Raw genomic sequence first — 140,092 nt, forward strand, 5'->3', positions numbered from 1 at the left:
AGTGATTTCCTCTTTGCACAGGCAACCTGGACTGGCTTGTGGGAGAACTGAGGAATTCATCCTGTCCCCTTCTCTTTGGTGTTTTGCCCATAAGACACTTTTTCAGCTCCTGCTTTTTTGTCTGCAGAAGCACCAGTGCCAGCCCTGCCCATGTGCCAGGGCCGAGTGTCCTGTGGGCAGCCGTGCCAGCCCGGTGGTGTGCAGTGACCTTCTGGGCTGGCAGATCACCCAGAGGAGAACAGACCGGGCAGGCTGACGCCCTCCTCCAGTACCACCTGGCTCCTCACTTCCCCAGTCCATGGCTGGTCCCATGCACCAGCTCCAAAGGTCCTGCCCTGATGGATTTAGACAGCGGAGAAATGTTAGTAGCTGGCGCTGTGGAAAGCAGCTGGTGAGCTTTGCAGAGGCAAGGACTGTGCCTTGCCATGCTGCAAGGGATGGAGCAGGCTGGAAAACTCTCCTTATTGCTGGAAAACTCTCCTTACTGCTGGAAAATGTATCCACAAGCAGTGAGCACACCCTGGGACAGGTATGGTGACACCTCAGCAGGTCACACTGCACACAGCCACACTGCACAAGGATCCGTTGATCAAGCCTAGGCTGGGATGCACATGCACACTGAGACCTGATATCAGAGAAGGGACATTTTCTGGCAAAAGCCCCTTACAGGCATCCTTAAAAACACCACCTGAAATGTCAGATCTTGACCACAAGCTCGCACTGACATTGGAGCAGAGCCATGTCCTGTCACCTGCCCCTGCAAGGACAAAAGACAGTTGGATCAAAGGAACTGGCAAGACACTTGCCCATCAGACAGATGTGGGACAGCCTATCCTGTGACACTTCAGAGCACCTTCCAGTGCCAGAAGAAAGCTGGAGAGGGACTTTGGACAAGGGCCTTTCAAGGGAGTGCAAGGACAAAGGGGAATGGCTTATCACTGACAGAGGACAGGATTAGATGGGATATTAGGAAGAAATTTTTCCCTGTGAGGGTGGTGAGGCCCTGGCACAACTTGCCAGAGAAGCTGTGGCTGCCCCATCCCTGGAATGTATAAGAGCAGGTTGGATGGTGCTTGGAGCAACCCGGTCTAGTGGAAGGTGTCCCTGCCCATGGCAGGGGTGTGGAATGAGGTGGTCTTTAAGGTCCTTTCCAGCCCAAACTTGTCTATGATTCTGAGATTCGGTGGGAGAAAATGGACCAATTTCTAACAGTGAGGTGCTGATTTATCTTCCAAAGGGAGAACTTCCTTCACAAAACCCTGTTGGTGTTAGTTCCCATGATCCATGTAAACCTGTCCTCTCTCACCTGCAGAAGGTGGATGTTCCCTATGTGAGCTCTTTGTAGCTGTAATTGTTGGATAAAAATGAACTGATCATTTCTATTAAGAAAAAACTTTAGGACCAAAATTAACACTATCATCTCTTATCAGACGGTGATAACACCCTTTCCCAGGTCAGCTTTTTCCCATGACAAGGCTCTGAGCAGCAAAGGAGCAGCTAATCAGCTGGAAAATGACTCTCAACCAGCCTTGCTAAATTGCCATGAAAATTTAACAACCCAAGTGCAAAACTTCTTTGCTTTTTTCCATCATTGCAGAGATAAGGGGAATCAAGTGCTATTTTAACACCCCAGTCAAGCCCAAAGGGACATGGTGCTGTGCCATGGTGCTGCAACCAAAGGGCAATGCCAGCCCCTCTGCTCATATGGTCTGAGAGTCACCACATGTTGATGACTTGTCAATAGAATCATAGAATCATGGGGAATGGTTTGGATTGGAAGGGTCCTTATAAACCACCTAGTTCCAACCCTCTCCCATGGGTTGGGACACCTGCCACCAATGGCCACCAGTGAAACACACAAAAGACCTCAAAATGTTCTCCCATTTTGCACTGTTACCAGCAGAATCTGACCCTCTTTCAAATATCTCAACTGCTGGGCAACAGCTCTTCAGCAAGTAGAAACCCGTGCCCCCATTTTTTCTCCACAGTGAGGGAGACAATGGCCCCCCCAGAGCCCAGTGTCACAGCACCAGCTGCCTGCATGCTGAGAGTGTCTTGTGAATTCATGGAGGAGACAGGCAGAATCCTGATTTCCAGCCCAATGGAGTCCATAGTTCCTTTCCTGATGGCAAACATTGAGGTCACTGCAGAGAACCCCCCATCCTCAGCTGCATCTGACATCCATCAGGCCAAGCTTCTACGTGTTGGCTGCTAAAGCCTGAGAGGTTTAATTTTAAAGTCTAGGGTTTTGGAAATATACTCGCACAGATCCTAAAAGAAAGACTTTCAAGGGAATCAGCGCATGGATATACTGTTTGATTGGACATTACTGAAAAATTATCCTTGGGTTTTAGGAACAGTGCTAGGGATGGCCAACGTCGGCTAGTGGAAGGTGTCTCTGCCCATAGCAGGGGGGTGGAATTAGATGATCTTTAAGGTCCTTTCCAACCCAAACCATTCTGTAATTCCATGATTCTATCCTCTAAGTGAATCTGGCCCCTCCAGCCCCTTCTCCTGCTCCATGACACTGGCAATGGCTGGAGCCAGGCAGTGCTGCCCTTCTGCTGGACATCTGCAAAGTGGACACCAGTTCCACCTGGAATGGGGAGAAGTTCCCCAGATATCAATCAACTCTCTTGGATTTTCTTTAACCAAGAGGTTAAAGAAAATGTTGAAGGGCTCCCTGTTTGCCAGAAGGAAAACTCACAGAGGTTAACCATTAACTGGCACCTCATAGAAGGGGAAAGGAACACTCTGGGAGGCTGGAAGCTCTTGGCCTCTGTGTCTGCTGGATGCTGGAGAAATAATAAATCTTATTTAGCCTGGTCAGACTGTAACACTGTAGTGGTAAATCTCTGCAAGGCTTAGCACCCAAATGAGCCTCCAGAGAAGAAAGAAGGAGGTGGGAGGTTGGGCAGATGTGTGCCCACACATCCCAACCCCAACCCTGACTTCCAGTCCAAGGGACCTCAGGGAACACGAACCATGTTCTGGTCTTGAGGACAGGGCCTCCCATATCCACAGAGAGGTCACTGTCAGAATGAGATTTCCTGGCTCTCCATCCTCAGGGTGATGGATCTGGGGAACCTCAGCTGCAGCCACAGCAGAGCCAGGGAAGGAGAAAAGCTGTCACAGCGGGTCCCAGGCATGTTGATATGTGCTGGTGTGGAAGAAGTGAATTCATAGATGTGTGAGAGGGCATGTGGGGTACACAGACACACACAGATAGAGAGCCCAAGAGCCTGGCTCTGGGAAGGCTGGGGGACAGAGATAAGGCAAGACTGGCTTCTGCTTTGGCAGAGTTCTGGTGAGACTGAGAACCCTGTTGAAGAAGAGCAACACCAACTCACGTGGCTGTCCTATGCTATGAAATTGGGTAAAGATGGCAGAATCTGGCCAAAAGATTGTCCGCTGCGAAGTTCAAATGTTCAGGTTGAAACATCTTGGGTCAAACTTTTGAAAAGGTCATGGCCAAGGGCTCAGTTTCTAGCAGAGATGGCTTCACCAAAGCCTTGGTGCCCAATTGCTGCCTCTGGTAGAAAACCAGTAGCTGCAATGGGTGTCTGAAGGGCAGAGCGTGACTCTGGGAGCCCCTTGGGGCATACACACCCCATCTGCTTCAGCCTGGACAAGGCAGCAGCTGTGAAAAACAGGAGAAATTCCAACAGTTTGCACAGATCACAGCATTGAGCTCACAGGGCCTTGAGAAAATAAAGTTTGCCCTGAAACGTGGCCCTCGGCACCCAGGTGAGAAGAAACATGTGGAGATGCTCTTTGGGAAGGAACAGATTTTGCTAGACCCCACTGGCTAATCCATCCGAGGGTCTGTGTAGAGCTGGGGAGGCCCCTGCACTGTGAGTACCTCAGAGGGGCTGGCTGAGCCCAGCCCCCGCAGCCAGCCCCCAGCAAATCCCTGAGGTTGCAATGCTCTGGCGAGAGCTGACCTTCACCCCCAGCAAACATAGTGCCTGACAGAAAACCCTTCAGATGGTCCCCCAGCCAGTAGCCTTTACATACACCCACCTTTACCCGACCTTCCTCCTCACCAGACTTATCCTGTACCTTTGCCACTGCAGTCCCTGGTTTGGCAGGGGGACGCCCGGGCTGGCCCATGAGGACGGATGGGCAGAGGTGGCACAGAATTGTGTGCCTTGTACCCTGCAGACCCAGCAGATCCCTGGAATGGGTGATTAGCCCTCTGTGTATGTCCATGGGGAGCACTCAGCCACTCTCCAGGCAATGCTCCTTGTCACTGTCTCTCCGAGAGGGATGCCCAGTGTCGCTGTCCCAGCAGTGTAGAGGGCACAGAGACATCCACACAGAATGGGAATGAGCTGGTGACAGCCAGCACCATCCTTGTGGTGCCACCAAACACGAGGCTTGAGCAGAATGCAACACCCCTCTCTGCTCCTATCCTGGATGGAGTCAGGAAAGCAATTCAAATGGAAATGTGCTGCTGAATTAAAAAGCTGGTGTGAGACAGAATAGGAATGAAGAGGGAGAGAATAGAAAGGAGGAGGAGCACAGCTGGAGGGATGGGGAAGATGGAGAGCAGTAGTGCAGCATGAAAGAGACGTCAGAGGAGATGCAAAACAGAAGCACGGAGAGATAGGAGAGGGAAGGCTGAAGTGGCAGAGGGATGGATCACAAAGGGGAGATCCGGAGCTACGGTCATGAAGCTGATTTTCCTATTCGGTGGCACAGCTCACCAAAAAAGCTTCCACTCTCTGCCACAGAGCCAAGACCTCCTTGTTCCTCGGCAGGGAGGCAGGCAGCTTCTCAGAAGCAGGACAGGAGCTCCTGCTGCCTCCCCTCTCCCCTGCTCTCTCAGCCCATGGACTTGCCTGGCACTGGTATACCAGAGATGTCTCCCCAGGGAGTCTGGCGCAGTGGTGTCTCTCCAGGGTTCCCAGCAGTCCCAAAGGACAGATGGGACTGCACAGAGCTTCTCCTCTGCAGGCTGCTTTGAAGCACCTAGATCCCAGTCAACCTTTGATACATCATCATTTGGCACAAGAAAAATCTCCTTGCAATCCTAAAATCTACCCTAAATCTCTCTAGATGAAAATTAAGCCAATTGCTGCACAAAATATCCTTGGTAGACTTAAGAATAAGTGATCACTAATCTCTTTTTAGTGATTTTTAGCATTTTAGAAGGCTGTTCTCATATCCCTGCCCAAGCTTCACCCTGCCAGACACAGTCAGATCCAATTTGTTCTTCCTTTTCTTGCAGCTCATGTTTATCAAACTTCTAACCAATCTTGTCAGCATCTCCTCTGGAGTTTCTCCTGTTTGCTCCCTCCTCCTCATGATGACTATCATAAATCTCTGGCTGAAATTCCCCACAGGCCAAACAGAGCAGCACAGTGGCTGTCCTATGTTGTAGACTCCCTATCCCTGGGAGTGTCCAGTGCCAGGTCGGATGGGGCTTGGAGCAGCGTGATCTAGTAGAAGGTGTCCCTGCCCATGGCCCCTGTGCTGACCTTGCCCCTGGCAGCAGCAGCTGCCCGGTCAGAGAAGCCATTACCCACTCAGACTGCCCAGCAGTAATGCTGGTCTTCAGTCAGAGTTTCTGCATGGTGGTGCATTGCAGGCTGCCTGCTTTGCATTTCTCTTTACTGAACTGCATCTTATCAATTTTGAATAATTTCTAAGAGATTGAGTTTTATTTTAAATTCTGATTATGTCCTTCAAAAGAGTTGCAGCCCTTTATGATCTGTTTTTAATTCAGCATTTTATAACCATAATCACTATTCCATCAACCTGATGGCTAATGAAAATATTGACCAGGACCTGACCCAGGACAGACCATGCAGGACCTCACTGTACACAAATTCCCAGGCTGATATCATCTGAGCAGCTCTCACCCTCCATCACCTGTGTTTCCTGAGGAACATGTCCATGGGCAGTGCCAAAACTGCTTGGAAGTCAAAACATACCTACTGCTCCCTGTTTCCAGCTGGGCTGCATCCCCCTCAGTGATGGACATTAGATGAATATTAGATTGGTTCGACAGTTACAATTGACAGATCCTCGTTGCCTGCTCCTTATCACGTGTAATCCTTGAGAGGCTTAACATATGCTGTTTAATAATTTCATTCTGTATCTTTTCAGACATAAAAGTCAGTCTGACCAATGTATTTCCCTTCTCCCTTCTAAATGCCACACGGTGTGTCTCATCCTGCTCCAGTCCACAAGGACTTCACCTGTGCCCATATGTTTTCTGAGGTCAGAGATGACTGTGACTAGTTCCTTACGTATGCCAAGGTAAATTTTATCACACCTCAACAATTTGAGTATTTTCTTAATCTAGACTTTCCTGGACAGACAGACTTATTTCTTTTTCTAGGCTTACGCATCTAGGCAGAACTCATTTTGTGCCTTAATCTGCTTGATTTTTCTCTACATATTTGTGTTTTGCTCTACGTTCATCTTTACACATCCATCTTTGATGTATAGCAACGCTGCATTATTCCCTTTTCCCAGGCTCTTCCTTCTATACTGACATTACTGTCCTGTGCTGTCTCACCACTCTGCACCTTCTCACTCTTCCCCGAGGTTTTTATCCAGCCTTCTTGTTTCTTCCCCTTGGTTTTTTGTTGCTAGTCCTTTAAAACAGGAAATAAATCTCTCTTTACTGGACAGGTGCATCAGGGTCCTTGAAGATTCGTCCTTCATCAAATGAGGTCCCACTCTGGACAACCATGCTGTGAAGCGAATCGAGCTTGAGCCTTCCCTTCTGCAGCTCTTGCACACACAGATGTATTTATAGAATCCCAGAATGGTTTGGGTTGGAAGGGACCTTAAACAGCATCCAGTTCCAACTCCTGCCATGGGCAGAGACACCTTCCACTAGACCAGGTTGCTCCAAGCCCTGTCCAGCCTGGCCTTGGACACTTCCAGGGATGGGGCAGCCACAGCTTCTTTGGGTAACCTGTTCCAGGGCCTCTCCACCCTCACAGGGAAGAATTTCTTTCCAATATCCCATCTAACCCTGCCCTCTGGCAGTGGGAAGCCGTTCCCCCTTGTCCTGTCACTCCAGACCGTTGTCCAAAGTCCCCCAGTTCTCCTGGAGCCCATGTAGGCACTGGAAGAGGCTCTAAGCTCTCCCCAGAACCTTCTCTTTTCCATGCTCAACTACTGCACCTCTCTCAGCCTTTCATTTACCCTAGCAGGGATGTGCCTGGAGCTCAGAGAATGGCCAGACATGGGTGTTCCAAAAAACCTTTTGGAGCACAGAATCCACACCATTGCATCCGGCAGGGAAGGCCAGGGAGCTCAAGGTGTCCAGGAGCCAGCAAAGGCTTGAATTGAGCAGTGGGCACCTTCTCCTTCCTGCGCAAAACTTCCTGTATGCGATTCATCCAGATTCCAAAGAGGGAAACACCAGATCTTTTCATTAAGTGGAACACTGCAAGGAACAAAACAGAGGTGTCACTTCTGGAAAAGGAAAGCAGATGGAGGTTTTTGATGTGCAGTCAGCAAGTGTTGCCAAGGTGAGAAGAGCTGTTGTAGTTTGATAAACAGATCCAAAACATTTAATATGGGTCAGTTCAACATGACACTTCTATGTCTCTGGTGCTGTACTGCCTCACTAGTGCTGGGGTTCTGAAGCCAAAAATGCTCAGCTCACTCCTGAAGTCACCTTCTAAGTCCGTGGATGATGCAGAGCGGAAGTGTCAGGGATGCCAGGAAGAGCTGAGCTGTGGTCATCAGGAATGTGGCAGCTCTGCTGGGGCAGAGCAGAGATGAGCACCCAGGTGATGATGATGATGAGCGGGAGCTCACCAGCCCTTGGCAGTAACAGCAAGGTCAGGGATGCTGGAAAGCACCAGTGAAAATCCTCTCTGGGGAGATAAGCAGTTTGGCAGGAATTGATTCTGCAGGCCATGGCAGCTGTCATCAGGGCTTTGCTCATCCTCAGGGATTGTTATCCCTTTGGATTTGTGCATGAGCACATATTGCTCCTGTGGCTGTCAGGTCAGGAGTCAAGTGAAGTACAGATTTGAAATCTCCATGGCGTGGGGGAAGTGAAGTGTCCCAGTGTACTCACCGGGTATCCCAGGACACCCCAGCTGCTGGGGTTGTTGGCAGACCCTCCATGGAGAGGGTATAGGTGGCTGGGCAGTGCTTCAGACACTGGTGGGTAGTGCTTTGCCAGCCAGACGAGAAAGGAGCACTGGTTATTGTTTAGGGATGGGATCCCGGAGCCTGCCTATGTCAACACGCTGCCTGCAGCCTGCTTGGATCACCAGGATGGACTAGGGAAAGTAGAAGTGTCGAGAAGCAAGTTTGCATTCCTCTGGACCACCCGGAGCTCAGGCAAGACCTCCCCTTGGCATGGATATGGGACTGTTCAGTGTTGTCCTTTATTTTCCAGAGTCACCAGCAGGAGCTTACACGGATCAACAGGCAGGGAAGGCAGGAAGCAGGTAACACCAAGCAGCGACTGATGTTCTTCAGAGACAGTTGGCACTGTCTCTGGGCTGCAGGACTTGTCTCCCACTGGTTTGAAGCTACAAGGAGGGCTCACGGGACAGGACTCGAGTCTGGGTCAGTGCCCAACCCCATCATGGCTCAGCTGATGGAGCAGGAAACACATCTTCTCCCTGGCTATGGGCTCATGCTGGGGCCAAGGGGGCTGACAGGAGCTGTAGGCTGGGGTGGTCCTGAGGAACTGGAGCAGTGCTGGCAGGGGGGTGAGTGGAGAAACCCTCTGTGTCAGCTGTGGGGGGTCCAACCGGCCCCAGGGGTTGAGGCTGGGTCACGGGGCGAGCACAAGGAGAGGCGGCAGGAGCTCCATGCCTGTCTCTCAGAGGACTGGTGGTGTGGGTGGGACCTCCGAGGCTGTCAGAGCTGGCTCCCGCTCTTTTGCAGGTGGCGATGCCTTTTTGTGTTTCTGACATAATTGCACTGGCGTAACAACGCTGATGAGGCTTTTCTTGACAGTGCTTCCTACTTGTGCTGAAGGCTCTCCGCCCCCTCACTGCAGATGGGTTTAGGCTGCACGAATCTGAGCATGATGCTTGGGAGGAATCCCTGGAAGTGCTGCACTCTGCCTGCCAGACCAACCCTGCCCTCGCTGGGCCACATGGGCTCCCAGCACAAGGGCACAGGCGAGGTTTTGACAAGTCCTTGTGTCCCTGATACCCAGAGGAACGACAATATTCTTGCTCCAACACTTTCAGGTCCTGGTCCTTTTCTCTCCTTGCAGCCCCTGGCAGCGCTGCACAGCCCTGGTCCAGGTGGTGGCTGGCACTGCCACGTCCACAGGCTGAGCTGGGCCCGGGTCCTGGGCCATGGGCCTGGCTGTGCTGGAATAACCTAGCACAGAGATTTCCCCAGTGATGCTGAACTTCCTCTCAGGATACCTGTTGCATGTTCTGTCAAGGCGCCCCAATGCATCTCAGTGCACGAGGGCCAGCAACTGAGGGAAAAGGGGCTGCGAGCAAAGGCTGCTCTGCTCATGGCACCAGCCCAGCAACACAGCACTGAGGACTGGTCTCCCATGGCCAAACTTTCTGGCACCTAGGCATGGCAGGGGAAGTTGCCCAAATGGAGTGGAATATGTTTCCTGTTCCCCAGTAAATGAATGGGAGGGAAATGAGGTAGTAGCAAACCCATTCCCACTGCATCACTCCTCAGCTGGGCTCCTGTGGGTTGCAAAATACAGGTCCCATCCCTCACTTCTCCCTGGAGGGCTCAGCTTTGAATGGCTGACAGCTGCTGACAGAGGGGGATAGGGAAGATCTCCCCCAGGAAGCAGGGAAGGGTGCTGCTCCATTAGGCCTTTGGGAAGGCTGCACCAGGCCAGTGATGCCAGAAAGCTGCTCACTGATCCAGCCTGGGCTGCACATCTCAGGTCTTGCCTCTTGAGTTTTGGGGCCACTCAAGGCTGGGTGTGCATATGAGCTGTGCAGCCCCAGATGCTTCCCAGTGAGTGAGTCAGGAGAGGAAGCCATCACCTCTGTGGTGGGATGTCTGATGAGTCAGAACTTCTGTAGGCTTCTCTTCAGACCCACTCTGGGCAGCTGTGACATCCAGGGCCCAGGAAGCAGGACAAGCATCAGGGGAGCTGAGACATCTGGAGGGAGGTGGCAAAAGGATGATAGGAGGCATGTCAGCTCATCCTTTTGTTGCCATTCATCATCCTTCACTTCCCCACTCTGCCACCAGCTCCTGGGATGCAGAGGTTGGGCCCCCACACTGACACTGCAGCCCTCTCGGCACCCAGAAAGCTCCCATGGGGATGTGACAACCTGGTTAGACCAGCGACATGCCATCTGCTGCAGATCACATGTAGCTCAGTGGGACCTGGAACAGGAGATGTGCCCCAGCAGAGCCTTGCCAAGGAGGCACATTTTACTGGACTGGAAGTGCTATGAAAATTGGTAAAGATGACAGAATCTGGCCAAAGGCTTGTCTGCTGCGAAGTTCAAATGCTCAGCTTAGAATTACAGAATTGTAGAATCTTCTGAGTGGGAAAGGACTCATAAGGACCACTGAGTCCTGGCCCTGCACAGGGCATCTCAACAATCCCAACGTGTGCCTGAGAGCGTTGTTCCTCATTTCGTGAGGAAATGGAGAGTTTGGGTGGAGTGAAGCACTCGATATTGAAGGATCCACTTAGCACCAAGCAAATGACAAAACACTGACATTTTGACCCTAGAAGAAACAGAAAACTAATCCCAGATTGAAATGAAATCACTAAAGGGGATGCTGAGTCAGAATTCAGGTTATGGCCCCTCCATGTTACTCCGGTGTTGTAGGACCAGAGTCAGGAACCTGAACCTGCTTTTCTCATGAGTCCTGCACTCATGTGGTCCTCTCCTTCCTGCTTTCCTCACAGCTTTACCAAGTTCCCCTTGATTCCTGGTGGTTCCTCTCCCACTGGTACCTCCAATCCTCACTGGAGCTCCCGGGGTAAATATAGAAATAACAAACGCACCATTTGCTTGTGATTTCTGTGGGTTTACTGTTTAAGCATTTATTCTATGTAATGTCTCTTAGTTTGGGTTGCACTTGGAAGCCTTGGTGATAAGATAAAAAAATCTTTTTGTGGGAATTTTCTAAGTTTAGAGAAACCCAAACACTGACAGGCTGAGAGAAGCATGGGGTGGCTTGGCTGGAGGCCTCCATGCTTGGTTCCTATTCTGCTTTCTTTCTTTACCATCATCCAGCATCTCTCTCCTCACTGCCTCTTCTCTTGTTCCTGTCTCAGGTTCCCATTCATCCCTTTCCTTTCTGGTTTTCCGGTTTTCCAATTACCAGTTTTGGCCTGAGCTGACAGCTTAGGGAAGAAAAGAAAAGGTGAATGTTAGCCTTGTTCTTGAATCAAAACACGGTTTTCTAAAGTTCTGAAGGCAAACAAAGGCAATTTCCTTAGAAATCTAGATCCTTCCTCCTCACTGCAATACCCCTTGGAAGTGCTGGCTCCCAGTATCCTCCATAGCCACCGAGTTCCCCCTGCCCATCACTGGCTCCTGCTCCCTCTGCTTCCCCCAGCAAATCCCTGGCCCTGGGAGCCTCAGCTCCAGAAGCTGAGCTCAGCACCTGCTGCACTGCAAGACCCAGGACCTGCAGCCATCAGCCCTTTCTGGACCACAATGGTTGAGAACTGCAGGTATCCAGAAATCCCAGCATCCTGAGGGCCTTCATCTTCTCACTTTGTGTGTCCCATTCCCTTCCCCAGGCCCCTCCCCAGACCCAAGCACTGGATTTCCTCTCCATGGTTCCTCCCATGGAAGGAGGAACCACCTCTTCCTCCTCACCGTCACCTTCTCTTCTTACCTTTGTTCCTGAAGCATCGAGTTGGAAGCCCAGTGGTACATCAGTAGTGGAGACTGTTTTAAGGTATCAAGTCACACAGGCCATGGCACGTGAGGGTAGAAGCATGCAGGAGTCTTGTGAAGTCTGGCAAAAGCTGGGATAAATACCTCCTGCATCTGAAGAGCCAGGCAAGTTCTGTGAGGTGTGGTTGCTCTGACATGCTCAAGAACTTGTTTGGTATAGCCTGACCTGTAAGAAAGAGCAAGAAAGGTTGCTCTGCTGTGCCTTGGATGGACTTTCCACCCTCAGCACCAAGCTGAGACTGGAGAAAGTCACTAACTTGGGCAGTGGGACATCTCCGTGGGGCTAAGGAAAGCCATGGAGAAACTCCAGAACTCTATAACCCATCAGTGCTGAAGGCAAGAGGGGGAAGGACTGAAGAGGGGACATCCAAGGAAGCTCCAGGCAGTGTCCCATTGCCCCTGCACTGTGCAATGGGAGCTGCAGGCTGTGCCAGTTTCAGCAGAGATTTGGTGGTGCCCAGCCTGGATCACCAGCCCCACAGGCAGAGCAGATGCCACGAAGACATTATAAGGCACTTCACTAACACTCATTAAGGTATATCCAACTCCTGTGAGGTATTGCTAATGGCCAGCAACAGAGGTGGGGGTGCACCAGTGGACACCACGCCAGAGTCCAGCCCTGAACGCCTCCAGCTCTCCCAGCCTGTCTCCATAGCAGAGGTGCTTCAGCCCTCAGGGCATCTCTGTGGTCCTTCCTCCTCTTTTTGCAGTCCCAGGAGCCCGCCCAGAGCCTGTCCAGCCATCCCTCATCCGCCAACGTGTGCCACTATTACAGCAAGGGAGAGCAGTGCAGATGGCATGAGGAAAACAGCAACATACACAATCTGGCCAGGGAAAGCTGATAGGAAGCAGAGTCCTTGGGAGAGCTGAGCAGAGCAGCAGGTGGAGGTCCCTGCACCAGCCGTGTTGGGGGATGAGAGAGAATGGTCTCCAGCTTGGAAATGCCCCAGGGCACACTTATGACATTTGTTCTTTGATCCCCAGCCCCTCCAAAGTCTGGCTGTGTGAAGCTTGTTGTGTTACAGCCAAGAGACTTCCTGCTGTAGCATCTACAGTCCGTAAAAATGAGGCTGTAATGGGGGATTGGGAGCCCTCGACTTGGTGGGTGGCATAGCCAAATCACTTCCCCCATCTGTGCATTGCTGTGTCCACCAGTAAAACAACAGGAGACACAACTCTGCCTCCCTTTCAGATGGATGGAAAACACCATCTCTGAGCTGTGCAAACACTGCATGTTCAAGACATATCCTATAGGGAGAAACACAGGAGCCTTTCTCTTCTCAGGACTGTTTCCCAAAGCAGGTGCTGAGTGTGTCTGGGGAAGCAGCCTGGTCAGCGGTCACATTCCCAGCTGGAATACTGGGAACAGACCAGTGCAGCACTCTCATCATAAAACTGTAGTCTACTCAGAGAAGGCTAAAAAACCTGGCAGGAAATTACAGGCATTACATGAGCAGACATGCAATTTGGAATACAGCCATGTTTGAGCAGCTATCAAAGCTGTCAAAAAACAGGGAAGAGTTAAATGTAAGATTGAATGAGAGTCCAGACAGAGAGAAAAAACAGAGGGAAATGGGAGAGACTCTGAGTGCCAGATGTCGGCTGTCAGAGTGGGTTCCCATGTGATGGGAAATAAAATGACATGTCCAAATGGAGACTGTAAGCAAGGTAGGAAGGTCCAGTTTGCAGCCAAGAGGTGCCAGGCTGAGGGCTGGCTGTGCCCACTTGTTCCCCTGGCACTTGGCCACATTTTTAGTGATACTTGTTAATTTTTTTCCTGTTAATCCTTGTCTCATTCCATGGATGGGGAGAACTCCCCCGGTGAGAAACCAAGGAGAGGGAGCTGCCCTTTGTCTGAAGGAGCAGCAGGAATGCATGGAGCTCTGCCCTGGGATGGATAATGAGTCAGTCAAGAGTATCCTGGTTGGAAGGCAAATTGATGTGCTCCTGGTGCTCAGGTGATGTACTCCTGAATGTCTGCTATAGACTTCCATATCAGGAAGCAGAAGATGAAGTTTTCTTCAGACATCCGGAAGAAGGCTCCTGTTTGCAGGGCATGGTCCTCATGGAGGACCTTAACGCCTGTGTTACTGTCTGGAGGGACAGCACAGCAGGGCACAGGCAATCTGGGAGGTTTCTGGAACACTCTGGCAAGAATTTCCTAATGTGGGTGACAAAGATCCAAAGAGGGAAGGCACTGATAGACCTGTAAACATTTTGAGGAATGTGAAGGATGAGGGCAACCTTGGCTGAAGAGAACATGGCACGGTGGAGGTTAGAGTCCTGAGGGAAGGGAGCAGAGAAAAAGGCAAGATCACAAACCTGGACTCAGGAGAGCAGACTTTGGCCTCTTGAGGGATCTGCTCGGAAGAGTCCACAGGATGCAGTCCTAGCTCTCTAGGTGTCCAGGAACCATGATTCAGGATCAGCTACTCCACTCCCCTCTGACAAACAGGTGTAATGCTGGGGCCTTTAGAACTGGCTCTGAGCCAAAGCTGACTTATAAGATGAACTCTTCAACCTAATATTATATCTAGCCTAGTATTGTATTTAGCCATATATCTGCTTATTAACCAAGATGTTATATAATCCTTAGTAATGCCTTAAGAATATACATTTATGCTTGTTAGCACAGCATGTTATCATTAATTAGTAAGGCCTGTATGTGTTACAAATATGCCTTTTCTTTGCAGCCAAGGTCGCGAAAAATGGTAGGGCCTCACGTAGTCGTAGCTAGTTCATATTTGAGATATCAATGTAGCCGTAAGTTCTGTATTTAGTGACTAATCAAGGCCACAGGGCATTTGACAGTAGATGGCCCAAATCGACTCCTTCAGTCTCCCTCTGCGCCTTGGCCAGGCCTAAGGGGAATACCAATAGAGGAAGAAAGCCAGGTTGTTTTTCCGCGCCAATTGAATGACGTCAGCTGGTTTGTTTAATGTTATATAAGCTGGACCGTCTCACAGCAAAGGTGGAGGCTTCACCTGCGGGTGGACACACTGCATAGGATTTCCCAGTTACTGGGAAGAGGTTCTCCAGACCTTCGCTGTGACCGGGGCCTTTCCAGTTGAAGTGTGATCTGGATGACGACAATTACTTAGCGTAACTGGTGAGGTATCTCTCTCTTAATCACTGTAAGTCTTTGTTGTAATGATTAGATGCATTGCTAAGTGTATCCTTTCATAAGTCACTGCTTCTTTTGTAATTCTTTACTGTCTTGCACTATAGTAAACTTTTACACTTATTCTTTAAAGTTGGTTGTCTGTGTTCCTTCAATCCATCCTCGTTACTGGGGGAGGGAGGGGGCAAAACAGATTGGCAAAACAGCAAGTAACCAAGTAGAAGTAGCAGGGGCTTGAACAAGGCACTCCTGACAAAACCCAGGCATAAAGAAGAGGTGTAGAAGAGGTGGAAGCAGGGAGGACAATGCACGGGAAATCCAACGACGCTGTCCGGGTGTGTTGAATGGGGTCAGGAAAGCCAAAGTCCACCTAGAGCTGAGTCTGGCAGGGAACAAGAAAGGCAACAAGAAAGGCTTCTACAGGTACACCAGCAGCTACAAAGGAGATGGAGGGACTGAAGCATCTTTCATATGAGGAAAGGCTGAGAGAGCTGCGACTGCTCAGCCTGGAGCAGAGCAGACTTGTGAGGGATCTTATTAATGGATATAAATAACTGAAGCTGGGTGCAAAGGGGATAGATCCAGGCTCTTTCCAGTGGTGCCCAGCACCAGGAGAAAAGGCAACAAGACACAAACTGAAATACAGAAAATCCTTCCTAAACAGTAGAAAGAGCTGTTTTACTGTGAGGTTGTTGAACACAGGAGTGGGTTGTTCAGAGGGGCTGCAGAATCTTCATCACTGGAGCTACTCAAAGCCCATCTGAAGATGGCCCTTATCAACCTGCTCCCCTTGGCCATGCTTTGGGAGGGGTTTGAATTATGGAATCACAGAATCATTTAGGTTGGAAAAACCCTTTAAAATCATCAAATCCAACCATTAACCCAACACCTTGTTCATCACTAAACCATATCCCCGCATACCACATGCAGATGCTTTTTGAACACTTCAGAGGCGGTGATTCCCTGGGCAGCTCTTCCTATGCCTGACCACTGTTTCTGTGGTGAATTTTTTCCTGCTGAAGACAGCTCCAGCACTGCTTTCTAACCTCAGCAACTCTGTGGATCTTTGTTTGGTCAAGTAATTTATCTAACATCACCAGATACGTAAAAAAAGGGCTGTGGATCCTCTGTGATACAGGAAGAGGCCCCACTCCTCTAGTGGTCTTCCAACCTCTTCAGCTCTGCCGATACATGGCTGTGGTGTGCAGGATCCCAAATCCAGCCTCCCCTGGAGAGATGGATGCATGTCCTGCCACCAGCACAGACTCTGGTCCTGCCATGCTGTGAACACAGGCAGCAGGTTGTGTCATTCCAGCTGGGACACTCCTCCTGCCACACTGGAGCCTCCCGGCAACGTGGCTCTGACTCCCTCCCCACACACATGCAGTGGCAGGCTCATTGCAAGGTTTTAGGCTGCTGTCCATTGAGCAACTCAGGAATTGTTTTCTTTTTCTCTTCCTGCTCCAAGGCCCATTGGAGCCTGGAAATACCCTCAAAACACCACAGTAAGGTTCTAGAAGTATGGAGGGAGCCCAGTTCAGATATATCATGTCAGTAACTTGTATTAAATTAAACCAGAGAAAGGATCGATCTGAATCATGAGCACAGCCAGAGGTGTGGAAGGGAGAGGAGTGTTCTCAGAAAGGCAGGTCAGCTGAGAAACAAGGGCAAGTGCAAGCAAGGAGGAAAAGGGGCTCTGATGCCACTGAAGTGCAGGGACTGCCTGGCTGGAGCAGAGGTCAGTCCTGGACAGCTGCTCTGGGCTTCAGGGGGAGGGTCAGGAGTGACTCTGACCCTCATCAGAGAAGTGGGCTAATGCTGTATTGACACAGCAAAGACAGCATGGATGGAAGAGAACAAAAACCACAGAGTCAAGCCTGGCCAGATGTGCCAGACCTCTAGGCTGCGAGAAGAGGAAACGTAGAGGTAATTAAGTCCTATAAAAGAACATCCAAAAAATCCAGATCCATCTTAAGTGAGGGCAAAGGGGGTTAACTGCAGCCATTAAGGGGAATACTCATGAGAAAACCAGGGAACTTTGGCCTGTTTTGATCTCGTTTCTGCTCATACCAGAGTTTAAATCATCAAGTGTGAATGGGATCTGCTTCCCCACCATCCCTGGGCACAACAGCCTTGTACCAAGGTCAGCAGTAGAGAGAGCTGGGCTACATAAGGGGAAACTGAGGTATGGCAAGGGGGTAGTACAAACATGGGTCATTCTCCACCTCCTGTGAACAAGCCTGTCCATGAGGTCATGGTGTTCAGGGGTTGGTAAAAGCAGCTCCCTTACACTTGCTCTCCTTCTCTCTCAAAATAAAGAGGATGACAGGGGGACTGGACCAGCCCAGTGCTGTCTCCTCCCACATCTTTGGGATGATTTATGATGATCCTTCCCTGCAGAGCCTTGCACCCTGCCAAGGTCCCTTCTGCATAGTCAAGGGCCACTGTGCTGTAGCTTCTCCCAGCTTATGGCAGGGGAGATCTCACACTGCTATTGTCTTGTGCATGATGGTTGGGAGACATGAGTAAAAACAGTATTCAGCTGTGACACCAGAGAGCAAGGAACCAGAACATTCAACCACGGTAATCACAACCTTATAGAGTTTGCTGGGCTGCTGCTTTTCCAGTTGGCTCGCTCCAAAGGCACGGCCTTGAGGCTGCACCCCTAAGCAGTGTGCAAGCAGGCCCATAACCCCTCCTGATGCCAGGAGGATCATGCCCTCCTCTCACCCAAGTGCACTCATTTGGTCTGGCTTTCAGGGCCCCCCTGTTGTGACATGACGGGGAAATATTCACAGCAGCACTCAGGGCCAGCAGCCTCTCACGTGTTACCCCAGACACAGCCCAGCAAACTCAGACTGTGGTATGGGTGTTGTGCCCCAGGTGACCTCCCCGTCCCAGGTGGCTTTCAGTGACATCCTGAGAAGAGGCAGCCAGCTGGGCTAGTTCAGTCAAGGACACCCCAGCAACTGCCACCCATCAAGACTGTCAGGGCAGAAGGTGAGGGTGATCTCCTGGCACCCTGAGGAGAGCACTTTCATGCTCACCTGAGCTCACCTGGCTAAACCATCCACTTTTCCAGCCAGACGACATGGCCTGTGGTGCTATGAAGGGTTCCCAAGTCAAAGTCCAGGCTCTCAAAAACAGGAGTTATTTTGAACTGAGTAGTCTTCAGACTTTTTAAATTCCTCTTCTCATTTCTAAGAATGCAATTTTCAATCACCTCAGAAGTTCAAGAGCACAAGCACTGGAGTGGCTTCTCCTAAGGAAAAGCCCTCAAGATGAAGTTGTGTTCTCCATTCCTGGGGAAAAACAACAGACATCATCTGCTGGAGATGTGGCTTTTGCTCCTCCTCGTCTGGAGTTTAATCAGCATTCACAACTAAGGTCACCTCACCCAACACTGGGTTTGAAAGGTGACATGGTGACAAACCCCCTCTCCTGTGCAAGGCCAACAGCGGCTGAGCTGGTGCCACCAAGGCCCCTGCTCAGCTGCATTCCAAGAGCTGACCAAAGCAGTCCAGCAGATCAAGTTGGAAGACTAACTCCTTCAGTCCATATCCCGTAAATCTAAATAAGGGATCACAGTTTGTTTGCCAATTCCTTACACTGTGGATGATTGTGAATCACTCACCAGTTCAACTGTAGGTTTTGATGTGCAAGAGGAGCATGTGCTGTTGACAGAAACAGCTCCACTGTGAAAATCAACAACCAACAGCCTAGAATTGATGGGGTTTGCATCCTTGGGGCTCTCAAGCTCAGCAGGAAACATTGAAGGGAACAGCCCCCTATATAAGGGCTGCACAATTCGAGGTGCACTAAGAACAATAATCCACATGGAAGGAAACTATTATCCTAACCCCAGATGATGAAGTGGCCACCAAGGGGTGGCCATGCTGTAGGGTGAGGCCAGTGGTCCCACACAGGAGACAACGACCTCAGGGAACAGGGTGAGAATGCTCAGAGACCATTTGAGCTCTGCAGAGCAGCTGAGTGATGCAAATGCCATCCCCTCTGCCTGAAACAGGTGGTAGAGAGGAAGGAAGAACCATCTGGTTTGCCTTTTTTTGTTGAATTATCTCCTAAATAAGAAATAAGTAAAAGAGAAGACTGGGATTTTCATTTTACAGTGAAATAAGGTACATTTTGCAAGTTGCGCAAAATCAAACTGACAAGAACTGCTCATTGAGAGTGTCGGATTAGTGAGGTGATGTGCATCAAAGTGTTTGGAAGCATGAATTGCTCTGAAGAGCTCGGTGTTGCTCTTACTCCGTCTGCTTTCCCCAGCAGTAGGGTTGTCATTTGCAGCTGTGTTTGTGCTTGTCCGCTGGTGACTGATTCCTGTGCTGCTCATGGCTCCAGAGGAAACCCAAAGACGCATGCAGATTTTCCCCATCAAGTAACATGGGGTGCCCACAGCTTCCTCTGGAGCACCTGGTGATGGGCAGTGGCCGTCATGTCACTGGTCTCTCCAGACCAGGAACCAAATTTGTGCTGGGACTCTGGGGAACTCCATTAGTGCTTCTTTCCCAGCAGAACCCACAGCAGTTTGCTCCCATGGGGTGAGCAGCCTGGCGAGTAGCTGGCAGCTTCCTCCTCCCCTCCTCAAGGGGTGCTGTTACCCACTCACTGCTCCGGGCACAGGGGAGCTGGTGTTCCCATCGGAAAGGAGCCTCTGCAAAAGGCAGCAGGGTTAAAACAAGGCTCCATTTTCCTGTTCCCAGTCTGCTCTCCAGAGCCTTTCTGTGCCCCATGCCTGGGTGTCTGGCAGGCAATTTACACCACAGATGCATGAACATGCAGAGAACCGCTAGCACCGCAGCCTTGCTGGATCTGTGCAGGGAAAACTTCCTCTGGAAACACCAGGGCTCCCCTCAGCCTGCCCTCCTTCCCAGGAGGGGTGTGCAGGGACACAGGGTTTGCTCTGTGTGCCAGGCTCATCACCCCAGCATGGCTCATCCCCAGGCAGTGCTTCCAGTTTGGAGCTCTCCAGCCCCTGGAAGGCACCTGGTGAGAGTTCACGCAGAGAGGAAACTGAGGCAGGAGTGAAGTAACTTGGCCAAGGGGTTCCTTGAGCTTCATATCAGTGTTCAAAAAGTGCATGGATGTGGCAGCTGGGGACATCAGTTAGTGATGGGCTTGGCAGCGCTGGGTTAATAGCTGGACTTAGAGGCCTTTTCCAACTTTAATGATTCCATGATTTTATGGGTTTTTTTCTTCCTTTCTGGCCCAGCTCCAGCAAAACACAATGCCTGGTACTCAGCATTAGCCACATGCACTGCAGCAGGGCTGGCAGCATGGGGAGCACCACTCTGTCCACCTCAGCATGGCCTCAGCGCTGTCCTTCCTGACAGTTGAGGGGAAAGGAATCCCTGGAAGCCCTGGAAGAGAGAAGGGAGAAAATATGAAAGGGAGAAAATATGATAAGCAAATCCCGGTCATTAAAATGTGAGGTTTCCTTCTCTCTCAATCTGGAGGGATTAGCACCAGCCAGACAAGAGACCTGTCAAGGCACTTACAGCAGTGCTGCTTAGCCTGGCCTCCAGCTGACTTCCAGCCAGGATGATTTCTGAGAGACCAGCATCTCCCTGCAGCACTCTCTGAAAATATAACAAAAAAGGAGGGTCAGGGAGGAAGCTGCTCTGGAAGCTTTTCTTACACAAAGAATGGCTCTCCATCAGCAACACCGCTGGGGCCTGACAGCCATGTCCCCAGCTCACCTGGGAGCACTGCCAGCACAGCCACATTTCCACAGATCCTCAGAGCCTGCCAGGCTTCCGGCACACACAGAGCATGGCCCAGTGTGGTCCCTGCCCCAGCATCCTCCCAGGCCACGTGCCACAGGGCAGCCATGCTCTCCCTGGGGTGCAGATGTGGAGATGGAGCAAAACGCAACCTTGAGCCCTGGGAATGTGCTGTTTGGACTCTCAGAACAACACTTTTTTTTTTCTCAGCTAGTACATGGGCTCTTTTCCCAGGGATGCTGCTCTTGGCTACCAGGGCTCTCAGCAGCCTTTCCAACCTGCCTCTGCCATGGCACAGGAGGAATTATTTTGGGTTAAAAGCCAAGCTCTTCACCAAGCTCCAGTAACACAGAATCATAGAATCCCAGAATGGTTTTGGGTTGGAAAGGACCTTGAAGCTCATCTTGTTCCTCGCCCTGCCATGGGTAGGGACTCCTTCCACTATCCCAGGTCACTCCAAGCCCCATCCAACCTGGCCTTGAACACTTCCAGGGATGGGACAGCTACAGCTTCTCTGGGCAACCTGCGCCAGGGCCTCCCCACCCTCACAGGGACTAATTTCTTCCTGATATCCAATCTAACCCTGCCCTCTGTCAGTGGGAAGCCATTCCCTTTTGTCCTATCAAGGAGCTCCAGCAGGGATCAGGAGGCTGCAAGGACCACTGCAGGATGGCAGCGCCGTCACTCCACTGGATCACAGACACTTGCTACAGTGTCTGTCCGGGCAGGGCTGGGGCTGGGAGTCCCACAGGGATCAGGCTGATCAGCCATGGTGGAAAGCAAGGACAGCCTCAGGTGTACAGGGGCAGACAGGAGATGTAGGTGATGCCCCTATTCAGCCCAGCTCTGCTACTGCTTCTCTGGAACCCCAGCTGGTGCTGTCCCAGCACAACAGCACCATACTGGGAGGCCACATACCTGTAGGTGCCATGTCCCCATGCACAGGGCACAGAGGGCTGCTGGGGCTTTTCTGTGTAAGTTAAATGTGTCAGGATAGTGGGCCAAAGGCTCCTTTTCTGTTTCTCTACCTTGCAGCTGCTGATGTGAAGAGCAGCAGCATCACTGCAACAGTGGATGGTGTGCAGAGCTCTGCCAGGAAGGGGCACAGCTCAGCTGTGCCAGGGCAGGTGGGAGGGAGGGGGACACTGGGAACCATGAGCATGGACAGAGGTGCGAAGGTCTAAGGATGGGGGGAAGAGGTTGATGCCAGCTCTGCCCGTGGCTGTGCCCCTCCAGCGCTCCCTCCCTCCAGCTACACCTTGAGGATAACACCCAGGCTGGGAGTTCTTGCCAATACCAAAGCAAGGCCAGCAATCCTTGCTCTCAGCTGTGGAGCCATCCAAATACCCACAGGGAAATAAATGTTAGTCCAACTGTTCAGAGCCTCTGAGCCCCCTTTGGGCTGTCTCTGCCCACTCTCAGTGCTGAAGGCTGCCAGGAGCAAAGGCATGCTGTGGCACACGTGCAGCCTGTTCTTTCCTTTCTCCTCTCCTTTCTTTCAGCATTCATCCTTCCTAGTGTCCTGCAGCCCTAAACAGCTGTATAAGACTTCCAGTGCAGACAATATTCATACAAACCACATCTGGCCCCCTCGGACCAGCCTGTGCATGGCACTCGGGGCAGGCTCTGGGCTTCTCCAGAAGCTTCCAGAGATTTCCTGGCTTTCACTGACCTGTCCCATCGCTGCAATGAAGGCAAGACTCATTGTCCCTGTTTTACAGGGAAGGAGCCATAGGGTTATGTTTTAAGTAAGGCCTGAGATCATGGGTGCCTCTTGATCTGGGTCCCCAAACCGCAACTGGCTGAAGTCTCCCTCTCTGCCTCATCTTCAGTGTCAGACAAACCTGGCACACACCAACTGCAATTGTATCTGGCCAAAGCAAAGCAGTGACCATGGCCACTCAGATCTGTCATCCAGAGCCCATCCCCACAGGGACTGGGCCCTCTGAGGGCCATGCTAAATGCTGAGAGCTAAGGAGAAAGTTCAGGCAGGAAGATCAATAAATTGTCATTTTAAAAGGAAGTCTCGGTAGGAGAAGCTGCCTCAGCAGACAGGAGAAGGTGGCTGACCACATCATTTGGGCCCTGCACAAAAAGAAAGACATTGAACATGCCCAGAGAAGGGAATGGAGTTGGGGAAAGGTCTGGAGCACAAGTCTGATGAAGAGCAGCTGAGGGAGCTGGGGGTCTCAGCCTGGAGAAAAGGAGGCTCAGGGAGTTCGGTGGATGTTGGGCTCTTCTCCCTGGTAACAAGTGACAAGATGAGAGGAAACGGCCTCAGGTTGTACCAGAGGAGGTTTAGGTTGGGGATTAAGGAAAATTTCTTCATGGAGAGGGTGGAAAGGCAGTGGTACAGGCTGCCCAGGGCAGTGGTAGAGTTACCATTCCTGGATATAGGGGTAAATGCCCTTTTTCTAGAAGATTTTACTACGAGGAATCAGTTATTTTGCTTAGGAAAAGGTTTCCTTCCACTTTCTCAAGACAGTTGCTGTTCTCTCTCCTCCATTACAGAGAGATTCTCTCTCTGATACGTGAGGAGAGAGATAACGTTCACGGATATGTTACAGGGCCACCATGGCCCAGAGAGAGCCGAGGGGCCAGCAATAAAAAAGCCTGAAGAAGGAACAGGAGACATGCCTTCTCAGGCCCAGAACTGTTTGCAGCTGGTGCAGCTTTCCTTTGTAAGTTTTTTAGTGTTCTCGACTTCAGAATAAACCTGTTTGGATTCTTTACACTGCGTTGGCATTTTTGGGGGTACCTGTGTGTATCTTACCTCACACTGGAAGTGTTCACAAACCATATGGATGTGGCACTTAGGGACCAGGTTTAGTGGTGGCCTTGGCAGTGCTGGGTTAATGATTGAACCTGATGATAGTCGAGGGCTTTTCCAACCTCAGTGATTCCATGATTTACTCAGGACTTGATGCTTTAGGTGAGGTACTCCCAGAGTTTCGAAAGCCTCTTCGTGCTGGTAGGTAGATGTTAACCAGTCTCCAAGGAGCAGCACAGATTACCTTCCCTTCCCCTTTTTGTTCTGGGATCTTGTCAAGATGAGCTGGGATTTTGATACTGAAACACAGTTCTTATGTCCAAGTTCATCTGTCCCTATCAAAGGAGAATGGAAGCAGCTAATGAAAGATTTAATTGCCATGTCTAGAGGGAGAGCAGGAGTTACCTCTTTCCAAAGTCCCCAGGCAGCGTCAGGACTGTGGAGGGAGCTTGAGCTCCCTTTGATATGATAATTTTACCGCATAGGAGAGATGCAAACACAGTCAAAGGGGCTGAGGAAAATCAGACAGGCACAGGAAGGGCTGGAAAGCCAGTGTCATACCTCCTGGTTTCTTCTTCAGCATAAGGGAGGTGTAGGTAAATAATGGGCAAATCCCTGGAGTGGAAGGATGCTCTTCCCGAGAGGCAGGGACCTGCCTCAGCACCCAGCGCTGTTTCTTCAGCCCTCACTGCCATCCTTGGGAAGCCCGTGTGGCTCCGCGGGGCCGCCCTGCCCCCGGGCCCCTCACCCCCAGCGGAGAATGGGGAGAGGGAGCTTCGCCAGCGTGGCTTTGTGCCCTCGTGAGAAAGGAGAGAGAGAGGAGAGTGGAAGCCTCGGAGCACACAGAGGTTTGCCGGTCTGGTTTGGGTGGGGAGGAGGGGGCGGGGGAGGGAAAGGGTACCGGGCGGGCTGTGGGTATCCTCGGACTGGAGGCTGGGCAGGTAAGCGGTGCGTGGGAAGATATGTGGTAACACGATGGGGGGAGGATAAGGTCAGGGTGGACAATGGTTTCCTCTGGGGGTTGAGGATCTCGGCCAGGCTCATGCCTGGAGAGGTACTCAAGCCCTAGGTGGGTACGGTGGCCAGAACAGTTTTGTTCATTTGTCTGTTTTTGGCTCACCTGCGGCTACTGCCCAGGTTCAGTATGTTCTGGTTATATTTGTTACATCCTGAAAGGGTGGTCAGGACAAAGGGTGTTTCCCTGGGTGTTTCCCTAGATGTTTCCCTGGGATTGAATACAGACAGGTGGCAGAATAGTAGGAAGTGTAAGACTTGCCCTAATCATTTTAATAGTAGGAGCGTAGCCTGTGTAGTCCTATGCGGTTGCGAGCTATGCTGGTGATGGTACAAGCCTTCAGTAGGGTCACCCATGCCAGACAGGTCAAAACCGCAGGGCCAGATACAATACATCCTTGGGCAGGATGAGCTCGTTAGCCTTCTGGCAATCATCCTAGGAGAAGGACAACTCTAATCCCAAACCCAGGCAGATGGAACTCGCTTAGCCCTGTAAGGCCATCCATCTAAGAGAAGGTTACTCTAATTAAACCTATGTCCTGAGGACCTCGCTGCCACCGTCCAAGCTCGCTCGGCCCTGGCAGATGAACCTCAGGATTAAAGGGTGGGTTCAGTTCCGCGCAGACTGCATCTCACCTAAAAAATCCATTGCGCAGGCTTGAAGGCTTTACCCACATGCAAAAAGCCCTGTAGTGACGGGCAAGGGTCGAAACGGCAGATGAAAGGTGCACCGGAAGCCGCAGACCCAACCCTGCATGCAGGCGGTTCAGGATATTGGTCATTTGAGACTGACCAGAGATGACAGTCTTTTGGGGCAGCACCCTGAATGACCAAGCAGCCTTTTCAAGGACAGCACTACTTGCTCCACTCGGAGAGGGGCCTAGAAAAGGTGGCCTAAACAAAGCTCATCTCCACCTTTACCCGGTTGGTTAACCGCAGACCAACGGGCATCTTCCTCCAATGCGGTCGCACAAAGATCAAAAGACAAAGGCATGCACCTGCCTCCAAAGGTGTACCTAAATTAACTCTAGCATGTTGGAACATCAGAACCATGCTTGATTCTGCGGATGGCGGACGTCCTGAGCGTCGGTCTGCCCTAATTGCCCATGAGCTGGCTCGTCTCAACATCGACATTACCGCTCTCAGTGAAGTTCATCTCCATGAGGAAGGCAGCCTCAGAGAACATAGTGCCGGTTACACACTCTTTTGGTCAGTAAGCCCAGAACCGAAAAACATCTCTCAGGAGTCGGCTTCATGATCAAAAACTCCATTGTTCCTAAACTCGAAAATCTGCCGACAGGTCACTCTGACCACATTATCTCCTTCCACTCCACAACAACCAACACGTTGTCCTCTTTAGTATATATGCCCCAACTCTCCAAGCTGACCCTGCCGAAAAAGATAAATTTTACGCTGACCTGCGCCGCCTTACCCAAAAGGTACCTGCAGATGATAAGATCATTATCCTTGGTGATTTCAACGCCAGAGTAGGTAAGAATTTTGAAGCCTGGAAAGGTGTATTAGGCAAGCATGGTGTTGGAAACTGCAACGATAATGGTCGAATTCTGCTAGAATTCTGTGCAGAGCAACAGCTCACCATCACTAATACTATCTTTCAGCAGAAAGATAGTCTGAAGACAATCTGGATGCACCCCAGATCTAAGCATTGGCACCTCATCGATTATGTCCTGGTGTGACGGAGAGATGTCCGCGATGTCCACCATACCCGCGTGATGCCCAGCGCAGAATGCCAAACAGACCATCGGCTTGTGCGCTGTAAACTCAACTTCAATCTCAAATTCAAACCTAAAAGGGGCAGTATCCCAAGGAGAAGACTCCAAGTTAACAATCTCCAATCAGCCACAGTAAGAGACAGATTCCAGGCAACCCTTCAAACTAGGCTTGAAAACCATTCCACAGATTCTGCAGATTCCTCTCCTGAAACAATTTGGCACCATATTAAAAACAGCATCCTGCAATCCTCTGAAGAATCCTTAGGGTTCTCCCTCGAGAAGAACAAGGACTGGTTTGACAAAAACAATCAAGAAATCCAGGACTTGCTGAGGAAGAAGAGAACTGCCCACCAAGCACACCTTGCACTGCCATCCTATCACGCAAGAAAAACAGCCTTTCGTCTTGCATGCAGCAAGCTCCAACAGAAACTCCGTGACGTCCAGAACAAGTGGTAGATCGATCTAGCTGAAAAACCTCAATTATGCGCAGATACAGGTGATCACAAAGGTTTCTATGAGGCCTTGAAAACAGCATACGGGCCTACATACCAGGTACAAAGCCCTCTACTCAGTGCTGATGGGCAAACGCTTCTGACAGATAAAACCTCCATTCTGAATCGATGGTCTGAACACTTTCAGACTTTTTTCAGTACCAACTGTGTAGTCCAAGACTCAGCAATTCAGTCCATCACACAACAACCAGTAAAGTATGAATTGGATACTGCCCCCACTTTAGGAGAAACCCTCAAGGCCATACAGCAGGTGAAAATCGGCAAGGCAGCTGGGGTTGATGGAATTCCACCCGAAGTCTGGAAACATGGGGGCCTTGCACTCCATGCTAAATTTCACGAGTTTGTGGTGTACTGTTGGGAACTAGGTGAACTACTATCTGACCTTCGTGATGCAGTCATCATCACTTTGTATAAGAAGAAAGGAATTATATCAGATTGCTCAAACTACCGTGGTATTACTCTGCTCCCCATTGCTGGCAAAATCCTGGCAAGAATACTCTTGAACAGACTAATACCCACTATAGCAGAAGGAATCCTACCCAATAGTCAGTGTGGTTTCAGAGCCAACAGGAGTACCACAGACATGGGATTTGTTCTCAGACAACTGCAAGAGAAGTGTAGGGAACAGAACAAAGGTCTTTATGTAACCTTTGTCAACCTCACCAAGGCTTTTGATACTGTGAGCAGAAAAGGTCTGTTGCAGATTTTGGAACGTTTAGGTTGTCCCCCCAAGTTCATTAAAATGATCATCTCACTCCATGAGGATCAGCACAGCCAAGTCAGATATGGCAACACACTTTCTGAGCCCTTTTTAATTAAGAATGGTGTGAAACAAGGCTGCGTTCTCGCTCCTACCCTATTCACCGTCTTCTTTAGCATGATGCTCCAAAGGGCCACGGCAGACCTCGATGATCAGGACGGTATCTACATTCAATACTGTACTGATGGAAGCCTATTCAACCTAAGGCGACTGAAGGCCCACACCAAGACCTTAAACCATCTTGTCTGGGAGCTGCTTTATGCTGATGACGCCGCCCTTGTTGCCCACACAGAAGCAGCCCTGCTTTGCAGATGCTGCTGAGCATTTTGGGCTGGAAGTCAGCTTGAAGAAGGCAGAGGTCCTCCATCAACCTGCACCTCAGGAAGTCCCCCATCATCCCCACATCATCATTGGCCAATCAGAGCTCAAAACAATCCAGCAGTTTAATTACCTAGGTAGCCTCATTTCCTCGGATGGTAAGATCGATGGAGAGATAGACAACAGGTTAGCAAAGGCATATAGTGCTTTTGGAAAACTCCACAAAAGAGTATGGCGTAATAAACACTTGAAGAAAAGCACCAAGATCAGTGTTTACAGAGCCATAGTGCTGTCTACTCTCCTGTATGGTTCCGAATCATGGGTCATCTACCGCCACCACCTGCGTCTCCTAGAACGCTTCCATCAACGCTGCCTCCGTACAATCCTGAACATCCACTGGTCAGATTTTGCGACTAATACATCTGTTCTAGAACAAGCAGCAGTCACAAGTATAGAGGTCATGTTGATGAGAACACAGCTGCGATGGGCAGGGCACGTCTCCAGGATGAAGGACCAACCACCGCCTCCCTAAGATCTTGCTTTATGGTGAACTTGCCACCGGCTGCTGCAAGAGAGGAGCCTCGAAAAAAGATACAAGGACTCCCTGAAACAACATTTCAGCCTTGGTCATATTGATCACCATAACTGGTCTACTCTGGCCTCCAATCGGGAGGCCTGGAGACACACCATCTATAATGCAGCTGTCTCCTTCGAGAACACATGCAGGATCACTCTCGAGGAGAAAAGGCAACGCAGAAAGAACCGTGTCTTGCAGAATATACCATCTAAGGAGTCCTTCTGCTGTGCCTTTTGCAGTCGGATATGTCTGTCACGTATTGGCCTCATAAGCCACCAACATGCCTGTAACAAATGTGGATAGAGCCTTCCCAAATCTTCGTTCGTGAAGCCCAGCCATGATGATACTGCCACCCTTGAAAATGATGGACATCGGATAGGACAGAGATGGACATCTGCCACGAGGCCTGTGAGCCATAGAAAACCTGCCAAGAGCCTTGTGGAAACACCCAAAGGAAGCGGACTGTCACCTGGATAGGGACCTTACATCATCACTGCTGGGTACACACGACATTCAACCTGTGCACAGGGACCCAGTGATCAGTCTCTGAAATGTGGCAGCAACCTGCAACAAGGAGAAGTCCAGAGATTTCCCACCTGAAGCCAGAGGGAAGCAGGGTGAGCATTTTCCAGAAAAGTCTGGAAATTCACTTGAAATTCTTCCTAAGGCATCCTGGTAAAAGGAAAAAAAAAAAGGCATATTTGTATTTTCACCCCCCCCCAAAAAAAAAATTTGGAACTGTATATTCTAAAAAACTTGGTACACGTTCTTTCGATATTTTAAAATGTTACATTATTATATTATTCAAAATAGAAAATATGCTCTTGGAATAAAAATGTGCTCGAAAGGAAGGATTTTTAGGAACTTTTCTCGAAACCACAGGTCACTGACATCAACAATTCATAGAGAAAGTCTGATTTCAGTGAAATATCTTCCAGAGAAATGTCACAGAGGAAAATATTCCCCCTGTACAGGCTGGGTTACCTCAGGCCTTGAGATGGCTTGAGGGGTTCTCCTGTGCCTTGAGGGAGAGGTGAGGGAGAGGGGGCTGCACTGTGCTCCCTGCAGCTGTGCTGTACAGATGTGGGCAAGCAGAGGAGGTGACTGCCCCAGGGGGGTGGCACTGAGTGCTGCTGCCTCACAGGTGCTGGTTGGCACTTGCCAGTGGGTCCTGCCCTTAAGGTAGGGGCACATTCAACCACCGGTGCCAGATGAAATCACATCACTTCTCTGGCCATTCCTTCATTTTCCTAAAATCACTGCTCTTCCCAAACCAACCATTTCTCTGCACAGCACATGAGGGGCCTTTTGGTCTCATTGCAATATGAAAAACACCAGGAAAAAGGGTCTCCAATTCATGGTGGGAATGGTGAGAGGAGGTGGGAGGGCAGCTCGGGGTAGAGGGGCAACAGAGCTTGAGGTCACTTGGCAGCAGCAGCAGCAGTGGCAGCAGTGGCAGCAGAGGAAGCAGTGAAAGTCACAGCAACAGCGGCAGTGGCAGCAGTAGCAGCACTGACAGTCACAGCAGCAGCAGCAGTGGCAGCAGAAGTGGCAGCAGTGACAGCAGTGACAGTCACAGGAGCAGTGACAGTCACAGGAGGCCAGGCACCAGCTGCAGCAGCAGGGGCTGAATGCCTGGGCACGTGTTTGGAGGCTGTAATTAAAGCCAATGAGGTGGATGTGCCAGTCTGTAACCCTCATGTGTGCTGTCCAAACCCCGTGTTTCCAGCTTGTTTGCCTTTGGAGAGCTGCTCAACAGCATTGCTTCCCTCTGGCTGAGGAATCACAGGCATCCCGCCCACGCCACACAAAGCCTGGCACTTCCAATCACATCATCTTCCTTCTCATTTTTAACAGGAAAAGAGCAAAAGTAACCCCAAAACCACCTCAGTATGACATCATTAGCCAGACACGGTTCATCCACAGCTCCTGGAGCTGATTAAAAGTTGTTATGGCCTATAAACAACCCACCTGAGTCGCTATTGCTGCACATGTGGGTCAAAGCTGTCCTATGCAGCTGCCACAGCTGATGGTCAGCAAACTAGTTCTGGAAAAGATAGAGTCACTATAATTTCTTCCATGTCTTTGTGCAAATAAAGAAGCAAGTCTGATTTTTTGTGACCTCCAACTAGGCCCTGCTGCGTCCATCAGAGGCTGCTCTGGTGGGGGTGGGGAGGGCAGAGTTTTGGGGGGCTCCCATATGAGAGGGAGCAGCACAGAGGAGTGGGCAGACGGGCAGAGATGTTTCCATGAGAAGACGCTGGGTGTGAGTAACCAGCTGCCCTGGTACATTGATATTAGGAATAAATAGGTGTTCTTGCAAAATTTGTAGTGTGGTTGCATTTGGTGGTGGGAAGTGAGAAGTCAATGGTTGTTCAGTTGTCAGTTACAGAGAGGTGCAGAAACAAGGGGATCTATCAGCAGAAAAGGATCAGCAACCTCTCTTTTGAAAATGCTGGAGACCCTTCCTCTAATGACCATGGAATACGGGACACATTGTAGAAGTGTCAGGAAGGCTGTAACCCCTGAGTACCTCAGTCAATGGGGAACCAGGGAGGGACCTGCATTTTGTGCAGAGGGGATAAAAGAGGCTGTGACCTCGATCGAGTTGAAAGACCTCACTGGGGATTGTCTAGTGAATTCTCCCTTTTATTCAAATAAAAGTTTTGTTTAACTCCTCTGTCTCTTGGCCATTTTTGAGGCTCTTAATACCACAAATGTATTTTTCAGAACATTGAGGTCAGGGAGGCTGATGTGGTCCTGGCTCAGGAGGCAGCACTGGGGGAAGGAGTACCTCTGCCATGTCCCCAGTCCCCACCACAGGCAGCACCAGCGGCACCCACTGCTCCAGCACCCTGAGGAGCAAGGGTATAACTGGCTGCTGCCTCCCGGCACAGGCAAAGGCCCCAGGAGGGGAGATTCCCACCCACCCTGCTCTTGCCAGTGCCAGCATCCAGGAACAAGCATGGTTATTTTTCTTTATTTTCCATTCAGCCCGTGGTCATAAAGCTGAGGACTTGCAGCTTTGACAGGGAATATCTCAGGAAATGGAGAATGAAGGGTTCCCACACACAGCCCCAGCTGGAGAGTGCGGCAGTGATTGCCAGGGCTCCACTGGGCAAAGGATGACCATGAGCACCTAAGCAGTTTAGTCTCTTAAAACATAAAGGAAGAGGAAATTCCTGTAGCTCCTTGCGAACCTGCACCCCAAACCTTGGCTTCAGAGTGTATTAGAGGCTTAGAGACAGCAGAAAGGAGAAAACCAACATGACACCATCAGCTTTTTCTAAATTTTATCATATCCCTGGATATTGTAAAATATTTTACGAACTCTGGAAGTGTTCACCATCTCTAGAAGTGTTCAAAAGGCATGTGGATATGGCACTTGGGGATGTGGTGAACACAGCAGTGCTGGTTTAATGGTTGGATATGATGGTCTTAGAGGTCTTTCCAACATGAATGATTCTGCGATATTTGAGCCTATTACATTTTTACTCTTTTTCCTGATGTCTGACTCAGAATTTGAAAAAATGTAATGCTGGCATTACTGGAGAAGAAATATGATGTGAAGATAATTTTAGTTTCCAAAGAGCCTGCTTCAAATGGCTGTGATTTCGCTTTCAGCCAGTGCAAAAAGCCAGCCTGACACCTTTTGTTACATAATGCATAGCGCCTTGGCTGCAAGGGAGAGGCCTGGCACACAGCCCTGCCCCCTTAGACCTTGCTCAAGTGCTAGTGAGTGGCTTCCAGTGGATTACAAGTGGGGAGTGGGCTTTGTCCTGGCTCCCGCACAGCTGAAGATGTCATTATTTTCCAGGAGAGCCGCTCTGCTGATGGAGCTTCGTGTTATTCCATGTAAATAATCTCAATCGGAAAGTACCTGCTGGTCAAAGCACTAAATTGAAGATTCAACTAATGGTCACCGCCATTATCTGACAAACCTGAAAAAGAGGAAAAAAGAAAAATAACAAAGCCAAAGGGCAGGATTGTTTGGCATGGAAGCGTCACCTCTCTGTCTCCACTGGCAGCGTGTCTGCCAAGACCCTGGAGCCCAGTGGTGAGAGCGACTGTCCCACCTTGTCAGGTGGTGCCAGGTGTGCTGTGGTTGTGCCCTGCCTGCCACGACACCTGCTGGGCTCCCCTGACAGGATTTAAAGACAGCATTGTCTTGCATCTTCCAACAGAATCAGCCCCCAATCTGCCTCACTTAGCATTTAACGTGCAGAAAAATCAATGTAGGCACAACACCTCTGGTTTTCTGTCCCCTCTAACAGCATTGACAGTGCTCCCCAAGGGGAATATTCAGCTACTGCCAGCAGCCTCCTGGGGGAAGGCAGGTTTAGCAGCAGGGTTGTACTGTTGTTGGCAGATGAAGCAGCTCCCATCATCCAGCTGCCTTGGGAAAATCCAGAACTGTCTCTCACTGTCAGCTGTGCTGATGATGAAGTGAGAGAAGCTGTGGGCAGAACTGGGCACCTGTGTGTGCCAGGGCTCAGGTGGAAAGACACCGGCACCCACTGCTGTTCCTGGGGAGTTGCTGGGCACCCTCTATTTTTTTTGTCACCAAACGCTTTAAGATACAGCTACAAAACACTCTATCGATGCCCACACCTACACTGCAAATATCCACCACCACTGCTGGGTGTCCTGAGGCAGCCCCAGCCCTGCCCAGGTGCGGGGAGGGTGGTGGAGGCACACTGGGTACCCGTGCTCTGGAGACCAGCCATCAGCCAGGACAGTCTGTGGCCACCTTCCTCCTGGATATCACCCAAAGCAGGGAGAGCAGCCCAAGCTCCACTCCAGGATGAGGAATGAGCTCATCCTCATTCCTGCTCCCCACCACATCATCCCCCCTGCCACAGCCACCCATGGAGTTACCTCTTCCCTTGCCACTGCACAGGGCTCCCAGCAGCTGTGATACCCTGTCCCTGTCCCCAGTGTCCTGCTGTGCAAGCCCCAATGCCAGCCTGATGCCAGCCCATCCACACAGTACTGCCCTCTCTATTCAGCTCCTATCCATCATCTCCTCTCAGCTTCCTGTGGGACTGCAGGAGCTGGAAGAAGGGACACAGGGCAGTGGTGCAGAGCTAGCAGCTCCTGTGCACCCTGAGCAGGGCAACAAAACCCCAAAGAGCTGGCAGAAAGGGACTGGAGGGCCAGGATGGGATGCTATGGCACATGGATTCACAGCATCGATCGAGCTGCCATAAGGGTCCCCTCCGGGTTTGTCTGAGCATTGGGATCATGGAGCTGCCTAGTCATGCAGTGATGGATGGGACACGAGGCCATTCCTCAGAGCCAATAGGAAGGCAGAATTTAAGCAAAGGTGAAGGGTGCAAAAAAAGAAAGGGCCTAAAGCAGTGGGTTAGCCTCAATAATTGGTTGGGGTCATATATTAAAAATACATCTATTGCTGATGAGGGATCTGCTCACAGGAATATTTGTTGTGATTTACATGCAATCCCAAAAGACATGATGAGATGAGATGAGATGAGATGCAGTGTCTTTGTCCCACACTCATCCAGGACACAGACAGGAAAAGGGACTGTCTGCTCTGCAGGAATAGAGACAGGACTGGGGAGTGCTCCATTTTCCTAAGGAAAGCTGCTGAGCTACTTAAGCCTTGACCAGCCAGAAGGGCTCATCCAAACAGGGTGATCCCAGGGTCTGGAGCACAAGTCTGATGAGGATAGGGTGAGAAAGCTGTGGGGAGCTCTGCCTGGAGAAAAGGAGGCTCAGGGAGGACCTTCTCATTCTCTACAGTTGCCTGAAAGGAGATTGTAGCAACGTGGGGGTCAGGCTATTCTCACAGATAACATGCGACAGGATAAGAGGAAACAGCCTCAGGTTGTGGCAGGAGAAGTTTAGAATGGATAGCAGGGAAAACTTCTTCACAGAAAGGGGAATCAAACACTGTAACAGGCTGCCCAGGGCAGTGGTGGAGTCGCCATGCCTGGAGGTGTTCAAAAGGCATGTGGATGTGGTACATCCACATGCCCTGGGGACATGGTTTAGAGGTCAGCTTAGCAGTGCTGGGGGAATGGTTGGCCTCAATGATCTTAGAGGGCTTTTTCAGCCTAAACAATTCTATGATTCTATGAGAGAAAAAGAAGCGTGTAGCAGAGCCCCATGAGCATCTCTCTGTAGGGCATCACAACAAGCAGTGACCACCCAAACCAATAACTGGACAACACTCTGAGGCACATGGTGGGATTGTTGGGTTTGTCATATGCAGGGCCAGGAGCTGGAGTTAATGATCCTTGTGGGTCCCTTCCAGCTCAGGACATTCTGTGATTCTCTGAGCTGCCTAACCCCAGCATTCGTCCTGCACAGATCTCCAGCCTCAGCTATGCTGGCACTGACTGCCCAGGGCAGGCTGTGCACAGACACCTTGGGATGGGTGCTCGATAGCTGGACACGGCTGTGACAGCTGGGAGTGAGGACAGGGACCACCCTGCTGCATAGGATGCTGCAGGTGCCCCTGCCCTGGAAAGGCATAGGAAAGAGACAGGGAATACTTTCAATCACATATTGGCATCCTAAAGAAGGAAAAGTGGGCATGGGCAAACCCTTACCTATGGAAAACTTTTGCAAGTTACCTCAACCCTGAGAGCATGTGAAAGGTCCCTGGTTACAGCAGGCAGGGGATGGGAATGTGGCAGAGGCATCTCTGGGCCACCTCCCCAGGTCCTGCCACCTAGCCAGGCAAGCAGGGTGCCGGCAGGGAGCAGGTAAGGCACAGACAGGGAGCAGGCAGGGAGTCCCTTTTGCCCTGGGCAGCAGCTGCAACCGATAAACCCTTCACCCCTTATTTTCTGTTGAGGACAAAAGCCATCGACAAAATCCTAATTAAAAAACAACCATCAAGCAAAAAGCACAGCTAATTGCTTTTTGACTGCCGAACAAAAGCCCCTCATCTGCCTAATTACACCGTGAAAATGAGAAGAATTTAAACAAGAATTATAAGCAATCACAGAAGCTAAGAGAGGAGTGAATGCCTATGGAAACCTGGAAGCAGGGCTAAGCACAAAGACTCAGGCAGCAGCTAGAAGAGGGGGATGACAAGGAAAGTATTTAAGGCTCATTATACTGAGTCAATTGGCTGCTCCTCAAGTACCTTCCTGCTCAGGAAGGCACTCCAAGCACCCACCCTCTGCATCCTGGTGAACTGAAGCTCCCCAGTACCCCGGAGAAATCCTACAGATCAAAGTCATGGTCTGTCTCTGGCAGGTCGGGGAAACTCGTGAGTCATTTGCCTACCAAGGCCACCAACTCTCGAATGCTGTCCCAATTCGGGGAAAAACACACTTCTCCCACCTCCTCTGCCTGAATCACAGTTGGATGCTCTGCAGGGTGGAAGACCACACAACGTCTCCTGAGAGCAGAGCTTCCCCACGAGTGGATGCTAAAGGCTCTCCGTGGGGTCTGCAAAGGTCAGGTTCATAAAATCACAGAATATCCTGAGTTGGAAGGGACCCACAATCAAGTCCAGTTCCTAGCCCTGCACAGGGCAACACCAAAAATCCCACTATATGCTTGATAATACTGTCCAAACACTCCTTGAACTCTGGCAGGTTCCTGTCTGGATGAGGAGATGGAGGATGGAGAAGGATGAGAGAGCTCTGGGCTCTGTATCCAAAGGATGGAAAGCCCAGAAGAGAACCCAAGCCCTGCAGCTCACCTCCTCCCAAGCCCAGAGCTGTGCAGTGGCCCACTGAGGTGAGGGGAGCAGCCAGTCTCTGAGACAGGAGGGTGGGAAAAGGAAAAAATAATTTTGTTGCAAGAAAAATCAGTGGGGGAGAAAGGAGGTGGGAAAACAGGAGAAGGAAAGTAGATTACATTGAAAATCTCATGGTCATCACTGGAAGAGCAAGTCCTGTGCTCTCAAGGGCTGCATGGAGACAATGACCAGGAAAGCTGGAAAGAGTCAAATTAATGTTTCCTTACCCAGAGGATAGTTAACCTGCAGAGCTCCTTGTGCCAGGAGGTCCTTACATCAAATACCAGGTGTCAGACTGTGGGAAAGGGGCTCATGACACCACAGGGCGCATGGTCCAAGGTCAGTCCAAAGATAAGATTCACTGTCATCCCAAGGCGCTGGACTCCCCTTGGACAGCCAGGTTCCAGGAGAACAAGGACACAAAGGACACACTTGAGCAAGAGGTCGTGCTTCCCAGTGATCAAAGCACAAGACCATTACAGCCCGTGGCACAGGCAGGTGGAAACCTTTGCACGAGCCACTCTCCTCGGTCACCTCTTCCACTGCGCCTGTGGATGCAGCTCCCACAGCCCTGGAGGGGCAGGCAGGGCTCACAGTGCTCTGTAGGCATGAGCTACAGGGAATCTGCCCTTTGGGCTGAACTCCTGCTCAGGTCCCAGCCGGCCCCAGATCCAGCATCAGCTACAACATTTAATCCTGATTACTCCCATCTGCAGTGAAGGCCAGGAGACCGTTCTCTCTCAGAAATGCCAAGCACCACGTACAAATCAATAGTTCATTTCTTATCATAGGGATTGGGGAGGGAGAGACTGTCAACATGAGGAAAAAAAAGAAAATGCAAGTGACACAGCAACAAGTCTGAATCAGCCCCGTGGCATCAGCTGTAGGTCAGAGCAGTGGAGGGACTGCACATCACTGTCAAACTTGGAAGTGCTGGGAGATGAGAAAGCCAAAAGTCTTTTGTCACCAGGGTTTCAAGCAAAGCTTTATGTTCCAGTTGACCAGTGGGGTGGGAGCTCTGGTTTGGCCCCACACTGAAGATGCTCCAGCCCTAAAGCCCCACATGGAGCCCAGACATGTGGCTGCAATGCTGCCAAGGTGCCCTTCGTTCCAGGCAGGCCTTTTAGCAGGAGTAAACAAATCCCCACAGGTTTCTAAAAGAAAGGAGTTGCTTGAATATGTCTGACCCCAGAAATAGCAAGAGGGAATTTGATAGCCTGCAGTTAAAGATTTTTCAGCAGTAAAAGCACCATCACAGGATCTGGGATGATGACATTTATCCAACCTTGAAGCCTCTGTTTTGCAATGTGCTGGCAAACACAGCCAGCTGCACCAGGGGATGCTCTTCCAAATTTGCTGTGTCCATCAGGTGACCAGGAAGGCCCCCGTGCCCGCTGATGCACCCCAACCCCATACAGGTGGGTCACTCCCCATGGAGGGCACAGCCATTGAGCTTGTCCCATCAGCAGACATGTTATACTCCTGTAGGAAAGTTCATCAAGAGTTTAACCAGTCCTGACAACTGATTGCCCAGTTGTCCAGGCCAAAAAACTCGAAACTCCTTTGTGCGTAGAATCATGGAATCATCAGAGTTGGAAAAGCCCTCTAAGATCATGGAGTCCAACCATTCCCCCAGCACTGCCAAAACCACCACTAAACCATGTCCCCAAGTGCCACATCCACATGCCTTTTGGAACACTTCCAAGGATGGTGACTCCACCATTACCCTGGGCAACCTGTGCCAGTGCCTGACCCCCCTTTCAGTTGAATGAGTTACCTTGCATCAGTGACTCCTTTTGGAAATTCTGACCTACCTGGCTGTGCCAAAGGTAAGATTTGCAGGAAATCATGCCTGAACCATCTGTCTTGCCCAAAATCTCATGCTGTGTTGTATTTGCTCTCAGTCCTCAGTAGATGCTCTGCACAGTGGCCTGGAGAAGAATGACCAGAATAAGCAGATGAAGTAATTGAGCTTGAACTCACTTCTTCCCTTGTCCCCCAGGCTTGATGTGGCTCTGGACATAGGAGAACCACATCTGGGGTTGTATCAAGTGAAAAATGCTGGAGAGCAAAAAGGGTGCCCATGAGAAGCAGCATATATTTTTCTCTTGAGTTTTTTTCCTACAGAGGAGAGCAATATATACAGTCAAAATTAAAATGAGGGTAACAGCAACTAGCAGCCAGCTGTGGCCATCACTCTGAGTCCCTGTGACACCCTGGGTACAAGCCAGCACTTTGCTGGTGCATCACTGCTCGCTGCAGTACTCCGATGTGGGAGATGAGTATGGAAAGGCCTCATGTCCCCTGGTGTACAGGCACAGCATCGCTGTCGAGGTGCTCTGGCACAGGAGAGTACTGGCCTGATCCAGCTGTGGGCAGCTGCAGTCCCATCTCCTGAACAGAGAGGCTGAGACCCAGGAGAGCCAGAGTCATGAAGGCCAGTGAGGAAAGTCAGGAGTGGGGCTGTGGGGGAGTTTAGGGGTCCAGAGGAGCAGGCAGGTATGGGCTGGGAGAGGGAGAATGGGGCAGCTCATGGCTCTGGCAGAGAGGCTCACAACTGAGACTCATCCATCCTAATCTGCCCCTCCTTTTTCCTGCTGCCCCAAACATGAGGGTTTGAGTTTACCTAGGGCAGCAGTGATGCTATTTCTCATATTTCTTGCAAATCTTCTTCTGCCTCAGCAAACCAGCACCGGCTTATATAAGAGACCTCAGGGATATTTGCAGGAGGCAGAGGCACTTGAGAAGGCAGGAGGTGTGTTTTGTAACACTGCACACTCTGCAGGGAGGCTGGGGATGCAGGGACAGAGCTGCTGCCAAGCAAGAGCCAGCGCTACAGTCCTGGAGCTGTGGTGGCACTTTTAGGTCCTTTTTTCCAGAGAAAAGAACAAACAACAGGGGATGGAATTCTCTTTGCCAGCTTGTACCTAAGCAGGACACCTCTGAAAGGGGAGAGTCTGTCAGCAAGAGCACAGAGGTTGTCACAGCCCCAGAACCTCAGGGCCTGTCTGACACCTAGCAGGACTGTTTGTCTTCAGCTGGTGGTACTCAGGATGCAGAGCCAGAAGGGAATTGCCAGTATCAACCCTCTTGGTTTGCACATTTTTATTCAGCACAGCATCTCCTTCCTCATCCCTTCCCTCAACCATCCCTGCCACCAAAAACTTCCCACACGTTCCAGACAGCGCTGTGGCTGCTGGGTTGGAGGCAACTTACCAGCAAGAAGAATCATAGAAACCCAGAACGGTTTGAGTTGGAAATGACCTTAAACATCATCCAGTTCCATCCCCCTGCCATGAGCAGGGACACCTTCCACTAGATCAGGTTGCTCCATGCCCCATCCAACCTGGCCTTGGACACTTCCAGGCTTGGGGCAGCCACAGCTTCTCTGGGCAACTCGTGCCAGGGCCTCCCCACCCTCACAGGGACTAATTTCTTCCCAATATCCAATCTAACCCTGCCCTCTGGCAGTGGGAAGCTATTCCCCCTTGTCCTGTCACTCCAGGCCCTTGTCCAAAGTTCCTCTCGAGCTCTCTTGGAACCTTTAGGCATTGGAAGGTGCTCCAAGGTCTCCCTGGAGCCTTCTCTTCTCCAGGCTGAACAGTCCCAGTTCTTTCAGCCTCAAGAACCCTGTGCTTACCGTGAACACATCAGCAGCTGTGTCTGAGGACTTCAGGGGAGCAGCTCTGACCTGTCTGGTTTATTAAACAACTCGTACAAAATCTTTGCCATGTTTCAGCTGACTCTGATACAGAAAGCCTGGAAGAAGCTCTGGGTACATCTTAAGGCTTCAAATCTGGAGGTGGTGGAGCAGGAATATTTCATGGTTATGGGACTGGTTATATTTGTCATAAGATGTTGATAGGTTCCAGCACTCAGGTCACCTGGGATCAGCCTTTGTTACATGTGTGTAGGCCTCTTGTCTGACCTTATTCCAGATAAACCATCAGGAACCAAATTAGCCCCATCCCCAGATGTGTTCAAGGCCAGGCTGGAGGGGGCTTGGAGCAACCTGGTCTAGTGGAAGGTGTCCCTTCCCATGGCAGGGAGTTGGAATGATATGGTCTTTAAGATCCCTTCCAACCCAAACCATTCTATGATTCTGGGAATCCCAGACACTTTGACATCAGGCTGGCACAGGACTTTTACCAGGGAGATGCTGGGTGATGCTGTGATCTCTGTAACCTGGACCTGCGATCCTTCTGTGCCTGGTACAGCATTTGTGGTTGGAGACACATGCCCAGTTCTCGCTTGCTATGATGCTCCATGGTGACTGTAGGGGGTTGAGGGGAGCCCTGTGCAAGAAATGGGAAAGGATATGAACTGGTTTGGAAATTTCTCTTTGCTCAAGAGACCTTTTGTGGCTGGGAAACTTAAGTTTGGAAGAACGTGTGAGAATAGGGACATTCTCTCTTTTCCCTCAGGCTGTTTTTTGTCAGGACAGTGATATGGTTTGAAGCTGGCTCCCTGCAAGTCTCCAAACCTTACCACAGGAAGTTCCCCCCCCGCCCAAACCTCAGGGAGAAGAGGGAAAAAACAACCAAGAAAACCGAAACGAGAGAGGGACAGCTAAAACAATATATATAAAGATATTTACACTTATATTACAGTTATATACAATTGAAATATATATACAATTTCACAAGGAAAAGGGAAAGGTAAGGGGGAAGGGAAAAAAAGGAACAAAACCAAAATAAAATATATATATGTATATATATATCCCGATCAGTAGCCCAAGATCTAGCAACTAAAAGAAATTAGCAAAAGACTATCTTACTACTCTCCTTGGGACAACGGAAAGTCACGCTAGGACGATCGCCGGCAACCTCCGTCTCCCAAGGTCAGCAAGGCCTTACCAGGCCTCGCTCCCCAACACGACAGACTCAACAGAAGGGAACCTGCACCTCCAAGCCACCGGAAGGAAAGAGAGAGCGAAGGCCTCTCCTCCTTTCTTCTTATAGCCTGGCTTACGTAAAAATCATAGGGAATACTGGGCCCTTCCTTGGTTACAAACTGGTCACCAAGGAAGGCCTAGACCAAACTACCACAACAGACAAAACAGGCAAACCCTTATCAAGGAAGGTGTTTGCAAGCTAAATCAAAGCATTCTTTACTGCAGATGGCAGAAGGGGAGAAGAGAAAGGGAAGAAACTGCAAAAAACAGCCCAGAGGGCAGTATGCGCATGCCCCAAGCCTTTGATAGATATGACAAGGAGCCCAGCTTGGGGTGTGTTTTTTCTTTTCACCTGGCTGTGAGTTTTGCAGTTGTGTTTCTGAAATAAACTTTGTTTAATGCTTGAAAGCCCATGGCTTAGCTCTCTGGTTACCTGCATGCGTATTGGGGCATACAGTGACACACTGGTGCTGGGACCCAGCCATGGCAGCAAACCAGTCTCCTGCTGAGCTGGGACCTTAGGCTTGTGCTGGACTGCTGCACAGGGAAATCCTCTCCCCCCAGCCAGATTTACTCTGCTCTCTATACAAAGATAAAGACAGAAATGTGGTGTAGAAAACAAGGACGTGTTGAGCAGAGGTTGTAAAATAGGTTGTTACAGGGGTGTGGACAACTTAGAGGTAAAAGTATCCCCCTCTCTGCACTTACAGAGGATAAATACATCCAGGCCAGCCCTGGTGGCTGGTTGTCCAACCTGTTCTTCACACTTTGTGGTTAATGGGCTCCATAAGGCTGGGATGTAAGAGCTGTTTGGAGCCTGCAGCACTGCCAAGGGGCTGTGAGCCAGGCTGCTCTGGGCACATTCCTCTGCAGTGCCTCTAATTCAGGAGTCAACAGGCAGGGGATGCTGAAAGGTGGAGGCAATTTGCTCTTGTGTATGTGATCACTGAGTTTCAGGATTATAAGAACAGGATTCACAGCCAGAATAAAGGAAAGGCCTAGTGGAACACTCACCTGAAGTCAGGTATGATCTGACAGCAGTGGTGAAGGGAAGATGCAATTCCTGTTTATCTTCCAAACACTCTGCTATTTCTTCACATCCAGGGCTAGCTTTAAAACTACCATGCTGTTAAGGAGGCCTGTGGTAGTTGCTGAGCAAGATATCTTGCAGGAACAACACCTGAACTCCCTGGAAGAGATTCTGGCTGGTCCTTGCACCAAGCCACTCAGCCCCTAGCCCGGCCCAGGTCCTTCCCACCCTTCTCCACTTTTGGCATCCCCCTTACGCCATCCCATATTGTGTTGGAGGCGGCCCATGCAGAAGCCTAGGATTTATTCTGTTTGCATATGACTCTTTGCATTATAGATTTGGTCTTTGTTATTTGTGTCTCCAATTCTTCCCCTACGAAGTACCTCAGTCACTATGGAGACGATTATTGTGTTGGGATAAGCAATCCTCATGACAGCCCTGAAAACAGCAAAAAGTCAATACATACGCTGCACCTTTTACTTAATTCAGTGAGTTGCTAATTAGCTCTTCTCTTCAAAGTGATCAAAATCTCTGTCACCAATGATCTGGAGAGAAAAATAAAGAGTTTTGACTGGCTGCTTTGATCATTTTGTGCTAACTTGGCATGAATTGGAGAAACCCAACAGACAGTTTCTGGAGCACTAACCACCATCCACTCCTCTGTGTAGGAGGAGCAGAGGACCAGCTGGATGTAGGAAGCTCCCAGCAACTCAGAGCATCAGTGCTTGAACCACTGAGCAAAGGAGAAAGCCCAGCAGAGTCCCAGTGCTATAGAGCTGACAAAGTCATTGCAGGAGGGTTGGGGGATTCAAGAAGGCCAGTGGCACCTGGTTTGTACCAGCACTAGTGCGGCCAGTAGGACCGGGGCAGTGACCGCTCCCCTGTGCTGGGCACTGCTGAGGGCCCTCAAATCCTGGTGTTAGTTTTGGGCCCCTCACAACAAGAAAGACATTGAGGGGCTGGAGTGTGTCCAGAGAAAGGCAATGGAACTGGGGAAGGGTCTGGAGCACAAGTCTGACGAGGAGCAGCTGAAGGAGTTAGGGGGGTTCAGCCTGGAGAAAAGGAGGCTTGGGGGGACCTTCTGACAGGAGGGTGGAGCCACGTGGGGGTTGGGCTCTGCTCCCAGGGAATAAGCGACAGGATGAGAGAAAATGGCCTTAACTTGTGCCAGGAGAGATTTAGATTGGAGATTAGGAATAATTTCTTCACAGAAAGTGTGGTCAGGCATTGGAACAGGCTGCTCAGGGTAGTGGTGGGATCACCATCTCTGGAGGTGTTCTGTGTGGATGTGGCACTTGGGGGCATAGTTTAGTAGTGGGCTTGGCAGTGCTGAGAGAATGGTCGGCCTTGTTGTTCTTAGAGAGCTTTTCTGACCTTTATGATTCTATGAGAGAAAAAAAAGTGTCTAACAGGGCCACACAAGCATCTCCCTGCAGGGCATCACAAGGAGCAGTGACTGCCTGCACCAACAACAGAATTGGCTCTGCCAGGTCTGACTTGGCTGGATCCCAAGTCCTGCCGAGATTTCTGGAAGGACTAGATGGATCCAGGGGTGAGAGGCGAAGAGGAGCCTGAGCAGGGAACCTCTTCCTTCATCTGCCCGATGGGAAGAGGCTCAGGTGAGGATGCTCCCAAAGGAGAGCCTGACTGGCTTTTCAAGGGCTGCTGAATGTGAGATGCAGATGAGCGCTGCTGGATCTCTGGTAAGAGATGGCACAGGGCCAGGCTCACATCAGCAGCCAGACAAGCTCTTTGGCGTGGAAAGGAACAGACAAAAAGAGGACTGGGAAAACTACCCTGATCCCAAATCACTCCCAAAGAAGCTGATGTCTCTGCAAGAATAAATTCAGGGAAATTCCCTGGATTGTGATAAGCCTGGATCTGCAGGAGACAACAGTGAGGATTGAATTTTCAATGGGATGGGGCAGACTGAGCTATCATTTTATTTCTCTTCTTTGTCTCTTCACAGGGAGAACTTACCAGAGCTCAAATAACAACCCTGCAATGAATCCTTCCTGCTTTCTCTATTTGGCATCATCACAGCAGTGATTGGTATGAACATTTCTGAAGGTTAGGAGCAGTGCCATACTTCCCATCACCTTCCCTGGGAGCACCTCCCACCTCAGTACCCCGCTCTCCCGGTCCATCCCCTTGGCTGCAAAGGCAGCCCACTGTTCCCGCTACCCGCACTACCCTAGGCTGTCACCTCCGGAATCTTCGTTCCCTTGGCACTCCCACCCTGTGGAGAGCCCATGGGATGGTTGGGAGCTGCCTACAGCCCAGCGCCACACCCGGGCACTGCCAGGTCCCAGGGGTGGCAGTCTGTGATGTGTCATGTGGGTGCTCACCCCTGAGGAAAGAGCTTCATTGAACTGCTACACTTAGAGAGAAGCAGGTTAAACAATCTATTTCTCATCCCCTCCCGGCACTCCAGCATTATTAAAAGGTGCTGATGTCTCCAGATTGATACCCAGGAGCAGAGGATTTGCAAGGGAGGCCACCGGTAATTGCACGCAGACAGGCTGGTTGCTCCTTCACATGGCTGAGTGAGGTGTTCTGTGTGTCAGCTGTCACCTCTGGGCTGAACTTCACCCCTGTGCACACTTCAAGGATCTCTTATCCCTGAGAGGACACACAGCACGTGGGGTCCAAGCCAGTTTCTGACTCGCCTTCCCTGAGCTCTCCCTGTGTGGACACAGGAGTGCAGGGCTGACTTGCAGACACCCCACTCCAGTGTCTGTATTGCCTAAAACCAGTTTTTCTTCCCCACTGTCCCTACAGGCAGTTTAATGTGTTTTTAGATTTAATGCCATCACTTTTCACCTTGTGCACTCTGCTTTTCTCTGCACATCTCTGTCTACCCCCCACTGTATCTCCCTGTGCCGTGTGTTTTTTACAGGGACTGTAAGCCAGGGCTTCACTAAGGTCTGGCCTAGGACAAGTTTAGGTGCCTCCTGGGAGGTCAGACTTGCTGTAAGGACTTGAAGGCCCAGATTCAGCTGACCAAGTTACACCTAAATCTCAAGGCTTCATTCCCAAGGACTGCTATGAAGAGGTGGAAGCCACTGGAGCAGCTTTCAGACATGGCCAGTGGGGCAATTCCCTGATACAGACACTGGCTCCTTAAAAAGGTTGTGTCTGCCCCTGGTAATAAGGCATTCCCTGGGGCTCTCGTGATCATCACCAAGGCAATGCCCTGACTGAGAGGCTGGGGGATATCCTGCTCCAAGGTTCAGCCCAGCTGCCAACAGCTCCCTGTTGTAGCAAGATTGGATGCAGTGGGAAATCCCTGCACATCACCCACAGCATCACATATACAAGAGATGGTGAGGTCACCATAGCAATAGAAAGAGTCTTTCAAAGTCCTCTGTGACATCTCATGGAAAATCTTAGATCCACATCACACCTCAGCTGAAACCCACAGATCTGCTGCCTGTGGCCCCAGGAGCCTGGGCAATCCTCTGCACTGCTGAACCAGGCAACATCCAGGTGCCAAGAATGCAGCCAGTTCCAATGTTTTCATATCACTTGGCAAATGCTACAGCCATGGTTTTTACTTTTCTATGGATGCATTTTAGGTTTTACTGTTAAAAAAAAATTAAATATTTAGCTTAATAAATGACACCCAAACAATCTTTTACCTATGTTTGTACTCAGTGAAAACTAAACCATTTTCATAAACAAGCTTGTCGGCAAGTTGTGGGAAAAGGTTAAAATTAAGCCGTGAATGCAAACTTTTTCTTCATGTGAGCATCTGTAATGCCTTCAAAATAGAAGGAAATTAAAAAACAATCAACTCAGTAAAATCAGGGGAGGAGCAAATTAACAAACTATTCTTACAGAGGTTACCCTTTCTTGAAAAGTCCACTAATGGGCTGATCTCCTGCTCTGTGTCATTTAAAAGGTACAAAAGTGTTCTCATTTCAGTAGCACCTTCCATCCCAGGTAAACTCAACCCAAAAGACAGCTCAGGTGTGCCAGCAGTTACCTCCAGCAGGGCCATTCTTCCTTTCTGTTCTGTGTGCTATTAAATCTCTCTTTCACACATGGCACAGCCCAGAGATATTCTGCTGGATTTACCAGGTTAATTCTGAAGTCTGATCACATAAAGCTGTGGCAGAGAAAAATAAACTCGATGCATCCAAAGTCAAAGCCCAAAGATATAACCTTTGTGGAAAGCAGTTTGCACTGCTGAGAATAAATCTCTATCTCTGCTCATGTACAAAGATCTAAGAATAAATTATTTGATAATGTTTATCCTTGCAATGTGCATGAAAGGACATAATTCATTATATGTTTGGTGTTCAGGATAAGCAGCTGAGCACTGGCTAGCAGCTTTCTTGACTGCACAGAAATGCTCTGAGGTCCTACCACGGTGAATGAATTACTTTTCCCCTTCCTGGGCAGTGAAGGGTCACTGCCTACAAGCCATTACTAAGCCCAGTCCACTCTCATGTGCCAGATGCCTCCATGTGTCCCCCAACACTGTCCCAGAGGGTGTTTTCATGTCATCCACCACCATCACAGCTCCTGATGGCTTTTGCCCTCACCTCTGCTCTGCTCACCAGATCTGCTGGAGCTGGGGCTCCTCCAGAGCTTCTGACAGCAGGCTCCCACCCTCCTGCTTGGCTTCATTGTGGTGTTCTAGCTGAAATCCTTGCCAGAAGAGCCTTCCACCAACCAGGCCAGCACAGCTCATCAAGAGCCAAGGGCATGGGCACAACCTCCACATCCCACCAGCTTCATGACTTGGCACTGGATTAATGGCTGAGGTTTGATAACCTCAAAGGTCTTTTCCAACCTCAATGGCTCTATGGTTCCATGGACAGCTGCACTAGCAGGTCAGCCATCCTACTGACAAGCCTTAACCCTCCACTTCCTTCCAGAAATATTTTTATTCCAGCCACCCTTGCTGCAAACTTTGCCCCTTCCCCATGGTTGGGAAGGAGGACTGATAGGCTGCTTCAGAGAGGAGATCAGCCTTTGATCTCCTCCCAGAGAGGCGATCAGCTCTTTGGATCTCCAGCTCATAAGGGTTTAGGTGTTATTAATACTGTTGGGAGTGGCATTTTTAATGCTAAATAAGTTTCAGCCCAAGGCAAGAAGGCCAAGTATTGTGGGCAGCACAAAAAAGGACTCATAAGAGGGATTCACAGAAATTAGAGTTTTTCCTAAAAGAAAAAATAAATCTGTGATTAATTTCCTTAATGCAAAGAGCATATTCTAGGACATGAGTTTAACGACTCAACACTTCTGCTGCAGTGTCACAAAGTCCCTCCACTCATCTAGCTCCTGGAGTTCAGAGAATTTCTGGGTTTTATTCAGAATAAAAAGTGCTGAACCCCAGGGCAAGGAGAGTAGCCAGAGAAGGGGATAGAAGCCCCCCAGGATAGAATGCAAAGGGACTCAACAAATCACCATCCTCAGACCAGACTTGAGGTTCTGGAGTCCCATCCACACCCACCTGCCAACCTGTGCCTATACCAGGCCCTCCCCATCCTGAGATTTCCTACACCTGTGGCTGGCATTGGAGGGCTGGGAGAGCAGGACACCCAGGAATGGGGACAGGCAGGGCTGGTGTTGGCAGCCCCTGCCTGTGTAGCAGTGGCTGGGTACTGATGGTCATCCTGGCCATGGGTCTGGTAGGTGTCAGGGACAGGCAGTGAACGCTGATCGGGGCATCCCTGGGGCTCCTTGTGCTGCACTGCCCAGGACCCACCCACAGTGAGAAATGTCAGCCATGCCTGATGCAAACCAAGAACAGATGGACAAAGGCTGGGAAGCAGATGGAGGGAAGGAAATTTGGACCTAATCTCAAGACCCCAAACTGTCTCATTAGAAAAACCACATCCTGGGCAGCTGGCTGAGTGGCAGAGCAGCCTGCAAAGGTGGAGAGGAGAGGATGAGAGAGGAGTTACCATGCACGACCTGTTCCTGTCACTGGTGAGGTCAAAGGAGCTCCCAAGGGATACCACACACCCTGCCTTGTGCTGGATGTGGACAGAGATGGTAACTTTCTCAGCTCCTGAGGGCATCCAGCCCACAACACTCCAGGCAAATAAATCCAGGAAAGGCTGGAAGCCCCTGTAACAACCCAGCAGCAGGCCACTCCTGGGTGTTCCTTCACCTCACGCTCCAGGCCAGAAACCCTGGTGCTGGCAATGCCACGCTGGCATTGTGTTCATGTGCTGACTGTTTCTGGAGTGATGGGCAAGGCACAGCATTGTGTACCTTGTGTACCCAGGGTAGGGCTGTGCACTGGGATGGCACTGACAGCTCTTGGGTGGCTTCTTCTCACTCCCTCAATCACCTCCTTGCCTGCCTCCCTCTGGTCCTGCCCATGCCCGGGTCCCCGGCTCCAGCACGTGCAGGGACAATGATGGGAACTGGGGGCAATGGGGATGTGGAACTGGGTGGAATGGTAGCAGGTTTGGTGCCTGTGCTGGTTTCTACACCCCTCTGCTGGGCAGCCAGCACAATCGCTAAATAATGTGGCAGGAAGCACAGAAAGAAGGCTGGCAGAAAAGGGAACAAAAACCCAACATCTTTTTAAAATGAAAATGCCAGGGAAAGAAAATTATTTCATTACAATTTCCCAGTGTGGAAGATCACCACCAGCCCTGTGGCCAGCCTAACTAAAGTCCATGTGAACATCCCCTGTACCAGCTCTGCCTGGGGAGACAAAATCAGATCTGTGATTTTCATCAGGAGAATTCTTAAAAAAAAAAAAAAATAAAAGCTGGGAATTCTTGCCCTGCTCTACCAGATATTGGTATCTAGAAGACCTGCATAGCAGGCATATGAAAATAATCACTCATCTTTTACATTTTCATAAGGCAGCAGAGGCTGGGGATTTGGGCTTGGAGACATCCCAGATCAGAAGTTTCTAAGCTCAGACAAAGGTTTCCCATGCGTTCTGTGATACGGTTTAACCTCAGCCCTGCACAGACACTTGCTCACCCCAGTGGGACAGGGGAGAGAATCTAAAGTGAGAAAACTTGTGGATTTTATCCCATGAAAAAAAGGGAAAGCAAAAGCTGAACACGCAAGCAAAGCAAAACAAGGAATTCATTCCCCACTTCCCAGGGGCAGGCAGGTGTTCAGCCATCCCCAGGACAGTCAGGTTCCATCATGGTAAGGTTGACCCGGGAAGGCAAACACCATCACTACAAATACCCCCCCTTTCCTTCTTCCCCCCACTTTTTATACTGTTTATAGTTTTTATACTATTCCAGACCATAGATGGTCTGGAATATACCTGGGGTCAGTCATCGCAGCAGTGTCTCTCCTCAAGCTACTCACTGGCGGGGTGAGGAGCAGAGCAGGCCTTGATTATATCAGCCCTGCTCAGCAGGAACTAAAACATCCCTGTTATCAGGACTGTTTTCAGCACAAATCCAAAACATAGCCCCATACCAGGTACTGTGAAGAAAATTAACTCCATCCCAGCCTAAACCAGCACATTCCATACCATTTATGTGATGCTCAGGTCCCACACTATTCACACAACCTCATTAATCATCAGCCACCTTCCCAATCTCTGATATAATACACAGATATCATTCCCCTAGTCTATGTGTAAAATACAAGTGCCCTAGTCCACTGTGTAAAGTGCCCGTAAAATGTCCACAAATATTCACAAAGTGACCATTGAGTTCATTGAGTTCATGACTTTGGGCTCTATCTGTTCTGGTGGTTACTCAGGGCAGGAAAGGTGCTGTGTTGTGTGGAGTTACTGGGCATCAAAGCTAGCTCAGGTCAGGTCACTGCTGCAGTGGCACTTCCTCTTGTACAGCTTCTCTACAGGTTTGGGTGCTTCCTGCTATGGTAATTCCCTAACATGAATCTCAAATAATGGGCTACAACAATTTAAAGGTATTTCCATTACAACTTCCACCCCTCGTCCCTTTGGACCAGACCATCAGGTTTAACATTGCAATGAACTCCTCCTTCCTCCCCTGCCCCTGCTCTGGCTTGGATTTAATCACAGACTGCAGTCTCTTAGGGGTGTACCTGCTCTAAGTGGAGCCTTATCCACGAGCCACAGTCTCTCCAGAGATATACCTGCTGTGGCTTAGACTTATCCACAGCTACAGTCACTATGAGGTGCACCTGCTCCAGCGTGGCCTCATCCAGGGACCACAATGCCTTCAGAGACACAGTGTGTCTCTGCTCCAGTGTGACCTTACCCATAGCCATAGTCCCACTGGGAGTGACCCTGCTCCAACATGGCCTTAACCGTGCCTTCAGTCCCTTCAGGAGCGTACCTGCTCTGTGTGTGCTTATCCACGGCCACATACTTTCAGGTGCTCCAGCATGACCTTGTGCATGGCCACTGATGCTTCAAGGTGTATCTGCTGCAGCATGGATTTATCCCACAGCCACAGATGCTCTGAGATGTACCTTTTCCAGCATAGACCTATCCTTGGGCCACAAATGCTTCAAAGGTACAGCTGCTGTGGGATGGACATGACCACAGCCAGACACTTGGAGATATACCTCCTCTGGCCTGGACTTATCTATGGCCACAGATGCTTCAGGGTGTCCTGCTCCCACGCGGACTCATCCCCAGCTCCAGTCCCTTCAGCTGGAGCTCACACTGGAGTCCCAGCCTGTCTAGTGTAGCAGCACAGACACAGCACATGGGTAGCGCCCTGGCCACCCGCAGTCCAGACCCATCGCCATGGCTGTTACGAGGGTGTTCCCAGACACAGCACAGAGCGGTGATCAGCACCAAAGTGAGTAGAGAAAGCTGAAAGCTGCCACTAACAAGAACCAGGCTTCAATCGACAGAGTTGAGCCCCGTGGAAAGCACAGGAGCTGTCAATTAATAGCTAAACAGAACTAACAGCTATAAATTCCATCTGGCACACTCCAATCAAATTTGTCGTTGTCTTGAACCCTTTGAGCCCCACACTGTATACCAAAAAGGAGTGTTGTGGACCGCTGCACACACAGGCAAAGCAAACCAAGGAATTTATTCCCCTCTTCCCATGGCAGGCAGGTGCTCAGCTATACCCAGGACAGCTGGGCTCCATCACAGTAACAGTGACTTGGGCAAACAAACATCATCACTCAAAACATCCCCCCCTCTTCCTTCTTCCCCGCCTTTACATGTAAGAATGACTCCATTATGGTCTGGAATATATCCCTGGGGTCAGCTGTCCCAGCTGTGTCCCCTCAACTGCTCTGCCAGCCACCTTGCTGGTGAGGAGCAGAACAGCCCCTGATTGTGTCAGCCCTGCTCATCAGGAACTAAAACAACCCTGGGTTATCAGGACTTTTTTCAGCACAGATCCCAAACACAGCCCCATACTAGCTACTGGGAGGAAAATTAACTCCATCTCAGTCCAAACCAGCACAATGTTATTAACACAGCAGTGTGCCAGCTGGATCTAGACCCTCCATGTACATAGATCAACTGATTTTTATAAAAATACATAAGATAAGCTCAAATTACAGCCCTTCTATACAGTCCTCAAATTGAATAATATGAGAAATTTGGGTTCAGAGTGTAATTGTTGCTATTTCTGGGCACAGATTGGATGGCATTCCTCTTCTGACCTTCCTCAGGAGCAGGCAGGATCTCCACCTGAAACAGAGAGTCTGTGACCAGGCAGCAGATGCAATAGTCCACGTAACCTCATCCAGTGCTACTGGTGAGAAGAATAAGCACTTTCACAGCCCAAGAATATCCATTTCTCCCTGTATGTATGAGCTCTATCTGTACCCACTCAGCCCCATGCTGGGAGCCCCTGCTTAAATTGAGGTATCATGGGGGAATGAATCCATTTGCAGGAGAGAGAGGAAGAGCCTGAGAGCCAGGACAGCCCCCATGAAGCCATGCTTGGCTGCTGTCCTGGACTGGGCACTTCAAAGACTATGCCCAGAGGGGACCTACAAGACATACGAGGACATTCCCTCACATTTTGCAAAAGAAACAGTGGAAAAAAGTCCCATCTGAGCCACTAATGCACAGTGACAGTCAGTTCAGCAGTTCTCTACATATGTGTCAGGGGTCCCATTTTGGTCCAAAGCCCAGAAGTCAGTGACCGGAGTGTGATGTGATATGGACAAGGTGATGGGAGAGGGAAGCATAACAGAAACAGTCAGACACTTGATAGTAGCCTCTGGAGACACCAGTCTTGCGACAAACAGCTGGGACATAACAAATTCAAGATACGCATAACTTAGACCGTTTTCATCATCATCGTCATCATCGTGGCCGGGCTTCGCGAACGAAGATTTGGGAAGGACTCTACTCACACTTGCTACAAGCGCAACCGGTGGCTAAAAAGACCAGTGTGAGATAGACAGGTCCAGTTGCAAAAGGCACAGTGGAAGGACTCCTTAGGTGGTATCAACAAGATACGGCTCTCTCTACATTGTCTTTTCTCCTTGTAGTGAGAATGTTGATAGTTTTTGGTCTGTGTTTGGCCCCAGCCACCTGTAGTAGTTCACTGATAAAACAGAGAATTCGTCCTTGTAGGGAGAACTTCTGTATAAACCATTTTAATTGGTGTTCTACTATTGGTTCATTGTTTGCCAAGGGCATTTAAAGGAGAAGGTGAGGAAGAGAGGAGGAAGGCTCAACCCTCGACTCAATTAGAAAAGGCCCCCAAAGCAGACTGCACATGCGTTAGGGAATTTCCAAAATTCTCACGCATGCACTGAAGGGATGAAGTTATATTACTAAGAGGGTGGGATTGAGAGCCTCTGGCGGGGCAGTGCTGGCCACACATTCCCGAGCAGAGGTGCTCATTGACTGTATAAAAAGCAGACAGGTTTTTTGGTTCAGGTTCGCTTGCTCTACATGAAGGATCAAATTGCCTTTAGCGGGGACACCTGCTGTCGTGGGAGCCTGCTAACCCTCTGGAAAACGCTGCTGCTGCAGAGGGCTTTATAGTCTTCGGAGTGGGTAAGATCATCTCATAAATGACACCTAGGTGAGTAGGGTGTCGTACTTTCCTCTTTAGTTTTCCCCTTCTCCCGAGTGCCCGTTTCTTTTTTGTTAGCCACCTTTTGTAATAAATATTTGCGTTACTGCGTTCCAACGGTGTCTGGGTTTTCAAGTTTCAGTATGTCTCGAACCCTCCCTAATACACTCCTCGAGAGTGATCCTGCGTGCATTCTCAAAAGAAGCAGCAGTGTTAGAGATAGTGTGTCTCCAGACCTCCCGATTGGAGACCAGAGTAGACCAACGATGATGATCGATATGGCCATAAGACATTCATATCTGCCCATACCTGCTGCTGGCATGCTGGAGAAAGAACATGAATTTCACACTGAGGGCTCCTCTGACATCAGATTACAGGAAATAACCACAAGCCAAATATTAGCTCTCAATAAGACAGACAAATTATATGTGATACTTTTATTGGATTAATAATAAAAGGCTAGTAGAAGGCTACCAGAGCTCTGCTTCATATGTTACAGATTATGATTAATTACAGATTCAAATCTTTGTACAGAGAGATCGGAGCCTTTTGCTTTTCAGAGGGAAAAAGCTCCAGTTGATTTGGTGGATCAAGCCATAAAACTAATGCACCAGAGGGGCTTATCCTGGGTCCCAAGGGTTCATCCTGAGTCCCAGGGGTCAGGAACACACGTCCCTTTGGGTGTGAGGAAAGCTATTGATTCATAGGCTGAACCTTCTGCCACGTGTGCTCGTGTGTATCAGGAACAGGACTGCCAAGTCAAGGGTGTAAAAATGATAGGATGCAACAGAGAGAGGCCAGGGAAATGGCCTGGGACCACTGATCTGGAAGGACGGAGAAGATAATTTGATCTTATCTGCATCTGCTTTGAGCAACCTCTACCAGCCTGCCTGGACTGTGTGAGAGGTGAGGTTCACCTCTGGTCGCTGTGTCACTGTTTTACAGCCAGTTCTTGCCTTCCAGGGTTTCCAACAGACCATAAGAGAAGGCATAAGACAGCACAGGGATGGGGCCATCTTAGTTACAGCCAAGGCTGCTCAGAGAAGTCCCTAAATGGCCTTCTCTTTCTGGGCCCCAGGCTGGTCCTAACCCAGCCACCAAGCAACTCAAGGTGAGAGAAGGACAGAGAAAGAAACAATGTGAAAAACACATCACTGACTATGGGGGACGAACAGTGAAAAAAGGGCAGGGGTGTGAGAAGAAAAGATTTGCAAATGGCTTGAGCAGGCACTGGAGGGGTATATGGCACCCAGTGAGGAGGTACCTTGAAGATCCTTTATTCCTCCTCAAGGATGGAAACAGAAAAACAAAACAAAATGGTAAGACACTAATATGAATCCTCTGTCCCTTTCCATGTGGCCTCAGCAAATCTCACTCTGTTGCCACGTGCCAAGAGCTTTGAGATGTTCCACCAGAGAGGCCTTGTGCTCACTCCTGCTCAGTATGGCCCTGAGCTGAACAGGCTAGTTGTCATCCACTTCCAGGGATGTTCTCCCCAGAAAAGGCAGCGATGTAAACATCAGCTGTGGGCTGAGAGCTTAGAGACTGCATGGACTTGATCTTGCCATGAAGAATTTATTTTTCCTTGTTGGAATGGGGAAAGGAATTCTTTATACTTAGAGGCACAGATGTTGAAATGAGCATGATCGACTATGGGAGAGCAGCTTTTATGGGCTGCGAGGAAAACATTGAAGGGCAGATCGTTGGAGAAAGGCAGTTCCTTAAGGCTCTGATCCTGAAGAGCATCCACTTGCAGGGAAGCCCTGAAGAACGGGCTGACCTTTCCTCCTTATCCTTGAACTTCAGTACAGACTTGCACACTTTTCACCAGGCACGGGATGGTTTAGCGAGAATGACTAACTGGGTTGTTTCCAGTAAGTCTTACATGCGGCTCCGTAGGTGCCAGCACAGACAATTCCAAGTGAATATCCATATCAAGGGTTTTTAAATTTGAGCCAGAGAATTGTTACCCTTTGGGGAGAACAGGAACGGAAAATAACAGAATGCAGCTGTAGTGGGAAGAGAAGCTTTGGGATTAGACACTACAAACTGCAGTTATCTCAAAGTAGACACAAATGACTTAAAGAAATGGATTATTTTACATTTCAAGTCTTTGGTAGAAGTTATCTTTCGTTTCCGGGGGGAGGGGCGCGCGCACGCGCGCGCAGGACCCGCACATGCGCAAAGCCGGCCGCGAGTCTCGCGCGCCCACGGGACCCCGCCCGCATCCCCGCGCGTGCCCGCGCAGCGCTCAGCGGCCGTACCGCTAGCGCGCGAGGGCGCGCACGCGCGTTCCCTCCGCCTGCCGCCCGCGCGCAGCAGAGCGTTAGCGTGGTGACGTCAACGCAGGCCCCGCCCCCCCATATAAAACCGGCGGCGGGCGGCGGGCGCCATTGTGGTGCGCCAGGCCCGGCCGAGGGGAGCGGGTTCGCTGTGCCTTCGCCCCTCGCGCCGCCAGCGCTCGCTCGCTCCCTCCCTCTCCCTCTCTCTCTCTTCCTGTCCCCTTCCTGTTCCTCTCCTTTCCCTTCTTTCCTCCCCCTCCCACCCCGCCGCGGATATGCCGCGCGTCTACATAGGCCGCCTGAGTTACCATGTCCGGGAGAAGGACATCCAGCGCTTCTTCAGCGGCTACGGCCGCCTGCTCGAGGTCGACCTCAAAAACGGGTGAGCACCGTCCGTCCGTCCCTCTCGAGAGCCCAGGGCCGAGCCCGTCCATGTCGCGGCCGCTGCCGCGTGGCGCCGGCACAAGATGGCGGCGGCGATGGGGGAGCGGGGGGGCCGCGACACCGACCCGGGGCAGCGTCACCGTTCCTCCGCCGCCGCCTGACTGGGCCCTTGTCCTACCCCCAGCTACGGCTTCGTGGAGTTCGAGGACTCCCGCGACGCCGACGATGCCGTGTACGAGCTGAATGGGAAGGATCTGTGTGGGGAGCGGGTGATCGTGGAACACGCCCGCGGCCCCCGCCGCGACAGGGACGGCTACAGCTACAGCAGCCGCAGTGAGTCCGGGCCCGTCCCTCCCCGCGGGGCGAGGGGCGGCGGCGGGCAGGGGCAGGGCCGGGGGCGAGGGAGGCTCGGCTGGGACCGAGCCCCGGGGCTGGAGGGGTCGCTAGCGGGGGGTACCCGGCGCACCGCAAGGGCTGCAGCGTTTTCCCCGGCACCAGCGATGCGCTCTGGTATCCCGTAGCACTTCTGGCCGCGAAATCACGGCCTTCTAGAAAGGGTTTGATCTGTTGATTTGGAGGCTCCAGTATTGGGAGCGTTTAGATGTTACAGCGATGTTGCATCAGTAGTGTTAATATATAAATATGGTTGCGTAATTGGGGGAGAATCGCTCAGCTGTGAACTTTCATGTGGATGTTTCAGTTGGGTATATGGGAGGGGCGGGGGGAGGTTTTGGAGCAGGAATCTGTTGTGCTAAGGGGTGGGTATTGTAAATATTTCAGCTCACTCATGTAAGCTGCTTGAGTGAGCTGTGTAGAGTTTAACCGGCCTAGTACTGTAATAAAGAGTACTAAGGTTGATTTTTTAATGGTCTCTGGAAGCGTGGTGTTGGGGGGGGGGGAGGGTTCTGTCTTTTTAAGAAAAAATCAAATGTATGTTGTTTTAAAATTGTTGCATGTTCAATTCAAACTTTTTAACAAGTCCTTGATGTTTCAATTTAAAAGTGACCAGTGGGGCTGAGGCTGTGTCCACTGAGGCTAAGATGACTGCCTTTCCTGGCCATGGCTTTTCCATACATTGTGTGACCCTTGCCCTATGACCCTTTGGCTGACCTTACCGGAAGCCATGACGACAGCAGCCTTTTGCCATTAGACGCAGGGTGATGGTGAGGATTCCAAGGGTTAGACAAAACTGGTTAAACTGAACTAGGTGACTGTTACCTTGCGTGTTTTGTGGCCAAACCACCACCAAAAACCTCATACTGTGATGTAAGTACTTAGTGTAACTAGTAAACGTTTTTGTAAAATGTAGAAATGCATGTAATCAGTTAAGTTTTATATTTTACAATGTTCTGTAAAATAAAACTTAGCAAGGTGAATCTAATAAGGAGCAGTCACTCTCTAACAGATCTTAGGAGCACAGACTTGTAGGATTTTAGTCTGTTTGATTTGCCATTAATGTAGATTATGGCAAAATTGCAAAGTTTGTTGGAGGCTTAGAGAAATAAAGTCCTACTCCAGTAAATATGACTGTTAAACTAACTTTTTCAGAACATTGACCTTTTGTCATGCTAGGGGACAATCTAACTTTGTTTCTTTGTACAATCAAGGTGGGGGTGGTGGCGGATATAGCAGTCGCAGACAATCAGGACGAGATAAATATGGACCACCTGTTCGTACAGAGTTCAGACTGATTGTTGAAAATCTTTCCAGTCGCTGTAGTTGGCAGGATTTGAAAGTACGTATCGATATTCTATTGTGGAGCCTGTTGTGATAAGCAGAAAGCAATAGCTTCCTTTAATAGCAATGTTGATATTGATAATGAATTAAAAGTAATTGAAAACTGTTTGTATGTGGATGTTTGCATGCACTAAGTGCTGCTTGCAGAGCCTCAGCCTGTGGTGTGTTCTGTAACTGTTCCTCTGCTCCCCGAAGGATTTCATGAGGCAGGCTGGGGAGGTGACCTATGCAGATGCTCACAAAGAACGTACGAATGAAGGAGTGATTGAATTCCGATCATACTCGGACATGAAGCGTGCCCTGGATAAACTGGATGGCACAGAGATAAACGGCAGGAAGATCAGGCTCGTTGAAGACAAGCCACGCTCAAGCCACAGGCGATCCTACTCTGGCAGCAGGTCAAGGTAACTCTCCAAACATGTCAGTCACTGGATCAAGACACTCAGAATGGGGATAGGTACCCTACCTGCAGTAGTCATCATCAGCTGATGCGATAGTTACCTTCAGCTGATAGTTTAGGAATAGGATGGGCCTGAGAAGGTAGAAGAAATTATTTTATGCAATACAGCAAAGCCAGGTTTGAGCAGTTTTTTCACACAGGAAACCTCAGATATGATTAACTGACGGTACACTGAGTCTGGGTGGGTTAATAGTGTGTGTTGGTGTGGCCATCCTTGCTCTTGAGAAGTTCTGTAGCAGCTTTTCTCTGTTAGATTATGCTACCAGATAGCATAATGCATTAGATACATGTGGGAAGAGATTCTTCCCTATGAGGGTGGTGAGGCACTGGCACAGGTTTCCCAGAGAAGCTGTGGCTGCCCTATCCCTGGAAGTGTTCGATGGTGCTTTAGCATCTGGTCTTAGTGGAAGGGGTCCCTGCCCATGGCCGGGGGTTGGAACCAGATGATCTTTGAGGTCCCTTGCATCCCAAGCCACACTATGACTCTTCTAGATGATTCAGGGCACACGAGGCACAGAAAAAGGGGCGAATTAAATTTTGAATGTTTGTAGGTCACGATCCAGGAGACGATCTAGAAGCAGAAGTCGGAGAAGTCGGAGCAGCCGCAGCAGGTCCCGTAGTGTCTCCAAAAGCCGTTCGCGGTAAGTGCCACAGTGTTAACACTGTCAGTACAGGGACTGCTGCTCACTGACAGATATTTACAGGCACTGTAAGTACACTTCAGGTCACACAGAATAAACTGTCTCTCTTTAAAAGATCTAAATCCAGGTCACGAAGCAAAGACCGCTCACGTTCCAGATCCAAAAGCAGGAAGTCCAGATCAAAGAGCAAATCGAAACCCAAGTCTGACAGGGGTTCACGCTCTCACAGCAGATCCAAGGAGAAGTCTGAGAAGTCTCGGTCCAGATCGAGGTCCAGGTCTCGCTCTCCCAAAGAAAATGGTAAAGGAGATGCTAAGTCTAAGTCCAGGTCAAGGAGCAGGTCTCGTTCCAATTCTCCGCAGCAGCAGCCATCTGCCAAGGCTCGTTCTGAGTCACCACCCAAAAGAGCTGCATCCAGGTCCCGCTCCAGGTCCCGTTCAAAGTCTCGCTCACGAACAAGATCTAGTTCAAGGGATTAGAACTAGAACTCTCATCTTGCACACTATTATGGAACATTTTCCTACCTGTCAGGCCATTAGTGTTACGTTAGTACTTCAGAGGCTGTTTTTTTCTCTTGCAGGATTGAATGGCCTAAGAATTAAGTCATGAGGCATAAAGGTTTAATTTGTATCCCAAATTTGGCAATATGAGATGGGATGGTGGTACAAAGCAGGGAAAGTCCCCCTTTTGTAGAAATTCAGCTGAAAGTTTGATTTTATAGCAATTCTGCAGGAGTAACTTGAGTACTCTTAAATGCAAAGTGGTTTTTATATTAAAAATAAACTGAATATAAACAGGCTAAAATCTGGGCTCTTTTGAAAGTATCCTTTTTTCTTATTTTTTTTTTTTCATTACATTAGAGCTATGGTTGTCATTAGCTTCATAGGTTTCAGAGTGCTGCCAAAGTCAGGATTGCCTTGCTGGGCAGGTCACACAGTTCTCTGGTTTATCATAATTTTGGAAGCAGGCCACAAATTATATAAACCAGTAACAGAAGTAGGAAGATTTTAGACCAGCAATAAACTCAAGTTGGAGGATTTATGTTGTATCTTAACTTGCCAAAAGAACATTCCCCCCCATACTGTGACTGTATTCAAGGTAATAAGGGTACTCTGGAACCTGTATCCTACAGTATTGCTGAAAACCCCTTCATTTCAGACTTGAAAGAATTAAAGCTTTCTGATGTTTTTTGCTTGAATATCAAGTGTCATTGTTGTCATACACAGAGGTGTCTCTTGGCTGTGGTCCAAGTCACTGGTGTGTTGTATGGTTTGTCAGCCTCTAAATCTCTATTGGATATGAAACCCAAGTAAAGAAATCTGTCTTCCCACCCCTTTGACTCACTTATGTTAACGTTTTGCTTCAGACTAGAACTATAATCCTCTTGTGTGTAGGTCTGAACTTTATTGGAAATGTAATCTCTTGGAGCTAGAGTTCTAGTTTTAACAAAAGCTTTGCTAAACCACAGTTGCCAATTCACTTAAATTGTGGAATAGGACTCATCCCAAAAATTCCCCTTTATAGCTACAATGATTTTTGTAAGATGCAGTAGCAAACATTAGAACTGCCTTGTACTCTTTATACAGCGTGTAGTTTGACTTGTATAAAATTAAATTGGTGACTCAAACTCTTGTGTTCGTTGCAGTGTAATGGGATTCTTGTTCTGCCTCGTGCTGGGGAAGTCACAATTTATTCTGCTGTTGTGAAGAAACTAGTGAGAGACTTGGTAGCTCTTGAAATCCCCTTGACCTTGTGCTTGAGAGGTCATGAGCTCCTTCTGTCCCAGTTTGTCACCTGGTCCTTTGTGCAGATTGGCTGGGTGTGACAGCTGCATCTCTGGTTCCAATTCACACATCTGCCCAGAGGAATTGGGTCAGGCATGGGGCACATGTGAAGTGTGACTTGATGTCCATTTTTTCTCTCCTGGAATTGCTTGATGATACAAAAAATTACCTTAAAATTCAGTTTCTTGCCTTTTTTGATCGTCTCTAGAAAGCTGGACTTTCTTGCAGGTGAGTATCCATACTAGCGCCAGAATGGAGGAACGCAGTCACATTCCTGGAACCTGAAGTGAATCCATGCCTAGTGTTGCCATAAGGTCGGGTTACTGTTGCTTTTGCATGGTATACACTTCTCCGTGCTGTTTTTATCTCAAGAATGGAAAAAAAAACTGGACTTGAGCTGCCAGACTGAGCTTCCCTAGGATTGTTAATACAGCTATGGAGTCTGACAGATAATTCTGGCATGGCTAAACCAACACTTCTGAGTACTTGGTACTGCAGTGTTACCTGCATGACTCTGGGGGGGTTAATTTGTGATAAGGAAATTTTGTTTTAAATTGAAGCTGTTTTAGTGAAGGCGGTGCATTTGTAGCTTAATGACTAGAAAAATTGTTTTGCAGTCTTGATCACTGCAGGTGGTACCTCTGGCTTTGGATTTCAAACAGGAGGGGAGTACCAGGGGTTTCCTGCAGAATTCATACTGTGAGAAGAAGGTTAATGCAGACTTACAACCTAAGCTACAATTGAGGAAGTATTTGCCTCCCTTAAACCTACCACAGGTATTCAGCTGCCTTGGTTTTACTTATGCTGATCATGGAGTAGGTCAGACTTGAAGGAGAACTGCTCCTCTGTGTAAAACAGAGCTTCATGGAAAACTGTTCCTCTAGTAAAATACCACACTCCTCAAAAGAAGCATTGAGCTCAGAGCTCAGCAGATTGAAAGATACATATGTGTATTTCCAGTATCTCTCTCTGTGGTAACAAGATGTTGACAATTACTTTTTTTTTTGCACACGCATATACAAGTAAACCGTTGTTTCTAAAACTGACCCTCAGTGCCTGACCCCTGAGGATATCTTGGCCTTGGAGTGGCTGTGGGCACCCCAGCCTTGGTCAGCACTGCAGAACGATGACTCTTAGCAACTACACTCAGCTTTCTGAGATGAGGTTGCTGTGACAATGGTCATGTTTCATTGAAGTCCTCTGTACGCATGAATTGCAGGGAGGGACCGGATTGGATTTAACGAGCTTGCCTGAAACTCCTTTAAATATCAGTATTTCTTCTTGTGTTACTGGAGCCACATTCGCTGTCTTCCTTGGCGTTGCAAAAGACAAATAGCTCCTTAGTGTGCAAAGGAAGCAGGGGTTCCTTGGCATGACTTGCATCCTTTTGGATGTGTTTCCTCTGGAAAGCCAGTAGGATTTTGGTAGTGCCATATCCTGAGCCAGCACAGTTAAATGAAAGGCTTGTCAAAATGCTGTAGAGAATTCACCAGCAAAACCCAAACACCCTCAGCATTCCAGCTCTATCAGCACAGGTTTTTTTTGGGAGTGGAACACTCTGGGGCTAATGTGTGTTTGTGAGCACAAGTGGTATTATTCCTGACATCTCTTCTGGGTTTTAAAACTGGATTTTGATAAATTTCATAGAAGGGTAAAAGACTAGCAGACTTGTATGCTGGCTGCCTTTTGGTTTGTCTGCAGCAGTAGCAATAGTCAAGGACAAAACCATCTGGAGTTGCTCATATCTCAGTTTTTAACCTGATCCTGGAGCCAGCTTTCTGGGGACATGCTTCAGAACTGGGCTACCTGACTTTTTTTTTATTTCTAATTTTTTGCATCAATGTAAGTTTGTCCTTAAAAAGACAAAAGAGAAACATGCCTTCTCATCAAATATGGGGGGCAAGATTGACAAAACCCTAGTGTCCTGTAGCAAATTGTGAAGGAGAAACCAACACTACTGTAAAAAAAAAAAAAAAAGATGAGACTTAGAAACTGGGGCTGTATTTGCAGTCTGGTCCTGGCCTTTTCCAGTATTTGAAAAAGCATCCCATCTTGTATTTTGGTTTTTGACATAAATGAAGTTTCATCCTTTAATCTTAGAATCACAGACTGGTTTGGTTTGGAGGGACTTTAAAGATCATCTTGTTCCACTCCCCTGCTATGGGCAGGGGCATCTTCCATCCCCATCCAACCTGATCTTGGACACTTCCAGGGATGGAACATCCACAACCATTGTTCGATTCACTTTTTATTTGCTTCTACATCATGAAGAGCATGGAACAGTATGTTGTCTTGCTGTAAGGAAGAACACAACTTCTTTGATTAACACTAAAGTGTCACCTTGCAGTATCATGCTTGGAGTACAGCTGAGTGGCTGGAATAGGTGACACTGCTTTTTTCTACTATAACATTTCTACCTCTACATTTTGTGGGTTTAGAGTCCATTTACAACTGGGAGATTACTCTGTCCCTAACCCAGATTGTAACTGCCTTTGGATGAGCAGTGGGGATGAGCATTTAAAACATGATTCTTTGATTTATTATTCACACATGGAATAACTTGAACTATTTCCGACTCCTACTTGAGTCTAGTTCAGGTTGGCACTGTAACGTCCACAAAGCAATTTCATACCATCAAAGAGCAAAAGCTGGGAAAGTAGGAACTTGGCTCAGGAAATCCCAACAATTAAGCTGAGCTGCTGTTTGGAATGTCCTTGAAAGGTGGTGCGGATGTTATGACAGGTAAAGATGCATCATAAAGTTGTGGTTGAGGGTAGAGTTTGTGCTACACCATCAGCAACTCTTTGCTGTGTCCTTGGTGCTTTGTAAGGGCTGTTTAAAGTGAACAGGAACATGGTACTTTGAAAGGTGAGAAGCAAAGCTAACACAAACCAAAAAGCTAACTAAAACTAACACACATTGCTGTGTATAGTGGCAGCAGTTCAGGCATTTTAACTATGTGAACTTGGAATCGTAACAATCTGTCACACCGTGATCAGCCCATTTTCCCCCTTTTCTTTTGTGGTTAGGTAGAAAGGATCAAATGGCAAAATGCAGGCTCTTAACTCTCATGGCTTCTTCACACATTACTATTTTGCCAAATGTGTGTGTAGATGCCAGAGGGGAAGTTTCAGCTGTTCCATAATCCAATTAAAAAATGGCAATAAATAAGCTGCTCTGAAGTGGCTCATAAACTTCCACCCTTTTAGCAATGTCTGTCACCACCAGGGCTAAGTTGGATGCGCATAGGTGTGTTTCTGTACAGGAAGGAGTGGAGCACAGCAGCTGGTATGATCCGTACCACTGAAAAAATGCTGACCATAGGAAGATAGCTCATGCATGACTCAGGATGTACTTCACAACAACTTGTTCTCCTACTCAAATTTTGGGCTTGAATCTGTGATTCTCTGACTCGAGGGCAATATCCTTTTCCTCTTATTCACAGAAGGCGAGTTCTGCAGGTTCGTCTAATTTAGAGTATCTACAATACTCTTTTTACTCATTTTAGAAGCAAAAGCTTAAGTATGACTCCAATGTTTTACCTTTGGGTAAGAACTGAGTACAGTGATTTCAGTCCAAAATACTGAAAATAGTGGAGGGAAAGATCTGCAGGTGACACCAGGATTGGAGGTGACTGGAAGATGCAGCCTGTGCTGTCACGTAGATGGAGTTGTAGGGGGAATCACTTATGTAATTTTTTTACTGGTGCGTGCAGCTCCTGGAAGAGGATTATCCTGTACATGTGAATAAGAAGTTGGTGCTGTTAAGTCAGCAGGTGGTAAATAGATCACAGCTCACCTGCGTGGTGTGACCACAGCACACAGCTGCACTCGGGCAAACTGCTGGGTGAAAGCAATGCTTCCCCTAGAATTGAGTACAGTGCCAAATGCTTTCCCTGTACAGCATTTGTGTTCCTGATTCTGCTTAGCATCAACACAAGAGGAAAATAATACAGCAGGTTGTGATCACAGTGGAGCAACAGGGATGCTGTACAATTAACCTGGGGGGTAATGGTGGGGACCAACAGCATCTCCTGTTCTGCTCAACTCTGGTACAAGCACAGAGTAAGTGCTGACAGAAACTGGGGAGACACAAGAAAACTTCTGAGAGCGCCTCTCCACTTACCCACCTGGATCTATTTGCTGACAATTAAAACTAATTGGTCTGTGACTGAAAGTATAATCCACCATTTGCCACAATTTAGGTGTCACCTGTGTATGTGTGACAGCCCAGACCAGAATAGGTTTGTTCTCCCAACACTACATCACCCTGGAAAGCATGAAACTGAGGCACAGGATTGCAGTGACCTGTCCACTGGGAATAAAAGCTGTGGATAGCAGCAACTTCCTATTGCTTCATGTTTTATGAGGTCTCTATCAGGCTTTTGGGTGAAATGAGCTTGGGACATGACTGTGGCTGAGGACAGGAGTGACAGGCACTAGCACGTCTGGATGCTGCTGTCCCAAAAATAGCAGAATGCATGGGGATGAATCCTGACCAAACAAATCCTGGAGCAGCACAGCCCTGCCGCACTCTGCACACATTGGGTCTAGTGGGATTAATGGCATAGCGGAGTTGAATAATACAGGTCAGAATAAGTTAAATAAGAAAAGCATTATGAAGAGCTAAATTTAAGGAAACAAAAGTTCATAGTAGAATAACTCAAGCTGGAAGGGACCCATAAGGACCATTGAATCCAATACCAAGCCCTGCTCCTGGCAGGAGCACTTAGAACTAAACCTTAGGACTACGAGCATTGTCCAGACAGCTCTGGCATGCCTGTTACTTCCTTCCTGATTTGCAGGATCTATTGCTTTTTCAGAGTCTTTGACTTAATATTCTTAATTTATTAAAAATTTAGGATACAGAACTCAAGGTGACAGAGAACTGGCAGATACACTAAAACAGAGTGTGTTCCTGCAATCTCCAAAGCAAGGAAGAACACTCTGTGCCCCAGGTTCAGAACAGCCAGAGCTGGACATTGGGGTGAGCAGGCAGCTGCCTCTCCCTAGCCCATCCAACATACATCAAGGGCTGTTCTCAGCAGCTTATTGTACATTTCTGGCCTTTGTGCTTCCAGCCTTGGTTCCTTCCACTCATGTTTTCTGCAGGTAAGAGAGATAGACATTGTGTGTCTGAAGGCGCACAGAATACCAAAGAGTGGGCAGGATAAGCTGCTCTGAGTTTTGACAAGAGCCCTTTGGAAACAGTACTGTGCATTGTGCCTATCCTGCATTTCCACTACAGAACTAATTCAAGTGATTCTTTTCCTTCCCAGGTATCTTGAGGATGTCAGGTTAATGTTCTCTGGTTACTCTTTGGGCCTGTGGTAGGAGAGCTGGGGAGGGCAGGCATCCCCCACATCGATGCCAATTAGGGCCTGGGGAACTGATTTGGTCTCAAGGGTCTCTGGGCTGCTGAGGAGAACATGTTCCCATTGGTGATGTCCAATTGCTATCTGAGGGGCATTTGGTTAATCACAGAACCTTAGAAGGGTTTGGATTGGAAGGGACCTTACAGACCAGGTTGCTCCAAGCCCCGTCCAACCCAGCCTTGGACACTTCCAGGGATGGAGCAGCTACAGCTTCTCTGGGCAACCTTTGCCAGGGCCTCACTACCCTCACAGGGAAGAATTTCTTCCCAATATCCATCTAACCCTTCCCTCTGGCAGTGGGAAGCCATTCCTCCTTGTCCTGTCCCTCCAGGCCCTTGTCCAAAGTCCCTCTCGAGCTCTCTTGGAACTCTTTTAGACACTGGAAGGTGCTCTAAGGTCTCCCAGAGCCTTCTCTAGGCCGAAGACCTCCAGCTCTCTCACAACCTTCGTTTCCATAGACGAAGGGCTTCAGTCCAAGCAGCACCTTGTTGCTCTCAGCCCCCTGTCCCGTCTAACAGCGTTGCCTTGACGACTCCCCCCCTTTCCCCGCATCCCCCCGAAAAGCTGCGGCGGGGCCGAGCACGGCCCTGCGGATGCGGCCCCGCGCGTTTCCACGGCGACGGCGCGGGCTGAGCCGCCCCCTCCCCGCGCTCCCCGCGCACACTCGGACCGGCCCCGCGCCCCTCCCGCTCCGCGCCCCCCGCACCCCGGGCCAGGCCGGGCCGGGCAGCGCCGCCGGGGCTCGGAGCAGCGTCCGGCCGGGGGCAGGTAAGAAGCGCGGCCGGGTACCGCCGGCCCGGGCTCGCTGCATCCCGGTTCCCGCACGGGCGAGGCCCCGGCGGGGCGAGCGGGCCCGGGGACGGCGGGGATGGACGCTCCGGCATCCTCTGTGCCCGCGGCGGCGGGGCCGGAGCCGGGGTGGAGCGGCGCGGAGGGGCCGGAGCTGGACCGCGACACCGTGTGCAGCGCAGTGTGTTTGCCCAGGCCGCCGCCCCCGGGGTATCTCACAGGAACATTACCGTGCTTATCTCCCCGGACCAGGCTCGGGTCCAGCCGGCTGCCTGCGCCCTGCTTGGGCTGCAGCTGCGAGGCGCTGCCCAGCCCTCTCCACAGAGACAGGGAACCGCACTGTGCTTCCCTGGCTTTCCCAAGGGGTCCTCTCTGGGACACACGGAGGTTGGAAGCCCCTTTCAGTCTGGACGCTTGACCATGTTGCTTCAGGTGTTTCTCAAACACTGTGAGCTGGTGCTGTCCCTGAGCCTGGAGGTGACACCGCTGCAGCCCTGGATAGGGTCCTGCAGTGTGGAGGGCTTAGGTTCAGCCTGGCAGGCAGTGCATAGCCCAGGCTATGGAGACAGTGCTCCTCGTGGGCTAGGAAAAGGTTGTGGATTTAGTTCTTTGCTAGTTATAAAAGAAGATAAAAGATGAGACATTTAGAAATATTTCAGGATCAGGTATTCATCACCTTTTGATGTTTCCGCGTACTTATAAGTGTAACTTGTGGAAGAATATCCCTAACTATGCAGGGCTGGATGCTGCAGCAGGGCTGGTGCTATCAGGGGGCAGTGGAAGGTAGGTGTCCCTGTTGTGCCTCTCAGGGGTGGCTGGGCCAGGGGTCTGCACCCAGCTGGAGCTGCCCAGGCTTCATGCTGCCTTCTGGCCTCAGTGTTGAGCTTGGATGATGTCACCCTGAGCCTCTTGGAGTGGCACAGGAGATCACTGTAACTGCTCATTCTCCCCACCTGTGGCTCTGCGTGGATCCACAGGCCCAAAAGCTAGTCCTGGTGGCGGTGACACTCCTGGGACAGCAGGTGATAACTCAGCCTGAGTGGTTCTGCTTTGTCAGCTGTGTCTGAAGCTAAAGCTTGCTGCTTTATTGCCCTTCTCCGTCTGATCTCCATTTTCACAGAATCTGTTTGCTATTTTGAAATGTGCAGCATGATTGGGCTCCTTACTGCACAGAAGAACATTTCATCTGGTTTTGAAATGTTGATAAATTCCACGGCCCATTCCAAACCCCACCATGCTGCAGCAGAACACAGGAGCAGTACTCTGTGCCCCTGGTTTGTTCCAGAGGGGACGTTGCCTCCTGGCTTTGAAGTAGCAGTCAGATTGGGAAGGGAAGAGGTAGGATTGTCCTTCTCCACTGGGACACCCGCCTGTGCCAAGGGTGTTCCTGAGTTTGCCTGTGTGTATATAAAGCAAATACTTTCTACAGTGCTGTTAGCCTCCTAAACACCTGCCCTGGGCAATACCAGAAGACAGGGGAAGATCCAAGGGAACAGCTCCCAGCCTGGCTGGTCTCTGCAGTGCTTGCATGTTTAGCATGATCTCAGCTGGTGGTCTTTCTTAAAGGCTCAATTTTGCCACTGGAGGTAATTAATAATCATACCTCAGCTGATGGTAAGGATGGGAAAGTTCTCTGCTATGACTGAGGAGATTTCTGAAAAAAATTCACAGAATCACAGGCTGGGTGAGGTTGGAGGCACTTCTGGAGGTCACCCTGCCCAGTCCCTGCTCCCTCAGGACCACCCAGAGCCAGCTGCCCAGGATTCGCCCAGGCAGCTTTCGAGTCTCTCCACAGATGGAGACTCCACCACCTCCCTGAGCACCTGCACCAGTGCTCAGCCACCCTCACAGTGGAAAAGTGTGTCCTGATGCTCAGAGGGCCCCTCCTGTGTGTCAGTTTGTGCCCATGGCCCCTGGGTCTGTTCCTGGGCACTGCTGAGCAGAGCCTGGCCCCGTCCTTTCTGTACCCTCCCTCCAGGTATTTATCCACACAGATGAGATCTCCTGAGCCTGCTCTGCTCCGGGCTGGGCAGTCCCAGCTCTCTCAGCCTCTCCTCATGGCAGAGATGCTCCAGTCCCTCCATCACCTTCATGGCCCTGTGCTGGACTCTCTCCAGTCTGTCCCAGTCTCTTGTACTGGGCAGCCCAGCTCTGGGCCCAGCACTCCAGAGGTGGCCTCAGCACTGCAGAGCAGAGGGGAAGGGTCCCCAGCCTCCAGCAGCTGTGACACTGCTCCCACTGCAGTCCGGTACACTATCCTCCTCCTTTGCTGCAGGAGCACATTGCTGGCTCATAGGCATCCTGTATCCCCCAGGATTCCCATGGCCTTTCCTGCCAGCTGACTCCCAGCATGTACCAGTGCAGGCTTCAGAAGTATTTAAAAATTCAAGAAACCACAAAGCCAATACATGTTAATATTGTTTGAATTATTATTATTTTAAGCCAATCTTGTGATGAAAAGAAACACCTCTTTTGAGCAGACTGTGCTTTATAAGGCACTGACAGGGCTGTGCAGCAGCTCTGTGCTGGAAGCTGCTTTTCTTCATGCTCTTCTGTGGCCTGTTGCATGTAGCGTCTCCCTCCTCTCCAAACAGTGGATCATTCCCTGGCTTTGACATGGTTTTGGGAGAGGGTGGGTGTGGGACCATGGCAGAGCTGGAGGCTCGTGTGTACATGTGTTACTCATGTGTATAGCAGCCATAGAAGTCCTTTCCAAGCCCTTGGGTTGCTTGCCCAATGTCCTTGGCTGTCCCTCAGCAGAAGGCAGAAGGGGTGGGTGTGTGGAGACCTTGTGGAATGAATGGCTGGCTGGCTGGGGTGTGGGGCTCACCTGCACCCTCTGTAACACATGTGGAGTTACACCCAATACAAGATAAAATGGAGAATTTGGGGACTCACTGTTAAGACCAAAATAGCTGTAGCTCCACAGTTACTCTTTAAAAGCTGGCTGGTGGGATTTTTGAAGACTGCAAAGTGTTGGCCTGATCCGGTCTTGTCCAGGTGAGCAGAGTTTTTTCAGACGTCACTGGGGCATGTGTAAGCCAAAAGCTTTTTAAGATCCCAGATAAATTAATTAAATAAATAAATAAATAAATAAAGCTTTTGTTCATTGTCTAGAGCAGCCAGCAGAAAGAGTTATAGAATATCCTGAGCACAAGGATCATCGAGTTGAACCTCTGGCCCTGCACAGGACTCCCCAGCAATCCCACCATGTCCCTGAGAGTGTTGTCCAAACACTCCTTGAGCTTTGGAAGCCTTGGGGCTGTGACCACTGCCCTGGAGAGCCTGTTCCAGTGCCCGACCACCTAGAGGCAAATTAGGAAAGGGGAAGAATCTTTTCCTAATATCCAAGGGAACGTGTTAGTTTGGTTTGCTAATTATTGTGCTAATTTGCAGGATTCCATCCCGGTAGGTTTTCAAGACTGGGCTGGATAAAGCCCTCAACAACCTGGTCTGATCCCATAGCTGACCCTGCTGGGAGCAGAAGCTTGAATTAGAGACCTCCTCTGGTCCCTGAATTACCCTGTGGTAATATAGGTCATTCCAGGGCTTGCAGCAGATCTCTTGAAGTGATCTCTGGGGCAGTGGTACCTGCCTGTGCTCTGGCTCCAAGGGCTGAAGCCACCAGACTTGTCTCAGCTGTGGGCAACCTCTCCATGACACCTTTTCTGCTCTCAGGAGCAGAGTTATCCAAAGAGATGTGTGCCAGTGCCTTTCTCCTTCTGTGACAGTGATGCTAAGACAGATCATAGTTGTGGGTGATCCCCCATACAGATACTTGTTCTTTTCTCCCTTTTTCCATATGTAGTGTTCCTGACCTGGGATGCTTCACAACAGGTGAGATTTTTATACCAGGCTTTAAAAACTGTGAGCTGCAAACAATATCTCCAATCCTGATTCACATTCCTGCAGGTGGGGATGGAGCTCTGCAGCCCAGCCATCGTGTCATGCCCACACCTGACCTACCAGCAAGGGTCTAGTGCTCTGGCCAGAGGTGCCGGGGAAAGCATGGACACCGCTGCTGAGGGGCAGATAAGAGGAACAGGAGGGACAGTTTGTGGTAGAATGATTAAGGTTGGAGAACACCTCTAAGATCACTGAGTCCAACTGTAGAGCAAGGCCATGGACTGGATGGGCTTCTCTGCCTCCCTCAGGCCGCTTGGAGGGCTCCTGACCCTCTGAGCTGGGATGCCCAGCCGTGGTGCAGTGCTGGGACTTGCCCTTTGGTGCAGTGAGGCCTTTTCCAGGAGGTTGTTGGAGGACGGATTGTCTGTAGTTTAAGTCCTAAATCTCCGTTGTTTAGTTCTTCCAGTTTAAGGCATAGCACCCAGTCTATAATCCAGATTCATTCTGTTCATTCATATGCCAAACTCATAAGGCCTGGGAGAACCAGTCCTGACAGCGTTGGTACAGCCCCACAAGGGTTTGAAGAGTGTTGAAAACGTGATGATTACTGCAGGGCACTTCCTGTGCAAGTATTTGCTATTGTGTCACAGGTTTCTGGATGGAGATGAGTTGGAGCATTGTCCAATCTGGGCACTGGATCTAGTTATTTTTCTTCCTTTCTAGGCATTTCTGGTACCAATTTCTGTTTAAGTTAAAAAAACCAGCCAACAGCTCACACAAAATGAGGAGTTGTCCTTGAAACTTTTAACTCAAGTGACGAATAAAGGATTGATTGGATTTGAGTGCTTAAGAAAGCAGATAGATTCCTAGTGGGTATTAGGAAGCACCTGAACAGGTTGGCTGCCAAATTCATTTTGGCTTTCAGTTGGAATCTGGTGTCCAGCTGAGTTGCTCAGTTTCTTCAGGTCTTCTGACACTTAACAGTGCTTTCCTGTGACAGAAGGGCCTGGAAGGTCTATGCTGTCTGTCAGCTGAGCATCAGGTGTTTGTGGTCACAAACCTGACAGCACCGGAAGAGAGAAGACAAAGTAGATCTTCCCCTCATGTGAGCATACCATCCACTCTTTACCCGCTGGTTGTGGCACCTTTATCCTAATGTCTCAGGTTTTAAAATTCCAGACTTAACCCCACGTCAGCAAAGTGATTATCTTGTCTTCCACATGGCTGTCTTCCCTTTCAAAATGAAATTGCATCAAAAGGAACCAAGAAATGGCCATGGTCCCCTCTGTAGCTGCCTCATAGCAGCCCTTGCCTCCATCCTGGCAACAAGGGCTTTGAAGAAGGTGTGGGAAACAGGGCAGGTCCAAAATCCTTCTCTTACTCAGCATCCTCAGACTTCAGGAGTCTCTAGGACACCTGGGCCATCGTTTTCAGTAGACATGGAGAGGTCTGCCTTTCCTGAGCACATCTGGGGGTGCTGCTGGGTTTTTGCCTGGCCACGCATGTCCGTTGCATTGTTCACTAGGGCAGCCCCGAGAGCCTTCCCTCGCTGGGGTGCCCTGGGCACCAGGAGGCCACACTGCCCCTCTCTTGGGCTTGCAGGCAGGCCCTGGTCTGGGGACATCCTGGTGCAGGTACCATCCTGCCAACTGGGACACAGCAGGGCCAGCTGCTCCCCAGGGACAGGGAACCAAGGAAGTCAGCTGGAGGGGCACTGTGACCATGTCCCTTGGAGCTCAGGCAAGGCCTGAGATCAAGCCAGGATTCCAGCCAGGAGGTCAGTCCCACTGCTGCCAGACCTGCTGGAGACTGCGCTGCTGCAACTTGGAGTCCCTGGCCCCATGGGTGGGGGTCCCAGGGGAGGCTGATCACAGCCAGTAAGACTCAATAGTGCCCTCAGGGCCTTGACACTTTGCCCACTCCTTGAAATTCATGGCTTAAGAGGTTGAACATCACCCGTCCTGTGAGAAACTGCATGCAGAAGGCATCAAGTTCCCCTGACTCGCCCCTGTTCCCCCCATCAAATCGTGACACTTGAGAAATTCTTTCTTGCAGGCAGTTAAAAGATCAAGGGTGACACTCCGACAGGAGAGCTGGAAGGGAAACTTCATGGACCTCTGCCTGCTCCAGGGTAGCATTTGCCAGCCCTCAGTCACAGTCTGCATTGGAGTAGTGTAGGCACCTGGAGGAGCCGGGAGCATCTTGTGGACCTGCCGTCCTCATACCATCTTATGGTGGTGCCAGGTAAGAAAAAACCCTTGGCATTTGCAGGGTCTGAGGTGGGATCTCACAACAGGGGCTTTACTGGGTCATGTTGATGCCAGCTGTGACCTTCGTGTTGTTCTGTGTTGGGTTGCATGGACCTTTAATACATCTTGAAGGGATTTCTGCTGGGAGATGGTGGAAAGGGAGAGACCTATCTCTGCAGTCACTTTCTCACTCCTTTGTTGTGTTTGTACTGGTACCCAACTTGATTTCTTTCCTGCAGTGCCTCGCTCTGTGCCCAGGCAAGGTGATGGACAGCAGGGCAGAGATGGAGGTGGTGAGGAACACGAAGGGCAATGCTGCTGGGGAGGTCAGCGTCCATGTGGTCACCACCGAGAGCACTGTGCAGAGCACCCACCTGCCAACCACTGCCTTCATCATACCAGGTATGTGGAACAGTCCTCTCTAACTGGTGTCTCCCCAGCCTTCTCCCCACGCACTGATACCTCACACTCCTTGTGTGTCTGTGCTCCTCCCAAATCTTGGGAGGCAAAGCCGTGCTGCTGTTGCTATTTTAAAGGTTCTCTGTGGCTGTTCCGCATCACTTGGATGGTTTGTGGTAAATCAAAACTTCCTGAGTTTTAAGCCAAAGCCCTGATATCTGGAGCCCTGTGCCAGGGCAGCACAATGTGCTGGGTCCCTGCTCTGCAGGGATGTGGGCTCCTGGGCTGCTGCAATATCACAGAATCACAGAATACCTCAAGCTGGAAGGGACCCATAAGGATCAAGTCCAACGCCCTTGTCCGGGCTGGACCACCTAGAACTAAACCATAAGGCTGTTGTCCACTGGCAACAGTGGAGGCGGACACTCTCTGAGCTCTGGCAGCCTTGCTGCTGTGACCACTTCCCTGGTGAGCCTGTTCCAGGGACCAACCACTCTCTGGGTGAGGAACCCTTTCCTAATATCCCATCTGAACTTCTCGTGATGCACCTGCATTCCACCTCCTTGTGTCCCATCACTGGCCCCAGAGAGAGGAGCTCAGCCCCTGCCTGCGCTGCCCCCTGTGAGGAAGGTGCAGACTGCGATGGGGTCACCCCTCGGCTTCTCTTCTCTGAACTCAATGGGCCAAGTGGCCTCAGCTGCTCCTCCTAAGTCCTGCCCTCAAACCCTTTCCCTGTCCTGGTCCCCTTCCTCTGGACACACTCAAGCCCTCTGATGTTCTTCATGTGCTGAGGTGCCCAAACTACCCCCAGGACCTGAAGTGAAGCTGCCCCAGAGCAGAGCAGAGCAGAGCGGGACAGACCCCCCTCATCCAGCCAGCAATGCTGGGCCTGATGCCCCCCCCAGACAGGGCTGGCCTTTGGGGCTGCCATGGCACTGCTAGCTCCCACTGGGGCTCTTCCCCCTGTTCCTACATATAACTGGATTACCCCATCCCAGGTGCAGAATCCAACTGTTACTCTTGTTAGATTTCATACACTTTGTGATTGCCCAGCTCTCTGGTCCATCCGGTTCTCTTTGTTAGGCCTCTCAACCCTTGAGCAAGTCCACAGCTCCTCCTAACTTAGTGTCATCAATAAACTTACTTAATGTACATTTATTCCTGCATACACATAATTTATAAAAACATTAAAGAGCACCAACCCTAAACCAGTGCCCTGGGGAACCCCACTGGTGATGGCCACCAGTCTGTAAGTTTCTGAGCCCAACCATCAGCCAATTGTTCACCCAACATATGATGGACTAGTTGAGCTCTGTGCTGGACACTTTGTCCAGAAGGATACTGTGAGAGACAGTATCAAAAGCTTTGCTAAAATACTAAAAACCCACATCTATTGGCTTTCTCCTTGGTCAGCTTGTGAACCTGTGTTGGCTGTGACTGACAACTGTTGCCTCTCCAGTGTTTTCCAGTAACTCCGAGAATAACCTTCTCCATAGTTTTATCAGCCCCTGTAGTGAGACTGACAGGCCTGTAATTTCCAGGGTCATCCTTCTTACCCTTCTTGAAAATTGGGACCATTTTCAGCCCAGCTGACAGGTGTCTTTCAGGAGGTATGTGAGCAAAGCATGGATGTGTGTTAGACGAGATCGGGGTGTTCTTCAGAAGCAGATCTTCCAGTTTTTCCTGCTGCTGGTGCCTCAGTTCTCACTGCAGTGAGACCCTGATCTACACAGCATGTTCCTTTGAAATGTAACTGAACTGGAAGTTTTAAACTGAAGTTGCAGTCCAGGACTTCACCAGGACATTCCTGCTACATCAGAGCATTCTGATCATGGAAAAAGGCCGAGATCAAGCTGAAGTAGAACCCCTTGAATGTGGATAGTGTTGATGCCACCCCCCACCATAAGCCATTGCTGGCTGCGGATTTTTTGGGTCACTCTGACTGCTTGTGGCCCACAGCACAGCCCTCAGCTGGGAGACCATGTCCTCTGTGATTTTGTGCTTCCTTTGAGCCTTGTTTGCACTAGCAAAGTGTTCTGTGTATGCCTCTGGTTGTTTGTCTCCTTTCTTCCCTTCTCAAGCAAATGCCACTACCATCAGCCTTCCCACGAGCACCTTAGAAATCCAGCGATTCCCCCGGGAACCACAGAGAAGCACAGGGGCCGAGAGGCCAGAGAGGGGAACAGGGAATGAGCCGATCACAGCTACTGTCATTCCCCAGATCAGCGGGGTGCAGACTTGCAGCACAGTCCGTGTGCTGGAGTGGAAAGATGGGGTGGCTACTTTGCCTGGGAGTAACCTGCGGGTAAGTTCAGCCCTGGGCCACTGTGTTTGTCCCCTCTGTCACTCCCTGCAGCTCCTTGACCTTGTAAGTCCCCCAGCCTTTGCCAGGTGGGCACCACCAGGACGGGACGTGGCCCCTGACAGTACCTGCACCCCTGCTGGAGGATCCCTCAGCTATTCCGACTCTTCTTGTGCCCCATCCCTATGCCCCTCCTATCCTGGGAGCTTAGCAGAGCTTGCACATGGTGCTTGGGGGCTGCAGCAGGTCTTCACAGGGAGGCACAGTGGTGCTACGTGCTATGCAGGACATCTTTCCTTTCCAAGCTGTGCCATGGAGCTGGCTCTCACCCAGCTCCTGCACTCACCTTGGAAGCAGCACTCAGCAGGCAGAGGGTGCCTTCAGGGATACCCCTCAGTGCATGGCATAGCTTGCAGAAAATGTACCCGTTTCTCAGCTGCTTCTCAGCCTCAGGGCACCGCATCCTCCAGTCATCCACCTGCCAGCTCCAGCCATCCTCCAGCTATTCTGCCAGCTGGTCACCCGAGTGCCCACAGTGTGTCCAGCACAGGCTGCAGGCAGGGGCACCATCACAGGAGACTGGGGTGCTGTACTCATCTCTGTCCTCGAAGAGCTGTCCTCTTGTTGGACACACTGATGACCAAACCATGTCCCTCATTCTCAGAGCTCAGCTGCACCCACAAGCTATCGAGTTACATTTCTGTTCTCCTTGTTAACTCTTCTTCTTTGTTTTTTTGGTTCAATGATATAGTTTCGAATAAATGAGTATGGGACACTGAAGGTGGTGAGTGCTGATAAGATACCTCCAGTGGAAGCCCTAAAGGAGGGTCACACAGAGAAAGATGGGGACTCAGAGGTGGCACCCACCAGCAGAGACAATCCTACTGTGGCAAATGGTAAGGGCACCATGGTGGCACTTGAGGGGTGGGTACCACCATCCAGCACATGCTGTCTGCTGTGGTCCCTGAGTGAGGCAAATGTCTCCTGCTTCTGCTCTCCTTCCTTTGCTACACCTCGTGCCTCACTGCTGCTCCTCTCTCCTCCCAGATGTGCCGGAGCAGAGCAAGCTGCCCACAGCAGAAAGCATGTGCCACTGCGATACCTGTGGCCGGAGACATGTGTGGGATGGGGCCCGGGAAGGCAGGGGCTTCTGCAGCGAGCACTGTCACCAGCAGTTCAAAGAGAGGTAAAGGAAGGGGAGTCTGCACCATGCAGAACCATATCCATCCATCTGCCCTCCCTCCCGTGGGCTGTGTGCTCCAGCAAGGGATGTGAGCACATCTGCCTCTAGGGGATCCCTCTTGTTCCCCTCATTCCTGTAGGCAGAGTGCCCTGGCTGCAGAGTGAGGGGATGAAGACTTGTCGCAGGGGAAGCATGCAGGAAGCACAGGAGCCAGATTTTCTCCTGGCCAATTTGTGGCCTCATAAACATGTATCTGCTGGAGCAGAGCTGCTGCAGGAGCTTGCTGCAGTGGGTGCTTCCAGGCTGAGCAGCAGTGGGGCATGGGTGACGGGGGCATTCCCAGCCACTCTGCTGACCAATGTGTGACTCCTGGGACTCGATTTCCAGCATCTCTGTGTGATTCTGGTGCAGCTTAGAGCCTTGTTACAAAACTAGACCCCTTTTGATCCATCCCTGTGTTCAGACTGATTTCTGACACCCAAGTGTGTGAGGATAACTGTGACCTGTCCCTGGTTCTAACACTTGCTAACTTGTGTGCTGAGGAGCGCGTACATTAGTCAGGAGAGCATGTGTGAGTAAGAAACAGGTGGACAGTGATTCTCCAGCAGCCCCTACCTTACCAATACCCCAGCCAGTGTCACGTGCTATGCCACGGTGCTTTACCCTCCCTTCCTCTGTGCAGGTCTGTCATCGTGGAAAACTCTGCCAGCAGCACCAATGCCACTGAAATCCTCAAGCCAGTGAAGAAAAGAAAGAGGAAGGACTATCAGAGCCCTTCAGAGGAAGAATATGAATCTGAGCAAATGGTAGGATGAGGGCAGGGAGGGGGTGTGTGCAGATATGCCAATGTCAAGTGGGGGCCATAGGTCACCCCATGTGCACTGTGAGTGTGCACAGTTCTCATCAATGCTTTTTGGGGTGTGTCAGCTGTAGGTAAAGGGGTAACCCACTGGCTCTTAAGGCCAAAAAGACTTGAATGTGTGGAGCATCGGGGCTTCTAACACTGGGCTGGCTGTTTGGCTTGTCTACCATGGGCTGGGCAGTCCTAGACATGTCCAGGCTGGGCTGTAGCTATCGAGCACTCTTAGCTGCTCTTTTGAGTCTAGACCACCAAAGTAAGCGTTGAAGTAAGGGATTGTCTGTCTGTGTGCTGTGTGTCCTGGAAAGGAGAGACTTTGACAAGGCGAGGAAGGTCTGCTTGCCAGCCCTGACTTATAGCGGGTCCATTCCAGGTGTGATTGTTACCACTGAGCACCAAAATCCCCTACACCCTCCCATCATCAGATTCTCTGACAGCCCATTTCTGGACCTAGCATTGGTCAAATCAGGGACATCATGGAGGCACAGTAAGGCCCTTGGCACCGGTGTGAGGTTACAACACGCAGCCTAAATCTCTGTGCAGACCTGGGTTTTTGTTTTGTCTGTTCTCACGCCTAGGAGGAAAAGCAGGAAGAGAGGAAAAACTCTGTGGGAGACTCTGCTATGAGCAATCTGGAGGCTGAGGCGTGGAATGGGAGCCAGCACGGTATGGAGGGCCAGATGGGCGGTGGGGTCAGCATTCCCACCATGGCTGGGGGATCCCACTGTGGGTCTAGACCATTTTGGTGCTCCAGCAGAGTCAAACACCCAGTGCAATGCACTGGTACATGTTCCTGAAGGCTTGTGAGCTCCTCTGCTTGCTTGATCCTGCTCTCTCTGTCTCTTTCCGTTTCTCTCCTTTCCTCTCTTTCTCTCTGTGGGAAGGGTGCACCCCTGCAGATATGGCTATGTCAGCTTCAGGCACTGGCCGGTGCTGTACAGTACTGTCCCTCCCCTCAGGAGCTAAATTTGTTCCTGGCTCGTGGATGCCGTGTTTGCTCCCAGAGACACTATGCTGAGCAATAAGAGGACTCTGCACCATGTGTGGCTTTGCCCTCCCATGGGATCAGGGCATCCCTTATGTCATCAGGAGCTCACAAGTTTGGGAGCTGCTCCTGTAGATGTGGTGCCACTGAAGCCATGTGATTTGGGGTTGTCTTATCTTGTGGGGATCTATTCCTGGATTGTATCAGAGATCTCAAAAGCAGAGCTGTCAACAGGGAAAAGGCAAGCTGAGGGAGGCAGTGTTTGCTTGGTTGTTGTTTTGCCTGCAGTGTGATGGGGGTGAGGGGGAAGGAAAACTTGGGGAAATAATGAAAATAAACCTTTTGTCTTTGAGTAGTGAAAGGTCATATTCAAAATAATTTTAAAATGAAAATGCTGTAGCTTCATAGTCTTCTCCATAGCCATGTGCAGGCACAGTGGCGGGGCCAGGTGTCATTAATCCCTGAGTTAACACTGAGTTAACCACTGTTTAAAAGAAATCTCATATGGCTCATCTTCTGAGCCCAGAGCATGTAACTTCCCTGCTGCATACAAGTAAGTAGTGCTGCATACAAGTAAGCAGTGCTGAGCCTTGTTATTTCAGCATTTTATTTCAGCATTTTATTTTCTCTTATTTTAGAAGGACATCAGCAAAGAAATGCTTCAGTGCAACATTGTCAGTGTATGCTCTGTCTCCTGGTGTATTTGTCGTTCTCCAGAAGTGCAGAGCTTGTACTCACAGATTCCCCAGCCATGCCTAGCACTTTTTCTATGTCCTAAAGAATACTAAAGGTGTTTATCGCTCTGAAATATCAGCGAAGCACCTAGGTTAGTCACTTTGCTCACTGAAGCTCAGCTTTAATTTCTTCCATAAATTTTTTTTTTCCATCTCCACTTCCCTTATGTGCAAGGGAGGAATGGGTTTAGTCTGTTTTTTCCGTGCATTTCTGGCCTGTCCTACATGAGGCTGTGTGCCGTGGCTGACCTGTAGCTGTGATTTCCTCAGTGCTGGAATAGGCACAGCACTCCTGGAGTCCCTTCAGGTGCTACAAACTAGGGAGAGAAAGTGGCTAGAGAGCAAGAAACTTGAGTTATGTCTCGTGCCTCTGCCGAGGCCTTTGTGACCTTCTCAAAGGCATGAAGGGTCACCTCCATGCCTGTGGAGTCTGTCTTCTTTTTGGGTAAATGCACCTCTAGGGCATCAGGGTGGCCCTGATGTGTCAGGTTGTTGTGTCAGAGCAGAGGACAGCAGAGCTGGCAGATGAGCCTGCTGTTGTTTTGACTGGCTAGGAGCCGTTTGCAGCTGGGAATGATTCCCAGGTCTCTGCATGGATCCTGCTGGTTGTCCCAAATCCATCAGTGCTGTGGGCATATCAAATGTACTGGCTGGAGGAGGACTTGTTTGCAAAGGTGTCCTGATGCTTTGCCCAGGATGGCTTGTCCCTCAGGCTCCTTAAAATCATAAAATAATGAAATGGTTTGGGCTGGAAGGGATCTTGAAGCTCATCTCATTTCAACCTCCCTGCCATGGGCAGGGGCACCTTCCGCTAGACCAGGTGCCTTACTAGGACATGGTACAGTGACAGAGGACATTCAGGGCATGGAGACTCCTGGTTGTGTCCTTCCTCGCACACTGGCCAAGTTTGCTGGAGAAGAGGTGGTGATAGGATGGTGCTGAGCTTCGCAGGGATGCAGGACTGTGTGTGAGAGCGGGATGGCCCCAGCGGGACCCGCCTGCCCTCGGCACTGCCTGGAGGCAGCAGGGCTGAGGCTGGAGCAGCCTCTCAGCAGCATTTGTGTGCGTTTGTGCTGCGCTCAGGTGCCAGTGAGGAGAAGAAAGAAGGCTGGTCTTGGGCGTCCTACTTGGAGGAGCAGAAAGCTGTCGCTGCCCCTTTAGATCTCTTCCAGGATGTGAGTTGGGATTTTCCTGTCTTTTTCCCTCTTTTATCTTCTCTGGTCTTTCCCTTCCCCCCAACCCCCCCGGCCTCCTCCTTCTCCTCTCTTTTTTGCTTTGGTATTTTGTGGGATTGGGCAATATCAAGCTCCCATTGCCACCTGGAGGTGATTGGTCATCTGATTTGCCTGGAGTCCTACTCCCCAGCAGGGTGCTGTTCCCCATCCCAAGCACCCCACCTTTTCCTAGGACACCCCTGTGACTCTGGCATTGTGGAGCCTTTCCAGCCCTTCCTGGAAGCCAGGTGTGGTCTCTCCCAAGGCCACATTGCTGTGCTGCACCCCTGCTCCCAGGCGTCCAACTGCCAGGGTGCCCCACTCCCCCCAGCTGCGGCTTTTAGCCCAGGGGCACTGCCAATAGCAAGAGATGCAAACCCACAAGGACATAGAGCAGTGTGTTTTTCTATGGGAAAAGAATTAAAATTTGGATGACAACATAACCTGTGGCCCATAGTCTCCTGGTCCCAGGAGCTCCCATTGCCTGGTGGTTGCTCCTCAGGCTGGTTCTAGACTCAGCTCCCTGCGTTGGTTTTTACGTTGTAGTTTAATTTTTGTTTCCAGTACCAAGTAGCTTCCCAGCACAAGAATGGCTTTAAAGTGGGGATGAAGCTGGAGGGGATTGACCCACAGCACCCATCTATGTACTTCATCCTGACCGTGGCTGAGGTAAGGTGCCTGCCATGTTCGTGGGTTCTTTGGACTCTGGGGCAGGGAAGGTGCTGCTACCTGGCCTATGGAAGAGATGGATGGAGTTGGTGCCTTTGCCTGCCTGTTGCTGCAGGAGATGAGCTGGTGCTCATCCTGTTTGTTTGGACAAACAAACAGGTTTGTTCTCTGCCAGCTCACAGGGACAGGACATGGCGCCATGGAGCTGCTGTCATGTCCTGGCCTAGTTGGTCTCTCCATCCCCCTGACACAGCAGGTCATGAGGGGAGGGGTTGTGGTGATGGCAGCAGCTTCTTATCTTTGTGCTGATGCCCCTAGGACATTCTCTTGAGATGGAATGTATGGAGGCATCCCATTGCTCTTCCTTTTGTCTGTGTGAGCTCTCCACTCAGCCATGTAGCAGTCAAACCAGACTCGCCTCATGGTGCTTCCCAGGCAGCCAGCATGGCATTTAGCCAAAATCTCTGCACCAGCAGGTTCCCCAGGTGCAGAAAAGGGAATCTTTGCACTTGCTGGATCCAGGAAGTTGCACCACCATGACATTTTGTGCACCAACCTGAACATCCCTTCTTTGGGCTGGCTTGTGCTGGCCTTGCACTGACCTTGTTCCGGGCTGGGCACCCTTTGGTGGCTTGTTCCTCCTGCTTTGGGCACTGGCCTGTGATTGACTCTTGGCTTCTCAAGGCAATATAAGCTGAGATGGTGTGTGGGAGGGGTGGGGCATGTGATGCTCAGCCAGGTAGAGCAGCAGGTTTCCATGATCCTTTCCCTTTCCCTTCTGGTAGGTGTGTGGTTACCGGATGCGCCTCCACTTTGATGGCTACTCTGAGTGCCATGATTTCTGGCTGAATGCTGACTCCCCCGACATCCACCCTGCTGGTTGGTTTGAGGAGACAGGGCACAAACTCCAGCCCCCCAAAGGTAAGGAGTTATCTTGTCTTGGGTGCTGGGTCCTGGTGAAGGAGGGGGGTGAACAGTAGGGCCAAATGTAGAGCGTCAGGTGGGGATAGGGTGGCTCCATGGGGACCAGGAGGGATGCTGCTCAGATACTGGCCCAGGAGGGATACTTGGGGTGGGGGAGGGTTCCACAGGACAACCTGCGTCTTACAGGCACCTGAAAGAAACAGACCTATCTCTTGTTCGCATTTTGGGGCAAAGCCCTGTTGGATGTCCCATTGCCAGGCTGGAGTCAGCAGACGGGAATGATTTTCTCTGTGCAGGAGCTACACTATGGATTTCCACTGCTCACGTTTCATAACACCCCTTCAAAACCAGCCATTGGGCCTAAGCCGCGGGCTTTGGGCATCCCAGGGCTTCTGTGGATCCTCTTTGCCCACAGTAGGACATGCCTGGCAGGATGATGCCGGGTCAGGTGTGGCCAGGCTCACCCTTCACCACCTCCTGACTGTGAACTCACTGCTCTCATTTCTCTTCCTGAGGGGTTGTAGGTTATAAGGAAGAAGAATTCAGCTGGACAAACTACCTGAAGTTAACAAAGGCTCAGGCAGCTCCTAAGCACCTCTTCTTGGTCCGAAACACTGTGAGTAGCAGCATCTCCTTCCTACCAGAGCCTACAGGTTCAGGTGTGAGCTTTCTGCTCTAGCTGAGCAAAATGCCTCTGCCAGCACTGGGCTTTGCTCTGTTCACCCCACACTTCTCAAGCCCACAGCGCAGAGGGCCAGCAGTGTGTACTGCTGGCTGTGGCACACTTTGCTACTCAGGATCTGTAGCTTGAACACTAGTTTGGTGTGCCCAGAATTGGTGCTGGTCTGATTCACTGTTTCATCCAGGTTGGTCTAATGGACAGTTAAACGTGTTACAGAAGTATTGGTAAGGAGAAGTAACTGTTACTGTCAACAATTATTTTGCTAAAAAAAAAAATCAGTTAATGTTTCATAAGTATAATTCTTTTGTCTCTATTAATGTATGTTCACTGTTTATGTGTCTGCCTATTTTTTTCACACGGAAGTTTGGTGAAGGGAAGTGGGAATGTAGCAGAGTGCAAAATGCTGATCACTTCTTCGTCAGCTGCAGAGGAAATTCAGCCTATTGATAAATCAGCCTCTCTAAGTTATTTATTGTGTCTCAAACCTGCTGTTCATTGCTGCAACAATTCCACCAGTGTGTATGATGCAGGATTTTACACAGATTTTGGATCCAAGAAATAAGGGCTAGGAAGGGAGAAGGGCCCATCCCAGCTGCTCCTGCCATGTCTAGGGCATTGGTCACTGCTGACACTGAAGGACTGTGACCTCAAACAAATGTTTTGTGACAAAATGGGAACTAATGTCAGTTGGAGGCTGTTTTTCTCTTGGAGGTTACTGTTTATAGAAGATTCTGAGGATCAGAAGATCACTTTTCCTCTTTCTTTGTGTGGCCAAGCTGAGTTACTTACCCTCTGCCTCTTTCCTTGGATACATAGCAGGGCACTGCCCTACTGGGAGCCTGAGTGGTCCTGGGCCTGCCTGGAGGCCAGAGAGGGTCTGGTTTTGGGAGGGTTTGGGCAGGTGCCTCCTTGCAGCAGGCAAGGGAAGTGTTGAGGAAGGAGCTGTGCTGCAGCTTGCCCCTCTCTCCTGCCAGCACAAGGCTTCTCCAGGCTTCGAGGTGGGCATGAAGCTCGAAGCTGTGGACCGCATGAACCCTTCCCTGATCTGTGTTGCCACAGTGACTGATGTGGTGGACAATCGCTTTTTGGTGCACTTTGACAACTGGGATGATACTTATGACTACTGGTAAGTGCACAGAGGCTCCTGGAGTGCCAGTGGTGGGGAGACACCCTGCCACTGCTTCAGCAAGAGTGACGGGGTGCTTGGGAATGCATGGGACAATCCCAACATGCTGCTGCAGAGAGGTCATGAGCGGTCCAGGGAGGCAGAGGGTCACCCTCCTGTTCTGGGGGACAAACCTTTACCTGATCCATGTCACCTTGTGGAATGTTGCCATGGCTTGTAGCTGACATGGGGCAAAGACAGGCACGATCTCATGCTGTGGGCTCAGCCTGAAACCTACCTGGGAGACAGGATCACCTGCACTTTTCAGAGACTGAAGGCCTGATCTTAAAAAGCAGTTCCTGTGCCTGTAGGCAGGGGACTGTGGCCAGGATGGGGAGATGTCCCAGTCAAGGCTGATTAAGGTCAGTTAAAATGGCCAGTTAGCACAGCCATGGTCCTAAGAACAGCTCCTTAGCTTTGTGGTTGGAGCCCTCTGACCTTCTCTTCTCACCCCAAGGGGCTGTGGGACTGCAGCAGGTTCTGTCCCCGTCTGGTGCTGGGCAGCTGCCTGCTCTATCCCAGGGCAGACCTGCAAAGCAGTATCTCCTGAAGGTGCCGTGACTGCTGTGACAGACTGGGAGCCATACTGGGGACATGAGCCCACCCAACTACCCTTGTCTCACTGCTCCAAGCTCTGGAGGGTGTGTTCTGCCTCCCTACTTGCAGCAAAGGGCTGCTGTTCCCTGGGCAGAGGCATGTGCCTGGGCCTGCCCCTCTGAGCTGAGTTCCCTGCTCTAGCTCTTGCCTTGCTGGGCCCTGGAGTTCCCTGGGTCACTCAGGGACAAGAGTGCTGGAGAAAACCTCAGTTTCTGCAGGGGCTTTTGCTGGTGGTGCAGGTCTAAGGGTGCTGCCACGTATCCTTCCCTGGGCCCCCACAACCCATGGTGATGAGCTGGGTATTTCAGCCCTGTGTAAGAGCTTGGATGTGTTTTCTAGGTGTGACCCCAGCAGTCCATACATCCACCCAGTTGGATGGTGTCATGAGCATGGCAAACCCCTCACACCTCCTCAAGGTGAGTCAGTGGCCTGGGAGTGCATCCCTTGTGGACAGGCTTTTCAGGGTGGCATGGGGGTCCTGGGGGCACAAACCCCATGATCCTTGCTTATCGGCAAGCCCAGACAGTTTCCTTCAGCAAGGCCACAGCCAGGGAGGCAGCATGTACCTGCCAAGGCTCCTGTACACACATTCAGGTGCAGCATGGTGGCTGTGTTGGGCCAAGTCTCCCCACTCAGAGACACAAGGAGGACCCAAGCTGTCTGTGCACACCCAGATGTTTTCTGCTTCCTTGTATCCTGGGTACATGAGAAAATAGTAGCACTTCTTGCTGTCTCTCAGGTTCCTGTGTGCCTGGCACAGACTTGGTTGGCCCTTGAAGGCAGTGGGATGTTCTGAGGTACTTGCTGTTTTCCTGCAAGGGTGTCCCACCTTCTGCATCTTCCCCCTTCCAGATTATCCTGACCCTGACAACTTCACCTGGGAAAAGTACTTGAAGGAAACTGGAGCATCTGCTGTCCCAGCTTGGGCCTTTAAAGTGGTGAGTGCCACATCATCTGCTTCACCCCACCTCAGCAGGAATTTGGGCTGTCTCCGTTGCTAGGTTTTTTATGAGAAGTCCAGTGATGTTCCATGTGCTCCTGCCACAGGCCTGGGCTTTGGATCTACACTCAAGGCTCAGAAGTCAGGGCAAGTAGTGGGAAAAATTAGAAGCGTGACATCCCTTTGGCTAGACAGAAGCTGGGCAATGGGAAATAATTTAGGTTTGCTTGATTAGTGTTTCTCTCCAACTGCACCACCAGCAGCTGCATCCAGCCAAGTGTGGTTGCAATATAGATCCCCAAAATGTGTCGCTCAGAGACCTTCTTCCCTGGGGCAGCTTCCCTATCTTGTTAAAACAGAGCTCAGATTCAGGAGGCCTGTTCCCACTCTCTCCTGTTGCTGCTGTGATCTGGGATGGCTTTTCCCCAGCCAGGCCAGTGCTTGAAACTGGGATTGAGGAGTACGCACTGCTGGGAAAGCTGCCAAGGGGTGCAGGAAGCCTGAAGAATGGCCCTGCTCCCTGCTGATCTGGGTTCTTACAGCGCCCACCCCATGGCTTCCTGGTCAACATGAAGCTGGAGGCAGTGGACAGGAGGACTCCTTCCTTCATCCGAGTGGCCAGTGTGGAGGATGTGGAAGATCACAGGATAAAGGTGGGTGCTGAAGGATCATTGCTGAGCCTGTGTCCAGGCACTGTGCTGGCTTGCTTCTGCCCTTCCCTGCTCACTGGGAGTGGAGGTCTGTCAAAGCCTACTGTGCAGAGGTTGACAGGTCTCAGTAACTGGCTCCAGGAGTAGAGAAGAGCCTTGTGCTGCAGTTCAGCTCTATCCTGCTGCTTGCTGGCAACTTGGAGAGCTCCAGAGCTCCTCAGGGACGTGTCCTGCATTTTGAAGAGTGACCTCTGCTTGTTTTCCCAGATCCATTTTGATGGCTGGAGTCACATCTATGATTTCTGGATTGATGCGGATCATCCAGACATCCACCCCATAGGCTGGTGCTCAAAAACAGGACACCCACTGCAGCCTCCTCTCAGTAAGTCCTGCGCCTGTGTCAGTCCCTCATCGCAGGGCGTGAACATGCCAGACCCCCAATGTCACTGCCTGCACAGAAATGGGAGGGCGGGTGCTGGACATGGATGGGCAGAGAGGAAGGACCTTTCCACAGATTTGTCAGTTGGAAAAGTCCTCCCTGTTTAGGGCAGGCAGGGAGCCCAGTGCCCTGTCTCTGCCTGGGCTTGCAGCCATGAAAGTCTCTCTCCTGTTTCTCCTCCTGGTCTAGGGCCAAAGGAACCAGCCTCTTCTGCCCATGCAGGCTGCCCAACCCTGGGCTGCAAGAGCATCCCTCATACCAAGAGTTCAAAGTACAGCTTTCACCACAGGTGAGCTCCCCAGCACAGCTCAGAGAGGTACAGCTTCCCTGCCAGTCCATGCCAGCTCTTCTTCTACCACCCCCACCAGCATCCACTCCTTCCCTGCACCCACCCCATGCCTGTCTCTGCCCCCTGCTTTCCCCAGGCTTGGCCCCAAGGCAGCATGGAGCTCACAGCTGGTGTAACCCCCGTGATCCTCTCCTGTGCCTGTCCTGTGGCACCCAGAGCCCTCTGGGGTGCCCTGTGTACCTGTGGGGACCTATAGGCTTCAGAGAGGACCATGTCTATAAGATGGTGTTCCCTGACACCAGCTGTGAGAACACTGTTCCTCCCATCCCTCATGGATGCCTTTCACTGTGAGGCTGAGCTGGGAAGTCCCAAGAAGGAACAGTGCATCTTCCCAGCTCAGGCAGTCACTTGCAGGACCTTTTCCACGGGATAACAGACTCAGTCTAGTGCCAACCTCAGTGCTAGGCTGGCATCAGAAGGAGCCAGTATGGTAAATCATAGAATAATAGAATCAGCCACGTTGGAAGGGACCTCTGAGATCATCAAGTCCAACCCTTGATCCAACCCTGCCGTGGTTACTAGACCATGGTACTGATGCCACATCCAGTCTCATCTTAAAAACCTCCAGGGATGGAGAATCCACCACTTCCCCGGGCAGCCCATTCCAATGCCTGATTACCCTCTCTGTAAAGAATTTCTTCCTAATGTCTAACCTAAACCTCCCCTGGCAGAGCTTGAGACCATGCCCTCTTGTCTTACTGATGGCTGTCTGGGAGAAGAGACCAACTCCCACCTGGCTACAACCTCCTGTCAGGGCATTGTAGAGAGTGATGAGGTCTCCCCTGAGCCTCCTCTTCTCCAGGCTAAACAACCCCAGCTCCCTCACAGGACCTGTGCTTGAGTCCCTTCACCAGCCTTGTTGCTCTTCTTTGGACCTGCTCCAGCACCTTGACATCCTTCCTGAACTGAGGGGCCCAGAACTGGACACAGTACTTGAGGTGTGGCCTCACCAGTGCTGAGTCCAGAGGAAGAATCACTTCCCTGGACCTCTTGGCCACACTGTTCCTGATCCAGGCCAGGATGCCATTGGCCTTCTTGGCCACCTGGGCACACTGCTGGCTCATGTTCAGCTTCCTGTCCATCCACACTCCCAGCTCCTTTTCTGCCTGGCTGCTCTCCAGCCACTCTGTCCCCAGCCTGTAGTGCTGCAGGGGGCTGTTGTGGCCAAAGTGCAGGACCCAGCACTTGGTCTTGCTCAACCTCATGCCCTTGGAATCAGCCCAACTCTCCAGCTTGCCCAGGTTCCTCTGCAGAGCCCTCCTGCCTTCCAGCAGATCGACACTCCCCCCCAACTTGGTGTCATCTGCAAATTTGGTAATGGTGGACTCAATCCCCTCATCTAAATCCTCAGTAAAGATATTAAACAGAACTGGGCCCAACTCTGATCCCTGGGGGACACCACTAGTGACCGGATCCCAGCTGGATGCAGCTCCGTTCCCACCACTCTCTGGGCCCGGCCAGCCAGCCAGTTCCTAACCCAGCACAAAGTACACCTGTCCAAGCCTTTTCCAGGAGTGTGCCATGGGAGATGGTGTCCAAGGCTTTGCTGAAGTCCAGGGAGACACATCCACAGCCTTCCCCTCATCTACCAGGCAGTCACCTGATCCTAAAAGGAGATCAGGTTGGTCAGACAGGACCTGCCCTTCCTAAACCCGTGCTGGCTGGGTCTGAACCCTTGTCCATCCGGTAGGTGCTGTGTGATTGCACTTAGAATGATCTGCTCCATAACCTTGCCAGGCACTGGGGTCAGGCTGACAGGCCTGGAGTTTCCCGGGTCCTCCATCTGGCCCTTTTTGTGGATGGGCGTGACATTTGCCAACTTCCAATCATCTGGGACCTCCCCAGTGAGCCAGGGCTGTTGGGAAATGATGGAGAGAGGCTTGGCAAGCTCTTCTGCCAGCTCCTCATCACCCTTGGGTGGATCCTGTCTGGCCCCATAGACTTGTGAGGATCCAAGTTGCTCAGCAGGTTACAAACTGTTTCCTCCTGGATTACAGGGGGCTATTCAGCTTCTTATGTCTGTCTACAAGCTCCAGAAGCCAGCTATCCTCAGGACAACCTGTCTTACTGTTGAAAACTGAGGTAAAGAAGCTGTTAAATACCTCAGCCTTTTTTTCATCTTTGATAATTATATTCCCACACCTATGTCCAACAGAGAATGGGGGTTTTCTTTGCCTCTCCTTTTGCTACTGATGTATCTGTAGAAAGACTTTTTGTTATCCTTAACAGAAGTGGCATTATCCATGAGGATGGGGAAGGCAGGTCTGTGATGTGAACCCCAATAACCTGCTTGTTCAGCACTGTGGTGACTTGTACAGGGTTATTGTGATGGCAAATGGACAAGTGCTTGTACCTGAAAAGACTGGGTATGCCCTATCTGGGCACCCAGTGCCCTCACCTCCGGAATTTGGTCAGCACGTTTACTCTGCTTTTCATGATCAGGGCTATGGCAGCCCATGCTTGGGGGCAGAAGGGTGGCTCTGCTGGTTGGTCCCCCCATGCTGCTGCAAGCTGGGTCCAATGCTTGTCTCCCCTCTGTTCTCTAGGAAGTGCCCCACACCGGGCTGCGATGGGTCAGGACACGTGACAGGGAGATTCACAGCCCATTACTGCCTCTCAGGGTGCCCGCTGGCAGAGAAGAACCAGGGCAGGCTGAAGGCTGACTTATCCGACACCGAGGCCTCAACTCGCAAGAGGAACCTGATGGGCTTCTCTCAGCGAAAGAAATCTCGGCACCACGGGAGGTAGGAGCACACCCAGTAAGCCGCATGCAGGGCCCCTGTGCCACCACTACCTGCCATGGGAGGGATACCCCCAGTCAGAGAGGCTCCTTGGCCTTGGGGCAGCATGGTCGCTGGCAGCTGGCCTCGGTCCTTTCAGCTCTGTTGGGCACTTCTCTTGGTTTTATTTCCCACATTTTCTGTCTTTAGCTGTCAACTCTTTGGGTGAGGGTCCAAGTGGTAATCCCTGCTCCCACTGCTGAGGCATTGCTCTGTGCGGTGTGGAGGAGGGCCCTTGGGCCAGTCCCAGCCCTGTTGGACATCAGTCTTCCTGTCTCTTTAGAGGGAGACCTCCAAAGTACCGGAAGATCCAGCAGGAAGACTTCCAGAGTAAGTGCCGTCTTCTGCCACAGTGTCATTGCAGGGCTGGCAGAGCTGGGGTGGTGGCTGCTGGGGGCAGGTCTCCCTTGGCTAACACAGGTCCGTCCCAGTGAGGGGCTTGTGGTCGACTGCCAGAGTTGATCATCGACAAGGAATGTTCCTGCCTCATACCAGAGCTCTGTTAGCTCCCTCAAGCATGGCTCTTGGATTATGCCTGCGAATCTTTGAGTGATTTAGGGCAGGGAATAAGGATCCTCTCTATGGCAGTGTACTTTCTGCAGTGCTTTGTCCTCTTCAGACAGGGATAATGGGATGCTGTGCCACAAAATTTCAGTGTGGTTGTGAAATGCCAAATTATTGCTGCTGCACAGAAACTGATGCTGAACAGTTTCCTTGGTCTTTAGTTCTGATGTCTGACAGAAGTAGATGCCTGACATTTATCCCAGCCAGTCTCCATTTTACCATTGGCCATCTACCCTAATGCTAGGGGTGAATGAAAAAGAGCTTTACTTGGGAGCCATCCTTGACTCCTTGGAGCAGAGAGCAAGTGAAAACCTTTGTTAAAAACGTGAAATGAACTGGATTATATGGGAAGGAGTTCTGGTGTGAAATTTGATACATAAACCTAGTGCAGTATAGAAAATGAATGATTGAAGGTGGTGAGAACAGGGCAAAACCAAGCTTGTCTCTAAACTTCTATCCCCAGTCCCACCAAACAGAACACTAGGATACACTGATATCCTAGTAAATCACGGGACAACCCATAGCTCTTGATACCTGGACCTATTAGACCATCTGCTGCCACCCCTTGGCCCTCCCCTGAGCAAGGCTCTCCCCAAGGCTTGTAGGATATGATGGGATGTTCTCGGCCTTCTACCTCGTATCACATCTTGCATTTTTATCCCCAGCTATTTCTTCAGACAGCATGCACCAGTCTCTCTTCATGTCCGCCCTGTCTGCCCACCCCGACCGCTCCCTGTCTCTGTGCTGGGAGCAGCACTGCAAGCTGCTGCCAGGGGTGGCTGGCATCACAGCAGCCATGGTGGCCAAGTGGACCATTGATGAGGTGAGATGGTTTGGAACTCTTCATGCTGGCCCCTGGTCCTCTGGCATGGATGGGAGCACCTGCCTAGCTGTTCAGCACTACGGCAGATGCTCCAGGCGTGCAGGGGCTTCAGTGGTCACTCCTCTGGGCTACTGAGGAGATGGTCCACTGGACATGCTGGTGAGGGGCACAAGCCCTGAGGACAGCTCTTGGGAAGCACATGCAGAACAACCAGGTTCTCACTTGAATATGACACTTCCCCAGGCCCAGGGCAGGCAGGTGGAGACAAATGGCAGTCGCTTAATTTAGCACGTTACAATTTTCCAAAGTTTCACCCTTGCCAAGTTAAAAAATTGAAGCTCAGACTCTGCAGATAAGCAGTGCCTGTTTTGTCTGAAAGAGAAATATTTACCTCAGGTTCTTCATCATCACCTTCATTCACTTTCTTGGACATTTATGATGGCCCCTCTTAAGGCCTGAGTAGCTGGAGGAGCTCTGGCACCAGGTCCAGCAGCCAGCCCTGCCTGATCTCAGGCACTGGAACAGGCTGCCCAGGGCAGAGGTGGAGTCACCATTCCTCGAAGTGTCCAAAAGAGGTGTGGATGTGGCATCTTGGGGACGTGGGTTAGTGGTGGGCTTGGCAGTGCTGGGTTAATGGTTGGACTTGATGATCCCAGAGGGCTTTGCCAATCTTAACAATTCCCTGATTTTCCCATTAGCTCCTGGGTGCCCCTCTCCTTCCCCAGCCCCTCAGTGGGAATCCTCTCACTGTGCTGGAGGTGCTTGTTGGAGACGAAGCTGCTGAAGCATTTGCTGTTCTGGGGCCAGGGGAGGCCAGTGTCTGTGCCTGGATCCAGGGGTGGGCTCTGGGCATGGGAGGGTGAAGCAATTGCAGCCTTTGTCCCAACAGCCACGTGGCACCTTAGAGGGCACAAAATGCCTCTGTAGCAGTGAGGGTGTGGGCTCAGGGTGCTCTCCAGTCAGAGCCATTGCTCTGTCTTGACATTTTTCTCCATTTACTCCAAGGTGTTTAGCTTTGTTCAGACTCTGACGGGTTGTGAGGACCAAGCCAAGCTCTTCAAGGATGAGGTGAGAAGGGCTGTAGGATGAGAGCAGGTGGCCAAGGACAGCTGTTTGCCAACAGGGCTGGGAGGAATTGGCCAGTGGCCTTCCTGGAGTGGATTGCTGCTGGATGCTGAGGGTGCATCCAGCATGGGGCAGTGATCCCACCCTGCAGCCCCACTGCTCTCGAGTGTGCAGCTGTCTGGCTGTGCAGATATGGGGCAGGAGGAGAGCTGTGCTGCCCTCTTCTCCCGGCAGGGGGAGGGAGGGCCCCACTGAGATTGGGATGGGGGAATAGGAGGAGAATCGTGCTGCAACCTTAATAACACCATCACCTCCTGAGGGAAGCTGCTTCCTCCTCACCCTTTCATCTTCCCCCATCTGCACCCTCTCACCAGTACAGTGGTTGGGTGGCATTGCTGTTTGTCAACCAGAGTTGATGTTTTTTGACCCCTCTGTGGCTCTGAAATCCAGGGTAAGCTGATGCTGGGCACGCTGGGGACACCCACTGTCCCACGGCCTGTTTGTAAATGGCCCCTGTGCTTTAAAGGTGCTCAGGCAGGCAAAGCTGAGCTGGGGGCAGCCTCCAAGTGTGCCAGGACCTGGAGCAGGGAATGGATGTGTGTTTGCCTGATGTCTCTGTGCTGTGCCCTTTGGGCTCCAGTGCAGAATCCCAGCCTGGCTGCAGTGTGAGCTGCTGGGACGGCCCCTGGAAGGGCCTTTCCCCCTGTGCCCTGTTCCTGGGCACACAAGCTCCCAGCTGTGGTTTGTCTGGGGCAGTGTGGGAGTGCTGTGGGTGGGCCCTGTCTGGCTCTCTGGGCTCACCTGTAAGTGGGACTGTGCAGATTCTCAGGTTGTGCTTGTGCTGGCTGTCCCTAGGAATGCCAGCCTGGATTTTTGGTGAGTGCCTTTGTTCCTGCTCTCCTCCCCAGATGATCGATGGTGAGGCGTTCCTCTTGCTGACGCAGGCTGACATAGTCAAGATTATGAGTGTCAAGCTGGGCCCAGCACTCAAGATCTACAATGCCATCCTCATGTTCAAGAACGCTGATGACACCTTAAAGTGACTTTTCTTGGCCCGATCAGGACCCTCCCTCAGCATTGGTGCTGCCAAACTGTCTGGTCAGGACAGAGATCCCCCCAACCAACCACAGCTTGTCATGTCCTGCTCACGTCCTTTCAGATGCCACACCTCTGCTCTCTCACCACTCCCTCTCCCATCTTCTTCCCTCCACACTGCCCTTTTCTTCCAGTGCTGGGTACAGGCTGACCCCAGGCCTCGGGGGTGGCTGCAGGGATGGAGGGTGGCCTATCTGAGCACCACAGATGCCCCCATGTCCTGCTGTGACTGCACTGGTTCAGAAAGTCTTGAGGGATGAGGGACCACTGTGGAGGGTGGGGACTGAAACCACTACTCCACTCACCCAGACGTGGGAAGGGACTGACTGCCTGCGTCTGTGCTCGCAACCATTGAGGGGCTGTTCTTGCCTTTGCTCAGCAGATGAGAGAGATTTGGGTTTTTTCCCTTACTATGATCCTGTGGCGGGGCTCGTGCTGACACCATTCCCAAGGGACACTCCCAAGGAGCTTCTCCTCATTTTGCCTTTTTTTCTGAATTCTTTTGACTTTTTAAGCCCAGGTGATGACTTTGCTTTGCCCCTTTGCTACACTGGAAACCAGCGGCCACCTCTTGCCCCTTCAGGAATCAGGTGTCTTGGCTGCTGCTCTGCCCACGACCAGCACCTGTGCTCTGTTCCTCTTTCCTGTACTGCAGCAGCCTTAGGGCCCTGCAGGGCCAGGGCTGGCTGGGGGCAGAACAGGCTCCGTTTCTTCTTGAGCTTCAGACTGTTTTGTCCAGCACTTCTCCAGGAGAAAGGATGCTTGGATAACTTGTTCCCCTCACAGCAATTAAAGAGTCCTCTGCAAAGGAGAGTTGGGCCCTCTTTGGGCCATGTATTAGGAGCAAGGCGCTCTAGAGTGGAGGCAGCTGCGAAGGACAAGATGCATCCATTGCTCCATAGACAGATCCACAGTCACCTCTGAAAGTGTTCCTGAGTTGGCTGACGCAATCCTGCCAAACTACCTTCTCCCAATTTTTTACCCTCACAAGACACCCAGGTTTTGCTGTCTGAAGAGCTAGATCCTCTGCTGTCCCTGGATCCCTTACATGCAGGGCTAAAAGAAACACAGCACTTAACTGGTTTGTTTCTGTCCTTTTTGGAATGTAGCACCTTTTCAACAAGGCTACAGGCACTTTGGGAATGTTCATGTAGTGCTGTCCCTTGTAATGGAAGAGAGACCAAGAGTGCTAGGGCTGCAAAGCCAGGAAAGCCAACATGCCTGGGGGTCCTCAGAGAGTCCCTGTGCCTCCTGGCAGCACCCATGCTGCTCTCCATGATCCATCATCCTGTGTGTACCTACTGTGGGAGCCGTTGGAGCAGTGCAGTGCTGGAGGACGGCTACCTGCCCACAGGCTCTCCATAGTCTGCAGCAATGTGATCCCAGTCCCATGTTCACTTTCTTTTCCATTCCTAGGAATGACATATCAGTAGCAAAACAATCTCCCCCTTTCCCAGTGCTCAAAGACAGGGATGAAGAGATGTGAGCAAGTGTACCAGCAAGATGTCCTGGAGCAGCACTGCCTTGAGAGCCGCTGTCACCCCTGGGTCAACCTGTTCAAGGCTTCCAATGGAAATGTAGCATTTTGACTCTGTTTTATTGAATATTTGGGGTCACACTTGACCTGCTCTTGAAACGTCTGCCACTTGCTCTTCACGCAGGACTTACAACTGGTCCATGTCTTTGTTTTGTCAAGGCTTGGGTTTGATTTAGGCAGCTTTCCCTCTCTTTTCCCTGTGGTCAGCTGGGGGGGATCTTTCCATTTCTTCAAGCACTGCAGTGTGGCAAGCTGTGGAGAGAGGGAGTGGTAAGGAACAGCTGTGCCCCTGGTTCCCACAGTCGCTCCCCACAACACCCTTTGTCTGCAGTAATGGTCCTTAAGGTGGTCTCTTCATTTGATGGAGAGTCTCTTTCTGGGCCACTGTGGGCTGGGGAAGAAGAGGAGGAGCCCTGGGACCTTCAGCTGTGAGACTGCAAATGATGCTGAGAACTCTCCAGATGTGATCAGGCACAAAAAGGCACTGGACATGGCTATTGAGTTTAGAAGGAAATGTCTTATGAAAGCATCCTGTTTTCATCTTCTCCATTCCCATGTGTGAAGTTATTCCTTCTGTTGGGGAAGGGACTAAGCACCATCCCAGGGTGCTGGAGAGGAGCTGCTACCCAGGCATCAGATCTGAAACTAATGTGAAGGATGAAGAACCTTGTGTCTCACAGGGCTGCCTGGGAGAGCAGAGGTGGTGGGAAGCTTAGAAGGTCCTGATGAAGGGGAATAGGAGGCATGAGCCAAGCCCTGGCTGGACCACAAGTCTGGGTACAACCAATACCACTAGCTCTTGCTCTGCTGTCGGGTGCAATCAAGCCATGCTCTGCCTGGGCCCCAGCAAAACAGGCAGAGCTGCGTCTCCACACTGTGCCAGCCATGGCACTGCCTGACCTGGGCTCGAGAGCAGACACAAACTGAACAGGACTGCCAGGGTGCTGCCCCTTGGCTGGGGGGTCTGGCTGCACAGCTGGAGCCCAGGTCTCCACTGGGTCTGAGCTCTGCACAGGAAGCAGCTGTCAGGAACACCAGCTCCACAAGAAGGGTGATGAGAGATCTGAGAGTCTGTGTCACACACCTGCAGAATTGAGCATCACTTCATCAGCCTCTCAGGCTCACTCGGCCACTGGGGTACAAAGCTGCTGGATTCATCTGGGTGAGGGAGTTACAGGGTTTGTAGGTGGTCAAGGGCTATTTACTGTTAAAACTTATAACCTCCTCGTGTCCTTTAAAACTAAACCCAAAGGATCGTGTGTGTACATGTGGATGGGTGTTTGTGGGAGTACCATGACACCATTCCCCTGCTGTTGGTGTGTCACTCTTTCAGGGTGGTCTCTGTGGCTGTGAAGGCAGCAGATGCCTGTCACAGGATCTCAGGTGATGTGTCCTTCATGAGCAGTTGTCCCTGGTCCAGCAAGGAAGCCAGAAGAAGGAAGGTTTGCTGTACCGCTGGCCTTGGCAAGTCCTCCATCCCCACAGAGCATTGAGTGGGAGTCCCCTATCAGGAACCATCAAGGACAGCTGTGACCAAGGCAGAAGCACCAAAGTTTTTTGTCCTTACCCTGTTGCCGGACCAGATTGCTCACAGGGATGTTCACTGCTGTGTCACTAAGAAGCCAGAGAGGAAAGTGGGGCTGGGTCTGGCCCACAAGTTCCTCTCTGGGACCTTTCTGAGAGATGTGACTGCAGCCAAAATTTCTAAGTCAATGAAGAGTTTTTGAAGTCAAATGTTTTTTTGACTGGAGGCCCTCAAGCCTATGTTTCTGCCATTCCTGCCCCTGCATCTGGTGTTGGTGGGGCTTAGCTGGAGCCATGGGAGAGGTCCCACCAAATGCACCAGCCTCAGGCATGGGGTGTCTTCTGGGGGGGCTGACTCTGGGTGCATGGGAGCAGTTGGAGCCTCTTGGAAAGGTGTTTCTCCCTCCTCATGGAAACGGGCAGCATTGGGACACTGTGAGCCAAGGTCTCTGTTTCCATGAGAGCAGCCAGCCTGAAGCTCAGCAGGCTGAAGCTTTGTGCCTGCCCTGCCAGAGCACAGCTGCCCACCCCTGCCTTCCTCTGCTGATTTCCATGGCGATCACTAGCACTTTTAGAAAAGAAAAACCCCCTCCAAATTGTCCAGGAGGGTCGAGGGCTTAGGGCAGCTGCTGTCTGCAGAGGCACATCTGGGGCCATGAGTGCAGTGAGGGCATTGGAGAAGAGGAGGGAGCTGAGAGAGGGATGTGACTTGGCCAGTCCTGTTCCTCACTCCTCAGCCTCCAGGAGAGAACTCCTCAGGCGCGCAGAGGGAAAGACAAGAGGGCTGTAGCCAGGCTCCCTTCTTCCAGCCCTGACTTTCCCTCGGGGGCCTGAGCCTTCCTTGTCCTTGAAGGGAAAAATGGGGAGCATATTGTGGAAAGAGTGTGATTATGATAACAAAAGCTTTTTGCACTTTCATTCATTTTGCACTCTTTTTTAATTTCTTTTTTTCTGCGTTTTTGATATCGGCGCCTCCTTTTCATAACAAAAATCCTTTTGTTGTAGCCAGTGCAGCTATTCCAGAACTGTGTGTCCTGAGTGTACAGAGTTTTAAAGGCCCTATATATATAAATTTATAGTGGTGCAAAAGTAAATTTATATATGTAGATGAGGATGTGATGTGTTTCGTCAGTGTTTTAAAATAATAAACGAATGTAAGCAATGGAGGCCTCTGCAGTGGGAGCAGTCACTGCGCCACAAGAGCGGTCACTGTGCTCACGAGCGTGGTCACTGTGCTCATGAGTGTGGTCACTGTACCGTGGCAGTGGTCACTGTGCCACAGGAGTGGTCACTGCGCAGGAGCGGTCACTGAGTGGCCAGGGTGGTCATTGTGTGGCAGGAGACATCAGTGGAGTGGTCACTGTGCAGACAGAGGGGGTCAGCGCAGAGGGAGAGCTCAGTGCAGCGGTCACTGCAGGACGGGAATGGTCACCGCGCGTGGGAGCGCAGACCCCGCCCCCAGCACAAGCCCCGCCCCTTCACAGGCATGGGTCCCGCCCACTCCCGAAGCCCCGCCCTTCTGCGTGTTCCGCCGGGTACCCCCCCCGCCCGTCCGGCGGGGACCCCCGAGCGGACAGGGACAGGCACAGCGACAGGGACAAGGGACGGGGGCAGGGACAGAGACAGCGACAGGAACGGTTTATTTATCCCACCGCGAGGCGCGGGAAGGGAATCCCGGTGTTCCCACACTGGTCGCAGTCAGGGGAGCGCTGCCTGCGGGGAGAGGGTGGGCCCTCCCGCCCCGGCAGCAGCGACCTCGCGTGGCTTCAGCCGTAATGAGCCCCAGCAGGACCAGCAGCCCGGCCCCCAGTGCCAGGCGCACTGCGTTGCACAACGTGTAATCTGCAGGGGACAGGAAGGGACGGTCACTGGGAGCCCCTGGGAGGAGTCCCCCAGGAGATCCCAGACCAAAGGTATCCTCCAAGGGGATTCACAGGGCAGTGAGGGAAAAGAGACACAAGGATAAGGGGACACACTGGGGAGTTCCTGGGCTAAAGAGAGATAAAGAGAAGTTCACAGGGAGCAAAGGGAGCCCCATGGGCTCCTGTCAGCTTCACCTCCCACATCCCTTGTCTCCTGGAACACCCTCTACTCATAGCCTCTCACCTGTCACCCCACCCATTGGCACCAAAGGAACACTGAGATGGCCCTCAGCTGCTCCTGCCAGCCAGACGGTGCCACTGAGCTGTGACAAGACATATGATTGTCCGTGGGGCTGGTAGGTGCAGGGACAGTGTCCCCTGACTCTTACCCCCAACTGTCAGCCTAGTGACCTTGTGTCTATAGGGTCTGTAGGTCATCTTTAGGGTCTCTGGGAGTTGGCCAGGCTCAAACAGCTAAAGGAAGCTGAAATCCTCTGCTCGGATCCCTCTTACAGCTGCTTTCCTCCCTTAAATCCTCTTTTCTAGTTCCCCCAGGATGTGACGGATTGCAAGGAGGAAGAGAAGAGTAGGATGTGGCTGGGGGGATGTCTCACCTCTCACCACCAAATCCAGGGTCTTGCTGACAGCAGACCATTCTATCGAAGCATTCTTGGTGAAACACTGGCAGCTGTAGCGGCCCCCCTCACCTTCCTGCACATGGGAGAAGTTGTAGTCATCTTGTTCCCTTGAGAGTACTTGGGCTCGGATCTGGCCCTCCAGGTACAGGAAACAGCCAGTACTGCGGTGTGGGGGGGTGCAACGGAATATCACATGAGTTCCTGCAGTCACCTCATGCCCAGGCAGGACAGAGAGGTCGGGTCCAGGGAGACGGATCCCTGGGGGGACAGGAGAGGGCTTGAGAAGACATACAGGGCTTTGACATGGTGCCAGGAGCCATCAAGATCTCCATAAACCCATCAAAAGGCTTAGATGAAGGTGCAGATGGTCCCCACCTCTCCAAGCCAGGGAAGAAGAGAAATCCCCTGCCCATCATATGGATAGGGAAGCCAAGTGTCTGCATGCATCCCAGTCTGCACATAGGGCATGTGACCCCGCAAGAAGGGGTAACAGCACATCTCTCACCTGTCACCACGACATCCAGGCCATCGCTGCGAGCCAGCACAGTGCCTCCCTCCAGGTAATGGCAGTTGTAGGTACCTGTGTCCTTGTAGGTGGCATTAGAGATGGAGAACTCAGCCCTGCTGCCACTCTGCTCCAGGGTACGGAGCTGGTGGCCATCCTTGTACAGCATGAAGTTCCCATTGCCATGCTGGCAGCTGCAGCAGATGGTGGTGGAGCCTCCTGGTGGGATCACCCCAGGTGGCTTCAGGAAGATGGAGATTGTTGGAGCATCTGCACAGGGAGAGAGAGATGCTGCCAGACAGACAGGGAGCCCCCAGCAGCTGCCCTGACATGAGCCTGGGGCTGCCTCTGTGCGCAGTCTCCACACAAGGGTGAGTTTTGTTCCATGGGGCTGCAGAAGTGCCCTGGGAGATGGGTGGGGACCAGAGATGAGTCCAAACTCCCCAACTACCTCCTCAAGATACTCACTTGGTGTAGCCTTGCTCTGTGCCACCAGCCAAGCACCTGCAAGAGAAGAAGCTGTGTAACATCTATGTGAAGTCTCTGGATGCCTCCTGCCACCCTCTGGGAGCCTGCACAGCCTCTGGCACTCACCGAAGGCCAACACGTGGGTCACAGGCAGCATTGTATTCCTCTTGGCTCTCTCAGTACTCGACTCAGCAGGGCTTCTTCAGAGGACGGTGCTGGCTAGGAGGCACTGAGCAGCTGGGTGGCTTCTTGTGGCTCCTGATATGACCTCGTTGCCACAACCCACCTTCTGTCGCACAGCTTGGGTTTCTGCAAACACAAATGCAGGGCTGGGATGGTTGAACTGGAACCACAATGTCCTAGTCACATGCCTGGGTCTGGCCCCCCGTGATGACTTGGTCTTAGGATCCTGTAGACCCCGGGAGAAAAGCCCTCAGGACTTTCTGTTTCGCTTTCTTAGTTCCGGTCACTTGGTGGGGAAATGTCTTCCTTCTGCCTTGTGAAATAGGGAGTTGTTTTGCAACTGCAAAACCACAGGCTTGGTGACTCAACAGAATGGAATAGGACGGGAGGAACTTGGCTTCCCTTTTGGCCTTCTCGGGGGATGATTTTTCCCTTGGCCTGCAGTGCCTGTCATTGGAGGAGGGACAGCAATACCTCCAACCTGTAGGTCTGGATGCACCTTTCAGGAATGGTCTCAATCCCCATCCACCCGGGCTTCCTCATTCCCGCACAGGAGCAATGGAACATCCTTAATCCACATTGCTGCTCCCTTCCACTCCTCCTGGAGCCAGACTTCCAGCCTCAGCTGCATGTTGACTGGGCTGGCCAGGGATGTAGAGAGAGCTCCCTTTGGCTATAAAGTACGTCTGATTAAACAGGGGAAGTCACATCTCCAGCTGATGTGGGAGCAGGGAATGGATGGATTGTGGCACTGGAGTTGTGTGGGACACGTGGCAGCTTGCCAAGTGGTCCTGCTCTGAAGCCTTGGCCCCTTTGCTCTGGGAGGAATCTTCGTCCGTACGCCATTTGGGCAGTGGGACTGGCAGCTGGAGCTGTATAAAGACAAGAGCCCTTCTCCCCAGCCAAACAAACCTGCAACCTTTGGCTCTGTGGTGCATTTGGTGGGCCAGCCTGGGTACTCCATGGCAGCAAGAGCTTTCTGTACCAGCCTCTTTGTTCTGGGAGGAATCTTCAACCGTACGCCATTTGGGCAGTGGGACTGGCAGCTGGAGCTGTATAAAGCCAAGAGCCCTTCTCCCCAGCCAAGCAAGCCTGCAACCTTTGGCTCTCTGGTGCATTTGGTGGGCCAGCCTAAGTACACCATGGCAGCAAGAGCTTTCTGTCCTGGCCTCCATGCTCTGGGAGGAATCTTCGTGCGTACGCCATTTGGGCAGTGGGACTGGCAGCTGGAACTGTATAAAGCCAAGAACCCTTCTCCCCAGCCAAGCAAGGCGGCAACCTTACCCTCTCTGGTGCATTTGGTGGGCCAGCCTGGGTACTCCATGGCAGCAAGAGCTTTCTGTCCTGGCCCCCTTGTTCTGGGAGTAATCTTCGTCCGTATGTCATTTGGGCAGTGGGACTGGCAGCTGGAGCTGTATAAAGCCAAGAGCCCTTCTCCCCAGCCAAGCAAGCCTGCAGCCTTTGGCTCTCTGGTGCATTTGGTGGGCCAGCCTGGGTACTCCATGGCAGCAAGAGCTTTCTGTCCTGGCCTCCATGCTCTGGGAGGAATCTTCGTCCGTACGCCATTTGGGCAGTGGGACTGGCAGCTGGAACTGTATAAAGCCAAGAACCGTTCTCCCCAGCCAAACAAGGCGGCAACCTTTGGCTCTCTGGTGCATTTGGTGGGCCAGCCTGGGTACACCATGGCAGCAAGAGCTTTCTGTCCTGGCCCCTTTGTTCTGGGAGGAATCTTCGTCCGTACGCCATTTGGTCAGTGGCACTGGCAGCTGGAGCTGTATAAAACCAAGAGCCCTTCTCCCCAACCAAGCAAGCCTGCAACCTTTGGCTCTGTGGTGCATTTGGTGGGCCAGCCTGGGTACTCCATGGCAGCAAGAACTTTCTGTCCTGGCCTCCATGCTCTGGGAGGAATCTTCGTCCGTACGCCATTTGGGCAGTGAGACTGGCAGCTGGAGCTCTATAAAGCCTAGAGCCCTTCTCCCCAGCCAAGCAAGTCTGCAACCTTTGGCTCTCTGGTGCATTTGGTGGGCCAGCCTGGGTACTCCATGGCAGCAAGAGCTTTCTGTCCTGGCCTCCATGCTCTGGGAGGAATCTTCGTCCGTACGCCATTTGGGCAGTGGGACTGGCAGCTGGAGCTGTATAAAGCCAAGAGCCCTTCTCCCCAACCAAGCAAGCCAGCAACATTTATTTCTCTGGTGCATTTGGTGGGCCAGCCTGGGTACTCCATGGCAGCAAGAGCTTTCTGTCCTGGTCTCCATGCTCTGGGAGGAATCTTCGTCCGTACGCCATTTGGGCAGTGGGACTGGCAGCTGGAACTGTATAAAACCAAGAGCCCTTCTCCCCAGCCAAGCAAGCCTGCAACCTTTGGCTCTCTGGTGCGTTTGGTGGCCAGCCTGGGTACTCCATGGCAGCAAGAGCTTTCTGTCCTGGCCCCTTTGCTCTGGGAGGAATCTTCGTCCGTACGCCATTTGGGCAGTGGGACTGGCAGCTGGAGCTGCATAAAGCCAAGAACCCTTCTCCCCAGCCAAGCAAGCCTGCAACATTTGGTTCTCTGGTGCATTTGGTGGGCCAGCCTGGGTACTCCATGGCAGCAAGAGCTTTCTGTCCTGGCCCCTTTGTTCTGGGAGGAATCTTCAACCGTATGCCATTTGGGCAGTGGCACTGGCAGCTGGAGCTGTATAAAGACAAGAACCCTTCTCCCCAGCCAAGCAAGCCTGCAACCTTACCCTCTCTGGTGCATTTGGTGGGCCAGCCTGGGTACTCCATGGCAGCAAAAGCTTTCTGTCCTGGCCCCTTTGCTCTGGGAGGAATCTTCGTCCGTACGCCATTTGGGCAGTGGGACTGGCAGCTGGAGCTCTATAAAGCCAGGAGCCCTTCTCCCCAACCAAGCAAGCCTGCAACCTTTGGCTCTGTGGTGCATTTGGTGGGCCAGCCTGGGTACTCCATGGTAGCAAGAGCTTTCTGTCCTGGCCTCCATGCTCTGGGAGGAATCTTCGTCCCTACGCCATTTGGGCAGTGGGACTGGCAGCTGGAACTGTATAAAGCCAAGAGCCCTTCTCCCCAGCCAAGCAAGCCTGCAACCTTACCCTCTCTGGTGCATTTGGTGGGCCAGCCTGGGTACTCCATGGCAGCAAGAGCTTTCTGTCCTGACCTCTTTGCTCTGGGAGGAATCTTCGTCCGTATATCATTTGGGCAATGGGACTGGGAGCTGGAGCTCTATATAGCAAGGGGCCCTTCTTCCCAGCCAAGCAAGCCTGCAACCTTTGGCTCTCTGGTGCATTTGGTGGGCCAGCCTGGGTACTCCATGGCAGCAAGAGCTTTCTGTCCTGGCCCCTTTGCTCTGGGAGGGATCTTCGTCCGTTCGCCATTTGGGCAGTGGGACTGGCAGCTGGAACCGTATAAAGCCAAGAGCCCTTCTCCCCAGCCAAGCAAGCCTGCAACCTTTGGCTCTCTGGTGCATTTGGTGGGCCAGCCTAAGTACTCCATGGCAGCAAGAGCTTTCTGTCCTGGCCCCTTTGTTCTGGGAGGAATCTTCGTCCGTACGCAATTTGGGCAGTGGTGTGTCCTTCCGGGCACTCCATGGGGAGCAAGAACTTTCTGTGCTGGCACCTTTGGTGTGGGAGGAATCTTTGTTAGTATGCAATTTTGGGAGTCAGTCTGGCAGTTGGGAGGCAGGGCTGAAACCAAGAAAAAATAGCCCTTATCCCCAGGAAAGAACAACTGTTAGCTGTGACTTTTTGTTGCTGCTTGGTTTTTCAGCCTGAAGACTCCATGAGCAGCAAGAGATTTCTGTGATGGTTTCTTTGTTCAGGGAGGAATCTTTTTTGTATGCAATTTTTGGAGTTTGGCTGTCAGTTGAGAGGCAGGGCTGAAAACAGGATAGAACAGCCCTTATCACCAAGCAAGAAACACTGACTGATTTGGCTTTTTGGTGCAGTTGGTGGTCACGTCTGGGTCTCCATGGGCACAAAGAGCTTTTTTTGCTGGCACCTTTGGTGTGGGAGGAATCTTTGTTTGTATGCAATTTTGGGAGTCGGGCTGTCAGTTGGGAGGCAGGTCTGAAAACAGGGAACAGCAACCCTTATCCCCAGGAAAGAAAGGCTGGAAACTTTGGCTTTGTGTTGCAGTTGGTGTATCAGCCGGAGCACTCCATGGGCAGGCAAGAGCTTTCTGTGCTGGCATAGAATCATAGAATAAGAGAATCCTAGAATCAATTGGGTTGGAAAAGGCCTCCGAGATCATCGAGTCCAACCCTTGGTCCAAATCCAGTCCATTTACTAGATCATGGCACTCATTGCCACGTCCAATCTGCGTTTAAATATCTCCAGGGAAGGTGAAACCACCACCTCTCTGGGCAGCCGATTCCAATGCCTGATCACTCTCTCTGTAAAGAATTTTCTCCTGATATCCAACATAAATTTCCCCTGGCGGAACTTAAGCCCGTGCCCCCTTATCCTATTGCTGAGTGCCTGAGAGAAGAGACCAACCCCACCTGGCTAGAATTCCCTTCAGCTAGTTATAGATGGTGAAGAGGTCACCTCTGAGCCTCCTCTTCTCCAGGCTAAACAACCCCAGCTCCCTCAGCCTCTCCCCATAGGACTTGTGCTCCAGTCCCTTCACCAGCCTTGTTGCTCTTCTCTGGACCCGCTCCAGCACCTCAATATCCTTTCTGAACTGAGGGGCCCAGAACTGAACACAATTCTCAAGGTGTGTCCTCACCAATGCAGAGTACAGGGGAAGGATCACTTCCCCGGTCCTGCTGGCCACGCTATTTTTGATACAGGACAAGATCCCATTGGCCTTCTTGGCCACCTGGGCACACTGTTGGCTCATGTTGACCTTCCTGTCAATTAGTACCCCCAGGTCCCTTTCTGCCTGGCTGCTTTCCAGCCACTCTCTGCCCAGCCTGTAGCGCTGCATGGGGTTGTTGTGGCCAAAGTGCAGGACGCGGCACTTGGTTTTAATGAACTTCATCCCATTGGAATCAGCCCAGTGTGGTGTAGGAGAAATCTTTCTTTGTATGCAATTTTGAGTGTCGGGATGTCAGTTGGGAGGCAGGTCCGAAACTTGGAAACAATAGCCCTTATCCCCCGGAAAGAAATCCTGCAAGCTTTCGCTTGGTGGTTCTGTTGGTTTTTCAGCCTGGGTACTATACTGGCAGCAAAACTTCCTGTGCAAGCACCTTTGATGTGGGATGAATCCTCGTCGATATGCAATTTTGGAAGTCAGGCTATCAGTTTAGAGGCATGGCTGAAAACTGGAACAACAGCCCTTAACCCCAGGAAAGAACAAGTGGAATATTTGGCTTTTTGGTGCAGTTGGGTTTGTCAGCCTCGAGACTCCATGGGCAGCAAGAGCTTTTTGTGCTGGCACCTTTGGTGTGGCAGGAATCTTCGTTCGTATGCAATTTTGGGATGGCAGTTGGGAAGCAGGTCTGAAAACAGGGAACAGAAGCCCTTATCGCCAGGCAAGAATGACTGGAAGATGTGACTTTTTGATGCAGTTGGGTTTGCCAGCCTGAGCACTCCATGGGCAGCAAGAGCTTCCTGTGCAAGCACCTTTGATGTGGGAGGAATCATCGTCTGTATGCAATTTTACAGGGTCTGACTTGCAGTTGGGAGGCAGGACTGAAAACAGGAAACAACAGCCCTTATCCCCTCGAAAGAAAGTTGGATGATTTTGATTTTTGGTGCAGTTGGTGGGCAAGTGTTGGGTCTCCATGGGTGCCCAGAGTTTTCTGTGCTGGCACCTTTGGTGTGGGAGGAATCTTTGTTTCTATGCAATTTTGAAGTCATGCTGGCAGTTGGGAGGCAGGCCTGAAAACCGGGAACAGCAGCCCTTATCCCCACAAAAGAAAGACTGGAAGCTTTGGCTTTGTGTTGCAGTTGGTGTGTCAGCCTGAGCACTCCGTAGGAAGCAAGAGCTTTCTGTGCAGGCATCTTTGTTGTGGCAAGAATCTTTGCATGCAAGTTTTGGAGTCGGGCTGTCAGTTGGAGGCAGGGCTGAAAACAGGAAACAATAGCCCTTATGCCAAGGAAAGAACAACTGGAAGCTATGGCTTTTTGTTGCACTTGGGTTTTTCAGCCTGGAGACTCCATGGGCAACAAGAGCTTTCTGTGCAAGAGGTGTTAGAGGAATCAGCGTCCGTATGAAATTTTTGGTGTTGGGCTGGCATTTGAAGTTGCTTGCAGAAGCACTGTGCATGCCAAGTAACAGCTCAGCAGTCTCAGTGACTTGTCCAACATGAGAGCTCCTTTTCCATATCTTAACCCCCAGATTCCTCAGGAGTAGGAAACTGAAAACACTGTCTCAGAAAAGCTCCTTTCCTTCCTAATAATTGTGCTTTGTCCTTCCCATTTGACAGTGCTCTTGGAAATGTGCTGGTGTGATCTGGATCTGGGAGCAGCCCTGACCTCCCACAGCACTCATCCAACGGCAGGAAGACCCTGCCTGGCTCTTGCTGGGGTTCTCACCACCCACCGACAGCTTCTCCTTGCAGAGGTGTGGGCAACTACGTAGGCAGGATGAGACCTGACCCCAGCAGACAGCAAAGTCCCTGCCGTGAGACAAAGAACCCCGGAGCACAGGGACCCTACTCTGCAGGACAGCCCCGGGCACCCCTGGCTGCACCCCCACCTTCCCAGCCCGCAGCCATCCCTGGCAGAAGGAGCCCACGTGCGCTGTCCCTCTGACGGTGCTGCAGGGAAGGCCTGCCCTGGAGAACATCCTCCTCCTGCGCAACAGAGAAACTGGTAGAGTCCTGACAGATGTGCAAGGCTGTGGCATGTGGTAGCTTTAGGAGATTCCTCCAGAACACAAGCGACATTGCCCTGCACCTGTAGACTCACTCTGCAGAGGAGTGTGAAGTTGTGTCCCCAAGGGAAGTGTCAGCTGAACACTTCCCATCTTTCTGCTACCCTGCTTTCTGCTACCTTGCTACCTCTCTCTGCCTTGCTTCTCTTCTCTCGTGCCTACAGGCAGTGCCCTTGTCCCTGTTGGGCTGTGCAGAGGAGCTGCTCCTGGGCAGAGCTGTCTCTCTGCAGTGCTGCCCGCTTGCCAGGAGCTCCCTGTGTGCCAGGAGCCCGGCCCAGCTGAGCAGCACAGCAAGAGCCAAAGGCAGCCCTTTCTCTGCCCCTCTGGGTTCCCCGCAGGTGTCCTTGGGGCTCCAGGGGAACCTGCTGTGAAACAGGCTGAGGGAACACTGATGTTCCCTCTTCTCACCTCTTCAGTGCACTTTTTCCAGCTGTGACATTTCTCCTCTTAGAAAATTAACAGGGTATGATTATCAACTTTTCTAGTTTCATCATTACACAGGACACCAGGAAGGTGACAGCAAAGGATCTGGTAACTCCCTGGCACAGTGGGGGTTTTCCTGGAGTCGCACACGGAAATGTGTCAGGGTTCTGAGAGGTGTCCAGCCCTGAAATGGTCTGATGAACTGCTCACACACACTGGGGTATTCAGAAACACGAGTTCTTCCCTCGCACACACACCCAGGCAGTTCATTGCAGCAGGGGCAGTGTCTCTCTGGGCTCCTGCTGCCACTCCCAGAGCCTGGAGCCACCTCTGCCCTGTAGTGCTCCCACCCTGCCCACTCTTACACTTCAGATGAACATTGGGGTTTTCTACTCACTGGAACTGCCCAGTCCAGCCCCTCCCTGGTCTCCCCATCTCCCTGCCCCACCCTAGCCCAGCAGAGCAGCACAGTAGTGCTGCAGCAAGAAAGGGAGGAAATAGAGGACAGGGACAGTGATTGCGTGTCTGGACTGCTCAGGAGATCATCAGCTCAGGCGGCAGTTCTTGCAGCCCCAGGGCCAGACCCTCTTCCCAGTGGCCCAGGCAGCTTCTGCCATGTGGGCACAAGCTCTGCTGCCCAGGAGGGTCCTGTAGGGCAGGGTTTTGCAGATGGCCACGTAGCGGTCGCAGGACATGATGGTGAGAAGGGCAAACTTCGCTGTGATCAAGAAGAAAAGCAAAAAACACCTGTGCAGCTCATCCTGAGTAGGAGATGCCCCTGGTGTTCCAGAGGGAATTGACCATGGCTTTGGGGACAGTGGTGCAGATGCAGCCCAAGTGTGTGAGGGAGAGGTAGAGTATGAAGAAGTGCCTGGGGGTGTGCAGGTGGTGGTGGCAGGCTACGGCGCTGAGGATGAGGCCGTTGCCCAGGAGGGCAGCCAGGGAGATGCCCAGGAAGAAGCAGAAGTGCAAGAGCTGCAGCCCTCGCGTGCCAGGAGGAGGAAGTGGGGGATGGAGCTGCTGTTGGACAGGAGCTTCCTCCGGGCATCAGGAAGTGTCCAAGGAGGAAAAGGCAGTGAAAACTTTGGGACAGACTTCCTAGACCAAAGCCCATGAATTCCTCTGAGTATCTACCCTCATCCCACGTGTAGATTCTGGACTGTAGAAGACCGGCTTAACATGACTTTAGGATGATTTCTTCTGAATTTTTATATTTATTTTTCTACTGCCAGGTCTGAGAGCTGCGTCACGGTGACACGGGGGGCATCGTGGAACCAAACAAACCCTGAGACATTCCAGAATCCCACATGTGTTGGGTCTGTCTGAGCTGGAGTTCATTTTCTCACTGCAGCCGTCACAGTGCTATGCTTTTCAATGGGAGCTACAAAGGGGTTAATCACACCAGTGCTTTGGCAACTGCTGAGCAGGACTGGCACAGCATCTGCATTGTCAGCTTCCTCTCTTGAACTGGGGGCAAGATCGTGGGAGGGGATACAGACAGGTCAGTTGAGCCAAATAGACCAAAGGGATATATGGCGTCAACTCGGCTACAAAAGCTCAGGAAAGTAACAGGAAAGGGGGGAAATCCGTTTTTTTCAATACTTGCCTTCTGAGCGGCATCTCTGAGTGGTGAAGCCCCGCTTCCCGTGAAGTGGCAAGGCATGGATGCTGACGGGAAGTAGAGAATAAATCGTTTTATTTTCCTCTTCACTTATGCATGCACAAACTTTGGCTTTTGCTTTAGTAAAGTGCCTGATCTTAAGGTAGAAGTCATTTTCCATCTTTTTCTGTCTCTCCTGTCTGTCTGGAAAGGGCAGCAATAGAGCGGCTTGGTGGGCACCTGGCATCCAGACAACGTCACCCCACTGCAACGTTGCAGGGTCTCGTGGAACCAAAGGACTGCTGGGACACTGGGGGAACTCATGGAATCAAACGGCCATCCTGACGCTGCCCTGTATCACGGAAGCAAATTTTCCCTGGGAAGCTACAGAAAACCACAGAACTAAGGTATGTCATTGGGACGTGCGGGACCTCATGGAATTAAACAAACACTGGGATATCTTTGGAACTTCATGGAATCAAAGGGGTAAAACAAAACATTTAAACCCAATGACAAGAAACCATTGGATTGATAATTTCTTTAAGATGCCAGCTGGGGAATCGTGGGGGTACTCTGCCATGCATGAATCAAAGAATCAGTAAAAATTTCAGAATATAAATACAGTGATACTTAAAAGAGACCCCCACCCCTTCACAAGCAGTCCATACTTATGATTTTGCGTCAAATAGCATCTGGGATTGTATTCGTGGAGCAAGACTGCCATCTAGCGTCCATTTTTTTTTTTTTCCGGAAGGGGCAGTCATTTTTGCAGAGTGGTCTTCTCGCTTAGCCAGGCCTCGTAAGCATCTCTGTTTGATCTATCCGACCCCTAACCCCTAAACTAAATGTTCTAGGACCAACTAAGACATGTGTCTTAGAACTTCCCATTTGCTTAAACAATGTATAATTGACTTTCTTCTTAGTAGAACAATCTCTTATTAGACAAGTTTTCTGAGGCATGTAAGTTAATTTCTGGAAGATGGGCATACGATACACTCTATTATATTCCATGTATCCTCTACATTACTCTCCTAAAATTAATTGTAGTCTTAAAAGAAAAGACTGCTACGGTGTCAAGAAAGCAAATCCCTTTTTTGATTAGGATTTTTATCTAAGAAAAATATTCTGAATTACGAAGTCATTTAGAAAGGAGATCCTCTCTCATTTTATTGCCACGGTGACAATATGGGGCCCCATGTAATAAATGGAACACTGAACACTGCAGATTCCCATGGAATCAAGGGACCATTGTGACATTATAGGACCTCATGCAAGAGGGAGGCCCTACAGAGAGATCTCAAATCAGAGGTTTGGGCAATCATCAATCAGAGGAAGTTCAACAAGGGGAAGTACCGGATTCTGTCCCTGGAATGGGGCAAGCCCGGATGTACAGACAGACTGGGAATGACATTCTGCGTAACAGTGCTGGAAAATGGCCTCTGGGGTCCTGGTGGATGGCCAGTTGGCCAAGAGTCGGTGGTGCCCTGGCGGGGGCTCACTGCTCAGTCACACGAGGGTTTTCAGAACACGAGTCCTTTGCTTGCAGAGATACAGACAGTTCATGGCAGCAGGGGCAGTATCTCCTGGGGCTCCTGCTGCCACGCCTGGAGCCTGGATGCACCTCAGCCTTGTGGGGTGCCACCTGCTCTGCCACTGAGATAACCCAAGGCTTGTGGGGTGGAAACGGAGAGGTCTGTCAGGAGAAGCACATCCCAGAGCTGCATGCACGGGCTCGGCCAGGATTTAGTACCACAAATGCAAAGTGACACCGTGACACACTTTGTCCCACAGAACTTCAAGGCACCTCCAGGAGGCTGATGGCATTTGTACTTGTTCAGGGTCATCTCCCCACACCAACACCAGGTGTGTGCTCAAGACTAGTCTTTGCAATGCCAACAGAGACACCCTCTTTAGTAGTTCAGTGTCTCTCCAAGGAAGGCTAAAGAACCTCTCTGGGCTGAGTGAGAAGCCAGTGCAGGAAGTAGTGGTTCTATTGTGAGTGCCAACCAAGAATGGTTGGCAGGTGTGGAATGCATGCCCTGGGGAATTGACCTGGGTTTTCCAGTGCACAAGGCAATTGACCACACCCAGACCCGGTGGTCCTTCATGTCCTCCTACGGAGTTGACAGAGATGGGAAAGAGAATGAACTTTTTGGCTGTGCCTCTGAGTGCTGATTCCAGCACATCCAGTTCAGGTGTTCTGTTCCCTGGTCCTCTGAGCAAGAGGAGAAGGAGGAGGGACACAGCAGTGCTCATTTCATCTCCATGAAATCCAAAGCAGGTGGGAGATGGCATGCCACGTCCGAGCTTTCTGCGGGGAAGGTGCTTCTCCCATCCACTACCTCGGTGTAGCACTCCTGCCACAGCCCCCGAAAAAACACCAAGTGGTTTTTATCCGCAGCAAAAGTGCTCCTACAGCCAGAAGGAATGCTCCCCGGGATAGGCCAGGAGAGGCTTGAGCCTGGGGTGCTGAGCCCGGAAGGATGTTCTTCCTCTTGTGCCCCTCGACCATTCTCAAAAGCACGTGCCCTGGAGGAAAATTCAGGAGTCTCCAACTACCAAAAGAGACGAGATGTGAAGGAAGAGAGGGTGGCGGTGACAGGAGCTCATGGCCTGTCAATGTTGAGCTCCCCGATACCAACCCGCAGCCCTACCACCCGCGGGGAAGTGAGGGAGAGGAAGGCAGAGTAGAGAGAGGAGGCGGAGTGGAGGCGGCCAGCCCGGAGTAGAGGGCCGCGGCTGGCGGTGTCAGCGAGAAGCCGTGCGGCGGAAGAGGCGTTTGCAGCGCTGGCGTGGAGTTGGGCTGGAGGAACTGGCCGCGGTTCTGCTCGGTGCGCAGGGCTGGCGGCCGGGGACAGGTGGGGCAGGGACAGCTGCTGGGATGACCCTGTAATTCCCTCCAGATTTGCCTCCTGCCTGGCAGGTTCTTCACAGAGCTTTGCCTCGGAACTATCCTCCTCTCCATCCCTCCCTCTGCTCCATAAAACATTCCCTCAGATTGCATCTGAGGAGAGCACTGCGAGCTGTGAAGAGATGTGAAGGAAGAGAGGGTGGCGGTCACAGGAGCTCATGGCCTGTCAATGTTTTTCTCCCCGATACCAACCCGCACCTCTGCCATCATCGCTGAAGGGAGGGAGGGAGAGAAAGGCAGAGCAGGGAGAGGAGGCGGAGAGGAGGAGGCAGCCCGCCAGGAGTAGAGAGCCGGGGCTAGCAGGGGCAGCGAGAAGCCGGTAAGAGGCTGCAGTGCCTATTGGGGCTGGCGGAGCTGGCCGCGGTTCTGCTCGGTGCGCAGGGCTGGCGGCCGGAGACAGTGGTGGTCGAGGCAGCGGCTGGGGTGACCGTGTAGTTCCCTCCAGGATTCCGTACCGCCTGGAATTTTCTTCACAGAGCTCTGCTTCCGAACTATCCTCCCAGTCGTCCCTCCTTCTGCTTCATAAAGCATTCCCTCGGAACACTCATCTCTCTTTTCTTTGTCGAGATGTTCTTCTTTCCTTGCTTTACTCTCTGTCCTCCCGTGAACTCGTGCCTTCCGTCCTTCCCCTTTCCTACTTTTCTTCGGCTCTTTGCTTTGCTTAATCTCTCATCTTTCCATTCTTCATTGACTCCACCAATCCACCTCTCTTTCCCGCACCCATCTCTCCAGCAAATACTAATGGACACTTTCACTACTGCACACCTTGACATCCTCTTAAAATTTTTCTCCGTATTTTCCTGATTGCTTCTGTGCCCTTTTTTCGGAAAAAAAACATACAGTGCAAAAAGCACCTCTAAAGGCTTTCCTTCTTTTTCTCCCTGCCAGTGTCTGCAGGCAGAGGACAAGTGCAGCAGGACCCATTGCTAGAGACAACCGAGGGCATTGAAAACAATATCAAGTGCTCACAAGCAAACATAAGAATCGGGGATTATATCCATTTCTAGCTGCAGGTCCGGGCTCCTGGCACGCGCTGCTAAAGGGTTCAGAGAACTGCGGGAGCCAGCGGGGCAGCTCTCCGTATCGGGAGATCATGGTTGGACCGTCCTCTGTCTCTCAGGGCACAGGGCATGGGGACGCGGCTATGTATTCTCTGTATTCTATACGCACTCTATGAAAAGAGGTCTTTTCATTTCTACACAGAGCACAGGTTTGTCAGAGAATGCCTGAGTACACAGCACAGCGCAGAGCAAGACGCATCAGTGCTAGCAACCTGAATGTAACCCCGGCCTATAAAGCTCTCCTCTAACTAACTTTAATAATGTGTACCTTTCTGCCTCCAAGCTGCCTCTGGCACGATTTCCACTTTTCTCCATGCTATCAACATATTCAGGGCTCCCTGTTTGCAGGATCAGCATATATATTTCGGGAGTGACAGATTCTTCCATTGTCCTCTGAGCAGAGATCTCCTCACGGAGACTGCATCTCCATGAGTTCAAAGCGATTTGGAGATACAATGTCACGTCCGATCTTCTCACATGCTCTTCTTTCTCTCCTAATTTCTTTAGAGAAGATTGTCTGGATTTAGCACATGCCAGACAGTAAGAACGACAACTGCAACGATGTTTCTCTATTCAGTGGTATTCCCCCACGGGGCCTAAGAGGTTATTGAATGTTTTCTGAGAGGAAGATGAAGGATGCATAGATGAAAAACCGGGCGGTATAGAGGAGGTGGCCCAGGCAGAAAGTGAGGACATGATAGCCAAAGTACATGCTGAGTCCAGCCTGCCAGTTTGCTGAGAGGTTCTGAAATCACCATCCCGTCCCGAGAGAAGAGAGCTGCCAGAAACGACACTCTTGGGGGAACAAAGGAAGCAAGAGAGCAGAAAGATTAACTGTTCTTTCAGTGTCTGAAGTGCTCTCTTTGGGTTTCTCCATCCCCAGTAGCAGCCCCTGTGCCTCCCTCAGACGATGGAATTTCGAGAATTGCCTGGCTCTGGGTCCTCATTAATGGGCAAGGGTTTTTCTCGGTCAGCTCGCAGTGCAGTCGTCCCCTCAGCACAAGTAATCTTGCTGCACACCCCTCTGCTGCACACCCACTGCTGGGCTTTTGGGAACTCCGGGCATCTACCCTTCTGACCCTTCCACATCTTCCCTTGCTGTTCTGATCTCTCTATGCTGCTAGCAGCTTCCTCGGGGAACCCGTGTCTCCTCAGCCTCTGTTTCATCTGGTCTAAATTTTAAAAGGATGTCAAGTGGCTTCCCCGGCCCCCACTGTCTCCGGCCACCAGCCTTGCACACCGAGCAGAACCGCGGCCAGCTCCGCCAGCCCCAATAGGCACTGCAGCCTCTTACCGGCGTCTCGCTGCCCCTGCTAGCCCCGGCTCTCTACTCCTGGCGGGCTGCCTCCTCCTCTCCGCCTCCTCTCCCTGCTCTGCCTTTCTCTCCCTCCCTCCCTTCAGCGATGATGGCAGAGGTGCGGGTTGGTATCGGGGAGAACAACATTGACAGACCATGAGCTCCTGCCACAGCCACCCTCTCTGCCTTCACATCTCTTCACAGCTCGCAGTGCTCTCCTCAGATGCAATCGCGTGCTCGGCTGCACACACACTGCTGGGCTTTTGGGAATTCCGGGCTTCTACCCTGCTGCCCCTTTCACATCTTCCCGTGCTGTTCTCAGCTCTCTAGGCTGCTAGCAGCTTCCTCGGGGAACACGTGTCTCCTCCGCCTCTGTTGCTTCTCCCCTGTGCATCTTCATCTGCCTGGGAGGAATACCTCTCTCCCAACTCCCCAGGAAAGGGAGACGAGCCCTGCTGGGCAGCAGACCAGGGTCTCTGGCTGTGCCTTTGTCTGCTGGTAAAATGCAGATTGCGAGAGGGGAACGTGGCTCCAACATGGCTGCTGTATATCCCAGCCCCAGCGGTGGCAAGGACAGTATATTCCCTAGGGAATGTGCTGAGGGATGAGCAGGCAACAGGATTAAGACCCTCATGCACACCCAGGGAGCACACGGGTCAAACACCAGAGTGCTGCCTGGGAGAGGTGGGGCTGGGAGAGCCAAGGCCCAACCATCTGAAAGAGCAGCTAAAGTCTGGGGCTTGGTAGATGGAGACTCTTTCTCCCATCCCCTTCTCGAGATGAACGCCAGAGCACTCCCAGGCACCCATAACAACCCAGGAAACTGATGCTTTCGCAGTCTTTCCAGGTGGAAGACCAGCATTAATTTAGCCCTCCTTATGCCTGTGTGCTCCTTCCCTATTATATATCAGAGTAGAGATTACACATTTAGAAGAAATTGAGGATTCTGCATTTGTACTGATAGGTTCAAGAAGGATGTTCCTGCAACCATCCTTCCTGAACCAAGGGCCACATGGCTGGAGGTCTCTCCTTTCTTACTGCTTTTTTCTCCTCTCTCACCAATTCTGACGCTTGTTCTGGCTTGGCTCTCCCTCGGTCGGTCCTACTGTCTGCCTTCACAGCTCCTTCAGCACACGTCCGAGATCTACTGTTCAGATCGTTGACAGGTGATGCTCCAAGTCTTGCGGACACACTGATGGTGTCTTTTCCACACACAAGGCAAGTATAGGACCCTCCTTCTAGCCAAAGAGAAAGATCTTCATTGACCAGAGATCTGCAGTGCCTACCTGGAGTGGATCAGAGTATCCAGGAGAAGATGCCTCAGGAGAAGATAGGGACACACATTGCAGCTGACTGCAGCATACCCAGATCTGCGCTGCCCTGTGCTATATACCTCACTTGGCACTCAGGCAATTTATCAGAAGCCTATGCTCTGTGTAGGACTGAAACGCCTTGTTTTCATAGGGGCGCGACTTTGCTCCGCTGTAGAACTAATTAACCGAGTTGTGTATTTCCAAGAAAATTCCCTGAAAGTTCCTAAGACGAATGTGTCAATCAGTCCCCTTACGCCAGGGCACAAGAAATCCAGAGGAAAGTGCAAGGACCCCCTCCCGACACAGACAGCTGCCCCGCTGGCTCGCGCAGCTCTCTGGACCCTTTAGCAGCGCGTGCCAGGAACTCGGGGCTGTGACCCGGGAGCTGCCGTTAGAAATGCATAAAATCCCCGATTCTTATGTTTGCGTGTGAGAACTTGATGGTGATTTCACTGCCCTCGGTTGTCTCTGCCAATGGGTCCTGCTGCACTTGTCCTCTGCCTGCAGACACTGGCGGGGAGAAAAAGAAGGAAAGCCGTCAGAAGTGCTTTATTTTCTGGATGATATTTCCCAGAAAAAAGTGCATAGAAGCAGTCAGGACCATATGGAAAAGAATTTTGAGAGGATGTCAGGGTGTGCAGTAGTGAATGTGTCCATTATTATTTGCTGGAGAGATGGGTGTGGGAAAGAGAGGTGGATCGGTGGAGTCACTAAAGAATGGAAAGGGGAAGGACGGACAGCAGGAGATATCTGAAGGACAGAGAGTAAAGCAAGGAAAGAGGAACGACTCGACAAAGAAAAGAGCGATGAGTGTTCTGAGGGAATGTTTTATGGAGCAGAGGGAGGGATGGAGAGGAGGATAGTTCCGAGGCAGAGCTCTGCGAGGAACCTGCCAGGCAGCACGGAAACCTGGAAGGAATTACACGGTCACCCCAGCAGCTGTCCCTGCCCCACCTGTCCCCGGTCGCCAGCCCTGCGCACCGAGCAGAACCGCGGCCAGCTCCGCCAGCCCAACTCCACGCCAGCGCTGCAAACGCCTCTTCCGCCGCACGGCTTCTCGCTGACACCGCCAGCCGCGGCTCTCTACTCCGGGCTGGCCGCCTCCACTCCGCCTCCTCTCTCTACTCTGCCTTCCTCTCCCTCACTTCCCCGCGGGTGGTAGGGCTGCGGGTTGGTATCGGGGAGCTCAACATTGACAGGCCATGAGCTCCTGTCACCGCCACCCTCTCTTCCTTCACATCTCGTCTCTTTTGGTAGTTGGAGACTACTGAATTTTCCTCCAGGGCACGTGCTTTTGAAAGTGGTCGAGGGGCACGAGAGTAAGAACATCCTTCCGGGCTCAGCACCCCAGGCTCAAGCCTCTCCTGGCCTATCCCGGGGAGCATTCCTTCTGGCTGTAGGAGCACTTTTGCTGCGGATAAAAACCACTTGGTGTTTTTTCGGGGGCTGTGGCAGGAGTGCTACACCGAGGTAGTGGATGGGAGAAGCACCTTCCCCGCAGAAAGCTCGGACGTGGCATGCCATCTCCCACCTGCTTTGGATTTCATGGAGATGAAATGAGCACTGCTGTGTCCCTCCTCCTTCTCCTCTTGCTCAGAGGACCAGGGAACAGAACACCTGAACTGGATGTGCTGGAATCAGCACTCAGAGGCACAGCCAAAAAGTTCATTCTCTTTCCCATCTCTGTCAACTCCGTAGGAGGACATGAAGGACCACCGGGTCTGGGTGTGGTCAATTGCCTTGTGCACTGGAAAACCCAGGTCAATTCCCCAGGGCATGCATTCCACACCTGCCAACCATTCTTGGTTGGCACTCACAATAGAACCACTACTTCCTGCACTGGCTTCTCACTCAGCCCAGAGAGGTTCTTTAGCCTTCCTTGGAGAGACACTGAACTACTAAAGAGGGTGTCTCTGTTGGCATTGCAAAGACTAGTCTTGAGCACACACCTGGTGTTGGTGTGGGGAGATGACCCTGAACAAGTACAAATGCCATCAGCCTCCTGGAGGTGCCTTGAAGTTCTGTGGGACAAAGTGTGTCACGGTGTCACTTTGCATTTGTGGTACTAAATCCTGGCCGAGCCCGTGCATGCAGCTCTGGGATGTGCTTCTCCTGACAGACCTCTCCGTTTCCACCCCACAAGCCTTGGGTTATCTCAGTGGCAGAGCAGGTGGCACCCCACAAGGCTGAGGTGCATCCAGGCTCCAGGCGTGGCAGCAGGAGCCCCAGGAGGTACTGCCCCTGCTGCCATGAACTGTCTGTATCTCTGCAAGCAAAGGACTCGTGTTCTGAAAACCCTCGTGTGACTGAGCAGTGAACCCCCACCAGGGCACCACCGACTCTTGGCCAACTGGCCATCCACCAGGACCCCAGAGGCCATTTTCCAGCACTGTTATGCAGAATGTCATTCCCAGTCTGTCTGTACATCCGGGTTTGCCCCATTCCAGGGACAGAATCCGGCACTTCCCCTTGTTGAACTTCCTCTGATTGATGACTGCCCAAACCTCTGATTTGAGATCTCTCTGTAGGGCCTCCCTCTTGCATGAGGATCTAGAGTGTCACAATGGTCCCTTGATTCCATGGGAATCTGCAGTGTTCAGTGTTCCAGTGTTCAGTGCTCCCAACATGGGGCCCCATATTGTCATCATGGCACTAAAATGAGAGAGGATCTCCTTTCTAAACGACTTCGTAATTCAGATATTTTTTCTTAGATAAAGATCCTAATCAAAAAAGGGATTTGCTTTCTTGACACCGTAGCAGTCTTTTCTTTTAAGCCTACAATTAATTTTAGGAGAGGAATGTAGAGGATACATGGAATAAAATAGAGAGTGTATCGTATGCCCATCTTCCAGAAATTAACTTACATGCCTCAGAAAACTTGTCTAATAAGAGATTGTTCTGCTAAGAAGAAAGTCAATTATACATTGTTTAAGCAAATGGGAAGTTCTAAGACACATGTCTTAGTTGGTCCTAGAACATTTAGTTTAGGGGTTAGGGGTCGGATAGATCAAACAGAGATGCTTACGAGGCCTGACTAAGCGAGAAGACCACTCTGCAAAAATGACTGCCCCTTCCGGAAAAAAAAAAAAATGGACGCTAGATGGCAGTCTTGCTCCACGAATACAATCCCAGATGCTATTTGACACAAAATCATAAGTACGGACTGCTTGTGAAGGGGTGGGGGTCTCTTTCAAGTATCACTGTATTTACATTCCGAAATTGATACTGATTCTTTGATTCATGCATGGCAGAGTACCCCCACAAATCCCCAGCTGGCATCTTAAAGAAATGTTCAATCCAATGGTTTCTTGTCATTGGGTATAATTGTTTTGTTTTATCCCTTTGATTCCATGATGTTCCAAATATCTTTGGATATTTGGATAAATCCCAAGGTTTGTTGAATTCCATGAGGTCCCGCAGGTCCCAATGACGTCCCTTAATTCCCTGGTTTTCTGTATTTTCCCAGGGAACATTTGCTTCTGTGATGCAGGGCAGCGTCATGACAGCCGCTTGATTCCATGAGTTCCCCCAGTGTCCCAGCAGTCCTTTGGTTCCATGAGACCCTGCAATGTTGCAGTGGGGCGACCTTGACTGGATGCCAGGTGCCCACCAAGCCGCTCTATTGCTGCCCTTCCCAACCAGACAGGAGAGACAGAAAAAGATGGAAAATGACTTCTACCTTAAGATCAGGCACTTTACTAAAGCAAAAGCCAAAGTTTGTGCATGCATAAATGAAGAGGAAAAGATTTATTTACTTCCCGTCAGCAGCCATGCCTTGCCACTTCAGAGGAAATAGGGCTTCACCACACACAGAGGCCGCTCAAAAGGCAAGTATTGTAAAAAAATGGATTTCCCCCCTTTCCTGTTCCTTTCCTGAGCTTTTGTAGCTCAGCTGATGCCATATATTCTGCAATATCCCTTTGGTCCATTTTGATCAACTGGCCTGTCTGTATCCCCTCCCACAATCTTGCCCCCAATTCAAGAGAGACACTGCCCCTGTTGCAATGAACTGCCTGGGTGTGTGTGCGAGGGAAGAACTCGTGTCTCTGAACACCCCAGTGTGTGTGAGCAGTGCATCAGTCCAGCTCAGGGCTGGACACCTCTCAGAACCCTGACACATTTCTGTGTGTGACTCCAGGAAAACCCCAACCGTGCCAGGGAGTTACCAGATCCTTTGCTGTCACCTTCCTGGTGTCCTGTGTAATGATGAAACTAGAAAAGGTGATCATCATACCCTGTTAATTTTCTAAGAGGAGAAATGTCACTGCTGGAAAGAAGTGTCACTGAAGAGGTGAGAAGAGGGAACATCAGTGTTTCCTTCAGCCTGTTTCACAGCAGGTTGCCCTGGAGCCCCAGGGACACCTGCGGGGAACCCAGAGGGGCAGAGAAAGGGCTGCCTTTGGCTCTTGCTGTGCTGCTCAGCTGGGCCGGGTTCCTGGCACACAGGGAGCTCCTGGCAAGCGGGCAGCACTGCAGAGAGACAGCTCTGCCCAGGAGCAGCTCCTCTGCACAGCCCAGCAGGGACAAGGGCACTGCCTGTAGGCACGAGAGAAGAGAAGCAAGGCAGAGAGAGGTTAAAGGTAGCAGAAAGATGGGAAGTGTTCAGCTGACACTTCCCTTGGGGACACAACTTCACACTCCTCTGCAGAGTGAGTCTACAGGTGCAGGGCAATGTCGCTTGTGTTCTGGAGGAATCTCCTAAAGCTACCACATGCCACAGCCTTGCGCATCTGTCAGGACTCTGCCAGTTTCTCTGTTGCGCAAGAGGAGGATGTTCTCCAGGGCAGGCCTTCCCTGCAGCACCGTCAGAGGGACAGCGCAGGTGGGCTCCTTCTGCCAGGGATGGCTGCGGGCTGGGAAGGTGGGGGTGCAGCCAGGGGTGCCCGGGGCTGTCCTGCATAGCAGGGTCCCTGTACTCCGGGGTTCTTTGTCTCACGGCAGGGACTTTGCTGCCTGCTGGGGTCAGGTCTCATCCTACCTAGGTAGTTGCCTACACCTCTGCAAGGAGAAGCTGTCGGTGGGTGGTGAGAACCTCAGCAGGAGCCAGGCAGGGTCTTCCTGCCATTGGATGAGTGCTGTGGGAGGTCAGGGCTGCTCCCAGATCCAGATCACACCAGCACATTTCCAAGAGCACTGTCAAATGGGAAGGACAAAGCACAATTATTAGGAAGGAAAGGAGCTTTTCTGAGTCTGTTTTCAGTTTCCTACTCCTGAGGAATCTGGGCTTTAAGAAATGGAAAAGGAGTTCTCATGTTGGACAAGTCACTGAGACTGCTGAGCTGTAACTTGGCATGCTTCTGCAAGCAACTTCCTAAAGTGCTTTCGGCCTCTGCTCTGCTTTTGACAGAAGCAGCATCACTTCTGCTGGATCCATCTGTTTTTTATCTGCCCTTTTCTACCTGCAGAAAGAAAAGTTGCCCAGTCAGTGCCCTGCAAACAGGCAGGTTTCTCTCAGGCCAAAGTGAGTGCACAGACATTCGCATGGAGTGCTGACAGGGAAGTCATGAATGGATTTCTGGTGTTGAGTCTACTGTTTTGAAATCAGAAAATGTGGTGTTGAAGTCATCGCTAGCGTTTGAGAGGGAAACAGGAGAAAAATCGCATAAACCTGTTGCTAAAAATGAGCTGCTTCAAACTGAGGTTGATCACCTTCAAAGTCTTGTTAAAATTTGGATGATTATGAAACAGTCAGCTCACCAACTACCCCCATCAATACTAGTCAATGCCTGCAGTATAAAGGCATAAAGCCCTCCCAGCCCCTCCAGGAGCCCTCAAATCCCATCCCGGTCCCACAGGACACTCCCAACTTCCCCTCAAACCCTCCGAGGCCCCCAGACTGCCTCCCAGACCCACAAAACCCCACAAGATGCCCCCAAACCCCTCCCAGTCACCTCCAGCCCTCCCAGGACCCCTCAAACCCTCTCCTAGTTGCCCCCTTCCCCTCGAGGATGCTCCCAAACTCTCTCCCAGTCCCTTCCCAGGCCCCTGACGATTCCCCAAAACCCCTCACAGTCGCCCCAGTCTCCCCAACCTCCCTCCCAATCCCCCAAGCTCCCCCAAACCCCTTCCCAGTTACCTCCACGACCCCCAAGCCCTTCTCAACCTCCCCATTCCTCCCCAGAGCCCCTCCCAGCTGCCGGCCCGTCCCCCAGGCTCGGCTGAGGAGGTGTCCCAGGCTGACGGGCCCGCCCTGCCAGGGGCGGTTCCAGCAGCACGTCGGGAGCCACCCTCTGCCCCGAAAGCTCCCGCCCGCCCTGGAGCCACCTCAGCTGCCCCTGCAGGGGAGAAATCCAGGCCGGAGCAGAGCGGGGGTGGAGCCAGGCTGGGACCTCAATGGACAGGGGCACTGAGAGAGCAGGGGAGAGACTGGGATGGGCTGAGGGGGCACTGGGAGAGACACTGGGATGGGCTGAGGGAGCACTGGGAGAGAGAGGGGAAAGTTTTTTGCCCCTTTCCTGGGCACTGGAACACCCTCTGCACCCCCGTTCCCGGCCGTGCCGGCTCTCCTTCCCCCCCACACCATGAACAGGTTCTGGGGCTCCCTCGTGGGTCGCAGCCAATAGAACAGTTCTGCTGGAATGTGAATGTCATCATTGCCAAATTCTGCTCAGCCCCTCTCCTCGCACTGGTGAGTCATCCAATAGAACATCGACACTTCCGCAGGGGTTGCCGGGAGCGGGGCAGTGGGGGAGGGGATTGCGATTGAACCTGATTGGTCCCGATCGATCCCGGCCCCAGGGTCTCCCCCCGCCGCGATGTTTTTCACGTGCGGCCCCAACAAGGCCATGGTGGTGTCAGGTGAGTTCGGGGGTCTGCGGGCTCCTGGTGACCCCTCTGAATCTCCCCGAAGACTCTCGGGAACCACCCAGATACCCCCAAGACTCCCGGGGACCCTCCGAAAGCCCCCCTCCTGGGGACCGCCCCTCCGCCTTTCCCCCTCCCCCCCCAAATCTCCTGTGCGTCCTCTTAACCCTTGAAAATCTCCTGGGACCACCTCAGACCCCCAGATTCCCTCCTGGGGGCCCCCAAACCCTCTTCAGGACTCCTGGGCCCCTCCCAACCCCCTCCTAGAATCTTTTGGGTCTCCCAAGTCTTTACGGCAGATTGCTCTGTCCATTTTTCCCCCCCGGACTGCTGGGGGTCAACGCCCCCAAGAAACTACTGGGAACCTCCCAGTGTCCCACCACGAGATTCCTGGGTCCCTCCCCCCGCAACCCCCTGTGGTTGCCCCCATCCTTTCCCCCCTCGAAAATACTCTTGGGGGTCCCCCAATGCCCCTCAAGCCCCCATCCTGCTGGGTATGGATTTGGGGCGATCTCCTTCCCCTTCCCTCTGGCCCAAAGGCAAATGCCCTCCCTGTCCTTCTTCCTTTGCCCCCAGGCAGAAAAGAGAAGAGAAACAGCCAGTTGGCCCTGGCTCCACCAGCGCCAGCTCCCTCCTTCCCCGCCCCAGCCAAGCCCTTCTCTGTGTCCTCCTGCAGGCCATGGCTTTCACAGTATTCCTTTTGGTGCTTGTGCAAAGCATCATCCAGTCCCTGCAGGCAGTCAGGGAGGGGCTGCACAAGACTCAATGAGCTTGGAGGTCTTTTCCAAGCTGAAGGACTCTTGGATTCTGTGATTGTGTGCTGGATTCAGCTGGGTCCGTGTTAGCAGCATTAGTTTGCTCCCAAAGTTTCCTCGCTGTCAGCTCTTGTGGCCTAAGGCTTGAGCTCCTTTAGCTCCTTGTGCTGAGCTGCTGATGGGAAACGAGAGGCCTCTGCGAGCAGATTCATGGTGTTCCCTGTAGAACAGTGAGGGGGAAGGTGTTGTCAAGTGGGAAGAGGAGTACTGTTTGTGTGTGGCCTCCTATGTGGCCTTGGCGCCTTTGAGGGCCGTGAAGGAGAAAAGAGCTTTGTTAAAGTGAGGAGTGAAATAGTGTGTTGGCTGTGGGAATGGGAAGGGAAGAGGAACAGGGAATGGGAAGGGAAAGAGAAATGGAAAGGCATCTGCTGATGCTGTCATTTGTTGTTATGTCTGCGTGTAGCAGGGAGATTGCCAAAACTGAAACCAGTACACAGTTGAAAGCTGAACAAAACAACATTTATTCCAAAGAAAGTAGCAAACAAAATGAGAAACAGACAGACAGAAAAGAGAAGGGAAACAAGCCCCCAAAACAACCCCCCATTGACTTGTGTTACTTACCAGGTTGTCTTACCGACCCCAGAATGCTTAGAATTCCCCATAGCAGAAGCTGCATCCTCATTGACCTCATGAGCCAATTTTCCTTAATGTGAGGAAAGCTGGGAGACTGTAGAAACATCAGTTGAACTTCAAAGTCTCCTGGTTTCTTTCTCTCCTCAGACTTAGAATCAGGGTTCTCCCCTGTTTTCAGCCCTGCCTCCCAACTGCCAGCCCAACTCCTAAAATTGCATACAAACAAAGATTCCTCCCAGACCAAAGGTGCTAGCACAGAAAGCTCTTGCTGTTCATGGAGTGCCAAGCCAGGCTCACCAAGTGCACTAGAAAGCCAAAGCTTCCAGGCTTTCTTTCCTGGGGGCAAAGGCTGTTTTCAGACCTACGTCCCAAATGCCAGCCCGACTCTCAAAATTGCATACAAATGTAGATTCCTCCCAGAACAAAGGTACCAGAAGAGAAAGCTCTTGCTGCCAATGGAGTCCCCAGGATCATACATGTCGGTGGACAGAAATTGTGTGAACAATTTCAATTGCATTTCTGTGACCTTCACCTTGGCATGGCTGGGTGCAGACAGTAAAAAAAATACTGCGCCACTAATATGGTTACAGGCCTTGTGCCAAGGTGGAGTTGTTCTGGCAGGAAAACAAGTTTTATGGACACCTGCTGTTATCCAATTAGTACTGTACACCACAGTATGTTTTCCTTATGTATCCAATGTAACCTGGGGAAGAATCACATGTCTGTGTGTCACAGGCAGCATATAAGCTGTCTGTCCTCTAATAAAGCGGACATTTTTGCCAATCATATTGATTTGTGTGCATTTCTGTCTGACCCCCTCCGCTGATACATACACATACTGCACCAAAAAACCAAAGCTTCCAGGCTTTCTTTCTTAGCGATAAGGGTTGTTGTTTCCTGTTTTCAACCCTGCCTCACAACTGACAGCCCGACTCTGAAAACTGTATACAAAGATTCCTCCCACGCCAAAGGTGCCATGACAGAACGCTCTTGCTGCCAATGGAGTTTCCAGGCTGACAAAACAACTGAACCACCAAGCCAAAGCTTCCAGGCTTTCTTTCCTGGGGATAAGGGCTCTTGTTTCCTGCTTTCAGACCTACTTCCTAGCTGCCAGCCCTATTCTCAAAATTGCATACAGACGAAGATTCCTCCCACATCAAAGGTGCCGGGACAGAAAGTTCTTGCTGCCCATAGAGTGCCCAGGCTGACCCAAGAAGTACACCAGAAAGTCAAAGCTTCCAGTCTTTACGCCTGGTGTAATGAATGTTGTTTACTTTTTCAGATCTGCCTCCCAACTGCCTGCCTGACTCTCAAAATTGCATACAGACGAAGATTCCTCCCACATCAAAGGTGCCGGGACAGAAAGTTCTTGCTGCCCATAGAGTGCCCAGGCTGACCCAAGAAGTACACCAGAAAGTCAAAGCTTCCAGTCTTTACGCCTGGTGTAATGAATGTTGTTTAATTTTTCAGATCTGCCTCCCAACTGCCTGCCCGACTCTCAAAATTGCATACAGACGAAGATTCCTCCCACATCAAAGGTGCCGGGACAGAAAGTTCTTGCTGCCCATAGAGTGCCCAGGCTGTCCCACCAACTGCACCAAAAAGCCAAAGCTTCCAGTCTTTGTTTCCTGGGGAGAAGGGCTGTTGTTTCCTGTTTTCAGACCTACCTCAAAATGCCAGCCCGACTCCCAAAATTGCATACAAACAAAGATTCCTCCCACTGAAATGTGCCAGCACAGAAAGCTCTTGCTGCCCATGGAATGCCCAGGCTGACAACCCAACTAAAACAAAAAGCCAAAGCTTCCAGGCTTTCTTTCCTGGAGATAAGGGCTGCTGTTCCCTGTTTTCAGCCCTGCCTCCCAACTCCCAGCCTGAATCCCAAAATTGCATATAAACAAAGATTCCTCCCACACCAAAGGTGCCAGCACAGAAAGCTCTTGATGCCCAAGGAGTCTCCAGGCTGACAAACCCAAGCGCAACAAAAAGCCAAATCTTCCAGTCTTTCTTTCCTGGCCATAAGGGCTGTCGTTTCCTGTTTTCAGCCCTGCCTCTCAACTGACAGCCGGAATTCCAAAATTGCATGCGGATGAAGATTCCTCCTACACTGAAGGTGCCAGCACAGAAAGCTCTTGCTGCCAATAGAGTACCCATGCTTACAAACAAACTGAACCACCAAGCAAAAGCTTGTAGGCTTTTTTTCCTGGGGATAAGGGCCGTTGTTTCCTGTTTTCAGCCCTGCCTCCCAAATGCCAACCTCAATCCCAAAATTGCATACAAACAAAGATTCCTCCCACACCATAGGTGCCAGCACAGAAAGCTTGTGCTGCCCATGGAGTCTCCAGGATGAAAAACCCAATTACAATAAAAAGCCATAACTTCTAGTTGTTCTTTCCTGGGGATAAGGGCTGTTGTGTATCTACCCCTTATTCCATACCATTTACGTCATGCCTGCTCCCACCTTTTCCAATACCTTCCATCACCACCTTTCCTGTAATTTGATATAAACTCACAGATCTCATTGTTTAGTGTATGAACTATGTCTATAAATCTCTGTTCAGTTCATTTATCCCATGACTTTGGGCTCCATCTGATATAATACTCTGTCAGGACTGGAAAAATGGTGTCTGGTGTTGGATTGCTCCATGTTGAAACCAGTTCTTGTTCCATCACCATTCTACTTCTCTGGTCTCATCAAAGTTCATTGTTCATTATTCTCAGTGATTTTTATTGTAATACCCCTGACATGGCAAACAGCCAGCACAGAATTGAGAATGCATAGTGTTATTAACATTATACAGTTTTATGCATTGGCTATTCTCACCCAAAATCAAATCCCCTTGAGGCACACACTGCATTTCCTATCCTCCTGAAATATCCACCAAGTGGACCCGTGTCCTTGAACAATATAAATCCCATGGGTGGGTTTGCTTTTGCCTGAGGCAGGAATAACCCAGACTGTTTTCCTCAACATATTTTTAATGTGCACTGCAGGAACTTTATCCCTTTGTACGGTACATAAAAGTTTTGGCTGGCAGAGCCAGCTCAATGGGCAGATCCCCCAGAGTTGAGTGATCAGGTGGCCTTTGCTAAATGTGGATCCCAATGTTTGCAAGTCCCACCACCCACTACTCTCAGTCTCCTCTTTACCAGTCCACTGCATTATTCCATCTTTCCTGAGGCTGGTGCATGACAGGTGTGCTGGTTTTAACATCAGCAGGAAATTAAAATCCAAATAAGTCACTCCCCTTCTCCCACCCCTTTTGGTAAGGGATGGACAAAAAAGGAGAGACTGTGGGTTCAGATAACAATTTTCTGAAAGCACACAGCAATGGAATAAGACACGCACAGTAACAACAGCAATATTAAGAGCAAAAGTATACAAAAAAAGAAAGTGTTTCACCCCCAAAAGGTATTCACCACTGGGCACACAAACAAGATGGCAGCTGCTCCTCGTGGGATGTGTCTGCATAGTGTCCCCAGACAAAGGCAATGTGGTGGGGCAGCTTCCGCATGCTGTGCCAAGTGGTATTTGGGAAATTAAGGCAATGTGCTCAGGGAGCTAACACAGCAATGTGCCAAGGCTAACATTTCCCATCCCCTCAGCCTGAAAACAAGGACAAACCAAACCCCAGGAGCTGGGCCATCCTGGTAGTGCCACGCAGCCACTCCTTGAGGTGCAGTCCTGCGCAGGCCTCCTTTTCTCTCGCTTCAGAAGCTCAGCCTGAGGGGGGATCACCTTGTCACCACTCTGTCCCTGCTGGCAGCTTCCCCGCAAGAGCTGTTGGTTCAGCACTGTTGTCGATTATGTTTTTCCTCTCTGTCCCTTTCAGCATCAGAGGTCCGTTGTCATGCTCTGGAGAAAATGGGAGGGGGAACCAGTGGGGCAGAGGACAGGAAGCACAGGTCTGGTGCTGACAGTCCCTCCACCAGAGAGAGCAAAGAAGGATGGGGCACTTTGTGTCCAGAGCCCTGGCTTTTCCGGCCCAAACCACATTCCCAGCGATGACATGGATGTGGAATAAATATCTGGTCATCCCCACACTGCACTAAACTCCACCCCCTTCTCTGTAAGCAGGACACTGCAGTAACTGACCGTAGCAATGGAAATTTAGGATGGTTGCCATGATAACTGACCTTCGCAATGAATCTCAGTGGCACTGCCCATGGCAATGGGCTGTAGCAAAGGGTTTGATGATGGTTGCCATGGCAACCAACCATAGCAACAGATGGAAGAGCAAGCTGTGATAGGACCAAGATTTTGTAATGGGGCTTTATGACAGTTGCCATGGTAACCAATCTGCATCAAGAAATTCAGTGCAGGTTGCCTTGCCACCCAACACAAGCCCTGGGTCTTTGCGCAGGTTGCCACGGCAACCACCCCTTGTAATTGGACCCAGTGGAACTCTCCATAACAAAAGTCCTCAGCAACTAGCATTGGAGGAACTTACCATGGCAAACCACCATTGTGACGGGTCATTTGCTGGTTGCCATGGAGACCACTGCCATAGCGATGGGTCTCTGTTTAATTGTTCATGGAACCAGTTTCCAGCAACAAGTCTTCTAATGGTTGCCATGCCAACTGATCATATCAAAGGGTTTCAGCTCACATCTCCATGGAAGCAGTCCCCAGTAATGGGTTTTAACTATGCCATGACATAGTTGCCGCGTTTAACTATGCCATGGCAACCAGCTATAGCCACCAATCTCAGTGAATGTTCCCACGGTAACCCAACTCCAGTAACTGGACTGTGATTGCTTCTGACCTCAGCAACCAGCTCGTGGGAATGTTGACACAGCAAGTGCCATAGCTATGGGTCATCAGATGGTTTCCATAGAAACCAACCATAGCAATGGACCTGTATGGTGGTTGTCATGGCAACTGGCCCTGGCCATTCATCTCAGTGCAGGTGTTCATGGAAACAGTCCCTGGCAATGGACTGAGGGATGGTTGCCATGGCAACTGCCCTAGGTCACGAGAAATGGTTCTGGTTGCCATGGCAAGAGTCCCTGGCAATGGACTGATAGTCCAAGTGCTGGTTGCTATGGCAACAGTCCCTACCGATGTCTCTCTGAGTCTGTTTCTCCAGCACTGCCCCTCACACCTGGTTCCATCGCTAATTGTGGCGACATCTGAGCACCTGTGGGACAGGGTACAACCCAGAGAGCAAAAGGGACCAAACTCCTGGGCTGAGGCACGGACAGTTCCATGGGAGCAGCAAATATCAGGAACTCCCTCCCTGCTTCCCACAGGCAGGAGAGTGTTCAGCTTCCCCACGGGAGCAGGGCTCCACCTCAGGGAATGGTGACTTCGGGACACAAACAACATCGCTCCCAGTGTTCCCTCCTTCCCCAGTCTGCCCTCCTTTCCCACACCTGATAGTGATGCCACATGGTCTGGGACATCGCTGGGGTCAGTTGGGATCACCTGTCCTGGCTGTGTCCCCTCCCAACTCCTGGTGCACCTCCAGCTCCCTTTGCTGGCAGGACAGGATGAGGAGCAGGAAAGCCCTTGGCTCTGGGCAGAAACAAAAACCTCCCAGAATTTTCCCCCCTGTTCCCAGTCCAGTCCCAGAGAAGCCCCCTGGAAGGAAACTTACTCCCTCCAAGCCCAAACCATCTCCCAGTGCCCATTCCCCGGCATAAGGTCTCACAGGGTAAGTGCTGTGCCCCTGCCCCAGCAACAGGGCATTGGGATGGTTGCCATGACAACCAACCTTAGCAATGGATTCTTATATTGCTTGCCATGGCAACCAACCTTTCAATAAGATTGTGGGATGGTTTCCATGGCAAACAACTCATGGAAGTGCCCAGGAGTGAGGTCCCTGGCAATGGATTTATTAATGGTTGCCATGGAAACTGCAGCAACGGTCTCCCTGCAGGTTGTCATAGCAACCGACATAGCAATGGGTCTTTTTGATGGTTGCCATGGCAACCAGAATTAGCAACAGGTCTCAGTGCAAGTGTCCATGACAACAGTCTCTGGCAATGGGTTTCTATGATGATTGCTGGGACAGCTGACCCAAGCTGCCACGGAAATGTCACAGACCCAGAATTCCATGGCACAAGCCCATAGCAATGTGCCCTAATGCAGGTTTCCACAGCAAACAACTATCACAACTGGTCCAAATCTTGGTTGCCATGGCACCACACTTAGGAAGGGGTCCACTGATGGGTGCTGTGGTAACTGACAAGCGGTATAGAATCGTAAATCGCTGCCATAGCAACAGACTCTGGCTACAGGACTCAGCTTGTTCCCATGGCAACCACCCCGGGGTGGTTGCATCTCCATGGAGCTGCCACGGGCCATGCATGAGTAACATGTCCTGGTGATGGTTGTCATCAGGAGCAACAGGAAATTGTGATGGTTGCTAAGGAGCCAATTTACCACAGCACTCACAGAGGCTTCACGGTGACAACAGAGGTGTCTATGCTGCTGAAGAGCTGTGATGTCCCATGCAGTGACAGGACTTCCATGGTGATATCCCAGGGATATCACAGCAACAGGAAATTGTGATGGTTGCTAAGGAGTCAATTTACTACAGCACTCACAGAGGCTTCATGGGGACAACAGATGTGTCTATGCTGTTAAAGAGCTGTGATGTCCCATGCAGTGACAGGGCTTCCATGGTGATATCCCAGGGATCTGGACTACAAACCAGGTATATTTATATAAATATATATAGGATTTATTATGATAATGATTAAGTAAAAATATCTTAATCAGAATTATTTACTACCCAGTATAGCAGCTATAACAATTGTTGTAATATAGTGCACTAGGAAGCAATATTGAAGCAACTGTACTAAAGCAATTGCATTTAACCAAAACCAATTATTAAGTAGAGATTGATGTCACTCACCCAGACCAAAGACCTTAGGCAAATCTCTTTGGCTTAGCCTTGAGGAGTGACTTTGAGGGGCGTCCCCACTTCAGGCAGGAATCTCCACACACAATCCCAAGAAGGGATATGTCAGAAGACCCTGCCCTTAAAATTTGGGACTGAGTTTTCTAGTATAAAGTGCTGGACTGTCAGTCAGGTGTGTCCAGGCTATGCCAGCTCAGCAGCTTTGGAGAAGTTCTCAGTGGTGTTACTTGTTTATTCCTTTATATCCAGATATTTTACAAGGTCTGCCAAATATTCTCTCACTCTCAGGATGTTTAACCTAGGGATTGATGAGTCAGGCTGGTTTCAGCTTTGTTCAGTCCCCAAAACAGCATGACAACCTCCTCCCCAGCCTTCTTAATTTCCCACTGAGGGCTTTTCAAACAGGGCCTTGCTGGAGTTGTTTTGCCCCACTCCAGGCAGAGCATCCTGCTACAGGACCCCCATGGGACACCTGTGCCTGCTCTTCCAACTTTTCCTCACTGTCTCACCCCTTCCTCATCATCCTCACAATCCCCAGCTCCCCCGGCAGCTTGGTATCCCCCCTCACCTTGCTTGGATTTGGTGACCTAGCCCCTCTCAGCTCATTTTGATGGTCCAAAGCCCCATCTTTTCCTCTCTCTTCTCCCCCTTTCCAATTGTCCACAATCCCAGGCCATCACTGATCTTGGTTTGGGTTGTCGCACCCCTGTCCCGCTTGGTTTGGGTGTTGTCAGAGACTGAAATTGTTAATGATTTATGCATTCTAGGAGACTTTTGCGGGCTTTTGACTTGCATGATACCTCTGATGAGCAGTCAAGACCCTCCCTCCCTCCAGTGCTGGAGGTGTGAAGTCCTGAAAAGACAAGAACTGACCTTGCAGGCTTTTGACTATTGATATGTCTGATGGGCAATCAAGACCCTCCCTCCCTCCAGTGCTGGAGGTGTGAAGTCCTGAAAAAGCAAGAGCTGACCTTGCAGGCTTTTGACTATTGATGCATCTGATGGGCAATCAAGACCCTCCCTCCCTCCAGTGCTGGAGGTGTGAAGTCCTGAAAAGGCAAGAACTGACCTTGCAGGCTTTTCACTATTGATACGTCTGATGGGCAAACAAGACCCTCCCTCCCTCTGCTAAACTTGAAAGGCGGGAACCAGGCGAAACACAAAAGACACAGCACAAGGCCTAGAAGATGCCTCAGGTGGACTAAGCCCAAAAAAGGAAAACAACCCCTCATGCCAGGGAGGTGCCAGAGCATGCTGAGGGTATATAAACTGACTGGTGACTTTGAGAATTTGGGGGTTCTCCTTCTCCCCCACCGCCTGCGAATCAAGACCATCGCTCTCAAGCATCACTGGAAACCATCGCTCTCAAGCATCGCTGGATCCAGTGGGCGGTGACTATGTCCATTTCTTTTATACTCTCAGCTTCTCTTTTCCCTTACTCTCATCCTGGTTTTCCTCTCCCCTAAACAGTTTCTCCCCCCCACCAAAAAGGGGTTCTTCTCTTTTCCCTTACCCTGGCTCTTATCCTGCCTTTCTCTCCCCTATGCATTTTTCTCCTCCCCAGAAAGGTTATGACAGCACCCAAAAGTGTTAGCTTACCTATTGATTATGACAGCACCCAAAAATGTTAACTTACCTGTTGATTCAAAATTGTTAAAATAAATCTTATCAATATATATTTTCATACACCGATTATTTAGTGTCGTTTCGCTTTAATCCACGCCAAAGGAATTTTTGATAAAACCTGGGTTACCCCCCCCCCCTCTTTTCCTGGGGCGGGTCGTAACAGGTGTCCCACTCCCTCTTTCCTCCTGCTTTCCCACTGTCTCTCCCCTTCCTGCTCCCCCGAGTTCCCCTCGCCTGCAGCCAGGGGGGTTCCCAGCACGACCAGTCTGGCCCCAACTCCTCCCACACAGCCCATCCCCAGCGCTGGGCAGGTGCTGACACCCCAAAAGCAGCCGGGCAGTGCTGGGGGGGTCCCCAAAAGCGGCCCTGGCCCACACAGCACTGGGAGCACCAGTCCAGCCCAGTTTGGAGCAGGCAGGTGGCATCAGCCGTCCCGGGCAGGGTCAGGTCCCTGTCGCAGCTGCCACCATGCTAAACTGAGCCTGAACTTGATCAACAGTTTATGCCTAGAGGCCCAACAGCACTTAACTTAACAGCACTTAACTGATAACTGAAGTCAAACAATTTAGCAAAGCATTCATATAGAATTTACGACACCATAACAGTAACTCACAGGCCTGACCAACTTACAAATCCAAAGTGCTGAAGAATCCAGGAGAGCAGTGTTCCCGGGACATTTGTTATGACAGATTCACACTCAGACAGAAAGAGTCTGGACAAGGTACCTGGGAACAATTCCCTTGGGATTCAGGAAAATCCTCCCTTGGGATGCCATTGCACATTCTCAGAAGAACGGCTGAGCTTCAAGGAGTGAGAGGGATCAGTCCCGGATCTGCTGTCTGTCAGGATCCTCTGAGTGCAGCAAATGGGAGAGTTGGGGGCTCTGAGAGGCCCAAGCAAAGGGAGGTTGCTGTCGCGGCTGCTGTGGCCGCAGAGAGCTCAAAGTTTCTCAATCAGCACTGCTGGTTATGGGGCCCATGCAGAGGGGGCTTTAAGGCACAGGAACTGTCCATCCTGGCCCCAGTTCAGGTTAGGGACTTTCTCTGAAAGTTGGAGAACAAAAATACGATTCCACTTGGGTTGTTCTTTGGGCAAGAAAAACAAGTTTCCAAGGCCGTTGTTTAAGAAAAGAAGGAGCTCATTAGACAGCATCAGTTCCTATGAGCAGACAGTGCTTCTGAGCAGTTCAAAAGCAGCTCAGCCCAGGGGCTGTTCATCAAGGCCGAGGCCTAACGAGCATTTCTCAGATCATAGCGAGGCCTGGGGGAGGGCGTAAAGCACTACCACAGTGGGTTACAAGGAACATGGGTCACCAGAAACGTTGGTCAACAGGCCTTTACCCACCAGGTCTCTGCCCAATGTGAGTCACTGTGGATCATCCAACATGGGTCCTCTGATGGGTGATGGAGTTGGAGCAGCGGACGAAGCTCTTCCCGCAGTTGGGGCACTCAGATGGCTTCCCTTACAGGTGGGTCCTTTGGTGTGAGGTCAAGGCAGAGCTCTGGTTGAAGCTCTTCCCACACTCCCCACATGTGTAGGGCCGTTCCCCAGTGTGGATCTTCTGGTGGTGGATCAGGTGGGACCTCCAGCTGAAGCTCTTCCCACATTCCAAGCACGTGAAGGGCTTCTCTCTGCTGTGAAGCTGCTCATGGACCACCAGATCAGAGCTCTGGCTGAAGCTCCAGCCACCTTCCAAGCACGCGGGGGGTCTTTCCTCCTTGAAGCACCATGGAGTGGGTTTGGAGCCCTTTCCCATGGGGAATGTTTGTGGCTTTTCCTCCCCATTGCCTTCCTGTACAGTGGAACTGTTCAAAACAGCCTCTTCCATGAGGTTCTGCCAGGGGGATTTGTCCTCCATGGTCTCTGTCCTCAAGTTGTTGTCTGGGGGAGGAAGGACAAGGAGAGGGAGGAACAGAGGAGAGGAAGGAACAAGGAGAAGGAAGAAGGAGAAAAGGGAACAAGAAGAAGGAATGAGGGAGAGGAAGGAACAAGTTGAGGAGGAAGCAAGGAGAGGAAGGAACAAGGAGAGGAAAAAGGAGAGGAAGAAGGTGAGAAAGGAAAAGGAAGAAGAGGAGGAATGAAAAAGGAGAAGGAAGGAGGAGAAGAAGGTGCAAGGAGAAGAAGAAACAAGCAAAACGAAGAAGGATAGGAAGGAACAGGAAAAAAATGGAGTAAGGAGAGAAAGGAAGGAGAAGGAAAGAGAAGGAGAAGGAACAAGGAGAGCAAGGAAAAAGCAGAAGGAAGAAGGAGGGGGAGGAAAAAGGAGAAGGAAGGAAAAGGAAGAAGGAAAGAAAAGGAACAGGGAAAGCAAGGAAGGAAGGATAGGAAGGAAGAAGGACAGGGAGGGGATTTGACTCTGTGCCAGAGAGAAGGGCAAGGAGATCCCCCCAAATCCGTCCCCGGCAGGACGGCGGCGGCAGTGGGGTTGTCCTGCAGCCGGGAGCCATGCTCAGCTGGGAGATACAGGACAAAACAGGGGCAAAGGGGCACTGACTTCCTCCTCACCTGCCTGGGGGTCCTGGGGCATCTTCCTCTTCCTCGCAGCCTCCTCCTCTATTTGGCCAAGCTTTGGGAAGGAGAAATCCTATTTTGGGGGAAAAACAAGCTGTGAGTTGGAGGTTCCTCCTGCCCAAGTCCACCTCTAGAAGTCACCAGGCATCTTGTGTCCACAAAAACCTACAAAACACCAAGATTCAGCCCAACAAATATCCCCAAAACACCGACACAGCCCCAAAAATCCCAAAGATTCAGCTAAAAACCCCTCCAAATCATCAATACTCATCAAAAAATCTTCAAAATATGAAGAGTCATCAAAAAAAAATCCCCAAATACCAAGATTTAGCCCAAAAACCCTCCAAAACACCAAGATTCACCCCCATAAAACTCAAAAAGTTCAAGATTCAGTGAAATAAAACCCTCCCAAGGAGTTCCCCCTCTCTGGTCTCTCCACTTTGGGGTTCTGCGAGTTCCCTATCTCCAGGCTGTAAGGGGTGCTGTGAAACACAGGGGTCCCTCCTCTCTAGTCTGCTCCCTTCAGGATTCTGGGGGCAGTCCTTCTCTGGGGTCCCCCCGTTTATGGATGCTGGGGGTATTGCGGGTCCCAGGGGTACCTTCTCCCCTCATTCTCTGCTACAGGGTGCAAGGAGTCCCAGGGGTCCCCCTCTCTGGGGTCCTTCCTTCTTCACGCTGCTGGAGATCCTGGGAATCCTGGGGATCTCCCCTCTCTGGGATCCCTACTTTGGTGTCCCAGGGCTCTCCCCTTTCTGCGGTGTCCCCTCTCCAGACTGCTGGGGGTTCTGAGGGTCCTCCCCTCTCCAGGGCCCCTGTTTCAGGGTCCCAGGGGTCCCCCCTCTCCGTGCTCCAGGCTGGCAATGAAGGGCCTGACCCAGGAACACCAACCCCCACTGTGGGGGGGAACACGCATCCTCCTGCCCACTGCTGGGACTCTGCTGGCAGGTTTTTGGAGACCCTCAAAAAACACCTAACGGGAACCTCAATATCCCTCCAAGGGGCATTTGCAGCTCACTTTGGAGTCTTCAAAGATCCAAACGTCTCCCTCGAAAAACCCCCAGAAATCCCCCAAGACATTTGGGGTGAGCTCCCCCTCCCCAGTCACCTTTGGGATGCAGGAGGGAGGGGCGATGCTCCCAGGGATGGGGGGGCTGCGGATACAGTCAGCAGCAGAACAGCAACGTTCCTGCTCTTCCTGCTCCTTTTCCTCTGCTATCCCTGCTCTTCCTCCCACTACTTCTCCTCCTGCTGCATTCTTTCTCCACCTGCTCCTCCTCCTCCTCCAGGCAACCCTGGCTGTGTGTCTAGACTGGGAAGAAGAGGCTGGAGAACAGCTGCAGGAAAGGGCCCTGGGGGTTCTGGTTGGTGACCAGTTGGCCATGAGTCAGCAGTGCCCTGGCAGTCAGGAGTGCCAACTCTGTCCTGAGGGGCATCAGGCCCAGCGTTGCCAACCAGGCCAGGGAGGGGATTGTCCTGCTCTGCACTGGGGCGGCCTCACCTCAAGTTCTGGGGCACTTTGGGGCACCACAATATAAAAAAGACATGAAGCCATAACAGAGCGTCCAAAGGAGGCCATGAGGATGGGGAAGGATCTGGAGGGAAAGCCTTATGAGGAGCGGCTGAGGTGTAGCAGTACGTTCGGATACATGTCCGGAATAAAGACAAGTGCCAAAAAATACTCAAGCACACAAAATATCTTTTATTACAGTGAGAATAATAATAATAGCAATAAACTTAGCAAGAGGAATTAAAAACTAAAAAAGGATACAAAATAACTACCTTATCGGGTGGCATTAAAACAAATACTACGAACGGCATTTAATACAGTATTAACTAGTGAAAAGGGATACCAAAAAAAAAAGGATCTTAACACAATATTATGGATAACACGATATTGGTTAGTAAAAAGGGAAACTAAAGGAAAAAAATACTATAAACATAAAAGGGGAATTAAAGGAACAATAAAAGGATATTAAAAAGTTTGTTCTCTCATTTGCTTCCTATCAATAACCTGTGCTTACCCACACAGACAGGCCAGGGCTGTCAGGATCTGCAGCAGCTGGTTGGTGCCCATGCTTAGCGGGCGTCCCCGCGGAGCAACACAGTCTCGGTGGTAGGATGAGTATCGCTCAACTCAGCAGTCCCGACACCCCATTTTATCAGTTCCACGTTACACTATGTAGGGCCAGTACGCAGTATAAGGTGATGCCTGAATGGCAGCCAAACACCGCCTAATCATTACCTAATGGCAACAGTCTGCGCATGCCCTACTTGTAGGGCAAGGGGCGAGTGACCCCTGCCCACATAATCTTCCTCCCATCATCATCTTTCTTACCCCTATGTATGACCTCTGCCATTATGTCTCAAGGGTAGATGTATCTATCTTGCAATATGTAGCAAAACCAAGGAAGAACTCAGCTCTGATAATAGGGGATATCAAGCTGACTTGCTAAAAAGCACAATGGACCTTACAATTAGCTTGTGCCATGAAATTACATTGTACCATACTCTAGCTGGTTTCACATCCTAATATGATTCCGTTCTCACGCCTCTATGCTCCATTGATCATCTAATTCAAAAGTACCCCCCTTACATGAGGGCACTTGGTTTGTTCAGCCTGGAGAAAAGGAGACTGATGACAGACCTCAGTAGGGTCTTCAACATCCTCCTGAGGGGCAGTGGAGCGGCAGGTACTGATCTCTTCACTCTTGTGACTAGTGGCAGGACTCTACAGCTGGAGCTGAGTCAGGGAGGTTTAGGTGGGATGTTAGGAAAAGGTTTTTTCCCCCAGAGGGTGACTGAGCACTGGAATAGGCTTCCCAGGGAAGTGGTCACAGCACCAGGCCTGTCTGAGCTCAAGAAGCATTTGGACAATGCTCTCGGGCACAGGGTGGGATTCTTGGGGTGTCCTGTGCAGGGCCAGGAGTTGCACTCGATGATCCTGACCCTCCCAACTCAGCTCATTCCCTGGTTCTATGAACTCCCGGCTCTGCCTTGAGACAGGCTCAGCCCACCTGACTCACTCCCTGGGGAAGGGCCGGATGTGCCCAAGGGAACAAAACGCCCCAGAAGTCTGTTTAACGAGAAAAGGGAGTGGATCGGGTCCCCTCGCTTTCGTTGTTCTCTCTCTTTCCTCTGCCTCTTCCCTCTTTCTCTTCTCTCTTTCCCGGCCCTGTTTCCCAGCTCCGGCCCAGCCCCGCGGCAGCACCAAAGTGGGATCCAAGCCCCGGGGCCATTCTTTGCTCCCTTCCCGGCCTCTACCCGGGCCCAGCCCGGCTCTCCTGCTCTATCCCACCCCCGCACCGAGCTTTGGGGGGCACTGGGGGGATTGGGGGGCTCTGCTGGGCCTTGCGAGCCAGCGCCTGGCAGGACTTTGGGAATGTGGGGGGAGCTCCTGGAAGTGTTGGGGACAAGAAAACACAAGAGCTCCTGACACGGGAGCGGGTCTTTGTTCAGCCTGACGGGAATTCAGAACGAACAGCACGGCACCGACCGCTGGCTCGGGACAGGGGTCTCGGGAGTTCCCTCTCTCCAGGTTCCCCACTCTCCAGGGCCCAAGGGATGGAGACACGGAGGGGCCCCAATGGAACCCCTCTCCCGCTGTCTCACCTCCCCTTATTCCCCCTCTCCCACTCCCTTGCCATCGTTCCCCCAAACCCCGACTCCCCCCCAGCTCCCTTTGGGGGTGACCCACTCCCTTTCTTGCTCAGTTTGGGGGTCTCACCCGCTCTTTTCCCCCTCTCCCCTCTTTCCCATCGCGTCCCCCCCGCTGCTCACCCGAGAGCGCCTCGCCCGTGCGGGACGAACAGGAGGAGAAGCCGGAGGAAGAGGAAGAGGAGGAGGAAGGGGAGGAGCATTCCCCCCCCCGCCCCCCCGTCCCGCGTCACGTAGGTGACCGGGGAGGGGGAGCTCGCCCCAAATATCTTGGGGGTGTCTGTTTGTTTTTTCCTGGGGGGCGGTTGGGGGTGTTTGGATCTTGCAGGACCCCAAAGCTGAGCCGCAGATGAGGGTCCTGGGGGTAACTGGGAAGGGGCTTGGGGGAGGTTTGGGGCAACTGCTACAGACTTTGGGGGGTCCTGGAGGCAACTGAAAGGGAGTTTGTGGGTCTTGGGGGTACCTGGGAGGGAGTTGAGGGGAGCCAGGAGGGGGACTAGGGGTGTGATTTGAGCAAATGGGGAGGATGAGAAAGGGGTCTGGGGGCTCCTGGGCAGTCCGAGAGGGGACTGGAGGAGGGTTTGGGGACTCCTCAGGGGACTGGGGACAACAGGGAGTGTGGTTGGATGGTTCTAGAGGGGCTAGGAGGGAGTTTGGAGATTCCTAGGGGAGCTGGGTAGGGACTTGAAAGAGGTTTCAGGAGTCCTGGGTCGGCTGGGGGCGACTAGGATGAAATTTAGGAGGTCGTGGGGGGCTCTGTGAGATGTTTTGGGGGCTTCTGACCCCCCCGGGCCCCCAGACATGCTTCTGGACACCACCCACAGCAAGATGCTGACGGGGGTCGGGGGCTTTGTGTTGGGCTTCGTCTTCCTGGCACTGGGGCTCAGCTTCTACCTGCACCAGAAGGTGAGGAGGGTCCCCAGGGGTCATGTCCTTCTCTCCCTGCAGTGTGTGTGCCCCCCTGGGGGACTCCCCAACCCTGGTGTCACCCCCTTTTCTCTCTGCCCAGAGATCCTGAGCCAGCGGCGGCCACAGTCCCTCCCCATGACCTCAGGCCAAGACTAGACACCCCCTGTCCCCCTGATGATTTTGGGGGGCATCATGTGTCCCCCCCCCGTTGTCTCTCTGCCCCTGCCCAGCTGCTCCCAGTGGCCCCAGTAAAGCTTCCAAATTCTTCCCAGTCCCATTTTTTTGGGGGGTAGTGAGGGGGCCTTGGGGCAAACAAATAATGCCAGTATCACCATGGGAGTCTCCTCTGGGCCTCCCAGCCAGGACAATGATACCGATGGATTGTTCTTTGAGGAACTAAAGGACACTTCCAAGTCAACTGCCCTTGTTCTCATGGGGGACTTCAACTTGCCAGAAATTAATTGGGAGCATCACACAAATGATACAACCCAGGCCAGAAGATTCCTTAAAAAACCTGGATGACAACTTTATGGAACAGGTCCTAGAGGAGCTGACTTGGAAAGATGCCCTCCTTGATCTGCTGCTTGTCCACAGAGAGGATCTTGTGAGCAAAGTGGAGATTGGGGCCATCTTGGCCACAGTGACCTCAAAGTGATCAAGTTAAAAATCTCTGTTAACAGGACAAAAAGTGCCAGCAAAACCTCAGCTCTGGCCATGAGGAGAGCAGACTTCAGGCTGCTCGGGGAATTAGGAAGGAAGATCCCCTGGGAAAATGCTTTTGCAGGTGCTGGGGGCCATCACTGCTGGTCACTTCTCAAACATCCCCTCCTAAGGGCACAGGAGCAGCAATTCCCAAATGTTGGAAGTCAAGCAGGTGAGACAGAAGGCGACTTGGCTGAGCAGGGATCTTGTCTTGGAGATAAGGCAAAAAAGGAAGGTGTGTGCCCAGTGGAAGCAAGGTCAGGTGACATAGGAAGAATTCAGAGATGCTGTTTGGCACTGTAGGGAGAAAAACCATGTGGCCAAAGCTCCCCTCCCCTTCAAACCACCAGGAGCCCACTCACTCCCCCTGCACTCACCACCCCTTGCACAACTCCCAGAAAGACTCCTGCCAAAGCCAAGGCCTGCAGGGTATGCGCATACAGGGCCTTGCCTGGGGCTGGCACACAGGGAGCTGACACTGCTTTGGGGCAGTGGGGACGGGAGCCTCAGGGATGTGGTCCTGCAAAGGCAGGGGCCCAGGTAGCTGGGACTGG

At 51.3% G+C, this 140,092-nt stretch overlaps 3 protein-coding genes and 2 long non-coding RNA genes across 14 annotated transcripts; 2 read left to right on the top strand and 3 right to left on the bottom strand.

Annotated features, from left to right (window-relative positions):
• Positions 1 to 7,376: 7,376 nt before the first annotated feature.
• Positions 7,377 to 55,219, bottom strand: LOC135423815 (uncharacterized). 6 transcript variants are annotated; one of them, XR_010434962.1, is made up of 7 exons: positions 41,449 to 55,219; positions 40,271 to 40,416; positions 37,936 to 38,052; positions 19,243 to 20,354; positions 18,031 to 18,275; positions 11,791 to 12,018; positions 7,377 to 11,290 (listed from the first exon to the last, which is right to left on the bottom strand). It is a non-coding gene; the product is annotated as an uncharacterized LOC135423815 (long non-coding RNA). The 6 variants fall into 6 exon arrangements; XR_010434959.1 differs by having other exon boundaries at positions 18,031 to 20,354; XR_010434960.1 differs by having other exon boundaries at positions 18,021 to 20,354.
• Positions 55,220 to 55,351: 132 nt separating this feature from the next.
• Positions 55,352 to 60,113, top strand: SRSF6 (serine and arginine rich splicing factor 6). Its single transcript, XM_064674468.1, has 6 exons — positions 55,352 to 55,646; positions 55,833 to 55,981; positions 57,256 to 57,383; positions 57,581 to 57,789; positions 58,397 to 58,486; positions 58,602 to 60,113. The coding sequence occupies exons 1-6, from the start codon at positions 55,540 to 55,542 to the stop codon at positions 58,963 to 58,965; spliced, it is 1,047 nt and encodes a 348-aa protein (XP_064530538.1). The 5' UTR covers positions 55,352 to 55,539; the 3' UTR covers positions 58,966 to 60,113.
• A 6,192-nt stretch (positions 60,114 to 66,305) lies between these two features.
• Positions 66,306 to 97,173, top strand: L3MBTL1 (L3MBTL histone methyl-lysine binding protein 1). 2 transcript variants are annotated; one of them, XM_064674461.1, is made up of 23 exons: positions 66,306 to 66,412; positions 72,335 to 72,523; positions 72,768 to 72,930; positions 75,009 to 75,232; positions 75,981 to 76,125; positions 76,277 to 76,415; positions 77,095 to 77,218; positions 77,850 to 77,937; positions 80,074 to 80,165; positions 80,769 to 80,873; positions 81,659 to 81,794; positions 82,313 to 82,413; positions 83,454 to 83,605; positions 84,581 to 84,657; positions 85,094 to 85,179; positions 85,724 to 85,834; positions 86,099 to 86,213; positions 86,460 to 86,559; positions 89,166 to 89,363; positions 89,683 to 89,729; positions 90,629 to 90,786; positions 91,792 to 91,854; positions 92,760 to 97,173. In XM_064674461.1, the coding sequence occupies exons 3-23, from the start codon at positions 72,795 to 72,797 to the stop codon at positions 92,892 to 92,894; spliced, it is 2,532 nt and encodes an 843-aa protein (XP_064530531.1). In that variant the 5' UTR covers positions 66,306 to 66,412; positions 72,335 to 72,523; positions 72,768 to 72,794; the 3' UTR covers positions 92,895 to 97,173. The 2 variants fall into 2 exon arrangements, with proteins under 2 accessions (XP_064530531.1, XP_064530532.1); XM_064674462.1 differs by having other exon boundaries at positions 82,322 to 82,413.
• Positions 97,174 to 97,630: 457 nt separating this feature from the next.
• On the bottom strand, positions 97,631 to 100,462 carry LOC135423813 (leukocyte immunoglobulin-like receptor subfamily B member 5). Of its 4 annotated transcripts, XM_064674467.1 has the most exons (5): positions 99,607 to 100,462; positions 99,481 to 99,516; positions 99,013 to 99,282; positions 98,484 to 98,765; positions 97,631 to 97,849 (listed from the first exon to the last, which is right to left on the bottom strand). In XM_064674467.1, exons 1-5 carry the CDS (start codon positions 99,635 to 99,637, stop codon positions 97,647 to 97,649), a joined length of 822 nt encoding a protein of 273 aa, XP_064530537.1. In that variant the 5' UTR covers positions 99,638 to 100,462; the 3' UTR covers positions 97,631 to 97,646. The 4 variants fall into 4 exon arrangements, with proteins under 4 accessions (XP_064530537.1, XP_064530535.1, XP_064530536.1 ...); XM_064674465.1 differs by having other exon boundaries at positions 99,013 to 99,516; XM_064674466.1 differs by having other exon boundaries at positions 99,481 to 100,462.
• Positions 100,463 to 126,566: 26,104 nt separating this feature from the next.
• Positions 126,567 to 138,103, bottom strand: LOC135423817 (uncharacterized). The gene is made up of 4 exons (XR_010434965.1): positions 138,051 to 138,103; positions 134,268 to 134,346; positions 132,488 to 133,643; positions 126,567 to 127,123 (listed from the first exon to the last, which is right to left on the bottom strand). It is a non-coding gene; the product is annotated as an uncharacterized LOC135423817 (long non-coding RNA).
• Between the last annotated feature and the right edge of the window lie 1,989 nt (positions 138,104 to 140,092).

This window comes from Pseudopipra pipra, chromosome 17, assembly GCF_036250125.1.
Source record: "Pseudopipra pipra isolate bDixPip1 chromosome 17, bDixPip1.hap1, whole genome shotgun sequence".
Taxonomy (NCBI): domain Eukaryota; kingdom Metazoa; phylum Chordata; class Aves; order Passeriformes; family Pipridae; genus Pseudopipra; species Pseudopipra pipra.

Excerpts from the sequence above, each read along its gene's own strand:
- SRSF6 (XM_064674468.1), top strand. The coding sequence starts at position 55,540 with ATGCCGCGCGTCTACATAGGCCGCCTGAGTTACCATGTCCGGGAGAAG. Across the intron at positions 55,982-57,255 it reads CTACAGCTACAGCAGCCGCA|GTGGGGGTGGTGGCGGATAT; the intron begins GTGAGTCCGGGC and ends TGTACAATCAAG. Across the intron at positions 58,487-58,601 it reads GTCTCCAAAAGCCGTTCGCG|ATCTAAATCCAGGTCACGAA; the intron begins GTAAGTGCCACA and ends TCTCTTTAAAAG.
- L3MBTL1 (XM_064674461.1), top strand. The coding sequence starts at position 72,795 with ATGGACAGCAGGGCAGAGATGGAGGTGGTGAGGAACACGAAGGGCAAT. Across the intron at positions 83,606-84,580 it reads GATGATACTTATGACTACTG|GTGTGACCCCAGCAGTCCAT; the intron begins GTAAGTGCACAG and ends TGTGTTTTCTAG. Across the intron at positions 91,855-92,759 it reads CCAAGCTCTTCAAGGATGAG|ATGATCGATGGTGAGGCGTT; the intron begins GTGAGAAGGGCT and ends TCTCCTCCCCAG.
- LOC135423813 (XM_064674464.1), bottom strand. The coding sequence starts at position 99,637 with ATGCTGCCTGTGACCCACGTGTTGGCCTTCGGTGAGTGCCAGAGGCTG. Across the intron at positions 98,766-99,012 it reads CCTGGATGTCGTGGTGACAG|GGATCCGTCTCCCTGGACCC; the intron begins GTGAGAGATGTG and ends CTGTCCCCCCAG. Across the intron at positions 97,850-98,483 it reads CCTGGATTTGGTGGTGAGAG|ATTACACGTTGTGCAACGCA; the intron begins GTGAGACATCCC and ends TGTCCCCTGCAG.